Here is a 121,428-nt window from a genome sequence, read left to right as displayed (position 1 = left end):
CAATGTAATAATAATAATACAGGTAGTCCTTGACTTATAACAGATCATTTAGTGATGGTTCAAAATCACTGAAAAAAGTGACTTATGACCACTTTTCACACGTAAGACTATTGCAGTATGTTTATGTGAACAAAACTCAGCCGCTTGCCAACTGACTCATATTTATGACAGTTGCAATGTCCTGGGGTCATGTGATCAAGCTTTTGCGATCTTGACAAGCAAAGCCAGATTCACTTAACAACTGTGTTCCTAACTTAACAACTGCAGTGATTCACTTAAAAAATGTGGCAAGAAAAGTCGTAAAATGAGGAAAAATCAGGGGTGAAATGCTCCCGATTCTGACCAGATCGGGCAATCCGGTAGTGATTGTGGCAGGTGGTTCGGAGAACCAGTAGCGATGGCGGCCCGAGGCTCCGCCCACCCCCCTGGATGTTGTTACTTCCTGGTTAAAATCTGGTTTTGTGCATGCACAGAGGGTGTGCGCATGGCACATGGACTTCCGAACCGGTAAGGAAGGTAAGTAGATTTCACCCCTGGGCAAAATTTACTTAACAAATGTCTCTCTCACAGAAATGTGGAGCTCAATTGTTGTCGTAAGTCGAAAAATACCTGTACTCTTGTTGGTTTATTAACTAGAAAACTGAACAGTCATTTTACTTTATGATAGACGTTTCCAACCTGATGCTACCTAGAAGTATCGGGCTGCAATTTCCATCGTCCCCAGCCAGCATATCCATTAGCTGTGCTGGCAAAGAATAATAAGAGGTTGCTGACTAGCTGGGGGAATTCTGGGAATTGAAGTCTCCGTACCTTCAAGCTTGAGAAGCATTCAGTCTGGGAAGCCGTTTGTCAGGGATGCTCAAATGTAGATTCCTGCATTGAACAAAGCATTGGGCTTGGTCAGCGATCTCTTTCCAACTATGATTTATGAAATAATTAGCTCCAGGTCTCCCTGCATTTAATTTGCCCCTGTAGAGGGAAGGGGAGATGGCTTGAAGGACATGAGGAAGATCATCTACCAAAACAACGATCCGATAAGAGGAGTCTGAACTTGGCCCAAGAAAGCAACTTGAGAAAACATCTCAGACAAGGCGTTCCCTAGTTCACACAAAGGTAAAGGGAGGGAGGAAGAAGCACATTCAGATTCCGTTACTATAGCTTTCCAACAAAAACAGCTGGTTTTCTAGTCTGGCCTACCTTGTAGAACCGATTGTCCCCGTCCACCCCCCCAGTGGTGGGATTCAAGTAATTTAACAACCGGTTCTCTGCCCTAATGATTTCTTCCAACAACCAATTTGCCAAACTGTTCAGAAAGTTAACAACCGGTTCTCCCGAAGTGGTGCGAACTGGCTGAATTCCACCCCTGCCCCCACCCTCACTTAAATATTGGACACGGAGAACATCAAACTAGAATAATGTTGCCCAGACAGAAACCTGTGTCCCTTTCTTCTCCCTTTATCTTCAGATCCATGGCCAAATCAGGAACAAAGTTGGCCTGTGCGTAGGTGTCACGCACCAGGAGCGGCAGAAGCCCAGACGAAAGCAGAGATCAGAACGATTGGCGCAAGTTCGAGGGCCGCAGGGTTCTGCGGACTTTATAACTGCAACGCCATTTAAAGAGTTATTTATCAATACCAGCAAGTCTTGTTTCATGCCTGCTCAGGTACAGTTAATTTCAACACCCTGTACACCAACCAAACCGTGGATGCAGTTAATAGCTACAGACCCCATAGGCAAAAAAAAAAGCCTTTGAAAAGCCTTTCCTATTCTCTGAAGTGCTGCTTGTATCCAATTATAAGTCACTACTTGCCATCCTAATAATTTAAATCTGCCCACTCGTTGGATGAAGGGTTAGTGGGACCAAAAACGGGGGGGGGAACCCCCCTCTCTCTCTCTAATCAAACCAACTTTGCAGGTTTTTTTTCCTCCCCCCGCTTTTGACAGCATCAAATTAAAACCTAAAGGGGAGCTCTTGAATGAGTTACTGTGCGAGAATAAAGGCCTTAATGAGGTAATTTCATTATGGAGGCTCATCCAAGCCTATGTGAAAACAAGGGGAAGGAGGAGGGGGGGGGGGAAAGGAGGCCAACGGGGACAGGAAATTAGTGTTCCTTCCACCCTAATTAATGTTTAAAGGCATTTGGTACAGTCACCAAATTAACTGCTCCAAAGAACTTCTCGTCGGGAGAAAAAAAATACATTGTTGGCCTCTGCCTGTAATTAGAAGGACACTCCGAGGAGGACACTTAATGAGCCTAAAGCCGCCCTTTTCAAGCGGGCCCAGCAAGCGGGGCTTCTCTGCCCAGGCAGCGCGGCGCGCACAATGTGGGCTTGTTTTTAGCCCTTTGCAAAAAAAATTAAAAAATAAAAAAAAGCAAGGTAAGCGCTGAATGAGGGCAGGCCAGACTCCCGGGAGGCCCGGCTTCCCAGCCAAAGAGCCCTCCCAAAACCCCCTCACCCAAGGGGAAGAAAGCCCGGCGGTCAGGCTCCGCGTCTTAAGCCATTACATGCTCTCCTGCCCGCCTCCACAACCCCTTTCCCAGTTATCTTTACCCGGCCTTTGTCTCCTCTAATTGGAGCTGATGAGGTGCTAATTGGGGGAGTCGGGGAGACGGGGGGGGGCGCGGAATGAGGAGGGCTCCCTGAGCTTTGCAAGCCGAGGGAGGCAGATCGCGGGGAGGTTAATGAGGGTTTAAATCGGAAAGGGGGAGAGGGCTGAGAAGGGGGAATCTTAACGGGGAGGGGGGGAATCATTGGGTGTAGCCGGAGGGTGGGGAGGGAAATGCGTGTATGTGCACGTGTGTAAGGGGAGAAAGGCGAGCAGAAAGTGCTTGCAGAGGAGAAAGTGCTTTTTGAGTGCATGGCTTGGAGAAGGGATAGAATCAGTGTTTCTCAACCTTGGTAGCTTGAAGATGGGTGGACTTCAACTCCCAGAATCCCCCAGCCAGCAGTGCTGGCTGGGGAATTCTGGGAGTTGAAGTCTACCCATCTTCAAGCTTCCAAGGTTGAGGAACACTGGGATAGATAGACAACGGAATGTTTTCATCTGGGGCTCAAATGGAGGCCGGGAGGCCTGACTTGGGTTCAAGGTAGCCAGGGTGGATAAAAATCAATGATATATATTTTTTTTTAAGTCAAAAAAATCAGATTTTTTTGATTTAAATCGGATTTTTTTTTATTTTTATCGAATTTATTTTAATAAAAAACTTTTGGGGTAAAAATCTATCATAAGGTAGTTTTCTATTTAAGATACATAAATGATTTAGTTTATTCAGCATGAAATGGAGCTTAGTTATGTAGCACGAGGCTGTATATTCTGCAACACTGGGACTATCGGTGAGTCAACAGTGGGTCAAAGGAGTAGCAGAGATGACAGTTGCTCTTTAAAAATTATGATTTAAATCGAGTTGATTTAAATCAAGTCTTTTTACTAGTGATTTAAATCATGGTTTAAATTGTGATTTAAATCAACTCAATTTAAATCAAATCCACCCTGAAGGTAGCCCTCTTGCCTTAACAATTTTGCTTCTCTACCCTGGCAGCTTGCTTTCTGAAGTTGTGGGGGGGCTTCATCACTGGAGGCTTTCAAGAAGAGACTGGACCAGTGGTGAAATGTAAAATTTGTTACTACCGGTTCTGTGGGCGTGGCTTAGGGGGAGGGTAATATGACTGAGTGGGCGTGGCCAGCTTTTTTTTTTTTTACTTTTAAAACCATTTTTTCTACAACCTCTTCGGCTGAAGAGGTTGTAGAAAAAATGCTTTTAAAAGCCTCTGACGATCCCAGCTGACTTGCCTGATCAGCAGAGGCTTTATTTTTACTTTTAAAAGCATTTTTTCGGCCAAAGAGGTTGTAGAAAAAATGCTTTTAAAAATAAAATAAAAAGCCTCTGATGATTGCGGGGCTCAGCTGGGCATGGGGGTGGGGAGGGATTTTTGTTACCGGTTCTCCCAACTACCCTCCACCATCGCTTCCAGATCGGGCGATCCGGTCCGAACCAGGAGCATTTCACCCCTGGACTGGACTGCCACCTGTCAGAAATGGTGTAGGGTCTCCTGCTTGTGGGAGGGGAGGGTTGGACTAGATCAGGGGTCCCGAACCTTTCGTACCTCGGACCACTAAATTCATAATTTTAAATCCCATGGACCAACTTGATGTCACTCACATTGGGGGGGGGGTGCCTCACTGGCTTCTACTCACCCCTCTCCTGCCAGCCACTCCTCACCTCTCAGCCCGGGCTCCTTAGGATCCCAACAGAAGCAATTGTTGGAACTAAGCAGCCACCACAAGAAAGAGTTGGCAAAACAGCTGGCTCCGTTCAATTTGGAACTGACTGAAAAGGAGGTTCAGCAGAAGCACCTCACTCAGGACTACGAGCATAGGCTTTCCAAGCAGAGGGAAGGCCTGGAGGCTCAGAGGGCTGAGATGGTCAGCCAGTTCCAGGCCATGATGCAGTCCCACTGGAACAAGGCCCACCAGGTCCTTTTTACCAGTGGCACTTCCCTCCAGCCTTCGCCCAAAGCCCCACACCAGGAGGCTGAAGCAGACCCCAAGTCGGAATTTCTCCCACCCTCCAACCCACACAAAAACCCGAAGGGGGAGATTCTCTGCAGCAACACAAACGTTCATTGCACATATTCGGTCCAAGGGGCCATAGTTTCAGGACTCCTGATTTAGTGCAGTATAAAAAAATGAAAATAATTTTTCTGTGGACCACCACAATTTTCTCGTGGACCACCGGTGGTCCATGGACCACCAGTTGGTGACTGCTGGACTAGATAACCTACAAGGTTCCCTCCCAATTCTGTTAATCTGTTTTAAAAAAACCTTTAACATAGGTCCGTGATAGCAATAGCAGTAGCACTTAGATTTACATACAACTTCATAATGCTTTTACAGCCCTCTCTAAGCGGTTTACAGAGTCGGCATATTGCCCTCAACAATCTGGCTCCTCATTTTACCAACCTCAGAAGGATGGGAGGCTGAGTCAACCTTGAGCCGGTGAGATTTGAACTGCCAAACTGCAGCTAGCAGTCAGCTGAAATAGCCTGCAGTGCTGCACTCTAACCACTGTGCCACCTCGGTTCGTGATACCTATGGCACGCATGCTGGAAGTGACATGCAGAGCCATCTTTCTGGCATGCACGCACGAACGCACACTCCCCTTTTTGGTGCCGAAAAGGTTCACCAACACTGCCATAGGTGGACTCCAACTCCCAGAATTCCCCAGCCAGCCTGCTTGTCCCCAAACATATACTCAGAGAGTCCACGCATGCTGGCTGGGGAATCCTGGGAGTTGAAGTCTGAAAATGTTTCCAGGGTTTGAGAAACACTAGTCTAGAGGGAAGGTTGTGGCAAGTCCCAGAGACTTGCCACAACTTTCTAGGAGAGGAGGCCCATCTCCCCTCTCATCTCATAATTGCACTTTCCCTCTTGGCTGCCTTAAAACACCACAAGGGCTTGTTTGCTCTCCTTGGATGACTCTACTATAGAAAGGCCTTTTCCTAAAAGAAGAATAATGCTTTAATCCACCTACATGAAGCCTTTCCCAATGTTTTTTTCTGCAAATGGAAGAGCAGGTACTTTTGCTTTTCTGCTTTTAAGAAAAAATGAGGGTCTCTAATCAACCTCTGCCTAGTCTTATCTAGTACTTTAAATTGGACTTGAAAGCAAATCGGTCACCAGTGCTGTGACTGCAGCAGACATCAGCACTGTTAAACCTGCTTGGCATATTTTGGACCATTTCAAATTCCTGAGCGGTCTTCAAAGGCAGCTGCATGTAGAATGCAATACAGTAGTCCATACTGTTCCCCGCCAAGAGTCCCTATGGTTGGACTTGATGACCGATGAGCAAAATACTTCTCTGTCCAATGCTGAGATGTGTTCTATTTCTATTTAAATGATTTTGGTCTGTATTGTCAAGAGACCATGGTTTCCTCAGTTTTAATACAGTGCTGAAAGCTGGACCATTAAAAATACTGAACAACACCAAAATGTTGCTTCTGAAGAAAATCGTTCAAAATACCGTGAATTCCAAGAATGGCAAATCATTCCATATGAGATGAAGTTCAACCCAACTTCTCACCAGAATCCCTTGTAATGCAACTAAAACTTAGATATTTTTTTTGATCACATAACCCCTAAAGGCAAGGGACTTTGGAGAAGACTCAGTGGCTAAGATGCTGAGCTTGTCAATCGAAAGGTCGGCAGTTCAGCGGTTCGAATCCCTACTACCGCTTAACAGGGTGAGCTCCCATTACTTGTCCCAGCTTCTGCCAACCTAGCAGTTTGAAAGCATGTAAAAAGCGCAAGTAGAAAAATAGGGACCATCTTTGGTGGGAAGGTAACAGCGTTCTGTGCGCCTTTGGCGTTTAGTCATGCCGGCCACATGACTACAGAGACGTCTTTGGACAGCGTTGGCTCTTTGGCTTTGAAACAGAGATGAGCACCGCCCCCTAGAGTCAGGAACGAGTAGCACATATGTGCGAGGTGAACCTTTACCTTTACTGATGCTCAAAAAAGTAAAGTAAAAAGTAAAGTAAAAAAAATGAAGATAAGGTAGTTAGGTACCATCACTGGTGATACAAGAGTAAGTTTATAAGAACACAAAGAAGCCAATAGAGTACAGACAGGCTACCCTGACAAATCATGGATATTGGATATTATACAAACATTAGGAAGCGATCAAATCACTAAACAGCAACAATCCTTTAACAGTATTTTTCAACCCTGGTTACTTGAAGACATCTGGACTTCAATTCTCAGAATTCTCCAACCAGCCTTGCTTTAACCATCTTCAACGGCTTTTCCAGGTATATGAAACTCTGTTTTCTGGAATTATTATCCAAACAGGACATCAGGTTCAAATAACTGGTTTTGGGTAGAAATAATAGTGGGCTGCAGGTAGGGATTGTCAGGGGGTAAGGTCTTTCTGGAGAATGAGGCAAAAATATTCTCTGACGGATCTGTGAGTTTTCATGTCTGACTTTTTACTGTTTGTTCCAGGATCACTGTGTATATGTATGTATTTACTTTTTTTTTATTAGCCTTGCTAAAGGACCAACATGGATTTCTCTTGATAAAGATATTTTGACACATGTTTGGATGAAAATAGAGCCTGCACAGCTGCTTCTTGTATGCTGGTATTTATGCAGCCAAGATTAGGTTAGAATGTGGGATAATTCATATTCTTGCATTTTAGTTAGAGCATTTATATGACTTGTGTTGAGAATTTTATTGGATGTTTGTCCTGTTTGTATCACTGAGAGCAAAGTAACCCAGGAATTAAATAACAATGAGTCTGGAGAAGTCTTATCAGAAATAACCCCACTGGGTTCAACAGGGTTTACCCTGAACTAAAGGATTATAGAATTGGACCTAAATATCCATTATCTGGCTTAATAACTTTTATTTATCTCCATCCTTATCAACTGCAGAGCGTCCAAGATTGATTTGATTTTTACTGAGAAGCAATTTTCTTTTAAAGAGCTCTTTCTTATGTGCTAGTTTGGCAATGACAGCTTGATGGCCAGCAGCCAGAATCTAGCTAAATGTTTACTGGGTAATTTCTAGCCTGTTCACAGTTTGAATTAAAGGCTGGTTGTCTCCAGATTCTCTCAAACTTGTGCTTTTGCTTTCTTTTCTAATTGTCATGAAAATTGAGGATTTCCTTGAGAATGGAGAGGGGAGCAGTAAACGACTATGAACAACTTACAATTAACTGATGTAAATAGAGGTTAATCCAAGGCATTAGCTACAAAGCAGCAGGAGCGGCTGGCAACAGCAAGTCTGAAGTTTCAAAGAACTAGGCCACTAACACAATTTTTTTAAAAAAATGCTAGCATGCTCTAACAGAAGAATTGGTTAACACTAAGCCATCCTTCCATTACCTACGATCCTGTAGACAGGTTAGACTAACATTCGCATAATCCCTGGACAGTATAGATTTGGCCATAGAACGTAGAACATCATCAGAGTTGGAAGGAACCTTGGAGGTCTTCTAGTCCAACCCCCTGCTCAAGCAGAAGACCTTATTCCATCTCACACATTTCAGGCTGGCCAGTTATATAGGTCAAGAATGGTGGGGTGACTACAAGAGGTTCAAAAAAGTCGAGATGATGGTTGCAGCTGTAGAAGGTTAGCACCCACCCACCCGTCTCCTAGAAGAATGAAATATTTTGAGAAATAATTAAAAGGCAGAATATTATATTTCCCTGGATGAGAAATGGAGAAACATGTTTTTTTAGAGGGAGAAAGCACCCCTTACCTTTTCTTAATAGCCCAGAGCAGATGTCAGCACTTAAGAGATAAAGAGAGAGATAGCTCTATTCATAAGCAGATACCCTCACCCAAGATCCAACAGGAAAAAGCCATTAAGCCACAACAGAAATTACCCAATACCCTTTCAGAACACAAGCCCTTTCATTGCATCACCCTCAGAAAATTCAACCAAACTTAGCTCAAACACCTAGGACTGTGATGGCGAACCTATGGCACGCGTGCCACAGGTGACACGCAGAGCCATATTTGTGGGCACATGAGCCGTTGCCGTTGCTCAGCTCCAGCGCGCATACTCGCACTGGCCAGCTGATTTTTGTCTGGCCCCGCCCATGCTGCCCCTCCCCTCCCAGGAGTCTCCATGTGGCCCGTTTTGGATGTCAGGTAAGTACAGGGCTCACACAGAGGCTCTGGGAGGCCATTTTTGCCCTCCCCAGGCTCCAAGAAAGCCTCTGGAGTCTGGGGAGGGCAAAAAACAGGCCTACCGGGCCCACTGGTAACCTTTTTGCCATCATGGGCCAAAAGTGAGGGAAGCGCGGGGGGACAGGGCACGGGGGGTATTGAATTATGGGTGAGGGCAGGCACGTGTATGACCCCCTCCGTGCTCCCCCCGCTTTTGGCATACGATGGCAAAAAGGTTAGCCATCCCTGACCTAGGATTTGTACTTTGCCTATAGAGCCAGCTATGACTGCTACATAACCCCTACATGGCCCCATGGGAGTCTGACAACAGCCAATAGAATACACGTTCTTGCACAGGAACAGGAAGCTCAAGTGCAAAGCCCAAGAGAAGGTATAAAAACCCCTCACTCTCAACTCCATGTGGTCAGCTGCACCACAACTACAAACGTGGTTCTGTTCATCAATAAATGGACCCTCTTTCCAATCAGCCTCCAGCTTCCATTTTGTCTCCAGTGCCTTTCTCCCGGCTTGGAACTGAACCAGATGAATATTTCTTCCCACACAGCCATACAATCAAAACTCCACTACTTGTTAATGTGCATCATTCATGTGATGCTCATATACACAAGTGCGCGCGCACAAAGGACAAAAGCTTTGATAACACCATTGTGGTCATCATCTTGCCTTTTTTAAAAAAATCACCCTTTCAGACCAACTGTTAACATTCATAATCTTTTCTCTGTGTAAGCCAAAAGGAAAAAGTTAAAAATGTGGTGAAACAAACTTACATTAAGTATGATAGGAAAAGCTGTATAATTTCCGTACTGATACCAATGGCCTTGATACCTCAAAGCATCAACTTTTATAATTTCCCTCCAGCAAAGACACTCAAAGAAAACATCCCTATAGTGCTGCCGTTAAAAACATTAAAAACTCCAGAATACTAAAAAAAAAAGAAAAAATCTGGTCATTGATACAAATCTGAACAATCTTACTGAGTCATGTCAGTAAATCAGACTTTCTAAGTTTTGACTATTGAATTATTCTATTAGAGTTCCCTTGCCCAATTGATAAAGGAGAGGTTGAAAATACATCCATAAATTGAAGTTAAAATTAAATTATTAAACTATCAAAATATATCAAAATTATTAAAATATTCTCACTTTTCTTATCTTTCCTACTACCTTCTCCTAATGGTGTCTTATGATTTATCACTTTGTTGTTTGTATGTGCACTGAGAGCTTATGCACCAGGGACAAATTCCTTGTGTGTCCAGTCACATTTGGACAATAAAGACTACTCTACTCTACTCTACTCTACTCTACTCTACTCTACTCTACTCTACTCTACTCTACTCTACTCTACTCTACTCTACTCCTGTCCTGTCCTGTCCTGTCCTGTCCTGTCCTGTCCTGTCCTGTCCTGTCCTGTCTTTTATAATTCTTGATGAACGTACTATATCTTTTATGTACACTGAGCACCAAGACAAATTCCTTGTGTGTCCAATCATGCTTGGCCAAGAAAAAATTCTATTCTATTCTATTCTGTCCACATCCAAGTATCTTATGTAATAGGGTGATTTATATTTTGGCTGCAAATTAGTAGATGCCAGCAAAGAAATGCCCTTCCCCCATTTTAGAGCCCATGTGAGTCTAGCCAAGCCAGACACGGTGGCTGTATTATATAGCAGTAAATTAAGAGGTTTTCTGAAACAGGAAAGATTTCAAGGGCCAGAAGAATACAAAAGTAGGAGTAAATAATGTAACCTCTTGGGGCAGGGTGCATGGGTTTTTCCAGGCAGTGTGATTAGAATTCGATAACTTCAAACAAATTCTTGCTGTGGAGTAGTCAAAAATGCACTTGAGCCATTCTTTATCCCATTTATTAATCTGAAAGTAATCAATTCAGGCCTCATTCTGTTAAATGATTGCTGGATAATTGAAAAGAGATGTGAACTGTAATTATAAAGTTCATTTAGAGAGGAATGGTTTAGAATGAGATTGTACACAAAGAATGTGGAAAAGAGATGATATATGCAGTGGATGCTACCAACTAAGGCTTACCTTGTTTGCAAATGCTGTTAGTACTGTAAAATATAGTGGTGCTGTGCTCTTAAAAAGACCAATCTTTTTTTCCTGATTATTGTAACTCAATTTCTCTCCTGATGCACTGATCACTGATGACTTCAGAAAGTTACCCAAATTTTATCTCAGATTCAGATTCAGATTAACAGAGTTGGAAGAGATCCTGTAGCAGTGGTGGGTTGCCCCTGGTTCGCACCGGTTCTATAGAACTGGTAGTAAAACCGGCGGGAGGCCCTGCCCACCGACCCCAATATCACCAAAATGCTTCTGCGCATGCGCAGAAGAGCGCGTGCGCGAGCAAAGCAAGCACACACGTGGCCCGGTTGCAAACCGGTAGTAAAGGTAAGTAGAACCCACCCCTGTCCTGTAGATTATCTAGTCCAACCCTCCACCCAAGCAGACCTTACACCATTTTTGACAAATGGCAATCCAGCCTCTTCTTGAAAGCTTCCAGTGATGGAGCACCCACAACTTCCGAAGGCAACTTCTGTTCCATTGGTTGTTTGCTCTCACTGTGAGAAAATTTCTCCTTATTTCCAGGTTGAATCTCTCCTTGTTCAGTTTCCACCCATTATTCCTTGTCTGGTCTTCAGGTGCCTTGGAAAATAGCTTGAGCCCTTCCTCTCTGTGGCAGCCCTTCAAATATTGGAACACTGCTATCATCTCCCCTGGTCCTTCTCTTCACTAGACTAGCCATGCCCAGTTTCTACAACATTCATCGTATGTTTTAGCCTCCAGTCCCCTAATCATGTTTGTTGCTCTTCTCTGCACTCTTTCTAGAGTCTCAACATCTTTTTTATAGTGTGGTGACCAAAACTGGATGCAGTATTCTAGGTGTGGTCTTACTAAGGCTTTATAGAGTGGTATTAGTACCTCACTTAATCTTGATTGTATCCCTCTGTTAATGCAATTTAGGATTGCATTGGCTTTTTTTGCCTGCCACCGCACACTGTTGGCTCATATTTAATTTAACTTCAGAAATATTCCCAAAAAATAACGACACATTATTATAGTTTATCTTTATTTATTAAGTCAATTTACATCTTGCTTAAATTGACAAAGCAATATACTCAAATTTACCCAATCTCAACTGCAGGTTCATAAAATGCAGGTAGTCCACAACCATTCATTTATTTGTCTGAAATTACAATTTATCTGTCTGAAATCATGTCTGAAATTACAATGGTGCTGAAAAAAAGATGACATAGTCCTTACATTTATGACCATCACAACATCCCTGCAGTCACATGATCACAATTCAGGCACGTGGCAATGGGTGCTGCGTGCCAGGATCGTATGATCGCCATTTGTGACCTTCCCAGCCAGCTTCTGACAAGCAAAGTCCTAATGACCGCAACAAAAAATAGTCGTAAAAATCAAGTCAATTGTGTGATGATTCACTTAACAACCATGAGCGGCATCCCATTTGGGAATCTCCCAATCTCCAAAACCACCATTCTGTGCAGGGTAACCCTGAATCGTTCTTACAAACAATAAAAATATAAAGAAATAATCGGTCACATTAAAAAAAAAACTCTCAACACCCCAAAAATGAGGATTCCTCCATAGCGCAATATCTAGAAAATAAAACATAGATTTATGGGGCTGAAGGGGACCTCAGCGGTCATCTAGTCCAGCGGTCCCCAACCTTTCCAGCTTTGCGGACTGGTGGCAATGTCAGCGGGGGAAGGAGAGAGGGCTTGGTTCCATGCAAATAGAGCTTTGTGCACGAGTGAGCATGCCTGCCGCTAATGCAAGTGGAGCTGTGCGCACAGGCACATTTGCCCGTCACTTGCACGGCCTGGTGCCGCAGTCCCGGTACCAGACTGCAGTCCAGGGGTTGGGGACCCCTGATCTAGTCCAATCCCCTGCTGAAGGTCAAATGGCTGTCTAGTCCAGGGGTCTCCAACCTTGGCAACTTTAAGACTTGTGGACTTCAACTCCCAGAATTCTTCAGCCAGCAAAGTTGGCTGAGGAATTCTGGGAGTTGAAATCCACAAGTCTTAAAGCTGCCAAGGTTGGAGACCCCTGGTCTAGTCCAGGGGTGTGCAACCTTAAACACTCAAAGAGCCGTTTGGACCCATTTCCCACAGAAAAGAAAACACCGGGAGCCACAAAACCCTTCCCGTGCCTGACTATTTCCTGAGCGGCCACAAAACTAGCATATGTAGTTGAATTAAACATTCTGTTTTCTTCTGAAACTTTTCTTTTCTTGGATTTATCCATGGTTGGCCTACCGGGGGTTGAAAAGCTCAATAAATCGCGTGCCAACAGGTGTTGCACATTGGTGGTTGTGATGTATATTTTGAGTGACTGGGAGCCGCAGCAGAGGGATGAAAGAGCCACATGCGGCTCCAGAGCCGCAGGTTGCTGACCCCTGGTCTAGTCTATTCTTGAAAACCTCTAGTGATGGAGCACCCATAACTCCGGGAGGTAAGTTGTTCCATTGATTAATCTTTCTATCAGGAAGTTTCTCCTTAGTTCTAAGTTGGATCTCTCTTTAACAAGCTTCCACCCATTTCTTATCTTTTTTTAAATTTCATTTTATTTTACCGGGCCCCAGCCTCACTGTAACCCAATTACGATATACTTTATAATGGCATAGGAACATAGGTGGTTGTCTTTAACTGCCTTTGTTTTCCTCTTTCAGATAGTATAAAGGAGGAGGAGATCGTAGTATCGGATGGATCATTAGAATAGCTTCTCATGGCTGCCCTCTGAAAGTCAGAGTTCAAAGGCTGGGCTATTCCATAGTTTTTCGGGGTCTATTCCAGGTCACCGGCTTGATAAGATTCTCAACTTTCCAGCTACCAATGGTCAAAGAGTCTCCAAGATGTCCAAGCTTGTGTGGCTCAAATCTTGTTTTAAGTGATTGTGAACAAAGTTGGTGTTTCCGATTGGTGCAGATCTCTTTATGCGCACATAGTGGGCAGTGGTGCTGTTAATATTAAAACTGCTTTGAAAAGGATTCCATGCTAAAAGAGGAAGAATTTACTAAGTTAGTGGAGCAGATTTACTGAGAAAAAAACAACCTGATCTACTATAAGAAAACCGGGTCCTTTAAAAAAAAAAAAGAAATGTAAGGGAGGTGGCTCTTCAGAAAAAAGAAAATTATTTTATTCTTAATAGAAAAAAAGATTGCATGGAAAAGGATCGATCTTGTGGTGCATACTCTGTTGAAACCGACAGGATTTAAATGAAAACTCTAGCTTCTTCCTGTAAAAAGGTAGCCCCCACTCATCTCCCAGAAGAATGAAATATTTTGAGAAATATTAAAAAGGCAGAATATTATATTTCCCTGGATGAGAATTGGAGAAACATGCTCTTGGATACAGAAAGCAGACCCCACCTTTCTTAATAGCCCTCAGCAGATGTCAGCACTTAAGAGATAAAGAGATAGCTAGCTCTATTCATAAGCAAATTCCCTGCAGCAAAGTCTGGACAAAGGTAGGATTAGCCCTCAGCCACAATAGGAATTGCCCAACAAGCCCCTTCATTGCATAAGCAGACCAAACCACAACCAAACATAGCTCAGGCAAACACCTTGGATTTGTACTTTGCCTATAGAGGCAGCTATGACCCCTACATGGCCCCATGGGAGGCTGACAAAACCAATAGAATATATGTTTTTACACAGGAACAGGAAGCTCAAGTGCAAAGCCCAAGAAAAGGTATAAAGTTGTGAACCTTGTTCATTTCAAAAACATGAATCGAGGTACTGTAAGAGAATTTTCTATACATATCAGGTGGTGCATGCTCACATTGGCTTTGTACACAGCTGCTTATATATTTTGGAGCAACCTGGTGATATATTAACTTTCTTTAGGGTTTTTGTACTGGTTCAACCTAGCCCTGTTGACCTGCTAAAGCCAAAAGCACTACTTAATGTGCTCAGTGTCTTTAAATACCATCTCCTTTCCTTTCCACTGTCAGCTCTCTCATTTGAGATGATGCAGAGGGAACATTAGACCACCAGGTGGGGTAATCTGACCAGAAACCAAAGAAGCAAATTACATTGATTATGGTGAAGTGTACTGAAAGTTTTCAAGCCAGAATATCTTGAGATTTTCACTGTAGTTAAGCAAGACCAGTAGAAGAGCTGTGCTGCATCAAATTAAAAAAATTGCCTAGAATATGGTTCTCACAACAGTCATTTGATGCCTTGACAAAGCCAGAAAAACTCAACCTGAACTCTTCGAACCTAAGTTCTTTCAGAATTGTGACTGTACATAGTACATAGCCATATAGTACATAGCCTGTGCATAGCCACCATGTTGTTAGGCTCTTCCTGCATACTTGTTTACTCCATTTCAAAGTTAGGTATAAATAATACAGCTAATATGAGGCAGCAAATTCCTTAATTTAAACATGCATGTGGGAAAAAATGTTTCCTTCATCTATCCCAGGGGTCTGCAACCTTAAACATTCAAAGAGCTACTTGGACCCGTTTCCCACAGAAAAGAAAACACCAGGAGCCACAAAACCTGGGTGGGCGTGGCCAACTCGACATCACTCACTTCCACCAGTCACATGACTCCCTCTCTGTATCTCTCTATGTCTCTGTCTCTGCCCCAGCCGCTTCTCCATCACCTGCTGTCATCCTTACCTTTTCAGGCCAGGCAAGGAGTGACTGGGAGGGTAGGGCGAGGGGCGGGCCCAGCCAGTGGTGGGATCACCCAACAGGGAGCCACAGCAGAGGGCCCAAAGAGCCGCATGCAGCTCTGGAGCCGCAGGTTGCTGACACCTGTTCTATCCTAACCTCCCACCATTCAGTTCCATTGGTTGGCCTCAAAATTCTAAAACTAAAATTTGCAATTGATATGAAGTGGTGTGTCATAAGTAGTGCATCCATGCTCATGTCCCCATGGTTGTGTAGATGAACATCCCATGATCGAAAGCATTTGGTTGGAATAAAATTCAAAGCACTACTGTATACCATACAGTATTAACATTTACTGAATATTGATAATGAGAACTAATGGCTAAGACTCTAAATAATATATGGGTGCATGTATGTATTTAAAACACGTCTATAGGTTTTCCCATTTTTTTTAAAAAAAATCAAAGAATATGCTAATATTCAGACCTTGTTCAGACCTAGGCTTGTTCTAGCAGTTAGTTAAGCTCTTGTCTCACATGGCCGTACAGCTTTAATTATTTAATTGTTCAATGTTCAAATCAGTTATGCTTTAAAACAACGTGGCATCTGTTAAACTACGGTACGTAACAAACTAATTATGGAAGACATAATTTAGAAGCTGAAACTATATGACAATCTTAAAAGAAATCATTATGGAATTATTCTAGGTCAGATTTTGTTCTTAAATGTAGTCCAATTACATGGTATTATTATGGTTTTTTTATTAAGTGTGAACTTGTGAAGGAATTTCCAACATGATTCAATTAATTTCAGATGAAGGAAGCCGCTGATTGGACAAGTGGTGCATTTGCCATGTGGGGTAATTTGAGTTTCTGTAATATCCCCATATGACAAAATTTGGGCATCATCTTGGGGAATTTAAAATGACAATTGGATCCATTAGAACCACTTGCAAGAGGCTGCCCCAAAAAAACCTATGGAAGTATTCATGTACCGTAGTCACCAAGTGCTGAATTGGAATTGAAATTTTTTTAAAAAATTTCTATATCATCTTTTATACGGTTGCTACGTGGGACTGTTGCCTGATCCTAAGAATGCAGAGAGGCTATGAGCTGTTTAGTAGGATGCACAGAGGAAATAAGGTTGCTTGTCTTTTTAGGTTTCTCCTTGGATGCTGGGCTGTGTTGACTTTCAAGATAAAGTCCCTACAGTTCAAATGTGATTCTTCCCCCCGAAGAAATAGGGGATATGACGAAAGGATGAGTGGAGTGATTCCTCCCTCATTATGGCCTTTCTCGTCCTCTTTCCCTCGAAGAAGTTGAGATTCTAGCATATATGGAAGGTTTGGAAAGGCTACCTGGAAGAAATAATGTATTATTTTTCAAGGTGTGATGTAAGTAATCCTAGATGGAGTTGAAGTCAAGGATTTTTTCTTCTAGGAGACCGTGCATTTAGAATCAAAGTGAACTTGCGTGGTTCAGCTTCTCGATGGCAGCCTTTCCTGTTCCAATTGTCCTTTCTCAAGGAAAAAGAGATAATATTAATGCAGTGGCTCAGTGGCTAAGAGACTGAGCTTGTCGATCAAAAGGTCAGCAGTTCAGTGGTTCGAATCCTTAGTGCCGCAAAACAGGGTGAGCTCCCATTACTTGTCCCAGTTTCTGTGAACCTAGCAGTTCAAAAGCACGTAAAAAATGCAAGTAGAAAAAATAGGGACCACCTTTGGTGGGAAGGTAACAGTGTTCCATGCACCTCTGGCATTTAGTCATGCTGGCCACATGACCACGGAAATGTCTTCGGACAGCGCTGGCTCTTCGGCTTTGAAACTGAGATGAGCACCGCCCCCTAGAGTTGGGAACCACTAGCACATATGTGCGAGGGGAACCTTTACCTTTACCTATTTTCCTTTAAGAAACATTGAATTGACATAAGGATAAGTAGAAGGAAAGCCGTTAATCCAGGTCAAAACATTGTCACTGCAGGAGTGTCCACAGCAAGCTAAGTTTTTCTATAAACAATTCAATGTGTGCCATGACATCACAGCACAAGCTTCACTGCTTACAGACTTGCCTGTGATGTTACAATACAAGTACAAAAGAAGCAGAATTTGCATCACAATGTGTCAAAAGTATTTTCATAGCTGTGATAGACCAGGCTTTCAGGTAGAGCTCTGATTGAGAACTTTATGCAAAAGTGGCAGGAAGAATCATAAAACCAATCCACCAATTTTTAAGAGGGAAAAAAAAAATCAAAGCTTTTACATTACAAATAAGCAGAATATTCTTGCTTATAAAATAGAATATGTCTCTGTTTTTCATCTTTTCAAAAAATTACATTTCACAACATTGCCAAAATATCAGTCTTATATTTTCAGACTCTATTTTTCAGAATACTTTAAAAAAAATTCTAAAATATTAGTGCATGTTCTAAATTAGTTATGACAAAATATGGTTGTAGAATAAATCAGCTTGCCAAATCAACATTTAAACTGTCTCTTCTGAACATCTGATTACTTGAAGTTTTTAAAAATAAGAAAAACCTGTTAAACAAACACATGCATATATACTATACACAACCCAGTCAAGTTAGAATCTTTTCAGCTAAAATGCTGAAAAATTGTTTGCATACTGCTAACTAATAAATAAAAATATTAGATCTGAGGGATAGTTTATGCAATCAATAGCAGAGGCAAAAAACTGGGGGAGGGCTAAACTTATAACTGAGGGAATATACTACTGCTTTCTGTATGCATGAATACTGCCTTACTATCTCTTTGTTCCTACCATACTAATTTTCTATAGGCAAAATCAGATTACTCCTTACTCTCCACAAGGCATCTTTAAAATATTTAATTTGTGATACAATCTAGAAAGCATTTATATTGATCAAATCAATGAAAACATTCTGATAACTAACAAAATAACAACGAGACGGAAGCGACCTTGGAGGTCTTCTAGTCCAACCCCTTGCTCAAGCAGGAGACATACCATTCTAGACAAGGGGTTGTCCTGTCTCTTCTTAAAAGCCTCCAGTGATGGAGTACCCACAATCTCTGAACCGTTCCACTGGTTCACTGAAAACTAGATAAACTCCTTCTCAGGCCAATGAACCAATCAATGAAAGCAGCATTGTCTTAGGATCTATTAAGTCTAACACATTTATTTTGATATGAACTAACATGGATTAGAATCCACTTTGTAAAGTTTTCCCTAAAGCCGTGATGGCGAACCTATGGCACGCGTGCCAGAGGTGGCACGCATAGCCATATTGGTTGGCACGTGAGCTCAGCTCTGGCACACATGCGCACACTGGCTAGCTGATTTTCGGGCCTTCTGGGCCCACCGGAAGTTGGCAAACAGGCATTTCTGGCCTCCAGAGGGCCTCCAGGGAAGTGGGGAAGGCCATTTTTGCCCTCCCCAGGCTCCTAGAAAGGCTCTGGAGCCTGGGGAGGGCAAAAAAAACGGACCTACCGGGCCCGCCATGGCATCACATGCCAAAAGTGAGGGAAGCGTGGGGAGGGGGTCACACACATGTGCGGGGGTGGGGCGCATAGAATTATGGGTGTGGGCGCATGTGCGCGCAACTCCTCTGTGCTTCCCCCCGCTTTTGGCACGAGATGGCAAAAAGGTTAGCCATCACTACCCTAAGGATTATCATAATTGAACTGTTACGATATATAAGCAATGTTGCTTCAATAGACCTAGCATAGCTACTCTCGAAAACCTTGCTTAAAATTACCTAAGTGAACAGCCTGTCTTTAAACAATTATTAGCCAACATTTCTAGACAAAAAATGAGAGGATTTTTATTCAGAGACAATAGCTAACTTAAATCCATTTCCTCCCTCAATCGCCATACATATAGACTTGTGAAATCTGTGTACAAAGAATGAAGAAACTTGATTGCAAAATATTGACTCTTTTTTTTCTGTCTGTTTTCAGTTTCCCTTGACCTATCTCAGCAGATCTCTCCCCTTGGACTGAAATCTTTTGTGGACAGTGGGTTTTTTTCTTTTTTGTAGCAGCAGTCTTTGTTTTCCATTATCAAATCATTTAATGGTCATGCAATTATTATTTCCGCCTCTTTCTAACATGTTTTGTAGTACTCACTATTCCCAGTTCATTAACTGACCGACCTCGGCATTAATACCCCCCCCTCCACTGAGGTTACCTTGGAAACAAAGCTTCCTGTGCATAATCCAAGATTATCCAACTCTTTATCCTACATGTGACCCTTAATTACTTGCTAAATTAGAATGGTTTGCTAAAAATCACAAGAGGAGGTTAATATGTTCTTCCAGAGTTGGTCAACCTAAGATGACACAAAATTTGTAGGGAATTCAAAGTACATGATCCCTGAAGGCGTCTCTTTTAAAGCAAAGACAAACTTTCCAACAAGAAGCTGTACCCTTGAGTTTGTATCTGTCACTCACTTTTCTTAGCTGTTTTTTCCAGCCCTTGAATTCATCTGCCTGAACAAATCAACCAAGTAAACGTTTGTATGGATTGATTACACATAGGATTCATTGACTGTTGGTCTCCAGCAATTAACATCTCACTGAAATCAAGGGAGCTTTTCCTATATGAATAGAGTGGAGATACAGGATGGCATTTACACAAAAGTTTGTGCATAAAGTAGTTTAGAGAAAGGGAAGGAGGGATTGAACGGAACCTGCAAAGCAAAACAGTGCAGTCGAAATACAAGTTGGTGAACAAACCACATTACTCGTTGAGAAATCTGGTGAGCATCATGTCTCTCACACACTGATAAGATATGTTTACATCGGCCTGGAAAATATTCACATATTCTTCTCCGTGACACACACAAAAAAAATCCTTTTGGGAGAGAGGAATTTCTGACACTTCTGTAAATGAAAAAGGCTGTTTATTTTCTAGTCATACTTCTAGCGTGCCAAAGAAAAATAATTTAGATAGGTGGACCATAGCTAGGTCAAAATACTTATAAACTTTTTTAAGCAGTACCTTTTCTACATTTTAAGTAAACAATAACCAATTTTAAAAAGAAGTATAAAAAAATGAAATGAATACCAAGCAGTGAGGGGAAGGGGGAATCTGCATTCCTTTTCTTCCATTTGAGGTAATAATTTCCTTTTGGAAGTTTTTTTTTTTTCCAATAAGACAATTTTGGTAAATTATTTATTTACCTTATTTCTATGCCAAATAACTGAGCAGTGGGCAACAAAAATAAAAAAATAAACAGAACAAAACCAATATGAACCATAACGACACAATGAAACCGGGACAGACCCCAAATTTAACATTTGAAAGTAATGGTCTTTATACGGTATATGAGGGCAAATTATTCCATGATAGTTAAATGTTATGAATGGAATTTGATGCTGCTGCACTTAATTATAAGATACCATGGAATATGTGTGAACACTGTATTTTTACACTTTATAATTCTTTCTCCAGCAATCTTTCTGGGATCAACAATTCAATGAAATTTGGAGTGGGGGGGGGAAGCATCATGACAGAACCCTTCCAAATAGATTTTTCAGATTTGGAAATATGGACAACTAAGGGAGGCATCAGAACCGTGGAAAGATACTTAATTAAACAGTTTACTGAACCCTAACATTTTCATCGGCAACAATAAATTAAACTGAAACACATCATGAAGAGAAATGCCAAGGACATTTTTAAACAACATGAGAACCAGGTAGAAAAATGGAAGTGTCTTTCACAGTAAATCACTTTGGAAACGGCAGGTTCAGGTTCTGGAGTTCTGAATCAAGCCTGAAGGTTAAATGTTCCTAACCCCACCTTCTTATACTTAGTGAACTAGCAAGTAGCATGCCAAAGATTCTGCCAAATATTATCCTGTCTCCTGGGACTTAAGGATGTTTCACCTCCCTTTGCTTATGTAATGTTTCTTCATTATTTGTGCCAAGGTAGAGTAATCTCCCTTGGCCTCTACAACTGTTTTAGGTGAATTGGAGTTGACATAAAAACAACATTATGAAAACTTGGCAAAAAAAAAAAGCTGCCAAACTATGTTTAAGCCATGGTTGGGTACAACGAACAAAGGCACCAAGAATAGAAATGGCAATCCTATTTCAAACTTAATGCAAGTTTTTGCCAATTGGTTGTCCTCCAAGGAAGCAATATTGTAAAGATATATAAAATAAAAAATGCTAAAAATATTAATGGATTAATGAATTCATGGAAAAAATAAGAAAAAGATGGAGGGAAAAAATTATCTTGTCTGGGTTTCAGTCTCTTGCTAAATCTATTGGTTTGGGATGTTATGAAACAGAATAACAGAGTTGGAAGGGACCTTGGAGGTCTTCTAGTCCAATCCCCTGCTTAGGCAGGAAACCCTACACCAGAAATTTTTAAACAAATTCTACCAGTAAGAGCATTTATTTATTTATTTATTTTATAATTCATATTTCTATGCCGCCCACTCTCCGAGGACTCTGGGCGGCTTACACCAAAGACAGTATACTAAATAGCATATTGCCCCCAACAATCTGGGTCCTCATTTTACCCACCTCAGAAGGATGGAAGGCTGAGTCAACCTTGAGCCGGTGAGATTTGATCTGCTGAACTAGCAGTCAGCTGAAGTAGCTGCAGTACTGCACCCTAACCACTACGCCACCTCGGCTCCATTTCAATCACGGAATCAACTGCTTAGAGATGTTGGACTGCTCTTTGGAGGATGTGTTCAAGTAGAGGCTTGACTGCCATCAGCCTGGTATGTTTTAATTTGGATTATATTGAGCAATGGGATGGGTTTAATGGCTTTTTCCAAGTCTATGATTCTAGCACATCCTAAAGCTTGCATTATATTTTTCTGAGGCGTCGCAGACTTTTTGTTTCATCTTTTTGTCTCTCCGCATGTACCAAAATTGTTCTTTATTTTTTCAGCCAAAATATGTAGTGTATAAATAAACACAATAATCCACTAGGAAACTGTCTAAGCCACGGGTGCCAAACTTAGCACATCATGTTGCCGTCACGTGATGTATCGTGACATTTTTTCCCTTCACGGAGCTGGGGTGGGCATGGCCTGCGTGTGACACATCCGGCCCACGGGCCGCCAGTTTAACACCCCTGATCTAAGCTATCCTATTGCATTTCTGCATCTTCCTGTTTCTTGTATGACAGAAGGAAGCCCTTAATTGAAATCTATTTGATTAAAAAAAAATCTGAAACAAGCTCCAAGATATATTTGCTAGGACTGAAGACTAATCAGAGCTGCCCTTTGGATTCAAAATAAGGTATTTGTATTTCTGCCTATGTTTTATACCAAGTTCATAGCAGAGAGCACTTTCCACAGAGGGATCCATTTGTTGCAATAAAAGAACTGAAGGTTTTGCAACTAGTTAAAAATGAGAAAAATTCACACAGGCTTTTGTAGGCTAAAGATATCTCATTACGCAGCCTTTCTCAATTTTTTCCCCCCCTATAAGAACTCTCTTTCAATTTTCAAGTCTCCATTTTTTTAAAAAATGTTTAACTTCACAAACTTACACAAGCCATAATTTATACTTTTAAAATAGATTAGATTATTGCAACATGCTCTACATGGGGGTACCCTTGAAGAGTGTTCGGAGACTACTGTTGGTCCAGAATGCAGCTGCACGAACTATCGTGGGTGCACCTAGATACACCCACATTACACCAATTCTCGCAATTTGGGTGTCCTCCTAGACTCACAGCTAAGATTAGAGCAACATCTGACAGCTGTGGCTAGGGGGACCTTTGCCTGGTGCACCAATTGCGACCCTACTTGGATCAGGAGGCTCTCCTCACAGTCACTTATGCCCTTGTCACCTCACGGTTAGATTATTGCAACGCGCTCTACTTGGGGCTACCCTTGAAAAGTGTTCGGAGACTACTGTTGGTCCAGAACGCAGCCGCATGAGCTGTCATGGGTGCACCTAGATACACCCACTGTCAGGTTTCGGTGCTATCTTGAATAAACTTCATTCTCAAGCGCAAGCTGTCTAATGAAACATTTTATTTTTAAGCATAGCAGAATCCGACATTTCTGACTCAAATTTGCAGCCAAACTGGCCCCTCCTTCCAACCCCCTCCTCTTCCGCTCTCCAGCCCCCACGTCCCATTGGCCATCATACAGATCCATCTCTACATCCCGGCACGTTCTTTTCACAGGAATGCAGCCCCCACCCTCGTCTCCCAGGAAACCCTATCTGTATAAACAAAACTAGGTAAAAGTTCATCTCAGCAATAAATCAAGCTTCCGCTCTTTCTGCTTCAACTTGTTATGTCAGCGCTGGAAGAAAGCCTAATTTGGAACGCTGACATCCGGCCTCTCTCCCTTCACTTCTGCAACATCACCTATCCCATAGGGAAAAGCATAGCAGAATCCGACATTTCTGACTCAAATTTGCAGCCAAACTGGCCCCTCCTTCCAACCCCCTCCTCTTCCGCTCTCCAGCCCCCACGTCCCATTGGCCATCATACAGATCCATCTCTACATCCCGGCACGTTCTTTTCACAGGAATGCAGCCCCCCACCCTCGTCTCCCAGGAAACCCTATCTGTATAAACAAAACTAGGTAAAAGTTCATCTCAGCAATAAATCAAGCTTCCGCTCTTTCTGCTTCAACTTGTTATGTCAGCGCTGGAAGAAAGCCTAATTTGGAACGCTGACACCCACATTACACCAATTCTCCGCGAGTTGCACTGGCTCCCTATTGGTCTCCGATCACAATTCAAGGTGTTGGTTATTACCTTTAAAGCCCTACATGGCTCAGGGCCAGGCTACCTTCGAGACCGCCTTCTACCACATAGCTCCCAGCGACCGATAAGATCCCACAGAGTTGGTCTCCTCCGGGTCCCATCAGCTAAACAATGCCAGCTGGCAGGCCCATGGGGAGGGCCTTCTCTGTGGCTGCCCAAGCTCTCTGGAACCAGTTACCTCCTGAGATCCGGACTACCCCCACCCTACTGGCCTTCCGGAAAGCAGTGAAGACCTGGCTTTTCCGGCAGACCTGGGGCCGTTGAACTCGCCGTTACAATCTTGCGAGATCCGGCCATGAATGGTGTGCATGGACTTTTAATGTTTTTAAAATGTTTTTATAATGTTTTTTAATAATTTTCCTATGTTCTTTGTTGTATTATTTTTTGCTGTAAGCCGCCCAGAGTCCCTTGGGAGTTGGGGGGCATAGAAATTTGATAAATTAAATTAAATTAAATTAAATTTTTACAATTAAATAATAAACCAGCAACTGAATCATGACGGGTAAAAATTCCTGTCAATGGGAATTATATCAATAGTGTCAAGCAGTGCTATTTATTTTTTTCAATCTTAATCTCTTGGGGATCCACTAGTGACCTCTTATGGAACTCTGGGTGTTAGTAGAACCCCAGCTGAGAAAGGCTGCAATGTCCAGGCTCAATGTATCTTATTTCAGACACTTTATGCAAGACCTACTGTAGCTCTGTGGAGAAGCTTTAAGGCTGGGAAAGGTGAGCTCTACTTCTGCCTTGGCCACAAGGCCAGCTGGGGGACATCAGGCCAGTTCCTCTTTCTTAATTCTAGGAATGAATCAGAATACAGCTGGAAGCGACCTTGGAGGACTTCTAGTCCAGGGGTCTCCAACCTTGACAACTTTAAGCCTGGCGGACTTCAATTCTGGGAGTTGAAGTCCTCCAGGCTTAAAATTACCAAGGTTGGAGACCCCTGTTCTAGTCCAACTACCTGCTCAAGCAGGAGAGCCTATACCAGTGATGGCTAACCTTTTTGCCATTGCGTGCCAGGAGAGGGGGGGTGGGGGAGGGTCACGTATGCACGTGCCCATGCACATGTGCACGCAACCCCACCCACCCCCGCTCCTGGCACATGATGGCCTGGTAGGCCCGTTTTTCTTTCTTACCTGTTTCCAGATCCTCTCTATGCATCTGGGAAGGGTGAAAACAGCCTTTCCCACTCCCTTGGAGGCCCTACGGAGGCTGAAAGGGCCCATTTCCCAACTCCCAGTGGGACAGGAAGTGACATTTTTTGCTGTTCCCAGCCTCCAGAACCTCTCTAGGAGTCTCTAGGAGCCTCTCTAGGAGTCTCTGGAGGCTGGGGACAGGAAAAAACATCACTTCCTGTTTTACCGGGAGTCGGGAAATGGGCCCTTTCAGCCTCCGTAGGGCCTCCAAGGGAGTGGGAAAGGCTGTTTTCGCCCTTCCCAGATGCATAGAGAGGACCTGGAGCCAGGTAAGAAAAAAAAACGGGCCTTCCCCACCCACCCCCCCAGGCCCTCCGGAGGCAGGAAACAGCCTGTTTCCCTACTTCTGGTGGGCCCAGAAGGCCCGAAAATCAGCTGGCCAGTGCGCACATGTGCCCCAGAACTGAACTGGCGTGCCCACTAACATGGCTCTGCGTGCCACCTGTGGCATGCGTGCCATAGGTTCGCCATCACGGGCCTATACCATTTCAGATAAGTGGCTGTCCGGTCTTTTCTTAAAAACCTCCATTGACGAAGCACCTACAACTTCTGAAGGCAAGCTGTTCATGAATGAGTCAACAGCAAACCACTTCTGAAAAAAACTTTGCTAAGAAAACTGCAGTCTTTTTCAGGCAGTCGCCAGGAGTCAAGACTGAATTTGAAAGGGCAAAAAAAAATTAAAAAAAATAAAAAAGGAATATAAGCATAAACTTATGCTGAACACAGTACGAGATGAAATAAATGGACCACACATTGATATCTTAGACATTACCAAATTGAAATGAATCAAAATTGGGCACTTTTAGTCAAGAAATCTACTATTTGGCCTCATTTTTTTTTAAGTGTTTTTAATTGTTTTGTTTATCGTTTTTAATTAATGGGGCCAAATTTATATATATATTTTAACTGTATTTTAATATTTGTATTTGATGTTTTTACTTGGCTGTTCACCACCTCAGGGAGAAGGGCGGTATACAAATTCAAAATAAATAAATAAATATTTCCTAATTGGGACTTGAAATACAAAGCCAGGAAAGATACAGTCAATGACCAAATAATAACAATTAGATTTCACAGACAATTCTTTAATATGATAGTTATCTCAGTTTCATAGATTGATTGAAGAGTGCAACTTAATAAAAGATTTCGGGGAGCCATTTGAAGAGACTAGAAGCAGTATTACAATGAATGTCTGTGAAAACAGACACAGAATAACAAGGAAAGTTTTCAGAGACATCTTGAAACTCAGAAGCAGCTTCTAATCTTGAATTGATATGCTACAGGATATCAATGGAAAGATAGTAACTGATTTAAAGAATATCCTACAGAGATACTGAAACTCCGCAGAGCAGAGTTATAAAAATTAAGACACTTCAGAAGATATTCCCTATTTATAAGAACATCTAACACTAGAAGTTGAAATTAGATCAGTATTCTCGATCAAGAAGTTGGAAGGCTACAGGAATTGATGGATTTATTTAGCAGCCACCAGACCAGGCCCTGGGCAGCTTAGAATAGAATGGAATGGAATAGAATAGAATTCTTTATTGGCCAAGCGTGATTGGACACACAAGGAATTTGTCATGGTGAATACGCTCTCGGTGTACATAAAAGAAAAGATACATTTGTCAAGAATCATAAGGTACAACACTTAATGATAGTCATAGGGAAACAGTCAATATAAATCTTAAGGATACCAGCAACAAGGTTAGTCATACAATCATAAGTGCGAGAAGATGGTTGATAGGAACGATGAGAAGATTAATAGTAATGTAGACTTAATAATTAGTTTGACAGTGTTGAGGGAATGATTTGTTTAGCAGAGTGATGGCATTCGGGAAAAACTGTTCTTGTGTCTAGTTGTTCTGGTGTGCAGTGCTCTATAGCGTCGTTTTGAGGGTAGGAGTTGAAACAGTTTATGTCCAGGATGCGAGGGGTCTGTAAATATTTTCACAGCCCTCTTTTTGACTCGTGCAGTATACAGGTCCTCAATGGAAGCCAGGTTGGCAGTAATTGTTTTTTCTGCAATTATCCTCTGAAGTCTGTGTCTGTCTTGTTGGGCTGCAGAATCAAACCAGACAGTTATAGAGGTGCAGATGACTTACAACTCAACCAATGGAATTTGAAGCATATCTACAGATATATAGCAAGCAACAGAAAAGAATTATTAATTCTAACCAAGCCATCTCAGCAAATATAAAGAATGTCACAGTGAGCCATAGACTGGAAGAAATGAATGTACGTGCCATTTACCAGAGGAGGACTTAACAGATTGTGCAAGTTGTCATACAATATACTTAATTTCATGTGCTAAGAAAATAATACTTACAGTAGCATCCTCCAATACAGATTTAGAGACGCCAGATGTTCAAGCCAGTTTTAGAAAAGGCCAAAGACATTATTGCTGATGTATGTTGGATAATTGAGAAAGCCAAAGAATACCGAAAAGAAGTTGATATATACTTCATTCATTATAGAAAAGCCTTTGATTGTGCCAATCATGTCAAGTTTTGGAGTGTCCTTAGGAAAATGGAAATTGCAGAACATCTTATTGTTCTCATGTACACAGAACAGGAAGCCACAGTCTAGACTCTAGACAGAACATGGTGAAACAGGCTGATTCCAGGTTGGCAAAGGAATGAGACAAGGTTGTATCCTCTCCCCTTATTTATTCAACTTGTACACCGAATATATGTTAAGGAAACCTCAATGGATTGGAAGTAAGTACAGTTTTAAAATCAGAACAAGAAATATCGATTACTTGCACTATGCTGGTGATAATATTCTGATAGCTGAGAATAAAAATGCAAATGATCTGCAGGTTCTAATAATGAAAGCCAAGGAGCATACTTAAAAATGAGACTAAGTTAAAGATTTAACTAACGACAGCAGGCTAGGTAGAATTGACAGTGAAGGTAGTGAATGATGGATAGCTTTTGCCTTTTAGGAGCCAGCAATCATGAAATACGTCACAGATTGGAATATGGTAAAATAGCAATAGCAATAGCAATAGCACTTAGACTTATATATCGCTTCACAGTGCTCTACAGCCCTCTCTAAGTGGTTTAGAGTCAGCCTATTGCCCCCAATAATATGGGTCATCATTTTACCTCAGAAGGATGGAAGTCATCCTTGAGCCTGGTGAGATTTGAACTGCCAAACTGCAGGCAGCTGGCAGTCAGCAGAAGTAGCCTGCAGTACTGCACTCTAACCACTGCGCCACCATAGCTCAAAATAGCAAGGAAAACGATGGTAAAAATGCCAGCATGTGTTTATACTTACAAAAATCAGAATCGTGCCAGTCTCTGTGACAATCTATGGAAATGAAAAGCTGGACTTTGAAGAAGAAATCCCAAGATTTAGATAAACTAGAACATTGGAGAAACATCTTTCTAAATAACAAAAACATTTCTGTTTTGGGACAAAAAACCCCAAGTAAATTGGTTAATGAAGTCATTGCCCTGATTTAAGAGACTCTATTCATCAGTGAAAAATTCCCAGTGGAAACCCACTCAACTACAAAGCTTTTATAAACATTAACATGATCCTCATTTAATGAAGCAACACAAATCAAGCAAATCTATCACATTAGCTCCAAAACCCCACAGACAACTAAACCTACATGGAAAAAGAACACGTTTTTTCTTCTAAAATGCAAGGAATCTAGGACAGCACCCAAAGTATTTGTTTTATGTTTGGATGTTTTCATTTGCATTTCCAGCAGGTAAGCCATTGCATTACTTTGAATGTTCCTAATGTTACACATATACAGGTAGTCCTCAATTTACAACAGTTCATTTAGTGACGTTCAAGGATAACAACAGCACTGAAAAAAGTGATTTACGACCGTTTTTCACTTATGACCGTTGTGGCATCCTCATAGTCACATGATCAAAATTCAGATGCTTGACAACTGATTCATATTTATGATGCCTGCAGTGTCCAGGGATCATGTACCTTTTGCAAGCAAAGTCAATAGGGGAGCCAGATTCATTGAACAACCGTGTCATACCAACCTAACAACTGCAGTAATTCACTTAACCAGTGTGGCAAGAAAGGTCGTAAAGTGGGACAAAATTCACAACAATTGTCTCGCTTAGCCACAGAAAGGTTTGGCTCCATTGTGGACGTAAGTCGAGGACCACCTGTACTCAGGCCACCTTTTCCTTTTTCTCCTGACAGGCCTAGACTTCCCACCTGAACCGGCCGCTTTCCAGAGGCCGGGGACTACAAGTGCCATCACTCCCCGCCAAACACGATGCTGCTGGCGGGGATGATGGGCCCAAGCCAGTTAAGAGAGAAGCGTGCCGCCCGCCTTGTATTTCTCCTTTGCCGATCGACCGTCCCCACGGCAGCATTGCTTTAAGCCAGGTAATCCTTATAAATTAATGATCATGGAAACGTGGTTCCCTCCCCCCCCCAATGCGGAAAAAGCACCGAGCGACCGTTAAACAGCCAAGTCCGAAATAACCGCTCTTCCGCCCCCGCCCACTTGCTTCGTTTTCGGGGCGTGGCCTGGAAGGCGTGGCTAACGACGCCACGCCCTCTGAGCAAGCTACCGTATTCCTTGCCCTTTGGCCGCGGGAGGCACCGCCCTTCTGGCGGCCGGACCAATCAGCGAGCGCCCTGTTGGCCAAGCCGGGTTCCATGCAGCAGAGTCCAAGATGGTGGCGCTGAGGGCTCGGAAAGATGGCTCAGCGGCGAGGAGGCTCTTGGTCGCCGCGTGTCTGTGCCTGAGCAGCCGCTTCCTCTCCCCGGCAGACGCCACAGGGCAGGCGGAAGGCGGCGGCGCTCCCGGCGCGGCGGCGCCTCACCGGCGGTTCGAATACAAGTACAGCTTTAAGGGTCCGCACTTGGTGCAGCCGGACGGATCGGTGCCCTTCTGGGCGCATACGGGCAGTAAGTAGCCCTCGTTCCCAAAAAGGGGAAGGCGGGTCTTCCTTTGACCTTGCGATCGGCTCGGGAATCTATTCTGAAGGATCAGCGATTAGCCTCGGAGCGCAGCTCGGGAAGGGAGGAGCGCCTCTGGGCATACGCAGAGTGCAGCTGGCTTGTATTCACGGCTCAGCTTGGCTTATCAGGGGCTCGTGATTGGTTTATAAGTCAAGGAAGAGATTTCTCTTAATAGGAACATGTCAAAACGATTTAGGGAAGTGTAAAAACAAAATCTCGATTCTTTCTTGCATCATCATTTCATGCATTTAAAATTATGTTTACACTTATATCTGTCATAAAATACATGCTTGACGAAATACAAATAAATAAATAAATCATCGTCTTATCTCTAAGAGTAACATCCAGCTTTTGTGGGCTGTTGCCTCATCTTTTTTTAATACAAATGGTGGGTAAAGGAATGGACATTTTCCTTTCTCAATCCCAGAGGTGGGTTGGGTTGGGATGAGAGAGAGAGTGACTGGCCCAAAGTTACAATTTTTTATTTTTTTTGGTCTGGGTTTAAAGAATTATAAAGTATTCTTTCACAACTTGCCCTTCAGGGATAAATAGTGCAATAAATCCTGTGATCTGGATATGATCCAGCAAGGTGTTTCTTAACGGGAGTGAATCCTGTTAATCACTCTTGGACCATTAGCTCAAACATATTGCCTTCTCCTGTGCAGATTTATCTTCTAAATCTCAAATTCCTTGCCTTTGAGGATAGAAATCAGCAACGGAAAAGTGATGACTTGATCCAGAATTTCTCTACCTGGCAAAAGCTGAAGTTCCTCTGCTTGATGTTTCCCAAAGGTGCTTTTTTAAAGAGGCAATTGGATTTTCTTTGGGACAACCTGGATGACTGAGAATCTCCTTAGGCATTTAGCTCTGCTTGATGAGGATATCTGGAAAAGAAAACCAGTTTGCTGTAGTAGTTACGGTACTGGCCTAGAACCCAAGAGATTGTTGAGTGCTGGTCCCACTTTAGGCATGAAAGTCAGCTGGGTGACTTTGGACCAGCTGCTCTCTGTCAATCCAGCCTAAATCTCCTTTGTTGTTCTGATGAAAATAGGAGTAGGGAGGAGTATTAGGAATGTTTGTCACCCTTAGTTGTTTATAAAGATAATAAAGGCAACATACAAATAATAAATTTGATGCTTTGAGTAGATAAGCATTGGTCCACATTACCAATGTTTCGGAGCAACCTAATACAAACACCAGGGTAAGTAGGACACAAAAAGTTCTTGGGCAGATGTACTCCTATTCAAATAAACTCAGATTGACCATAGTATTGTATACCAGTGTTTTTCATACTTGGCTACTTTAAAATGTATGGACGACAACTCCCAGAGTTTTCCTGGCTAGGGAAATCCATACACCTTTTGAAAAACACTGCTCTATAAAAAAATAACGATTTTTGCAACATATGATATAGTGAGTATATGATTACTGTTCCAAGTGATCATATACTCCCCATATCATATATAGCAAGAATTGTTGTTGATTTTTTATAGTCTCTTGCTGCAGATTCCATGAAGTCTCATGTTGGATTATTGGAATGAGAATTCTCAAAAAAATCTTGACTCTTTTATACTAATAGAGATACTCTTTTCATTACTCTCAAATCCTGCAAGTAGCCCCTCCTCCTAGAATTCATATTCCATACTTATTTAATATTGTCATTGAAAAATATAAAAGTTATCTTTCTCCTTCTTGAGAAACTAAATTAATTGAAGTCAAACTTTTAAATCTCTCATATTTGAGAAGTCTCCCAACAATTTTCCATTATAGTGGGAGTTAGCATTCCTGGCACTTTTGCTTTTGTGGCATAATGTATGGGCACAGGTACCATAATGCTTTATTGTTTATGATGTGCTTAAATTATAATTTGTAAAAAGATTTAGGTCTTCAGGGCCTGCTGGTAGAGTAACTTTATTTCAGCTATTTATTGTTTCCATTGGAAATTCTGCTGCTTTCTAAGTGTGAATGTGTTTCAGTAAGAGGTCTTTGGATCCCTGGTTCCTTCAGGGAATTAAATTCATTTTTTTCCTTGCTCTGTTTTGGAATTACTATATTATATAAGATGGCTTGTTTCAAAGATATTGAAACAATATCTTTTTGCCTTTACTCTTTATAGCTAGAAGTGTCTTTTGTCTGTGTTCGTGTTCACATGTGACTGCAGGACGATAGTTTATATTCTGCCATATGGCTAGGATTCAAGTGAACAGATGGCAAATTGTGCTCCATTGGATATAGCAACTTTAGCATAATAACATGCTTCAATTTCTTCTTTATCTTATCTAGATTTGAAGTTAAAGATCAGATTTTGCAGAGTGACTTGTTCATATATGTCATATAGGGTGCAAATATCAAAGTGTGACTGAATATCTTACGTTCATACAACAAGTAAAACTAAGCTGATGTCTTTAGTTTTTTGTCTGTCAATCATTTCTTGCCATTCAGTTTCCTATTCTTGAGTAGCTGACCCAAATTTTGGAATTGACAGAATAAACTCTGGCTATATGGTGATTCGTCACGATCTATAGCAGGTGTGTCTTGGCAACTTTAAGACTTGTGGACTTCAATTTCCAGAATTCTGAATTGAAATCTACAGTTCCCAAGGCTGGACACCCCTTATCTGTAGAATGAGAGGCTGCCTTGCCCTGCTTTACATATGATCCGAACACCCATTCCTGGTAAAACTTTTGAATTGTTTATCCATCGTGGTTTATAATAAATTGTTTATCTTAAATGGTTGTTACTTTTGAGCTCTGTTTTTGGTGGACAACTGATTCTAGGCTTTGCTTTTTTAAAAAAAGTATCATGTTGACTTTTTGTTACTGATTAAATCAACACTTGAAATAGCAAGCAAATTACCTTTGATATTAACTCCAATTATTGGACAAAAGCTAGCATTTAACCTAATAGCCTTTTAAGTTAGAACTGAAGAACAGTTAAAGAAGTGCTTTGTTAATCTTTAAAACAATTTGGAACAATATTGAGAAAGATTCCTCAGCTACACAAATTGTTGCTCATTATCACATTTCCTAACACCTCCCAGAATATAGTATTGGAATTGAAGAGCAAGATTTGGTATGTGTTTACTGCAATCTGCAAAATGTAATATAAATCCATATTGTGATCTACAGCCAGCCAGCCTGCCTTTCATTTATGAAAATTGATCCTTTGAAATCTGTTTTCTAGACCAGGGATCCCCAATCCCTGATCCGTGGACCAGCACCAGGTCTCAGCATGCCAGAAACCGGGCCACGCAAACAAGCTAAGCCCCATCCATGGGATGCAGGCAGCACATGAAACCACACACCCCGTCGTTCCGGGGAAAATCTTCTCTCCACCAAACCGGTCTCTAGTGCCCCAAAGGTTGGGGGCTGCTGCTCTAGACTGTGTATAGTAGCTTAGCTTGGGAACAGCACAATTTGTGTGTGTGTTTTTCCCCACTGTGATAAGATTAGGAATTTCTTTGGATTAGGTCCTAAATTCCTTTAATCTCGATGATTCTGAATACATTATCTGCCTCTGCAAGACTAATGCAGAGCTTAACCAATACGAAAGAAACAAGAGTGCCGAAATCTTATTTATTTCATTTTGCTTGTTAATTCGGATGAGTCAGAGAGAAGCAAGCCACCCAGAATCACTCACTGAGGTCCAGGGCCCAGTGGGGCTGTGAACCTGGATGTTGCCAAGCAAAGTCCTGACTTTCTGATATGCTACATTGACAGCACTGTTTAATGCTACTTCGTTCTTGCTTGGATGTGCCTGGTTCATGCCAGATCTAACTCTACAGTGTCCACAAACTAATTGTTTGGTTTCCACGTCCCAGATGTATAATGTGTCTTAGGAGTAAAGTTGGCTGGAAGCTACAGTCTTAACTTTGCATCTCAAGACTTAAAATGGAGACCTAACATCAAAAACATCATCAAAAAAGCACAACAAAAGAATGTTCCTTCTGCGCCAACTCAGAAAGCTCAAACTGCCCAAGGAGCTGCTGATCCAGTTCTACAGAGGAATTATTGAGTCTTGTCATCTGCACCTCTATAACTGTCTGATTTGGCTCTGCAACCCAACAAGACAGACACAGACTTCAACGGATAATTAGAACTGCAGAAAAAAACAATGGCTACCAACCTGCCTTCCATTGAGGACCTGTATACTGCACGAGTCAAAAAGAAGGCTGTGCAAATATCTACAGACCCCTCGCATCCTGGACATAAATTTTTTTAACTTCTACCCTCAAAACGACGCTATAGAGCACTGCACACCAGAACAACTAGACACAAGGACAGTTTTTTCCCGAATGCCATCACTCTGCTAAACAAATAATTCCCTCAACACTGTCAAACTATTTACTAAGTCTGCACTACTATTAATCTTCTCATCGTCCCCACCACCCATCTCCTTCCGCTTTTTTTTTTTTTAATTTGATTTATATGCCGCCCTTTGGAGACTCAGGGCGGCTTACAATGCGTTAAGCAATGGCCTTCATACTTTTGTATATTTTTACAAAGTCAGCTTATTGCCCCCACAAACTGGGTCCTCAATTTACCTACCTTAGAAAGGATGGAAGGCTGAGTCAACCTTGAGCCTGGCAAGATTCGAACTTACTAATTACAGACAGCTGGAGTTAAATTACAATGCATTAGTCTGCTGAGTTATCCGGGTTCCTATGACTGTTATGACTGTATGACTGTAATTTTGTTACTTGTATCCTTACAATTTATATTGATATTGTTTCCTGATTGTTTATTTGTACCCTATGACTATCATTAAGTGTTGTACCTTATGATTCTTGATGAACGTATCTTCTTTTATGTACAGTGAGAGCATACGCACCAGAGACAAATTCCTTGTGTGTCCAATCACACTTGGCCAATAAAGAATTCTATTCTATTCTATTCTATTCTATTCTATTCTATTCTATTCTATTCTATTCTATTCTATTCTATTCTATTCTATTCTATTCTATTCTATTCATCTCGAGTTACAAAAGCACTCCCCAGCTCAGAAATTTCTTTTAAATTTGAAACCTGGGAATTGACTTGGAAAATAGCTATTTCTGAACTTTTAAAGTTCAGATTTTAAAATCTCGAGTGCTTTTGTATTTGTGATGACTAGCCTTGTTCATTGTGGTCAATGGTATACAGGTAGTCTTTGAATTACAACCATAATTGGGATTGAAATGCCATCACTAAGTGATGCAGTTGTTAAGTGAGTCTTTCAGCCCCACAAGGTTGTTATGGGCAAAATAGGAGAAAGGAATATTAAGTATGTTTGCTAGCTTGAGTTATTTATTAAAAAAAAAAAAAAGATGGCAGGATAAAAAAAATAAATAATTTTTTGGAATTCTTTTGACAAGTATGGTTTTTAACATATTACTAAAAATGGTGAACTTCCTTTTCAGATGCTATCCCCAGTGCTGATCAGATCAGAATAACTCCTTCATTAAAAAGCCAAAGAGGATCCGTATGGACAAAAAGCAAATCCATATTTGAATACTGGGAAATTGAAGTGACCTTCCGTGTGACTGGAAGAGGGAGAGTAGGAGCTGATGGATTGGTACGTAATACCAGCTGCAATTTGCAAATGCTGGGTTAGAGGTTAGCAAGCCCACGTCCGAGACCCAAGTGCTGCTGCGTGATGGGCTAAACTCTTGTCATTTGCTCCAGCTCCTTGATGGGGGCAGGAAAGGAGCCCCCATGGGTTCCTGGTAATGGGCAATGGTGATGTCACCAACTAATCCTTTCAACCCAGAAGCGCCTTAAATGGCGCCACGGACCTGAACGGGACAGGAATGGGACGGGAGTTTGCAAATGTGGTGATTGCATGAATTGGAGTGTCTACAATTTGCTTTGATCTTCATGTATCTGCACAGGCAATCTGGTATACTGAAGGACAAGGATTAGATGGCCCAGTTTATGGTGCGGCAGATAACTGGAATGGTGTTGGCATCTTCTTTGACTCCTTTGACAACGACGCAAAGGTTAGTGAGAAACCATTGAAGGATATGCTATGGGTTGAATTTTAAATAACTTTTTCGGGACCTACTTGGTTTTTCAGTCTTCGTATCCTGTCCTATCTTCATGCTGGTTTTTATTTCCTTCCATCGCAGAAAAACAACCCTGCAGTGATTATTGTCGGCAATAATGGCAAGCTCCATTATGACCATCAAAAGTAGGTTGCATTTGATCTGATCTATCTTCATTTTCCATAAGAAAAAGAATATCTATTTATATATAAATTTATTTATTTATTTATTTATTGAATTTCTATACCGCCCTTCTCCCGAAGGACTCAGGGCAGTGAACAGAATAAGATTTCATATACATATAATATATTTTTTTTTAACAGTAAATAAAAAATTGAGTCAACTTGGTGTATCTGCTAAAACCTTGGCATAGAATTTAGATGTTTATGCTAGCCCTGCTTGTTGAAACAGAAAGGTCTTCAGGGCATGTCAGAAAGTGCGAAGTTCTGGGATTATTCGTATTCCAGGGGGTATTTTGTTCCAAAGAGTAGGCGCCCCCATGGAGAAGGCTCTCTCCCTTGGAACTACTAGACGACATTGTTTTAATGATGGTACTATGAGTAGGCCTACTCTGTGAGAGCGTATTGGTTGGTGGGAGGTTATCAGTTGCAGCAGGTGGTCTCATAAGTACTCAGGTCCTAAGCCATGGAGCACTTTAAAGGTAAGAACCAACTCCTTGAAGCGCACTCGGAAGGCCACCAGAAGCCAGTGCAGCTCACGTAGAAGAGGTGTTACATGTGAGTGCCATGTTGCTCCCATAATTACTCGCACGGCCGCATTCTGGACCAGTTGGAACTTCCGGGTGCACTTCAAGGGGAGCCCCATGTATATATGATTTGATGTCTATCTATTAAATTTTTGCTGAGTGGATAGAAGAAATAACTTTGATTCCCAAAGATTGGAAAGTTATAAAGTAGAGTCCACAGAAACGTAACTATTAGTACTGCTTCATTTATTTATTTTTCTTAAGTTATGAACTTACCTTCATGATAGCTCTCAGTGGGGTACAGTAATAAAGTCATTATTTTAAAAAGTACAAGTAGAAAAGTACAGGTGAGTGGAACAAGGAAGACCATTCTAAAAACAATATAGCACATGGGGACCTCCTGCATTCTAGAAAGAGTGCAGAGAAGAGCAACAAAGATGATTAGGGGACTGGAGGCTAAAACATATGAAGAACTATTGCAGGGATTGGGTATGTCTAGTCTAGTGAAAAGAAGGACTAGGGGAGACATGGCAGTGTTCCAATATCTGGGGGGCTGCCACAAAGAAGAGGTGGGGGATTCAAACCTATTTGTCAAAACAGCTGAAAGCAGGAGAAGAAACAATGGATGAAAACTAATCAAGGAGAGAACCAATCTAGAACCAAGGCAAAATTTCCTGACGGAACAATTAAACAGTGGAAGGACTTGCCTCCAGAAGTTGTGGGTGCTCCAACACTGGAGGTTTTTAAGAAGAGATTGGACAACCATTTGTCTGAAATGGTATAGGGTTTCCTACCTAGGCAGGGGGTTGGACTATAAAACCTCCAAGGTCTTTTCCAACTCTGTTATTCTGTTATTTTAAGGGCTCTTTTAAACATGGTCAGTGTGGGGGCCAGACAGATCTCAGGGAGAAGGTTGTTCTGGAGGGGAAATGCTACAAAGATAAAATTTACTTCCTAGGTCCCATCACACAACTGATTAACTGATGGAATCTGGTGCATACAGGATGGGCAGGTAGAGAGAAGGTCCCTTAGATTGCCAGTCCCTATACTGGTGATAAGTAGCAGTTTTGGTTAACAGGAAGCCTACTGGGAACCAGCATAGTTTGCAAAGCAAAGATGTTCCACGATGTGGATATCCACGGTTGCCTGTGTCTCTACGTTCTAGACCAGTTACTGCTTCTCAGTGGTTTTCAAGGGCAGCTCCATGTAGGGCAGATTACAGTAGTCCGCTCATAAGGTGACCAAAACATGAGCAGTTGAATTGGCTTGAAAATGCATTTCTTGGTCCCCAGTCCAAGTGGTAGAACTTCAATTGCTAGAGCAGTTTAGATCATTTTTGTCACTTGTCTCTAAAGTGAAATTCCATCCCACTTTCTTATCCTTCCCATCAAATTCTTGGCTCAATTCCTCTTTGCCACACTATTCCTTGCTCTGCCATCTCCTCAGCTCATATTTCACCCCCTTCTCATCATGTATGGTCACAATGCCAGTCTTTTGCTACCCTCACCATGAAATGCCAGTCTAACTAAGGACATACCCAGTGCTTGTAATCTTGCAGCTGCCCAGATTGTTAATTCTGGGAGTAGCGGTCTTTTCAGAAGGTTTATCCATTGTTCCCAATGGAACTATGTTTATTTGTTTCATGAACCTTCCCCCATCCATTCCAGTTTCAAAACTGACATCTTAATGATGAATGTGTGCTGATGCATGCCACAGTAAACAATAACCAGACTTCCTCTTAATCCAGGTTTAGATCATATTAAGCATTTCAGTTATGAGTTAAGGTGTTGTTTGGTGAAATTGTAGTTTTTATTCATTGAATACAAGTAGTCTTCAATTTACAACCATTCACTAAGTGACCATTCAAAATTAACAACCAAAAAAAAAAAAAAAACCCTGCAAAAACTTACCTTTGACCGGTCCTCACATTTATGACCATCGTATCATCCTTAGAGTCTCATGATCAAAACTCAAGTGCTTGGCAACTGGCATGTTTTTACAATGGTTGCGATGTCCCAGAGTCGTCTGATCACCATTTGTGACCTTACCAGCAGGTTCCCAAAAGTCAATGGGGGAAACCAGATTCACTTAATGACCACGGATTCAGTGAACAACCACAGGGATTCACTTAAAAATCATGGCAAAAAGGGAAAATGGAAATTCTAGTCCCAATTATGGTCGTAAATCAAGCACTACTTATAGACTGCTTCTATTTTATACTATTCAGATGGACCATACAATAGTGGCCAAAATTGAAGAAACCTTTTGGGAAAAGTGTATATTCTAAAACTAGCTAATAACACCACTATTTTTTTTGAGTGGTACCATAAAATTATATATCAATGGAAAGATAATCTAATCAGGAATGTAATGCAATAACCTTTATGAAGGATTTGCTCTTAGAATAGCAGTCGCAGTATGAAGAAGAAAAGTGAAAAATGTAGAAAAAATGAGATATACAAAAATTATCACCATGTCAGTTAATACTTAGTTGGGTAACCTTTAGCATGAATTACGGCCTTATAATGTCTTCCCATGGAGTGAACCAAGTCCTTTCGTTCTGCAGCTGTTATCATGTGAAACCAAGATCGAATGACTGCTTCTATTAACTGGGTTTTATTGCTGGGTCACTTCTGACTAACACATTTCTTTAGTGGGCTCCATAGATTTTCAATGGGGTTAAGGTCTGGGCTATTCCCAGGCCATTCCAGCAGTGGAATAGGATTATCTTGAAATTCCAAAAAAAAAAAAAAAAGTGTTATTAGCCATCAAACCTCAAAAATACACTTTTCCCAAAAGGTTTCCACAATTTTGGCCACTACTGTATGTCATGTACATGGGTCTTTAATGTTTGTCTGTGGATTATCCTGACTGCTAAATTTGTATTGATAAGATGTTTCTGTTTTGAAGTGATGGGTCCACACAAGCGTTGGCGTCATGTCAAAGAGATTTTCGTAACAAGCCTTATCCCATCCGTGTGAAGGTTGTTTACTATCAGAAGACACTATCTGTAAGTAATTTCAGCTCTCCTCATACTTTCCTGTGTGTATATTTAATGTGTTTATGAATAACAGGAACCCATGAGTTAAAAGTATACTTTGGAAGTTCGGAAGAGAAGTCTGGCAGTCCTAATGTATCACAATTGATTAAGATCTTTCAGAACTTGTGAAATGTTTTTTGCATTGCTTAAAAGTTTGAGAGATAAATAATTGGGGTTCTGCAGCATAGGAAAATAATTTATATTAACTGCCTCCAATTTGAAAACCTGTAGCGAAATGGTTCCCAGTTGCTTTTTTGAATGAATAAAGTATAAGTGGTCGACCTCCGCTGGAGTTTATATGCTGGAAAGAAAGAAATATTTCTAATAAATGAAGAGTGAAATTGTATTCTCAGTCTCAAGGCAAAGCTTGAGACCCAGAAACAGACTGTTTTATCTTGGAGGACAAAAGAGATTTTTCATGTACTTTAAAATAACATTTTGGCTGAGGATGATAATTGAAAAAAGTCATTTGTCTGACATAATTTAGTATTGCTACTCAAATGATTTAGGTCATAGGACTGGGTGGAAAAGTCTGAGTTGTCTGATTCAACTGACTGAGCTACATACAGATCAACTAGGTGGACCAATGTCTATAGAGATTCTTAGTCATCCATGTCATGGTCCTCCCAAAAGTGCTTTTCCAAAAGGCAACTGGACTTTCTTGGTTTTTTTCCTTGAAAACCTTTCACTTCTCATCCAAGAAGCTTCTTCAATTCATAGACCAATCCTGTCCAACCTGCAGTCCATGGGCTGCATGCGGCCCTGGATAGCTAGTAATGCGGTCCCACACGATTGTAAATTTTTAACATAATAGAGGTGGAACTCTTGCCTCACAATCAGGAGGTTGGGAGTTCGATCCTAGGTAGAGGCAGATGTAGGGTCTCCTGCTTGGGCAGGGGGTTGGACTAGATGACCTGCAAGGTCCCTTCCAACTCTGTTAATCTGTATCTGTATTATGTGATTTAGTAATAGCAATAACAATTAAGACTTATATACTACTTCACAGTGCTTTACAGCCCTCTCTAAGCAGTTTACAGAATCAGCATATTGCCTTCAACAATCTGGGTCCTCATTTTATCCACCTCGGAAGGATGGAAGGCAGAGTCATCCTTGAGCCTGGTGAGATTTGAACTGCCAAATTGCAGGCAGCCAGTAGTCAGTAGAAGTAGCCTGCAGTGCTGCATTCTAACCACTGCACCACCACGGCTCTTTATATTTATATACATTAACTATATTATATATTTCATACGCAATCCAAAACAATTCCTCTTCACTCTGTGCTGTTTCATATAGAGTAAGTAACCACACTACAGGCCATCGCTGTGCAGAAACCATTTTACTAGAGAGTGAGTACTACAACAGGAACAGGAAATGCATCAGAGGAACAGTATGAATCCTAGAGTGGCAATGTGATACAGGAAACAACTACAGTAGAGAGGAATGGTAGAGCTGCATATAAGGTAGACATAATACCTATAACGTGCAGCCCAGGCAAGCCAAACTTGGAAAACCATGAGATAGATAATTGGCCTAATTCTGTATCCAGTGACTTCATCTCTGTCTCTTTTCTTCCAAGGTATTAATAAACAATGGCTTTACTCCAGACAAAGAAGACTATGAGTTTTGTGCCAAAGTTGAAAACATGGTGCTGCCTCTTCAGGGTTACTTTGGCATCTCTGCAGCAACGGGTGGCCTCGCAGGTGATTTTACCATTCAGGTTACCTCCCCATTGATGATTTTGCCCAGGAAATGATTTCTCTCGTTGGGATAGATAGAGTCAAAATGCCTGCAGATTTAATATCTGTTAAAAAAAAACCTGAGACTGGCACAAAGATGGTAGTCTTTCTGGGTGGCAACAGAAAAATTAAGTAGACTAAGTGTATGGGATCAAACCATTGTCCTCTTGGCACTTGTTTACACCAGGTAGAAGATGACAGACGTGTCCTTTTCAGCCACACCCTAATCTCAATTGAAGGTGTGTTTAAAGGACTGGGTATTCTCAGAAAGAATTCACTTTTCTTTTTAATGTCCATTAACATCTCAGACTGCTTTCAAATGTGTCCAAGTCATTGTTCCATGGATCTCGTAGGAGAGGACTGCGGTTTAGAGGAATGTAAACCCAAAGGAGCAGTGATACCTTGGAACCTAGTTATGTACTGGTATAAGGCAATGTCTCTCAACCTTTAGCCAATTTAAAATGTCTGGACTTCAACTCCTATAATTCCCCAACCAGCAATGCTGGCTGAGGAATTCTGGGAGCTGAAGTCCAAGTTGGCCAAGGTTAAGAAACATTGAACCAAAGTGTTTGACTTAACTTCTCGAATGAAAAGGAAATGCCGTGACTGAAATCCAGACCATGAGATATTTTGGATGACCAATATTTGAAATTCACCTTTAAATCTGCAGAGAACTAGAATCTGCCTTTGTGATTGAGCAATTTTTTAAATCAATGTACAAGGTCTGCCAAATCATTTATTGAACCTAGAATTGTAGGAAACTCCTTTGTCTCCTTACCTTCTGCTTTTTATCCAATGCAACCTTATGATAAATACGCACAACTGGTTTGGACATTTATCTATCTATGTATCTATCTTCAGGCATAAATTTCCTCCTCTATGGTTAGAAAAGCATAGTTGCTAGAATGAGGAGTGAAAGTTAATTCACGTTTACTTGCTGTTGTTTGATGTGGATCCCATTTTATTAGTCCACAGTTAATGAAGATGTGTTGCCAATTTTGGCCATAGACAAACATTCACCCAACATTCCTAATGTTGGCCTTTGTGTTCCTGGCCTTATAATGCGTGAAATAAGATGTTTTTTAGATTGCTAAGTCATTCTACTGAGTTAGCATAATGTAGACTAATTCTTTTGACACATTTCTGATTTTTTTTATCTAGACGACCATGATGTTTTGTCATTCTTGACATTTCAGTTGACAGAGCCTGGCAAAATGACGGTAGGTATCTTTGGATTATATATTTGTTCTGCATGCTCATTAAGAATATGCAGAGCGAGCATTTGCAATAAAACAGGATAGTAATCTGCAGTTAGGTTGCAAATCAACTATGTTGAATCTTTGAGTAGAGTATCTTTCCTTTTTAGAAAAATAATCTTTTTTTTTTTAAAGGCTAATTCTAGATTTCTGATAGAATTATAGACTTGCAGTATATGTTTTGTGGTCTTTCCATCTTTTTTAATTATGCCAGGAAAACGTGGAAGATTAGAGAGGTCGAAAACGAAAGTCAGTACTAGCTGTTCTTTAACCATATTCAGGCAGTGGTCATCACACAATTATGTTTCCAGAAGGAGGAGAATGAAGCTTTATTCACCCAGATCTCTCCTCCTCGTTTCATCTTCCTTGTTGGCCCTGCTTTTTCTTGGCACTAAAGCAGCAGATCAGAAGTTAGTTCAGAAGAAGTTACCAGTGCACAGACTAGTAGTCGCCCAGAGTCCCTAGGGAGTTGGGCGGCATAGAAATGCGACTAATAAATAAATAAATAATAAATAAATAGTCTTGGACTTAAAATCGGTCACATAGCAACCGCTTGAAGTTCCAGCAGACCTACCGGGGTGGGGGCAGAAGAGTTACAACCCAGATCCAAAGTTCTGACAGTCATCATCCCCCCCAAGATGTCTGTGAGGTTCTCAATTATCCAAGTCATGTTATCCAGTTACGACTGTGATGGCTAGGCTCCATTATGGTTGTCCCAAAAAGTTGTCCTTTTTTCAAGAGGCAACTGGACTTTCTGGGTGTGTGTGTGTGTGTGTTTTTCTTTGAAGACGTTTCGCTTCAAACTCTCTAAAAGGATGCAAATGACCAGCTGTCTGTAAGGAACACAAATCCTTCCATTCCCCACCATCGAGTCAGAGCTGAAGAAGCTTCATGGATCAGAAGCGAAAAGTCTTCAAAAAGAAAAACCAGAAAGTTCAGTTGCCTCCTGAAAAAGCCCCTTTGGGGTCCCCCCATGACCTCATTTCCGGTTCTTGATTGCACTTAGAGCAGTAAGCCACTTAAAGCACTAGGGCTGTATTTACAGCATCCTGCAGTCATATGACCACATTTTATGACAGTTTTCCTGAAAAGCAGCATTAAGTTCCAGTTTTTGGCACCCATAGCAAAGCATTGGTTTGCTTAACGACCACAGCATTCACATATCAACCAGGCTGATTTGCTTAATCGTGCGACCAACCCATTTTACGACCATTATGAGTTATGACTGTGATGGCTAGACTCCATTATGGTTGTCCCAAAGGTGCTTTTTCAGGAAGCAACTGGACTTTCTTGTTTTTTCTTTGAAGACGTTTCGCTTCTCATCCAAGAAGCTTCTTCAGCTCTGACAGGATAGTGGGGAATGGAAGGAGTTATATTCCTTGCAGACAGCTGGTCATTTTGCATCCTTTTAGAGAGGTTGATGCGAAACGTCTTCAAAGAAAAAAACAAAAAACCAGAAAGTCCAGTTAACCTCCTGAAAAAGCACCTTTGGGACAACAATGACCTGGATGACTAAGAATCTCTACAGACCTCCATTATTTATTTATTTATTTATTGGTTCAATTTATATGCCGCCCTTCTCCGGAGACTCAAGGCGGCTTACAATGCGTTAAGCAATAGCCGTCATACTTTTGTATATACCTGCTTAGTAGCTATTGCCCCCCCCCCCAAGCGGTGTTCTTTTTTATACAAAGTCAGTTTATTGCCCCCACAATCCGGGTCCTCATTTTACCTACCTCGGAAGGATGGAAGGTTGAGTCAACCTTGAGCCTGGTGAGATTTGAACTTGCAGTAATTGCAGGCAGCTGGCAGCTAAGTGCTACTTAACAGCACTTTAGTCCGCTGCACCACCAAGGCTCCTAAACTGAGTTATGGTTGTAACTCAAGGACTCTGTACACTTCTTATGCATTTAGAGGCTTGGTTCAGCAGAATCTGGAATAGCATGGGTAAAACAAACACCCTGCTTCAGACTTTTCTCATCTTATAAGTGACAGGATAAAGTCTGGCAGGAAATAAGAGGTAACAATCTGGGAATACTGCCTCATAGTTCCCTTTACATAAAGGCAAACAGGTAGCGCGTATGAGCCCATCCAGCTTCTTCGAACTGTTCCTTGGAAGCCCCAAAATGTTAACTCAGAGTGCCCGATGCCAATAGTGCTTGTCAAATTTTAGGATGCCTTTTTATTCAGAATTGATTTCATAGCCTCCACCAGATGCAGACATTGCTGAAAAGGACAAAGAGAAATATCAAGAAGAGTTTCAGCATTTCCAGCAAGAGTTGGACAAAAAGAAAGAGGAATTTAAGAAAGAGCATCCGGACATGCAAGGCCAGCCAAGTAAGTAGTCAAGTGATAAACTCGATGTAGAAAGCCAAGTCTTCATTGAAAGAATTGCTTTTCTAAATGGGCATTCTTTCTGGTCTGTTGGCAAACAAGATTTTTTCCTAGACAGTCCATGTGAGAATGACTAGAGCAGTGTTTCTCAACCTTGGAAGCTTGAAGATGGGTGGACTTCAACTCCCAGAACCCCCCAGCCAGCAGCGCTGGCTGGGGGATTCTGGGAGTTGAAGTCCACCCATCTTCAAGCTTCCAAGGTTGAGAAACACTGGACTAGAGGATCCTGTAGTTCTATGATTTTCACAAGGGAATACAGAGGGGAAAATGAAGAAATGATCTTTGCTTTGCAATGCATTCAGTCTGCTATACGCACCAGTTCCTTTAGCACAGTGATGGCTAACCGTTTTGCCGTCGTGTGCCAATACAGGGGCACAGGGGGTTTGCACACGTGCGTGCCCACACCCATAATTCAATGCGCCCTGCACATGTGTGCGTGACCCACCCACCCCCTCTCCCCCCGCTTTTGGCACGTGACGGCCCGGTAGGCTCGTTTTTCACCCACCCTATCTTTCCTTTGAAATTGAAATTCTTCATTCATTCACTTGGACCCAAGTGCTTTTAACTTCACTGACTCATAAATGGGATTTATTTCAGGCACAGGTGTGTATAGACCTAATGCTATTAATGAAACATCTCAAGTAGACAAATCTTATTTAGAACTGCTTTTGTGCTTCCCTCTGACTTGTGTGTGTTACTGAGAACACCTTAGTTAAACTCACATCAAAATACAGCAAGTGGTTAAGTATATGTTTATATGCAGTTATGTTGGAATCATTTGACCCACCAGAATGTCCCACTTGTGTGGTTTTGTTTTAAAGTGGAAGATATCTTTGAGACGGTGAGTGATCGTGAGCTGAGACAGATCTTCGAAGGCCAAAATCGAATTCACCTGGAAATAAAACAGCTCAACAGGCAATTAGACATGATTCTGGATGAACAGAGAAGATACGTCGCTGCGGTAACAGAAGAGATTTCCAAAAGAGGATCAAATGTCCCTAGCCATCAAGGACAGGTATATTGTTGGTACACATGTTACACAGGTCACAATTCTGTATTTTGACAGTTTTGTACTTTTCACTAACAGTTCTGTTCTCTGTTTCTTTTCTATTTTTTTATAGGCTTCCCAGTTAGAACTTGACAATATCGTAAAAACTCAAGAAGAGGTTCTGAGACAAGTTGGGGAAATGAAGTAAGGATTCGTATGTGAAAGACATAATATACCAGCTTATGTCCAACAGAGGTTTCACATTATTATATAAGATTGTTGTTGAGGTGTGAACTACTCAATGGTGAATTACCGTCGCCGTCCATCGCTGCTCTGCCTATTGCTGCTTCCGCACGCTCCATTTTCAGCCTATGCACGTCCTGTTTTTGGCCCGTTCCATGTGGCGGGGATCATTGCCGACGCCACCTATCCCCGCTACCTGGAACAGGCCAAAAACAGGATGTGTGGAGGCTGAAAATGGGGTGCGTGGAGGCGGTGATAGGCGGCAGCAGTGATGGATGGTGGCGACAGGCTGTGGCGATTCCTGCAGCCTGGAACAGCTGATAGGCAGTATTCTGGGAAGCCGATCCAACCGCCAATCAGCTCCTCGTGCCAAATCAGGCTGTGCTGAAGCTGACCAGGTTGTTTGCTGCCAGGAGGTAAATTGCTGGGAGGCAGAGGCCGAAGGGTGGGAGCTGGCGGGTGGGAAAGGCTTCGGCAACATTCGTTGTATAAGATGCATAGATATTTCCACCCACTTTTTTGGGGGGTGGGAAGTGCTTCTTATACACCGAACAATACGATAGTTCCCTTTCTTTTTTGCTTATTGAAATTCCACACTTTCTGTTTATTCTTTGATGGCCTATCCATATACAAGTTTGTTTGTTTGTTTGTTTAAATGACTCTTACCAGTGTAGCAAATGCATTTGAGGTCCTTGTTGCAGTGCATGGGTAAACAAAGTCATATAACGTATTATGATGGAGTGAAAGGAGGATAGGAGCCTGTGGTATCTACCATGTTTGCAGGAGAACATCTGTGGGTTGAAATTTATTGAAGTTGGAAGAGAGGTTGAGATAACGATTTGCCTAAGTTCTGGTTTCCTTACTGAAGAAAAGATGGCTCCTAAACTGTTGTATTTTGGAGTGCTTGTCCAGCAAGCATTTCCTCTGGCTATTTTATACCAGTACTAGTTTCAGGGTGTTTTATGGATATAGTTAGAGAGCATGTATTAACTTTTCCTTCCAAGATTGTGAATTTTATGCGGTGAAAATTAAGCGAGGACTTTCTGAGCACTGATTTCACAAAGAGAGAATGAAGGGAGGAGAGAAAGCAGGGAGAGGGGAGGAAAGGAAAGGAAAGGAAAGGAAAGGAAAGGAAAGGAAAGGAAAGGAAAGGAAAGGAAAGGAAAGGAAAGGAAAGGAAAGGAAAGGAAAATACTCCCTGCCAGCTTCCTGCAGGGAGTCAAAGTCAACCCACAATTTCTCTATTTAGGAACAATCTCTGAAATGTTGACCCAGTGGGGCAAGAGTTGGCTAGTAAATTCTATTATGTGCCCTGCAGTCTTTAATGCTAAAGATGCAAGCTGGGTACCATTCGTTATACAAAAATACTACTGTGTCCTGGAAAGATTTAAAAAACAACAACCCACACTCTCCCCATCAGATTCAGCTGCAGTTTTTCGAGCATTCTGATCAAATTGGGAAGATGAGTTTCCCTCTGAAGTTTTCAACAATTGATCAATTCAACAATAAGATCAATTGGATCTTAAGCAACCTAAGCAACCCATAAAGACAGTTTTAATACTGTGTACAAAAGCACACTGACTGTCATTTTCCCCCTGCATATTTTTATGTTGCAAATTTTAAGAGATGTCCCTGGTTATTTAGCCTGGGAAATCCAACAGTAAAACTCTTGCTAAAAATGAAAAAGTCTCTGCTACGATGTCAAAAGGATTTAAAAAATAATATACTAATTGTGCCCATAGTGATTTTTTTTAACTTGGTCACTTGCTTTTTGGAGAGAAAGTAAATGACACGTCCAGGGATGAAGCTGAAAGCCAAGAAAGCAAAATTCCACATAATTGGGTAATAATGATAATTTAGGTAATGAAAAGCTAGGTGTAGCTTAAATTGTTATTAATTCTTCCAGTGTGTATCTTTTCTCACAAACTCACTGGGACCTTTAAACAATGTCTGAGATTTTAAAAAATTATATGTTTACATCTACAAATCAATACAATTTTCTTCAAGTCATTTTTCCCCATGTTTTTTAAGAAAAGTAATAATTACCCTGATTATAAATTTCCATAGAAACATTAAAACCTATGAAAAGTACATGACATTTCCTTAGATAAATAACTTGGTAAATTATCAAATTCTTGTGCAGTATATTTTGTTACAAAAAGTATAATTATGGTTATACAATAACAGCTTTTATTTAACTCCAATTATACTTATGCCTGAAGTATTCTGTTTGGCTGTTATTTTTCAAAACATTGGTCTTTATAAGTTTTTGGATACTGGAGTTCATCAGAAAAAAAACCACCCTATTATTTAAGCTGATTATTATCTATAAATGCTTAGCAATTTTTTAAAGCAAATCTGTACTTTTAATTGAGATCTTTCTGTCCCAACTAATGTGAAACTTTAGCTCAGATGTTCTTTTTAATTTGTTTCCTTTATATGTACAGTTCTGTGGGTTCAAGAGGCAGTTCAGTTCAGTTTTTTAAGAAACTTTTTTTAGAAAATCTGTATTTTTAGTTGAGATCTTTCTATCTCAACTAATGTGGAACTTTATTTTTAAATAAAGTTGAACTTCAAATTTTTAGAATTTGTTTTTAAAAAATGTATATTTTATGTTTGACATATACCATATTTTTCTGAGTATAAAACACACTTTTCCCCCCCTAAAGGAGGTTGAAAATTTGGGTGTGTCTTATACTCTGAATGTAGCCCCACTCACCTGCCGGCCCCCACCCTTCAGCCTCAGCGTGTCTTCTTCCTGGCTGCAGAGATTGGCACAGACAATGGCTTGCATTTTTGGGCTCCGCACCTTGCGTTTTCAGCCTCCAAACATTCCGTTTGAGAGACGTTTAAGGCTGCGGGGATCGCGCACAACCAGTGAACTAATGTGCTGAAGCTGACCAGGCTAAGGACGCTAGCCAGATGAATACCTCATAGCCAGATTTTTTTTTCCTATTTTCCTCCCCAAAAGCTAAGGTGTGTCCTACGCTCCAAAAAATAGGTATTTATTTTAAATGTTCAGGTGCATTAAATGGCCTCTCTGACGTGAGCATTCTTGACTCTCCTTCCAGAAATTCCATGGGGGAAACTCTGCGTCTAGTCACTGGCATTCAGCACCACCCCGCTTCCTCTGGTGGGATCTACGAAACCACACAGCATTTCAATGACATTAAGGAACATCTCCATATCGTAAAGAGGGATATTGAGCATTTAGTCCAGAGGAACATGGTATCTATTGTTATTTCTGTCCTAGTTTTTTGGGGGGGCGGGGGGGGAGGAAAGGTGTCCCCAAAAGTCAACATGATGGCTGAGACTGGAAAACCCTGCCCCTGTTTAATTGCAAAAATGGCAGAGGTCTTTAATTACATGATTGCAGTTATTTATTGTAACACAGGAATCTTCTCAGACCGATGGTTTAGACCTGGATAAAGCTAGATAAGGTTCAGTGGCATTCAAGGGGAAGGGGTAGACTTTGCTCTCTTGTGCCCACATAGGAATTCCAGACTAATTCCCCATTTGACTCCTCCTCGCCAATTTCTCCCCAACATCCTTCATTTATGACTGCATTTGGCTATCTGCTTCTACCAGAAAGGTTGGCAGTTCGGCAGTTCGAATCCCTAGTACTGTAATACTGCAATAGTAATTGCAATACTGCAATACTTCCCACATTTGCACCTCACCAAAGGCCTCCTTTCATGAAAGAAGGCCCTGGATGGAAGGGCAGTTCATTTGTACTGGTTTTGTCCCTGCTGGCACATGAGAGAAGTCCCTGGTTGCCCTGGCACAAAAGAAGGCCACATGAAAGAAAATTATTTCAATCAAAATGATTTTGAGTACACTCATAGATTCGGCTTGTTGAAAAATCAATTCATTATCTTGTTTGTTTTTCAGCCATCAAATGACAAACCCAAATGTCCAGAGTTGCCACAATTTCCATCATGTTTATCCACAACACACTTCTTTATATTTGTAGCATTCCAGACGCTACTCTTTATTAGTTACATCATGTACAGGTAAGTGTCGACTTGAACATACCTTGCAAACAGGGAGGAGCCTTGAGGAATAGAACTGAATGATTGGCTCAGAAATGAATCTGTGTCTGTTCTAAGCAAGCCCTAAAAATGTCTTGGGGCACATAAAATTAAATTGTAAGAAACACAGAGAGAGAGATGCTGCTTATCCCTGATAACAATGTGTTTAAGATGCTGGTGCCTTGGCACAAATGCACTTTTGTTGTTATGTTTGTGGAGTCTTCGCTATGTAAATGTTTAGGAATTTTCAAAAGTGCATTTTTTAAAATATATATATATATATAATTCACATTCTCACTGTCACATGTAACTATTTAGGATCCTTTTCGGTCTTTTTTGCTATTTAAATTTATTTAAATGTAATTTAAAGATTTAAAGCCCACTCTTGGAATTTTGGGGAACAAGAACCTGTCCTCACCAAAACACTCCCTCATTGAGGAAATGCTTGGTTCTCGCACACTTTAGCAATAGTACTTAGACTTATATACCGCTTCACAGTGCTTTTTACAGCCCTCTCTAAGCGGTTTACCTAGTCAGCCTATTGCCCCCAACAATCTGGGTCCTCATTTTACCCACCTCGGAAGGATGGAAGGCTGAGTCAACCTTGAGCCTGGTGAGATTCGATCTGCCAAATTGCAGGCAGTCAGCAGAAGTAGCCTGCAGTACTGCATTCTAACCACTGCGCCACCACGGCTCTTTAGCAGCCTTTTGAAATCTGCATTCCCAAGGGTGTAGAAAAAGGGACAGGGTGGACAAGATTTTAAGCTCTTTTGCTGTCATGGAAATGCATAAGTGTTGTCCTCTAATCATTTCTCCCTCCCCTCCTTTCTTGGGTCTTAAATATGGGGGTCAAAGCTGGGAGGGGCTCCTGGTTGGGGGGGAGGGGGATTGAACTGAATAAGCTGAAATTGGACCCAGGGGGGTCTGGGTAAAAGTCCCGGGGATGAAGCAAGTCTTTCTTAGCATAGCTTTCAATATAATATTGTTACGTGAATAAAACTTGAGAGGACAAAATATTAAATAAGCCATCTAGTGCTCCTTGAGGAAAGATTGACGTAGAAATGTGTCCTTGGTGCTCTCTGTGCTTGGCTGTTTACTTACAGATGGCTTATTACCTGACCAGGTGATTTAGTTGGGTAATAAAACATCTGCAAGAAAACAATCAAGCTCTGAGAGCACCAAGGACCCCCATAGTTCAACCCTCAGCTACAAATACTCTCTTCTACTGGCAACTAAATAACTTTTTGTAAACGCCTGCAAGGAAAAATAAAGCACCATCTTTTCCAATCCCTTCTGTGAGGTATTTTCCTTTTGCAACACAAAATGGATAGAGTACGTTCTTTATATGTCGCATCGCATGTGTATCTTAAGCACCGAGACACTTACAGGTTGAAAGCATTAGCTGTTCCCTGGGGGGGGGGAACCCAATTGGGGGCTCCTTTGATGTCCCCGGCAGGAGCTGGAACAAAGGACAGGAGCTCACACTGTCCCACAGCAGCACTCGGGTCTCGAACACAAGTTTGCTAACCTCCAACCCAGCGTCCTACCCATGTGAGCCACTGTGCTCCTGACCTTCTACGTCAATCTAATTTAATTATTAGTTTCTCACTATAAGGCATTCGGTGGGAAATAATATTGGTCTAAATGGCTCTGCTTCTGTCAGTCACTTCACTGTGATCTGAAATAATTGTTAATCTTATTTCAGCAGTTAGCCTTAGGTTGGTTTGGAGATCTTGAAGACTAGTGAGCTTAATTATTTCAGATTAAAGTACTAAAAAGGCCATGTTCAGCCCAAGAAGCTTAGGGTGGGGCTGCCCTGTCCCCCCCATCTGAATTCCAGAGCATTCCTGGTTCTGAAAGAGTCACTTATTGAGGCAGACAAAAAGCTTTCTAAAGTCAGTTGAGCTAATGGATTTCTCTTTCTGTTGTGTCTGCAGGAGTCAGCAAGAAGCAGCAGCAAAGAAATTCTTTTGATGGCCTCTCTATTGTGCATTCCAGAGGTGCATGGAAAGCATTGCACTAGTTGGAGAAGAGGGAAGGAAATCCTTTAGTGTTGAAAATGCTTCAATGTTTTAAATTATTGAGTTCTTTCTTAATCAAGTACACCAAATAATGGATTGCGAATGTTATAAAACGGACAGATTCCAAGGCAGAAAAGAGATAAATTCTGTCTTTGAGCATCCAGGAGAAATGGGTGGATGGAAAATACCTTTACTTCATTGTCAAAATACATCCCAAGTAAGGTCTTGGCACAGGAGTATTTCTCACACTTATTTTTTGCATTCTTATTTGGGGAGATCATGGAAGGCATGATCTGTATAATAATAGTTGTGTGTCTCAGAGAGGAAGGAAGGCAGGCAAGGCAAGCGGGCATTAGGATTCTGAAATTGCATCCCACTTTAGAGCTATGAGAGAGTGCAAAAAAATAAAATTAATCATGTAACCTTGTGGGTGGCATTAGATGAGCAGAGTTAGAGATTGCCGATTCAACTTAAAAAAAAATAGTTTTGGGGAAACAGCGATAAGCAGGGGTATGAAATGAGGAACTTGTGAGAACAGCTCAGTCCTTAACGGTGCAATTGTTCTGTGTAGCAAAAGGTAGACGGGAACCAGCTCTTTTTAGCATGTTTTGATACCGTTATTTGTATTCGTTGTATTCACATCGATCGTAACTTTTGTAAAAGTGTTTTTTAATCCCTCTTCAACGAAGAGATCCTAGCTTGCGTGATCTTGAAAGTCATCTGACTTGGGAGAATACGGGACAGCCGTGATCTTCAAAACGTTATCATTGAAATGTTAAAACTCAAACCGAACTTGCATCGAGTTCTTCTTTGGTCCTCTCCAAAGCCAGGGATATTGTTGTATAGACACTGACGGCATCGTTTAAAAACAAAATATTCAGGCTTCTTCTCCTGTTTTTGCTGAACCGGTATTGTTCTTCATCTTCACGTATTCTTAAATCTTGGCCATTTATTATGTAATCCTTCTAAAGGCAGTTCCAGAACAGCAAATGTGATTTTATTCTGCCCTGCATCCTGCCTGTATAATATTGACTTGAAACTTCGTTTTTTTACGTTCGTAGAAATTCTAATGGAATAGCTTTCTCATATTCGTCAAGTGCTCAAATTCCTCTGAACTTAAAATATTAAAAGGCAAGCAATGTTCGCTGTTATCCAGTATTACATATTTTGAAGGCATTGTTTGCAGTTTTGAGAAACAGAACAAATCTATGCAATTCTCCCCCTTTAAAGATATTGGCAGTATTGTGTTAGGATTGATAAACCGGAAGTTTTCCAAGTTTTGAAAAGCATGCAACTGCAGAACACCTTCCTACAACTCACAAGTGAGGACAAATAAGCAGACTTATTTTTCTCAACCCAAATCACTCAAAAGGACCACGATCCATTCTGTTTCACACCAGCAAATGTTTTTACAGGTGCCTTGGACAAATTAAAACCAAATGTATGTTATAAAAATGACCTACTAAATCAACGGTTTGTGCGATTTTGAGTTTTCATTAAAGAAGACACTGCTTTCTTTTGTGCAGAAAAAAAAGTGGATTCTGTTGCATTATTTTTCTTTGGAATATGCTTGGGTCATGATGCAAACCTTGTAGATAAACATCTTTATTTTCTTTTTGACATAATGTGAATCTACCCAGCTGAGAATTAAAATATTGAAGCAATCGGTGGTATTGTATCTTGTGTTCAGAGGGTAAAATACAGTAAAGCTGTACTCGGAAGCATTGTTAAGACTGGACTTTATATCCCAAGAGTAATTGGATCACAGCAAGTGGACAGATTTCAATATAAGGTCCCTCATGTCCTAACAAATCCATGAAATGCACATAATTTTGAAAGACGTTTACTCCATAACTTGCATTTTCACACATCTATCATTCTGTGTGACATATAATGAAACATTTCTAGTCTCGTTGTGAATTTTGGTAGAAATACAATGCACATTTTATGACCTGCCTGTAGTTTTAATGGTGGTGGCAATCAAATTATTTTACAGGCCCATCTTGAATAATGATAGAAGAGAGACAATTTGGGATAGTGGACAAGGCATCAGACTAGAAACCAAGAGGCTGTGACTTCTAGTCTCTCCTTGGGTACTGAGCCAGTCGGTGTTGTGACCTAGGCCTAAGTAGTTATTACCAGACACAATCAGTCCTAAACAAACATATTTTATTAGAACAGCTGAGAATTACTTCATTCTCAGCTTAATCCAAATTAATTCCAAAACAAGTCCTTCAGAAAAAGTCATTTGGCCTTATCACAAACCTTTGACTTCTTTGGCACCCTGCCAAAGGATTTTCTTGGCAAAGCCCCATGAAGTTCAGAAACAAGAGACCCTGACAAGAAACAAATGTAGCAACGTTGCTTTCCTACAAAGACCCCAAGAGCCTTTGCTGCTCTTTTAAGCCTTATGGGAGGGGCCAATCATCTCCTGGCCTTACTCCCGAGTCGTCCTTTTTGCTTTAGCTGCTCTTGTCTTCTGCTCAGCTCTTCGCATGCGTGCACTATGAACAGGCTCCTCCTGTTCCTCTGCCTCTCTGCTGTTGGTCTCTGGAGGCTCCGGAGTCTGTGCATCGCTTCCAGATGGCCCTGATCCCATCTCTGTCTCTGATGCAGAGCCCTCGTCCGGGCCTTCCCCTGACTCTAGAACTGGCCCATTGTCCTCCCCAGCCTCCTCACTGTCCGACTCCGCTGCCAGCTCTGCAGGCTGCTGGTGGACCACAACAGTCAGTTGTTTTTGTGCCAGTCACCCTCAGCACTAGTGAGGAGGCAATGGCAAACCACTTCTGAAGAACCTTGCCAAGAAAACTGCACGGACTTGTCCAGTTCAGGCAGTTGCCAGGAGCCGTTGTGACCCTGACTCCCGAGCCTGTCCTAACAGAGGAAGAGGACTCAGAAGGTGATGGGGAGGAACTGATAAGGCCTCCCTCTCCAGAACCCTCCTCTCTGGCAATGCCTCAGGTTCCATCCAAAGGCCAAGACGAACAGCTTGGGATATGCCAGGAGGAAAGCATATCGGAACAACAACAGATAGGGAGCGAGGATGATGAATCCTGGCTTGATCCCAGGCAGCGTCGGCGGGAGAAGAGGCATGGGAGGGCCAGAGATTGAGCTGAGTCACTGAGCCACACCCCACAAGGAATAAAAGTGGGTATGATTGCTATTCAGGCTTTGTGACGGTCAAAGTTAAAAACCTGAGAGTCACATCACGTTACCTGAAATCTGGCTTGTGCATATTTGGCTAACTCTTGCTTCGTGGATTACTTTTTGCTACTGAACTGGACTGAGGATAAACTCTCTTGCTTACTGTGAGTGAAAACTGACTTGGCAGGCATTTCGCAGTTTACTGCCAAAACTCTTATCTGCAAGGATTTCTAGTCTGATTGCTTAATAAAATTTTGGCAGGCGTGCCTAGTTGTGTGTTTTCCTGTGTGGGGAAGGGGGACAGAACAGGAGCCAGGACAACCCAAAAGTTTCTGTGTGCACACACAAATGCCAATAATTGCAGAATTCTCTTTAACTGGAAGTACAATTCATCTGCTGGTGAAATGCAGTTTTTGATAGAAACTTTGGAAACGTAATTGCCAATTCTTGTTTGTTTTTGAAGAGCCCTGTACTGTTTGTATGTTGAAAATATGTTCAGACTCTAGAAAGAGTGCAGAAAAGAGCAACAAAATGATTAGGGGAGTAGAAGCTAAAACATGAACAGTTGCAGGAACTGAGTATGTCTGGTTTCATGAAAAGAAGGACTAGGGATGCCATGATAGCAGCGTTCCAATATTTCAGGGGCTGCCACAAAGAAGAGGGAGTCGAGCCATTCAAAGCACCTGAGGGGCAGAACGAGAAGCAATGAATGGAAACTTATCAAGGAGAAAATTAACGTAGAACTGAGGAGAAATATCCTTAGTTACAATTAATGAGTGCAGCAGATTGCCTCCAGAAGTTATGGGTGCTCCAACACCGGAGTTTTTAAAGAAGAGATTGGACAGTTATTTGTCTGAAATGAATAGGGTCTCCTGCTTCAACAGAAGGTTGGACTATAAGACCTCTGAGGTCCCTCCCAACTCTTATTCTGTTGTTTCCAAATTAAAACATCGAAATAAATCAAGATTTGATTTGATTTGATTGAATTTTATTTGAAGTTATTCTTAGGAAAACTTTTGGTGATTTTCGCAATGGCACGTGCTGATGATGAAAGGAAGACCATTAACTTATTCTTTAGATTATTCTTTGTCTAATTTTTAATCCCCTTCCTACAAATTAGAAGTTGGTAGTTGATCTACCAAGATTCTGAAAATTTTCCAACCAAGACTTGATTTCTTCAGGTTGAGGGTTTCTACATATGAAGTTTCTTTGCTGACATGTGATATATCTAGCTGAGGGGCATTAAAAATAATGGGAAGTTTATATGCTGCAAAAGTGTCAACTTTCATCTTTAATGAAGAGAATGCTTCCGGATTCCAGCATTAATAGAAAAAATCTATCTATCTATCTATCTATCTATCTGTCTATCTATCTATCTATCTATCTATCATCTATCTATCTATCTATCTATCTATCTATCATCTATCTATCTATCTATCTATCTATCTATCTATCTATCTGCCTGCCTGCCTGCCTGCCTGCCTGCCTGCCTGCCTGCCTGCCTGCCTCCCTGCCTGCCTGCCTGCCTGCCTGCCTGTCTGTCTGTCTGTCTGTCTGTCTGTCTGTCTGTCTATCTGTCTGTCTATCTGAATAGCTACATCAAATGCTTTGCCTGGAAATATGCCCACTTCCTTCTTCCTTACCTCAAAGTATCCCTAAAAGTGAAATTCTCCGGGGTTAGAAAATTGTCAAGGGACAATTTTATCAGTGTGCCATCCAATAAGTGGATATTTTGTAATTGGCTGCTCTCCAGCATTAGGTAGAGGTGCCAGGTGTGCATATGTTATGTTCTCAATTTTTTTGGCCCAGAAAAGTTGGGTACTTTTGCTCTATGTGGGAATACGTACCATGCATTGGTAGAACCTGTGAGGTGATTCTTGTTTTAAGCACATAAACATCCAGTCCAATAAGGCAGACTCAGAGCTGCTCTGAGATTGCTTCAGTCTTGTTTCCAAAAAAAAAGATCTGCTGATAAGCAAATCGTTATGCTGAGGAGTGGATTGTTTTAATTCGGTACCGAAGTCCATTAAAAGGATCAGCCAAGAGTGACTTCTTCTGTGTGGCCTGTTGTAATGGTGACCCATAGGAGTTCCTTCTCATCCAACTCAACGTTAAAAATAATTCAGATCGTTAACTTACATTCAATTTAATAGTACATTATTATCTGGGCCATGGTGCTGTTTGAATTAAGAAAAGTTGTGGCCACCATCTTTTCTGACACAGTTCTCTTGATGCTATATTTGTTCTGTACATGATCTGCTTTCAATTAACTTTTGGTTTGATTGAAGTCTCTTTCATTCCTCTATTTCCAATTACAAATTAAAAATCCCTGTGTATGAGAATTGGGTTATACAATAGTCTTATCTCACACCTCCTGTGATACCTTACCTTGAACCCATCTGAGTTAGCTCTGTTGCTATGCCATGATTACCAAAGATGAACCGTTGTTTTGATCATCTAATCTTCAAGATTTGCACAAGATCCCAGACTAAATAAACCATACCCACCCATTTAACAGTGTAGGTTAAAGTAGGATTGGCTAGCTTGTGGATCAATAGATCTCAAGACCACAGCCATTTGAGTTTGACAAGATAAAGCAGAGGTCTTCAAACTTGGCAGCTTTAAGAGTTGTGGACTTCAACTCCCAGAATTCTCCAGCCAGCTGTGCTGGAGTTGAAGACCACAAGTCTTAAAGCTGCCAAGTTTGAAGACCTCTGGGATAAAGGATGTTCTTGATTTGACCTGGAGAATAATAATAACCCGGAAGTGATTGCAGTCAAACCTCCAGAGAGATTCGTAGCTGTCATTAACAAATCACTAAAATGTGCTAAATCTTTAGAGATCACAACTGTAGAAAGATACAGAATGTTGTTCTAGCATAAATTTATCAAAATCAATCAAAATATCAAAATATGGGGGAAAATATATTGGAGAGACTTAATGCCAGTGGATAAAATATCCATGAATAAAAGGATTGGTTGTCATTTAAAAGAAGGACCTACACAACCATTCAAATCTCTTTGATCTTTCTAACCTGATTTATTGTTGACCTGTTCCACAAAATTCACATAATCAACCTCGTCCAGCTATTAGAATTCAAACAATAGGGCCATTAGTGGCTTATTTTATGCCTGAATGTATGCGAACAAAGGAAAAACAAATTAGATCTCTAGATTTCTTGTCTCTCTTTCTCCCCCATCTCCGGCCCACCCACCCCTCCACATCTCTTGAAAGAATAAAAATTAGCTTAAGGAATTAATACAAAAAGTAAATACAAAATCTAATGATGTTTCTGCCCCCCTCCCTCCTGGTAATCTGAACCATCTGCCTTGGCCTGCTAAGGAGTACACCGCCTTAATCCAGATTAGAGTTGACGAACTGTTTCTGGCATAGAGTTTTCCCTAATACTGTGCCCTAGAAGAGCTGTTCAGGGCTGTTGAAATTTCATTTGTTGATTGGTTCATTCTTTTTTCCCTTCGGGCTGTGGGTTTCCTGGTGGCGTGGCGTGTTTTTTTTGTTTTTTTTTTACCCCACTTGGCAAGGTGAAAAGAAAAAGGGGAGAACATGGCTTTCTTAATGAAAAGTATGTTGAGTAATCAGGTGAAAAATCTGGGGCTTTCTGGAGGGGGCGAAGAAAAGTCAGAAGAAGCAGCCCCTGCTGACCCAGCTGCAGCAGCAGGAATGACCCGGGAAGAATATGAGGAATATCAAAAGCAGGTGATAGAGGAGAAGTAAGTACCCCTTCCTATGTTTTCAGTGTGTAAACTGATTTAGATTATTTGAATTCACAAGACCAGAAATCCAGGGAGGTAGATGCTTTAATCCCTGTGGATTAAGGTTGTACCACTACTTATTCTCCAGAAGCATTTCTAATTTTCCATAGTAGTATCTCCACAGAAATAGGACCCTTTCCTTTGAATGTTCCTCTTCTTCCAGATTTCTAGGTTGGGGAAAGAGGAATACATAATGCGCCCACGATATTTCCTAAATGTAAACACAGTTACAAGCTTGTTTAGGAATGGAATTTCATAGGTTTCTTTAGTGCTCATCTGAATCAAATACTTTTCAGAATTTTTCTTTTCCTGTATTGGTTGGAATTTTTAAAATTTGTTTTGTGTAAGCTAGTTAAATCCAATAAAGTTAGATTTACTCTATTTTAGAACAAAAGTGCAGAGAAAAGCAACCAGGATGATTAGGGGACTGGAGACTAAAACATAGGAAGAACGGTTACAGGAACTGGGCATGGCTAGGCTAGTGGAGAGAAGGACCAGGGAAGATATGATAGTAGTGTTCCAGTATTTGAAGGGCTGCCACAGAGAGGAAGGGCTCAAGCTATTTTCCAAGGCACTTGAAGGTCAGACAAGGAATAATGGTTGGAAACTGATCAAGGAGAGATTCAACCTAGAAATAAGGAGAAATTTTCTGTCAGTGAGAACAATCAACCGATGGAACAGAAGTTGCCTTCGGAAGTTGTGGGAGCTTCATCACTGGAGGCTTTCAAAAAGAGATTGGACTGCCATTTGTCAGAAATGGTGTAGGGTCTCATGCTTGGGCGGGGGGTTGGACTAGATGACCTACAAGGTCCCTTCCAACTCTGTTAATCTAATCTAATCTAATCTAATCTAAATGGCAACTGTGACATGCCTCTTAAAGTCTAAAAGTACCGTGCTCTTCCTTAAAAAATATTTTTACTCTGATGTTTATATAATGACATAAGAAACTGCCTACAAAATCAATATTTTAAATACCAATTAGTGTTTTTTAGGATATGTGCAATATTAGTATTCTACTGTTAGTCGTAATATTAGTATTAGCACTTGACCAGCAAAACAATAGGAAATAAAATGAAAGCATATCGCTACTACTATTCTAGCTACAAAAATAATTGAATTTCAAGCCTCTAGGACATCATTTCACTAATGATCAATTACATAATGCTTAGCTAAAGCTACACTGTAAGATGATTAGAGGTGAGAGGTTAATGTTCTATGGAATTTGACTCTCCATAGTTATATTTAGTAGTTGTCCTCTTCACAAGATGGGCCTTGATCCACAGGAAATTTTAAGGGAATGTTTTTTCTTTCTTGCATGGGAAAATGAAAAATGTGTCTGGGGAGCAAAATAAATCTGTATCTTTCAAGATCTGGATTCATTAAAATACCTTTCATGAAGTTACTTTGTTTCTACTATGGGTATTTGATTTTAATGGTCAGAAGGTGAAGGAGTCAAGTAGTGTCTTTTCAGATTAGCACGTTTTGCTTATGTCTTTTTTAAATAAAATAAAAGTCACTCCAGAGAGCTTAATCGGAGCTATAAAGTCAGCCGTCCCTCCCACTTTTTCTAAAAGATCAATTTTGTCACAAAATTCAACATAGCGAATTATTCAGACATTAAATGACCCATAAAAGGTTGCAACTCAAGTTCACAGCCTGGAGTAAACCCCCTAGTAGCCCTGTTTCCTGTAACAACTACATTGTCAGTGTTCAACCCATAGCAAGATCATCAAAATATCCCATTAAAAAAGGGTAGATGGTTTAAGGAGCCCTCAAATTATACCTATTGAAATGCTGTGAATTTATATATTGGCAATGTTTTTCCGAAGTGGTTTGCCATTGCTTCCTTCCCAGAGCTGAGAGAAAGTGACTGGCCCAAGGTCACCCAGCTGGCTTTATGTCTAAGGCAAGACTAGAAATCACAGTTGCCCAGTTTCTAGTCTGATGCCTTAACCACTAGACCAAACTGGCACCTGCTGTAACTATTACTTAGCCATAAAACTAATGGCTCAGTTAAAATGCAACTAAACCAGAGAACATGAGCCTGATTTTCAGAACCATAGATTTGTCATTATATAGTTCATTTCAGTTCATAAACTCATTCAAAGACATGAGAAAGCCATAAATATTGGAGCTAGTTCCATACATCTCCTGCTCAGCATTCTAAACCCAATGTCAAATGGACATTCCAATGGAAAGAAAACTTGCTTTCCATCATATGAGGGAACAACAAGTCTTCTTCTCTATTTTTAATTTCATAACTTTAAATGGACACTAAATGAACTGTTGTAAGTCGAGACTACGTGAACTTTGTGTCAGTTGATTGGGAATAGTATTTAGATAAATACAATTTATATTATATTTTAATTGTTAACCACTCAAAATCGCATTGACAAGGCAGGCAGCCATATAAATCAATATAAATAAACAAAGCTCCAGATTTTGAGGGTTCTTCTATTGATGAGTCTTCTAATACAGCAGTGTCAAACTCAAGGCCCGGGAGCCGGATTCGGCCTGCAGGATGCTTAGATCTGCCCATGCGGCCACCCTGGAAATAGCAAAGGACTGGCCCAAGCTCCATTTTTGCTGGCAGAGGGTTTCAGGAGGCTGTCCCAGCCGAAAACGGAGTTCATGAGGGTTGCGCGTGGTCCCCCCGAGCTCCATTTTTGCTGGCAGAGGGTTCTAGGAGGCCATCCCAGCAGACAATAGAGCTCACAAGGGCCGCGCTTGGTCCCCCCGAGCTCCGTTTTCACTGCAGGAGGCCATTACAGCTGAAAACGGAGCTCAGGTTTTTGCTCGCAGAGCTCTTGGGCCACCACAGGCGTCCCCTGACACAAGTGACATCATGCAGGCCATGCCCACCCTGGCCACACCCACCCCGGCACCCTAAGGTCAAACACAACCCTGATGCAGCCCTCAAATCGAGTTTGACACCTCTGTTCTAATAAGATGAATGAATCCAGCGGTTACTTCCAGATGCTCCTTAAGAGTGTCCCTCAGCCTGATGTTTAGCTGGACCTGCTCAGTTGATTCTTACAAAACCTCCCATTTGTGCCTTCAGGATTGAAAGAGATGCAGCTTATGCACAAAAGAAGGCTGGACGAGCTGTTTTGCGGGTTCACTTGCGAGAGAAATACAGACTTCCAAAGGCAAGACCTCTGTCAAAAAATACTGTTTATTACGATCTTGAGAACATATAATATTCTCATAACTCAGTGCAGTGATGAAATCCAAATTTTTTTACTTCTGGTTCTGTGGGCGTGGCTTGGTGGGCATGGTGTGGGTTGGTGGGCGTGGCAGGAAAAGGATACTGCAAAATCTCCATTCCCACCCCACTCTGGGGCCAGCCAGAGGTGGTATTTGCCGGTTCTCCGAACTACTCAAAATTTCCGCTACCAGTTCTCCAGAACCGGTCAGAACCTGCTGGATTTCACCCCTGACTCAATGGTTCTCAAACTTGGCAACTTTAAGATGTGTGGACTTCAACTCCCAGAATTCCCTAGCCAGCATGGGCAATTCTAGGAGCTGAAGTACAGATACAGTGATGTATCTGCTTTGCAATTTATCTTTTCTGTCCTTTCTCAATGACCCCCAAATTTTACATGATATGTAACATGCTGAATGTGCCAGCCAAGACTCGGGTTAGATATCTTTTCAGGAAAGATTTTAAATGGCATTTTATTTGTATTGCAAAAATCCACGGCATAGAGAGAGAAATGGAAATAAAGCCACAAGGCCAGTCAGAACGATGTACAGGTAGACCTTGATTTATGACCACAATTTAGGACCAGAATTTCTGTTACTAAACAAGGTGGTTGTTAAACAAGTTGCCCAATTTGACATTCTTACTTGCCAACACTTATTAAATGAATCACTGTTGTTGTTAAGAGAATCACATCTTCCACTTACAACCACAATTCAGATTGGAACTTTTATTGCTATGGGAGGTGGTGGTTAAGTGATTAGCATCTGATTCTGCAACATTTTTTTTGCTGCAGTCGTTAAGTGAATCACATGGTCATTAAACGAATCTGGCTTCCCCCATTGACTTTGATTGTTAGAAGGTGGCTGGGAAGGAGTGGTGCAGTGGCCTAGAGAAGGAGCTCTCACCTCACAATCAGGAGACTATGAGTTCGATCCTAGGTAGTAGCAGATATTTCTCTCTCTGGGAACAATGAATAAATACCGTATCTACTGTGAGCTCTGCATTGGTGACAGAAAAGGCATCCGGCCAGTAAACACTCTGTTCCATTTAGTTGCCCCGACTCCACCCCAATGTAAGGGAATAAGAATGGAAAGGAATGGAATGGAATGAAATGGAATTCTTTATTGGGCAAGTGTGATTGGACACAGCTGCAACCATTGTCAATACATGCTAATTGTCGAGAGCCCAAATTTTGTGAAGGGAAAAAAAGGGTTATTTCTCTTAATTCTCTCCCCTGGGTTTAGTATTCCCAGGGTGTTATAACCTCTTCTGGCGCTTCTGTTATTGGGCACCCTTGGATCATCGTCTAGCCTTCCCACAAAATTGCTAGCATCTCATACAAGGCCATCAAAATCCCAGTGAGACTTTAGGAAGTTTCAGCATTCTTGCCTGAAATTTTGCAAGCCTACCTGATTTCTAAAAATTGTTTTATTTTATTGTGCATCCAGGGTTAAGCTTCTTAAGCATGCTTTATGGTCAGAACCTGACTTACACAGGTAGTTCTTAATTTAGGACCAAAATTAAAATCAGAATATTGGTTACTAAGCAAGGCAGTTGTTAAATGAATCATGCCCAATGTTATGTCTTTTTTTGCCATGGCTGTTAAGGGAATCACTGCAATGAAGTGAATCATGCAGTCATGAAGCAAATATAGCTTTCCCTATTGACTTTGCTCGTCAGAAGCTAGTTGGGATCACAGATGGACTATCACATGATCTTGGGATGCTGCAACTGTTTAAAATACATACCGTGTTTCCCCGAAAATAAGACCCTGTCTTATATTTTTTTGAACCCTGGGATAAGCACTTGGCCTTATTGCCATGCTCTCAAAAGCCCAATTGGGCCTGTGGTGGCTTGCTCCTGGTTCGCGCTGGTTCGCAAGAACCGGTAGTAAAAAGTAGTAGTTCGGAGAACCAGTAATAACATTAGCTGGCCACGCCCCCTAACCAGTCCCCAGCCCGGTTGCCACTCGCTTACCCTGCCCACCTCATCAGAGGCTTTTTTTTTTTCCTTTTAAAAGCATTTTTTCTACAACCTCTTCGGCCGAAAAAATGCTTTTAAAAGTTAAAAAAAAAAAGCTTCTGATGATTTCGCGGCTCAGCTGGGATCGTCAGAGGCTTCTGAAAGCATTTTTTTCTGCAATCTCTTCGGCCGAAGAGGTTATAGAAAAAAAAATGCCTTTAAAAGCCTCTGGCGATCCTAGCTGAGTTGCCTGATCATCAGAGGCTTTTAAAAACATTTTTTTCTGCAACCTCTTAAGGTTGTAGAAAAAATGCTTTTAAAAGTTAAAAAAAAAAATGGTTGGCCATGGCCACCCAGTCACATTACCCCCCACCAAGCCACGCCCACAGAACCAGTAGTAACAAATTTTAGAACCCACCCCTGAATTGGGTTTGTTATCAGGGGATGTCTTATTTTAGGGGAAACAGGGTACTGGTTGCCTCCTCTGTTGACCTTCTTTTATCTGCTTAATCAGTTTGACTTGAACAATAATTGGTTCGGTTTTTTTGAAAGTGTTTCTTGCAATGTTCGCTTTTTACATTGCTTTTCCATTTCGAAGGTAACAGAAATAAAATTTGCAAATGGAGAAATGTTACACTCTTATCCGAGAGCAATTGCCACTGAAGTTACTCCTGATTAGACAAACATTGAACTGCATTGTGAGAAAAGACACCAAAAAGATTGTAGACCATGTGTAAAAGGGCAGCTATAAGGAAGCCCATCTACAGTCCGAGAAACAAGGTAGCCTCTTCCCTCCCCATCTCTACTCATCTTACTCCTGTCTAAATACTACTCCCTATTGTAATTTAGGGTTCTTTTTTTTATTGATTTTTTAATGACATTCATGCCATTAATATGTAGGTCCTTGTAGGCCCGCCATTCAAGTTCTCACAACTTTTTGGTATAGAGACAGATATACATATGTAGCAGGGGTGAAATCCAGCAGGTCCGGAGAACCGGTAGCGGAAATTTTGAGCAGTTCGGAGAACTGGCAAAGACCATCTCTGGCTGGCCCCAGAGTGGGGAGAGAATGGGGATTTTGCAGTATCCTTCCCCTGGAGTGAGGTGGGAATGGAAATTTTTCAGTATCCTTCTGCTGCCACGCCCACCAAGCCACACCACACCAAGCCATGCCCACAGAACCAGTAGTAAAAAAATTTGGATTTCACCACTGATATGTAGATACTTAACGTTAGAGTAGCTATTGATCAATATATCTTTACTTGACCTAGTGTTTCTTAAATTTGGCAACTTTAAGATGTGTGGGCTTCCAATTCCCAGAAATCCTCAGCCAGCCAAGCTGGATGGGGATTCTGGGAATTGAAGTCCACACATCTTAAAGTTGCTAAGGTTTGGGGTGGGGGGCGAGAAAATGACCTGGGCCATCCTTTCCTAATCTTCTGCCCTTCAGATATGTTGTTGGTAGAACTATTAAGATTCTCCCTCTTTGGGAATTTGGCAGATGATTTTTTCAGCGCTCCAGATATTATTGGAATCATCCACCATGCTAAAACCATTTACTGTGCCTTTGAAAATTAAGGGTTTTTTTTTCCCCAAGAGGAACTAATCTGAAATGCTTTAATATAAATAGTGCAGGAATCAGGAGAGAATCATTTAAATGGAAGACACAAACAGTCTGGCGTATACAAAGGGGCATAATGAATAAGGATAGTCCTCAACTTATGATCACAATTGAGCCCAAAATTTCTGTTGTTAAGCGGGACATTTGTTAAGTCTTGGTAGTACAGTGGTCTAAGGCACCCTGTTATTAAGCTGGTTATTAAGACCAGATGCCTGCAATTACTGCAGGTTCGAATCTCGCCAAGGCTCAAGGTTGACTCAGCCTTCCATCCTTTCTAAGGTAGGTAAATTGAGGACCCAGATTGTGGGGGCAATAAGCTGACTTTGTATAAACATACAAAAAGGATGAAGGCTATTGCTTAGCGCATTGTAAGCTGCCCTGAGTCTCCAGAGAAGGGCGGCATATAAATTAAAAAAAAAAGTGAGTTTTTCCCCATTTTACGACTTTTCTTGTCACCGTTGTTAAGTGAATCACTGCAGTGGTTAAGTTAGTCACACGGTTGTTAAGTGAATCTGGCTTCTCCATTGACTCTGCTAATCAGAAGGTCACAAAAGGGGATCACATGACCCTGGGACACTGTAACCGTCATAAATGAATGAATTTTGATCCCTTGACCATGGGATTCCTGCAATGTGTGAAAAACAGTTGTAAGTCACTTTTTCAATGTGATAACTCCAAACGGTCACTAAATAATCTGTTGTAAATTGAGGGCTATCTGTAATGAATAGATCTTGGACTGGGGATACGTGAGGTTAGACTCCTCAGCTTCACCTAGCCTCTCAGAGTTACTCTGGGGATAAAATGGATTTGTTTCAGTGGTGAAATCCAAATTTTTTTACTACCGGTTCTGTGGGTGTGGCTTGGTGGGCGTGGTGTGGCATGGTGGGTGTGGCTTGGTGGACGTGGCAGGGGAAGGATACTGCAAAATCCCCATTCCCTCCCCACTCCAGGGGAAGGATATTGCAAAATCTCCATTCCCACCCCACTCTGGGGCCAGCCAGAGGCGGTATTTGCCGGTTCTCTGAACTACTCAAATTTTCCACTACCGGTTCTCCAGATCCTGTCAGAACCTGCTGGATTTCACCCCTGATTTGTTTCCATAATTCTATCTTGAATTTCCTGGAAAAATACAATAAGAAGTCTATTTTGCTAACTCATAAAAATGGAGACAGCATGCTGTGGTTACAACAATGCCTGTTAAACATTTTGCGCAGATGTTTCAAGAGGTACTTAGGAAGCCATAATATGAAGCCATTGAAAAGTGCAAGATGTAAAGCTTAAGGGTATTAAGGGCAGTCTTACATGACAAAACATGTCCTCAATGAGCCCATTAAATCCTATTAATGGGATTGTCAGGAAAGATTTGTCATTGGAAAGATGTTTTCATCCATGAATCGTGTAGCTTGTTCCTAAGTGAAGCTTACCATGTTGATCAAATTGCTTCCCCACCCCCACCTCCTTGATTGGGAATGGTGGGAAATATCTGCTATCTAACCGAGCTGTGCTTGCTCCAAAAACGATTTTTTAAAAATGCTTTGATGTGCAGGAAGCAGGAAAGTAGCAGCTCTTTAAAGCAACTGCATCTTTTTGCAGAGTAGGGCACCTGCCTACTCCATAATGATGCAGCAGCTTTAAAGATGAAGCAGCTTTTGCATCTGGCCAAATATGAGATTATTATGTCCCAAAGTCATGATTGTCCCCAACTAGTCACAGGGCTTTAATTGCTAGAGATTGTATTCCTAAATTCTATACTAAAAGAATTAGTAGTAGAAGGTATAACTGGACCTCTATAAAGTAGATCAGAGAAAGTAGGAATGAGAATGGGGGAGGGAGGGAGGATGGAAGGGAGGGAGGGAGAGGCCATGATCACTGTACAATGCCCTTCAAGAGCTGGATCGGGGGTGAAATGTAAAATTTGTTACTACCGGTTTTGTGGGTGTGGCTTAGTGGGGGGAGTAATGTGACTGGGTGGGTGTGGCCAACTTTTTTTAAAAAAACTTTTAAAGGATTTTTTCTAATGCTTTGAAAAGCCTCTGCCGATCAGGCAACTCAGCTGGGATCATCAGAGAGGCTTTTTAAAAAATGCTTTGAAAAGCCTCTCTTCAAAGCATTTTTTTCCCACCTCTTTGGCCAAGAGGTTGCAGAAAAATATGCTTTGAAAAGCCTCTGAACATCCCAGCTGAGCCGCGCGATCATCAGAGGCTTTTTTTTTTTCTTTTAAAAGCATTTTTTGTTGGAAGAGGTTGTAGAAAAAATGCTTTTAAAAGTAAAAAAAAAAAAACCTCTGATGATCGTGCAGCTCAGCTGGGCATGGTGGGGGTGTGGGGCGGCGCAGGGATTTTTGCTACTGGTTCTCCGAACCACCCACCGCCATCGCTACCGGATTGGGCGATCCGGTCCGAACCGGGAGCATTTCACCCCTGAGCTGAATAGCTTGGCCAATTCCTTAACTACAGATAGTCCTCAATTTATGAGCACAACTGGGACCAGTAGTTCTCTTGCTAAGAGATGTGATTGTTAAGCGAGTCACTGCCGTTTTGAGTAAATCCAGCTTGTTGAAAGCTGGCTGGGAAGGCTGCAAATCATGCTTATGTGACCACAAGATGCTGCAACCATTGTAAATGCAGTCATTAAACAAGTCACCACGGTTGTTAAATGAATCCAGTTTTCCTCATTGTTTTTTTTACTGGCCGGAAGCCAAGTGGGAAGGGTACAAATCGGATCCTGTGACCACAAGATGCTGCAATGGACATAAATCTAAGCTGGTTGCCAAGCACCTGAATTGCATCCACATGACAATAATCATGGTGCAACAGCCATAACTTTTTCAGTGCCAGTGTAACTTTAAACCACCATTCAAACAAATGGTCATAAAATGAAGATTATTTGAAGCTATTTCTTTCTAGCATGTATTTCCAAACCGCAATTTGAAGACATGAAGGCAGATAACAGCTACTTTCAGGGGAACTTTACAGCTTCTTCTTTTTTCCCCCACTGTAAGCATTTTTATTGAGTTATAGCAGGGGTGAAATGCTCCCGGTTCGGACCGGATCACCTGATCCGGTAGTGATGGCGGCGGGTGGTTTGGAGAACCTGTAGCAAAAATCCCTGCGCCCCCCACCCCCACCATGCTCAGCTGAGCTGCACAATCATCAGAGGCTTTTTTTTTTTTACTTTTAAAAGCATTTTTTCTACAACCTCTTCCGACGAAAAAATGCTTTTAAAAGTTAAAAAAAAACATCTCTGATGATCACGCGGCTCAGCTGGGATCGTCAGAGGCTTTTCAAAGCATTTTTTTCTGCAACCTCTTGGCCAAAGAGGTGGTTAACAAAATGCTTTGAAAAGTCTCTGACGATCCCAGCTGAGTTGCCTGATCGCCAGAGGCTTTTCAAAGCATTAAAAAAAAAAGTTTTTTTTTTTAAAAAAGTTGCCCATGCCCATCCAGTCACATTACCCACCACCACCAAGCCACGCCCATAGAATCGGCAGTAACACATTTTACATTTCACCCCTGAGTTATAGAGTATTATAAAATACAAAAGTAAAAGAGCCGTGAGGGTGGGAGGGGAAAGTGGGAAGAGAAGGGAGAAAAGATGGGTGTGGGGGGAAGAAAAAGAAGCATTGACTTCCCACTCTCTCTGTTACAGAGAGAATAAGGCATTAACATCAAATCACAACTTTTTGCATTTCCATAATCGTCTAAACAAGCCATTTCTGTAAAGATCTATCAGTCTAATCTGCGAAACCCAAAGTCAGGGTTTCATTCTTTTCCACATCGAGCACGAAGTTCAGAAGCGGTCTCCATGTGGAAACAAAAAATACTTATGTGTTGTGGCCCCACCCTCTGAGCCTATCTCATCGGAGGAAGAAAGCTCCGAACATGAGGAAGAGGAGTCAGCCAGGCCTCCCTCTCCAGGCCCCTCCCCTCTGGCACTGTCTCAGGTGCCAGCCGAGGGAGAGGAGATTAGCCAGGAGCCAGGTGTCTCGGATGAGAGCGAAGGAGAGCCGTCATTCCTGGATGCACGCCAACGAAGGCGTGATAAACGGTTGCAGCAGTTAAGGAGGCGTGCTAGGGATTAGAACTGAATCACTGGACCACACCCCAGAGACTATATAAGAGAGGGTGGTGGCTGGTAAAACTCCGTGACGAACAAAAACGAACTTTGGCTAGTCACTTGAACAACGTCTGAAGCTGCCGAAAGGGATATTGTTTTGCTGGACTATTTGCAATGCGTATGTAATTTATGTTATCTGTTGCAGTAAAAGCTCTTGGCAGACGGTGATTATATTGCTGCCAAGTTTGAGATAATGACCTGTGTGCGTGCCAAGTACTTTCTTAACCCTCGGCTGGCTGTGTTTGTGTGTGTGTGTGGACGGGGACAGATCATCATGTTCTTTTCTTTAATCAAAGTGGTCGATTTTGCCATTTCAGCCAATTCCATCAACTTTGGCAACCATTTGTCCATAGTAGGAATCGAAGTGTCCTTCCATTTTTATGCATACAATAGTCTTCTGCTGCCAACATATATAGTAACAAAGTTCCAAATATTTTCTCCAGTTCTTTTTCCATTAGGCCCAAAAGGACAAGTTCTGATTTCATTTTTATTTCCATTGTCAAAATTTTCTGTATTACAATATGAATCATACTCCAAATTTTTTTTGCTTTATAACATGTCCACCATATATGATAAAAAGCTTTTACACTTCCAACATTCATCTGACATACCTTTATACATCTTGGATAACTTATCTGGTGTTAAATATCAACGATACATCATTCTGTAGAAATTTTCTTTTAGATTATAATTTAATGTAAATTTTAAACCCTTTGTCCACATATTTCCCCATTGTTCAAGCATCACATTATAGCCAAAATTCCTTACAATTTCTTAAAGGATCTCTAAATAATTCTTCCCTCCAACCAGGTAGACTTGGTGGGAAGTATAGTCCAGGGGTCTGTAACCTTAAACACTCAAAGAGGCATTTGGACCCGTTTCCCACAGAAAAGAAAACACCGGGAGCCACAAAACCCTTCCTGTGCCTGATTATTTCTTGAGCGGCCACAAAACTAGCCTATGTAGTTGAATTAAACGTTCTCTTTTCTTCTGAAACTTTTCTTTTCTTGGATTTATCCATGGTTGGCCTACCGGAGGTTGAATAAATCGCGTGCTGGCGGGTGTCGCACATTGGCGGTTGTGATGCATATTTTGAGTGACAGGGAGCCACAGCAGAGGGGTGAAAGAGCCACACGTGGCTCCAGAGCCGCAGGTTGCTGACCCTTGGTATAGTCCAACACAACTGTAAGACAGCAGGTTAGGGAAGGCAGCTGTAGGTAACCGCAATTTATAACACAGTTTAGCTTGGAACATCTGGTCTTTACATATATTTTAAATAAAAGGGCAGCTATAACTTTTGACATTGCTTTTCCAAATTTGGTGCCCAGCAAATGCTAACAAGGCCCATAAATTCTAGCCATTAGGGTAGGAACCAGAATAAGAGTTGGAGGGGACCTTGGAGGTTTTGTAGCCCAACCTCCTGCTCAGGCAGGAAACTCTGTACTATTTCAGACAAATGGTTGTCCCATCTCTTCTTAAAAATTTACAACATTCAAAAGTTCTGGAGGCAAGTTGTTCCACTGATTAATTGTTCTGTCAGGAAAGTTTTAGGTTAGTTCTTTCCATGATTAGTTTCCATCCATTGCTGCTTGTTCTGCCTTCAAATGATTTAGAGAATAGCTTGACCCCCTCTTTTCTGTGACAGCTCCTCAAACATTGGCACCCCAGTCGTTCTCTTTGTTCGTCTAGACCAGAGGTCTTCAAACTTGGCAGCTTTAAGACGTGTGGACTTCAACTCCCAGAATTCTCCAGCTATGCTGGCTGGAGAATTCTGGGAGTTGAAGTCCACACGTCTTAAAGCTGCCAAGTTTGAGGACTCCTGGTCTAGATATACCCAGTTTTATTTTATTTTATTTTAATTTATTTTATTTTATTTTATTTTATTTTATTTGTCAAGAACGTACTAGATAATATATATAAGTATAAGCATGAACTGAATACATAAAATAGATACGAATAGAGGAAACATTAGGACAGGGACGGTAGGCACGCTGGTGCTCTTATGCACACCCCTTACTGTTCATCATATGTTTTAGCCTCCGGCCCTTTAAACATCTTTGTTGCTCTTCTCAGCATTCTTCTAGAGCAGAGGTCTTCAAACTTGGCAGCTTTAAGACTTGTGGACTTCAACTCTCAGAATTAGCTGGCTGGAGAATTCTGGGAGTTGAAGTCCACAAGCTTTAAAACTGCCAAGTTTGAGGAGCCCTGTTCTAGAGTGCCAACATCTTTTTTATATTGTGGTGACCAAAACTGGATGCAGTATTCCAGATGTCGTCTCACCAAGACAGTGTATAGCAGTATTAATACTTCACATGATCTTGATACTATTCCTCAGTTGATGCAGCCTAGGACTGCATTGGCTTTTCTTTCTTCTGACTGTCTCAGTCAGTTGATGAAGTTAATGAGATTGCTTTGGAGTCTTCTCCAAACTTATCCTTCTCTCCAAATAATGACATGCAATCAAAGGTGGGCTTCAAATAATTTAACAACCAGTTCGCCTCAGCACCAAAAATATGAGCGTGTGGCTTAAAAAACGCAGCTAAATAGGACACAACTACTGGTTCGCGCTGAACCCACCCTTGCATGCAGTCATTATTTCTGTAGATGACTTTTCTCCAAAGACGGATCATCTAAGGAGCTAATGAGAAGATGTAGGTTTTTAAGCTTGGCATCCTCTTGACTGATCCAGTTGGACCAAGCTGGAATCTTGACATTTTCCCCTCCCCATATAGAATAGAATAGAATAGAATTCTTTCTTGGCCAAGTGTGATTGGACACACAAGGGATTTGTCTTGGTCCATACGCTCTCGGTGTACATAAAAGAAAAGATACATTCGTCAAGAATCATAAGGTACAACACTTAATGATAGTCGTAGGGAACAAATAAGCAATCAAATCATATTAGGAAACAGTCAATCAATAAATCGTAAGGATAGCAACAAGGTTACAGTCATACAGTCATAAGTGGAGGAGATGGGTGATAGGAACAATGAGAAGATTAATAGTAGTGCAGACTTAGTAACTAGCGTTGAGAGAATTATTTGTTTAGCAGAGTGATGGCCTTCGGGAAAAAACTGTCCTTGTGTCTAGTTGTTCTGGTGTGCCATGCTCTATAGCATAGTTTTGAGGGTAGGAGTTGAAACAATTTATGTCCAGGATGTGAGATGTAAGTATTTTCACAGCCCTCTTTTTGACTCGTGCAGTATACAGGTCCTCAATGGAAGGCAGGTTGGTAGTAATTGTTTTTTCTGCAGTTCTAATTATCCTCTGAAGTCTTTGTCTGTCTTGTTGGGTTGCAGAACCAAACCAGACAGTTATGGAAGTGCAGATGAATAAACTAATCACATTGGTGACATTACTACAGGTAATCCTCAATTTTACAACCATAATGGAGCCCAAAATTTCTGTTGCTAAGTGAGAAATTTGTTAACTGAGGTTTTTTACGACCTTTCCTGCTACAGTGGCTACAGTGGAATCACTGCAGTTGTTAAGTTAGTGATGTGGTTGTTAAGTGAATCTGCCTTCCCCATTGACTTTGTGTCAAGTTTCCAAAAGATGCCCTAATTAATTCATGAGCCATGATCCAAACTTCAAAGGAAATATAGTCATTTATTAGGAGCAACATTCCGGCAATACTCGGATGCAGTCAGGACTGATCCCAAGTAGATTTACGTTCCCCTATGACGCTGTCTCTCCCCTCCCCCCTGGCCATGTCATAAATCACATTCTCCGATTAACCACTTTGGCTGGTTGTGAAACCTAACACCCTCCTTCTGATTGCGGTCAGAAAGAATGTATGGAATTCACTTCAGTTCTCCCTCCCTCCTGCTCATGGCAACTTGAAAGCTTTGCAAGTTGACACTTTGCTTGTCAGAAGGTCACAAAAGGGGATCATATGACCCTTGAACATTGCAACAGCCATAAATAGGAGTCAGTTGCCAGTTTTGAATACCTGACCATGGGGACGGCACACCAGTTGCACATGTGAAAAATGGTCATAAGTAACTTTTTTCAGTGCTGTTGTAACTTTGAATGGTCACTAAATTAATTGTTGTAAGTCGAGGATTACCTGCAATTTCTCCTCTGAAGCAGTAATGAAATCCAATTTTTTTTACTATCGGTTCTGTGGGCGTGGCTTGGTGGGCGTGGCTTGGTGAGCATGGCAGGGAAAGGATACTGCAAAATCCCCATTCCCTCCCCACTCCTGTGGGAAGGATATTGCAAAATCTCCATTCCCACCTCACTCTGGGGCCAGCCAGAAGTGATATTTGATGGTTCTCCGAACTACTCAAAATTTCCACTATTGGTTCTCCGAATTGCTCAAAATTTCCACTATCGGTTCTCCGAACTGCTCAAAATTTCCACTACCAGTTCTTCAAAACCTGTCAGAACATGCTGGATTTCACCCCTGCTCTGAAGTAACTGCAAAGGCGCGCAGAGGTTGTGTCAGACCAATTCTCTTTGGCTGCCAGTAAAAATTCATCTAGAAAATCCACCATCTCAGGATGTTGAGATCAACAGAAAGAGAGTTATTATCTTTTTATGAACAAATAATGCCCTTTACATGGTGTAGCAAGTGGATTAAATAAAATGGAACGTTACCTTGGTAAATTTAAGAGAAAACACTTTCACTGTATTATTATAGAATCTGATCTGTCCATAGCCAGGAATTGTCTTCTCTGGTGATATGATGTAGTGGAAACAATATTGGACTGTTACAGGAGACTGGATTGGAAGAGGAATGTCAGAAAAAGAGATTCAAAATGAGTCTAATTTAAGGCTGAAATTTGATTGGCTGCCATGTCACACTGGAGTTCTCCTTCTTTGCAAAGACTTTTCATGAGCAATTAAGTTATATATGTCCCGGTTCTCACCTAGATTTTATGCATGGCTGGGCAGAACTAATCTTTGTTTTAAAATAATCCGTGTTCCTCTAATCATAAGAAGAAACACAGCAGGCTTTTCGGCTAGGCAGTTCTGATGTAGTGCATGAAACAAACTATATAATCTGGATTATTCTCCTCGAGAGAAAGAAATTATTCTCCATTGACTTTGCAGTCCTGAAATCTCTCATTTTAAATTTGATCTGGCCCTACTGCTTTTTTCCCCCAAACCTGAAGTTTATTCTATTTTTTATAACATTTTGCATAGCATTTTATGCACTTTTCTTGTAAAACTCCAGCTGGAACAGCGTACCCCTTCCAGATCAGATTGGCCCCTATTCTGCTGGACTTTTGCAAAGTGTTGAACACCCAGATTTTGGGGGTCCAGGAGGTTAGATCGCCCACTGAAAAGTCTCTGTGAATTGTTTTGTTGGGCTTGGTTTCTGATGACCACTGTTGGTTTTTCATTCTTTGCTAATATTATTTTTATTGTTTTAATATGTTGTTTGTTCTACATTCATGACATGTCTAATACATTACACATGTAGTATGGCTATATTATTTTTATCCTTCTCATCTGTTCCACTACTTTCCCTATTGGTATCATTATTATGATTGTTATCCTTTATTCTTATAATTATTATTGCTTGTTGTTTTGCATGTACACTGAATTTGCACTGATACAAATTCCTTGTGTGTCTAATCACATTTGTTTCTCTTCTCTTCTCCTCTCTTCTCTTCTCTTCTCTTCTCTTCTCTTCTCTTCTCTTCTCTTCTCTTCTCTTCTCTTCTCTTCTCTTCTCTTCTCTTCTCTTCTCTTCTCTTCTCTTCCCTTCCCTTCCACTCCACTCCACTCCACTCCACTCCACTCCACTCCACTCCACTCCACTCCACTCCACTCTATTCCTAGTCTAGTCTAGTCTAGAGTGCCCATACAAATTCACATTGGGTATTAACTTCTACACATGCTAATTAAGACACAAGAACTGTTAAAATATAGTAGAATTCCTAAGTAAGTTTGCAAATAATTGCTCCTTCAAGAACTGTTTCCCCAGTCTCATATATCTTAGTTTGGCCTACAGAATTTATTTTTTCTTCTCTTAGAATTTTAACACCTTTTTTAAAAAAAAATGTAGTTAGCAAGGGAGCTAACAAGCTTCCCATCCATATATATGAATTCTTATTTTTCTTTTGCTTCCTTTCTCAGAGTGAATTGGATGAGACTCAGATTCAGTTGGGTGGAGATGACGTGGACTTGCCAGACGACCTCCAGAAGATGGTAGCAGAGGATCAAGAAGAAGAAGAAGACAAAGATACTCTTTTAGGACAGCTTCAGAACATCCAGAATATGGACGTGGATGCTATCAAAGAAAAAGTCCAAGCGACTTTCACTGATATTAAGCAGTCAGCTGAGCAAAAATGTTCTGTAATGTAGTGAAGACATTTCACAAGACCTAGGTACAAACGTCCATAGAAGTGGATGGCTAGCGGGACCACAGCAACAACTGGTGCTGCTGCTTACTCATCACACCTTCCCTCTTAATGAAAAATGGTGTTTTGTTTTCTTTTTTTCCAGATAACATTAAAAACGGCCATTGAGGGAAGTCATGATGGTGATAATGTGATTTCCAATTTTGTAGATTATTATTATCCATTTCTGTACCCCTTTGCTCACATACAGTGTGTAGCACCATTTGCAAATACTTTGCACCAGGGGTGGGTTCTAAAATTTTTTACTACCTGTTCTGTGGGCGTGGCTTATTTTGTGGGCGTGGCTTGATGGTCATGTGACAATTCTTTAGGATTTAGCAGAGGTACTGGTCTACCAGGCTTTTAACTGCTTGCAGAGCTGTACCGGTCTACCCATTTATTTTTGCAGGCACTGGTCTACTCATGTATTTTTGCAGGCACTGATCTACTCATGTATTTTTGCAGGCACTGGTCTACTCATTTGTTTTCTTTTAACACTGATCAGCTGTAGGGCGGCCCTTTCAAGCCCCGCGGCAAGAGTTTAAACAGTTTTTTTCCCTCTAGCCATCAGCTGGGACTCAGGAGGCAGCAATAGATTGGGGGTGGAGCCAAATAAAAGATAAGAATAATGCAGGGGGGCAGGGGGGCAGAACCGGTTCGGTGACATCATATCGTCACTGCTACTGGCTCGGGAGAACCGGGCCAAACCGGGAGGAACCCACCACTGCTTTGTACTAATATGTAGCAGTTCAAGCATCAAATCCAGAAAGTACTTTTGTTACTTTGATGCAAATAAACAAGTATCACAATGAACAAAATATTCTTCAACAAGCACTCAAAGATTGCATTTTACTTATATGATGCAAGAACCGTTTTTCTGAGGGGTGTGTTGCATCTTTGTGTGTCTGTGCTCACACATATATTTGTACACGTGTGTGTGGTCTGTGTGTCTGTGTGTGGTTTTGTCTGTATCCATCCATCTGTGACTAGGAACTAAAAGCAGTGAAAGTGAACTCAATTAAAATGAAGAAGGAATAGACGGTGAAAATTACTATATTGACAAGTACTGTAATAAAAACATTTTTTTTCTTCTATTAGTGAACTGATTATCTGATTATATACAGTCTTCACACTTTTTAAAATCTTAATGTCTGAATTCTATAGGGTTCATTCCCAGGTAAATTCATATTTGCAGCTGTTGCTACAATTATTTTCCCACTTAAATTAAAAAACATAAACCATAAATAATTATATTTCCAGCATTCTGGTAATGTATTTTTTTAGATCCCTTTATGTAGAATACTCTTTGGGACAGAATTTTGTTACCCATACATTAACATATTAATTGTTGTGTGTACCACTCCTCCCTCAGGATCTCTGTATTATTTTAAATAGATTATACTGTTGTTTTAATCCATGTAAGACCCCCATTCGCAAGTGTGCACTTGAAAAAATTAAATTCATGCATAAATTCTGTTTTATTAAGGGGAGGAAATGTTATAAATGAAACTGATAAAAATATGCAACATATTAGACTTCTTTTTCTGTAACTTCATTGATACAGGCTCTATCTCTCATTTCAAGCAATTTTGAAGATCAAAATGCAACAACTTCCACCAAAACATTTTGCTCCATTTTTTTCTTAATTAGATAAGTTTATTGTCCTCTATCTCCCTCTAGTGTCAATCGTTCAAAGTTCCATGATCATGTTTCCTCTTTAAAAACAGCCCCAAACTACCACCATTTCCCACGGGAGGAATTCTTCTAGTTAACTCAAAACTATAATTCCAAATCCATCTAAACTTAATCCATAGTTAAGTTTCTAAAAATCCATATTCTAAGCACTCCTTTTCTATTTAATAAAAATATTTTTTCAGAACTTTTAAAATTGTATTTAAAACTCTTTCTCCAAGGAGAAAGCAACCTACCCAATGTATGCAGTAAGAAATTGCCAGTCTGAAGGGTCCTAATATTTCCTGTTTAGTAAAAGAAATGCTCAAAAAGTGATTAAGAAATTAAACTTGGTTGAGTTTTATGTCTTTAAAAGGCTACATTACAAATGTGACCCTGATGATATTCCTTAGCTCCCAGCCATTCAATTTATAAGCCAATCACAAATAGCAATAGCACTTAGACTTATATACTGCTTCATAGTGCTTTACAGCCCTGTCTAAGTGGTTTACAACATCAGCATATTGCCCTCAACAATCTGGATCTTCATTTTACTGACCTCAGATGGATGAAAGGCTGAGTCAACCTTGAGACAGTCAGGATCGAACTGCTAGCAGTCGGCAGAATTAGCTTGCAATACTACATTCTAACCACTGTGTTACCATGGCTCTTATAATCACAAAACAACGATTCCTGTAATCTACTCACAAGGAGCAGCTGCCCGAAGTCATGTGGGTTATCTCAATGATCTCTCCTTCCTGTGAAAATTTTTTTCCAGTACAGATCAAGCATCCAGCTGAGGTTTTCATTATAAGCAATGTCCTACTACCTGCAGGACATCAGCTCACCGTAGCTCTTGCCAGAAGTTGAAAAATACGCAACATTTTAGGCTGATGGACATCACTAGGCTTTTGAAATACATCTTGGGTGCTTTGACAGAATAGCAGACCTGGTGGATGCAGCCATTCATTTAGTAGAATATAACCTTGCCACCTTCCTAGACTCACTGATCTCTCCTAGGTCAAGCTTACCTTTGTTATGTAATGTTTTCTGGAAAGGTAATGACTCTTCTAAATGAGGCTGAGTTGCAACAATTCACCGTTTTAATCTTTTGAGGATATCTACAGGATATATGAGTCCATACAAATGATGGTGGTAAAGTCTAGCAACTTGTCTTTCTTTCTTTCTTTCTTTCTTTCTGTCTTCTTTCCTTCCTTCCTTCCTTCCTTCCTTCCTTCCTTTCTCTCTCTCTCTTTCTTCCTCCTTCCTTTCTTTCTCTCTTTCTTTCTTCCTCCTTCCTTTCTTTCTCTCTTTCTTTCTTTCTTCCTTCCTTCCTCCTTCCTTCCTTTCTCTCTCTCTCTCTCTTTCTTTTTTTCTTTTTTACATGATACTTAAGTGGATGAGATCAGTGGTGGGATTCAAATAATTTAACAACTGGTTCACCCAGGGTCAAGTTGGCTGTTGTGGGAGGCGTGGCCTATCCCTGTATTCCAGCTCTCCTGCAAATCTGAGACAAGCCTCCCGTGATGGCCAACCTGACCCTGAGTGAACCAGTTGTTAAATTACGCCCACCCCCGCTATCAAAGTGGATCCTGGCACGGCAACAGAGCTGCCGGCACGAGGGAAGAAGGAGTATGGAGAAGAAAGAGGGTAACTGGCCTTCTCCTTTCCTCGTACCGGCTGCTCTGTTGCCGATTTCTCTATTGCAGCACAGTGCAGTGCCCAGGATCCACTTTGATAGCCGGGGGGTGGTGTGTAATTTAACAACCGGTTCACCCAAACCAGTGCGAACCGGCTGAATCCCACCACTGGATGAGATGCTCTGGTACAAAAAAAGTAGATGGCTGCCTCTTCTGAAAACAGAGGTTGATCATCCAGAGTTCCTTGGGTGGCCACAATTCAATTGTTGTTACCAGCAGGTTCTCTTCACATTCTTTTAAAAACTACCATTCTCCATAAAATAAATACTTGAATAAATGTTATTACTTACAGAGTAGCTATATTAAAATATCATTAGTTTCATTTCTATTTTCATTATGTGGTTGTATTTTATCTTATTGTTAATTCGACTTAAACACTGGATGGAAGATGGATTCAGCCAGTAGTGGGTTGCTCCCGGTTCAGTCCGGTTCTATAGAACCGGTAATAAAACTGACGGGAGGCTCCGCCCACCCACCACGACATCATCATGGGTGATCTGCGGATGCGCAGAAGTGCACGCGTGCTCCCGTTGCGAACTGGTAGTAAAGGTAAGTAGAACCCACCCCTGGATTCAGCACATTAAGGAAGACAACATAAATACGGGAAGTGGTAGTCCCATAGCCATTTTCACTTCATTTAACCAACTTTCATGAATCGATCAGAAATGAACAGAAATGAAAAAGAGCTAAAAAAAGATAAGATTGTTGGTGACGGTAGCCATGTAGTAGAATCCTTGTCCCTTTGATGTGCGTTGAAGGTACAACTGAAGGAGCTTTCATCATGTGATCATGGTTACATCTCAACTTTTTTGATGAGCCTAATCAGCATAATCACTTTCTTTTATCAGTATTTATATATTTTAAAATTGATTCCATTTATTTTCCCATCTTGAATAAACATTCTCTGCAGCCACAGGATTTCATCTGTTTGGTCTCATTTGGGGAGTCTCCACTTCATACCCTTACGCCATATTGGCATATTTATCATCCATATAATTTATCATTCTTTTAATAATATAGCATTCTTATAATTATAATTACATAACAGATAATTATATAATACCGTCTGTGAGTTGGGTCACCATATCAATTTATTTAATAATACATAAGTAATAAACACATAATATCATATGGTTAGAATGCAGTATTGCAGGCTAACTCTGCCCACTGCTAGGAGTTTGATTCTCATTGGATCAAAGTGGACTCAGCTATCTGTCCTTCCGAGGTTGGTAAAATGAGGACCCAGATTGTTGGGGGCAATTTGCTGACTTTGTAAACTGCTTAGAGAGGGCTGTAATTGTGAGCCCCTTAACATCACTTAATGTTGTTAAGTGAGAAATTTGTTAAGTGAGTTTTGCCCCGTTTTACAACTTTTCTTGCCACAGTTGTTAAGTTGAATCACCGCAGCTGTTAAATTAATAACACGGTTGTTAAGCGAATCTGGCTTCCCCATGGACTTTGCTTGTCAGAAGGTTGCAAAAGGGATCACATGACCTTTGGACACTGCAACGGTCAAAAGTATGATCCAGTTGCCAAGCATTTGGATTTTGATCACATGATCATGGGGATGCTGCGAAGGTTATAACTGTGAAAAATGGTCATAAGTCACTTTCTTCAGTGCCGTGGTAACTTGGAAGGTCACTTAATGAACTGTTATAAGTCAAGGACTACCTGTACTGTATAGCAATTGCTCTCACTCCTAGATATCTGAAGTTGATCGGTATCTCGATGTTTGGTTAAGTTGTGGTTGGGTGATGGCCATCAAGCTGTCCATCAGAAAGTAGCCTCAGGGTCCCTGACCCAACTCAGCTTTTCTCTCGATAAGCCTCCAAAATACTTTTCACAACTTGCCTCCAGAAGTTGTGAAATGTGAATGCTCCAACACTGGAAATTTTTAAGAAGATGTTGGATAACCATTTGTCTGAAGTGGTGTAGGGTTTCCTGCCTAAGCAGGGGGTTGGACTAGAAGACCTCCAAGGTCCCTTCCAACTCTGTTATTCTATTCTATTCTATTCTATTCTATTCTATTCTATTCTATTCTATTCTATTCTATTCTATTCCATTCCATTCTATTCTATTCTATTCTATTCTACTCTACTCTACTCTACTCTACTCTACTCTACTCTACTCTACTCTTGTTCTGCCCCAGCTCCGGATTTCCTAGGATATTGACACACACCAATGGTGCTTATCAAATTTATTAACTAGCAAGAATAAACAAGACCGGCAAAGGTTGGCAACCAGCCCAGAAAACAAGATATGATAAACCAAAATACTCTGATAATAAATACGAGTTGTTTCCAGCAAGAAAGCACTAGCTGCGTGCGACTTAAATAGGCTAAGGGAGTGGCCAATTATCCTCAAGCCCTACTCTTGAGTAGACCTCCTCCTGTTGAGTAGCCACTCCTGCCTTTTGGCAGCCCTGCGTGCTCGAGCATTGAGGAGAGGCTCCTCCACTTCGCTCTCTCCACTTGAAGGAGCCTCTGGAGGTTCTGAAGGCCCTGGCTGAGTCTCTGCCTCTAGCACCACATCCTCTTCAGCCTCCTCACTGTCCAACATGAGCGCTTGCTGCGCAGGCTGCTGGCGCAACACCACACCAGCCTCCTCTTCGTCGGGATCAGCCACGATCCGCGCAAGCCGCTGGCGGGCCACAACAACTCTACTCTACTCTACTCTACTCTACTCTACTCTACTCTACTCTACTCTACTCTACTCTATTCTATTCTATTCTATTCTATTCTATTCTATTCTATTTTATTCTATTCTTTTCAATATATTCTAAACATAATTGACAGACATGATTATAAGTAGTCCTTGGCCTATGACCAGAACTGAGCCCAAAATCTCTGTTGCTCAGCGAGACAGTTGCTAAGTGAGTTTTGCCCCATTTTACAACCTTTCTTGCCACAGTCGTTAAGTGAATCACCGCAGTGGTTAAGTGAGTAACATGGTTGTAAAGTGAATCTGGCTTCCCCATGGGCTTTGCTTGTCAGAAGGTCACAAAAGGTGATCGCCTATCCAACCATTATAAATATGAACCAGCTGCCAAGCGTCCAAATTTTATTTATTTATTTATTTATTTATTGGTCAACAAGTAAAAGGAAACGAGTAACAGTATATAGACATAGACATGGACCACATGAAAAAAATTGGCACAGATAAAAGGATATAAATAGGCAAAACATAGCCATAAACACACAGAATGATTACATACAGTATAAATGGGGACGTTAGGCCAGGGATGGTAGGCACGCTGGTGCGCTTATACACGCCCCCTTAGCAGTGGTGGGTTCCTCCCGGTTCGGTCCGGTTCGGCCGAGCCGATAGCGGTGACGATATGACATCACCGAACCCGTTCTCCCCCCCGCCCTCCCACCCCCCCCATGCTATTCTTACCTTTTATTTGGTGCCACCCCCAATCTATTGCTGCCTCCTGAGTCCCAGCTGATGACTAGAGGGAAAAAAACTGTTTAAACTCTTGCCGCGGGGCTTCAAAGGGCCGTCCTACAGCTGATCAGTGTTAAAAGCAAACAAATAAGTCGGGTCGTAAGTGCGAGGACCTTCCAGAAATGACTGACCAGCTAGCCACACCCACCTAGTCACATGACCTCCAAGCCATACCCACAAAATAAGCCACGCCCACAGAACCAGTAGTAAAAAATTTTAGAACCCACCCCTGCCCCTTAGGGACCTCTTAAGAAACATGGTCCACGGTAGACAGTTTAAGGTAAAAGATATGGGGATTAGCGAGACTAAGAACAGGATCAAGCAGAGTGTTCCAGACATTTACTACTCTATTGCAGAAGTCATATTTCCTACAATCAAGTTTAGAGCGAATTACATTGAGTTTGAATCTACTGATAGCCCTTGTGTTATTACGGTTGAAGTTAAACTACTCATTTACAGGTAGGACTGTTTGGTAAACAATCTTAGGAACTAAGCTTAGGTCGGAACGTAGACGGTGTATTTCGAGGCTATCCAGGCCTAAAATTTCAAGCCTGGTGGGATGGGGAATTTTATTTTGAGCAGAAGATTTGAGTGCATTATGATCGCATGATCACAGGGAGGCTGCAAGGGTCATGTGGAAAATAGTCATCGGTCACTTCTTCAGTGACATTGTAATTTTGAACGGTCACTAAACAAATGGTTGTAATTTGAGGACTACCTGTACCTTCCTGCATTTGCTTTTCTAAGGCACAAAGCCAAGTTGGTTTATTATAAGCTGCATCTTGCTCTAATTATCCCCGCAACGGAGAGGCAGAGCTGCTAATTTCCAAGGTGCCTAAAAGAATTTCTGATTATTGACTAATCCTTCCTAATCTCTTAAGGACTGCAGCAGTTGCCTCATGGTAATGCTGGACCCAGTTTTCCCAGGACAATCAAGTGGTTGGTAATATCTTTTACAAGGGAGGAAACCCAAGTCAATCGTCCTGTTCAGAACAATTCTGTTTGCTGCTTTTGGTTTTTATTGCACACAGAATGGACCAATTTGCTAATTTGGTTTCCTTTAGTACCTTTTATTCTTGAATGCAAAAAACAAACAGAAAGAAAAACATATATGCAGTGTCAGAAAATTCTCTCTTTGTTAAAGCCCTAAAGATTTAGAAGAGCTTTAATTGATGACGACGACAATGATGATGAGAGATAAACCATAAATATATGAGGTCTGTATATATATATATGATATATAGCAATAGCAATGGCACTTAGACTTTTATACCACTTTACAGTGCTTTTACAGCCCTCGCTAAGCGGTTTACAGAGTCAGCATATTGCCCCCAACAATTTTGGGTCTTCATTTTACCCACCTTGGAAGGATGGAAGGCTGAGTCAACCGTGAGCCTGGTGAGATTCGAACTGCCAAATTGCAGGCAGCCGGCAGTCAGCAGAAATAGCCTGCAGTTCTGCATTCTAACCACTGCACCACTGTAGCTCATATATGATATGTGTGTGTGTGCGCGCGCGTGTGCATGTATAACACTCAAGGCAGTGAGCATACCAGTGGTGGGTTTCTACCGGTTCGCCCCGGTTCCCACAAACTGGTAGCGGCGGCGGCAGGAGGCTCCACACACCTGCCCAGACGTCATCATGGACATTCTGCGCATGCGCAGAAGCGCTGCGTGTACACGGTCACAGTTGCGAACCGGTAGCAAAGGTAAGTGGAACCCACCACTGGAGCATACCTAATACTCCTGCCTCCTATTTTCCGCACAACAACAACCCTGCAAAGATGGATTGGGCTGAATTGGATGGTCCCAAATCATCCAGCTGCTCTTCATGCATAAGCAGGCCTAGAACTCACAGTCTCCTAGTTTCTAAGCCAGCACCTTAACCACTACAACAAATTGTTTCTGGTAATGGTTATGGTAGCTGTATTTCATAATAACCTCCCATAGATAATCAATGTCTATATATGACTCTTTCATTGGCTGCTAATGACATCAATGCTTAGGATACCTTGCTACTTTGGAGATTCTTAAATAAATAATGCTGCTACCAGTTACTGTATTCTCATAGAGTTTCTATACATGAGATAAACAAAAATACCCCATCCCAGGCAGGGCCGGATTTTCCTATAGGCTAACTAGGCTTCAGCCTAGGGCCTCAAGATCAAGAGGGGCCTACATTCCCTACATTCAAATTGTTAGCAAAATTAAAATTACACTTTTACTATAGGTGAAAGGGCCTCATAAGTGGAATAGCCTAGGGCCTCTTTTCATCTAAATCCGGCCCTGATCCCAGGTCACCAATACTGTTTTTCCTAGTTTCACCTGTGTCTGTATCTATATTATATATTATATCTACATACAATATTTCATAGGAGGATGTGAATCTCTATACCTCAAATGTTGTCATTGCAAATGAAGGCAAATGTACGTTTTTCCAGAAATAATGTTGCTGGATTCAATCTGAGTTGATCACTGGGACTAAAAAATTATTCTTCCAAGCTTTTGGGCTTTTCCTGGAGCCCATCATCAGGAGAAGTTCCCTGATAATGAGGTCTAGCAGGAGCCCAAAAGCTTGAAATATTAAACCTTTGCTCCCAATGACCAACTCAGATTGAATCCTGCAATGTTGTCATTTTTCAAGTATCACCCTTGAAGAGTTACATTTAAATAAATACATGCAAATTAATGAACAATCTGTCAGAATAGAGCTGGAAGGGACTTTGGAGGTCTTCTAGTCCAACCCCCTGCCCAAGTAGAAGACCTATACAAGTGGCACGCGTAACCATATTGGTGGGCACATGAGGTCAGTGGGACTGGAAGTTGGCAAACGGGCCATTTTCGGCCTTCAGGGGGCCTCTGGGGGGATGGGAAGGCCGTTTTCGCCCTCCCCACACTCCTAGAAAGGCTCTAGAGGCTGGGGAGAGCAAAAAATGGGCCTACTGTGCCATCGCATGCCAGGAGCGTGGGGAGCATGGGGGGGGGTCGCGCGCAAGCGTGGTGGCAGGGCGCATAGAATTATGGGTGTGGGCAGATGCGCGCAAGCCCCCTCCCCCCCGCTCCTGACACACAATGGCAAAAAGGTTAGCCATCACTGCCCTATACAATTTGAGACAAGTGGTTGTCCAGTTTCTTCTTAAAAACCTCCAGTAATGAAGCACCCACAACGTCTGAAGGCAAAGCTGTCCCACTGGTTAATTGTTCTCACAGTTAGAAAGTTTCTCTTTAATTCCAGGCTGCTTCTCTCTTTGATTAGTTTCCATCCATTGTTTCTTGTCTTGCTTTCTGCTGCTTTGGAAAATAAGTTGAGCAATATAAAAAAGTTAACAAACTGATAATTCAAGAAAGCATAGGTCTCCCTTAGTATAAAAGTAGAAATGAATCTACCCAAACGCCTGTAAAACTCACAATGGTTTCTCCTTCTTTGCCTTTAGCATCCTGACTGGTTGCGCATCTTTTCATTATTTCACAGAATAAAAACCACTGCATGAAACCAGTCCCAAACTCTTGACCTTTGAATTAAAATGTGACAGGAACATCTTGAAACTCTGAATGAACGCATGTGGAGGTTCAGATGAGCTAATTAAATTTGTCAGCATAGATAGGATAAACATTTTTGTGGTTTAAAAGGTCACAGAAAGGAATATAAGCAAAATCATCAAACAAGTAACTAACAAGATTCCCTTAAACTGAAAGACCGACAGGAGTTAACAGGTTCAAAATATAATTATCTAGACAATGGTTGGAAACTCAGGATAGGTGAGAGCTGGTCTATTTTTTTGCTCAGTATCTCATTATCTCTATTCCACAAGGTCAGTGATTTGTTCAGTGATGGATTTCAAATTTTTTTACTACCGGTTCTGTGGGTGTGGCTTGGTGGGCATGGCTTGGTGGGCGTGGCAGGGGAAGGATACTATAAAATCTCCATTCCCTCCCCACTTCAGGGGAAGGTTACTGCAAAATTCCCATTTCCTCCCGATCAGCTGGGACTCGGGAGGCAGAGAATAGATGGGGGCAGGGTCAGTCAGAGGTGGTATTTACCGGTTTTCCAGAACTGGTCAGAACCTGCTGAAACCCACCTCTGGATTTGTTATATTTTTTATTTTTTATTTGATTTATATGCCGCCCTTCTCCAGAGACTCAGGGCGGCTTACAATGCGCTAAGCAATAGCCTTCATCCTTTTTGTATATTTATACAAAGTCAGCTTATTGCCCCCACAACTGGGTCCTCAATTTACCTACCTTAGAAAGGATGGAAGGCTGAGTCAACCTTGAGCCTGGCGAGATTCGAACCTGCAGTAATTGCAGGCAGCTGGTCTTAATAACAGGGTGCTTTAGACCACTGTACTACCAAGGCTCTTTTATTGTTTTATTGTTTATATTGTTGATCATATTGTAGTGAAATGCACAGAACCAACTCTGATCTTAAGTAATGAGCATATAATAGTAAAAATAAAAACATTCTCAAATCCACGAAGTCCTAACTTCACCACCCGCATTTACATGGACTTCCCATGACAAACATATTTGCAGTATTACTGTAGGTATGCCAATACAGATTTAAGTGTGATCAGTGTTCAGAGGAAAATTAGCCCGCTGAACCCCATCATGTGGACCTGCTGCCTCTCTCATTGGCCAAAAAAGCAGCTGCATAATTGGGGATTTTCATTCTTCTTACAGTTAATAGGATCTTTGGAGCTCAAAAACATCATCCCATCAAGATAAACGTCTTGGGTGCCCACTTTTAAGCAATCTGAATTCAATTAGGCTAATTAGAAAACAAGTAAAGAAGGATTGCATTAATGTAGCTTTACTGGGCGAAACTCAGAAATCTTTTATGAGACAAGCAGGAGGAAGAAAGAGGAGGGAAGCAATGCATTTTATAAATCACTGCGGTTTATTCACAAATGCCAGAAACCCAGCGACTTATTTAAATGCTTGCTCTTGTTGTAAAGTAGATGATTATGTCTTCAAATAACAGATCTCATTAGAAGACTTAACATTTATGAAGAAGAGCGAGAGCCTTCAGATAGCCAGGTTACAGACTAACGCTTTCATTTTTTTTCTCCCTGGAAACTGACTGGGAAAACAAGTGGAATTTTTAGATGTGAGCAAGTTTGGTGCCTGTTGTCCATTGCTATTTTTGAATACCTTGTCATCTCCATTCCAAACCAATCCTATAGATCTCTAGGAAGTGTGCAAGATTCTGTTTGGCATCAGATTCACTATATATTGACTAGAGTCCTGTCCCTCCTAGCTAATCAGGGTGACCAGGGAAGGGACAGGAATGTCCAAATAGCCAGTAATACTCCATGAACAAAAGGAAAGGTCTAACAGTTATGAAATAGGTGCCAGTCTGCCTGTACTTCAAGAGATCACCCTTTGATCCAACATTGAAGAAGGTATGCAGTAAGAGTAAAGCATGAGCTTTATTGAGAAACCCAGAAAGCAGGAGAAAGAAACTTAAGGTTGCCTCACCTTGACTCTTTTTGGTATAAGAGAGAGGTGGGGGAGCTATCAGACTTTCAAGACTGTGTTATTATAATCCAGGGGTTCTCTAGAACCGGTAGCGGAAATTTTGAGTAGTTCGGAGAACCGGCAAATACCATCTCTGGCTGGCACCAGAGTGGGGTGGGAATGGAGATTTTGCAATATCCTTTCCCCAGGAGTGGGGAGGGAATGGGGATTTTGCAGTACCTTCCCCTGCCACACCCACCAAGCCACACCACGCCCACCAAGCCACGCCCACAGAACAGGTAGTAAAAAAGATTGAATTCCACCACTGTTATAACCTACAGTATATATCAATATATTAGGCCTGTGATATTTCTTGCAATCTGTTTTCTAATCTGGCTATCATGAAGAGCTTGCAATCTGGAGTTCTTTCTAAATTCAATTCAGATTCAATTCCTGATAGAAGAAACAGGTGGAAGTCATAGGCAGGAAGGCCTTTGCCCGGGTCCAGGGTATATCAGTTACAATTGTGGTCTCCAACCCCTAATCTATGGAATGGCACCAGTCCATGGAATGCCAGCAACTGGGCCATACAAACAAGCAAAGCCCCATTCCCGGGATGCAAGCAGCATGCTAAACCACACCCCCTCCAGTCTGTGGAAAAACCTTTCTCTATGGAACCATTCCCTGGTGCCCAAAAGGTTGGGGGCCATTGGGTTATAGCATTTTTCGGAATTAGATTTACTGAGAACAGACACCCATCTCTCATCTTCATCAGACACCACTTAGAAACTTCAGTCAGTGCAAAATGAAATGATCCATGTCAATAATACCATGCCACACCATTGCTGTGGGAATGAATTGGTTCTTCTTTTTGTGCCATATGCGTTATCAGATGTTGGCGATTATGTTGGCGAATGTATTGGTTACTGGTGTATTTCTTTATATATATATATACTGTATATATATATATTTGTTTTCTTTTCTTTTCGTAGGCCTTTATGTGTATTTCTCTTTAGCCAGGTTCTTCCTACGTAAACCAAGATTTTTATGCAGCCGTAGTTCAGTGAAATCCCAATCCACTAGTTTCTAGGCTTTTTTCAGGCAGCCAGCAAGCACCCCAATGGGCAGCAGGGTGCTTGCTGGCTGCCTGAAAAAAAAAAGCCTAGAAACTAGTGGATTGGGATTTCACTGAACTAGGGCTGCATAAAAATCTTGGTTTACGTAGAAAGAACCTGGCTAAAGAGAAATACACACACACACACACACACACACACACACATATAGTTTTGTGTGTGTGTGTGGATGCGACTGCTTGAGGGCTCCTGGATTGGAGCTGAAAGGCGAAAGGGATGCAGTATGCTCCCTCCCACATGCTGGGGTAGACCAGGTGCCTCGATAGAAAAACACTTTATATATATAAATTTTATTTTAATACAAACAATCCATCTTCCATTAAACAATGTGTCATCTGGGTACAAATGTCTTGTGCAATAACAATTAAAATTTACAGCCATATTATTTGTCTACTCTTAACTTAATACTGATATACATAGCAGGTTACTGGTGTATTTCTAAAGGGAATTCAAAGTCATAGAATCCCAGAATTTGGTGAGACCACAAAATAGACAAAATAACAGAAAATGAAGACGCTAAAATGGTCTGGGACTTTAGAATACAAACAGATAAGCTTCTGCCCTATAAGCGCCCCACAGATAACAATTTTCGATAATGAAGACAAAAAGGTCTAGCTAATAGACATTGCCACCAGTTCTTCCTTGCGGGCAAGTGGTATTGCTTGCAGATATTCCAGTCCACAATTACTGCTACTTTGTCATGCTGTTTGTAAGCAGTCTGTGAGATCTTGTGTCAGCAGCTAACTGTGTGATCCAGTTTCTTCAGCTTCTTTGCAGAGACAGCATTTGCCATCTGTTGCTGTCATCTCAATTCTGGCATTTTTCTTCTTATTTTTATTGCTTAACTGGCCAAAATCTCTGCAAATTGATGGAGCGTAAAAGAGTTTAGAATTCTTATATAAAATTGTGCAAAACGATGGTTAGGAACATTGACATTTCAATGGGCTTTCTTGATCTCACAACATTTCATCCATTTATATTATAAATATGTTTGTGTTGATATGTATCCATACCCAGACTGACATACACACTTATCATTATATGGATACCGTGTAACAAAAATACATGGTAAAATCAGAGGGTTGCTAACCGATGGCTTTTGCAGTGATCCTCAAAAAGTTTCCAGAGCTGATAAAATAATTTGCAAAAAGGAGACTGGAAAGCACTAATTAAGCTTTTGGACTGAGAGGGCACAGAAATGTTTGCATAGATGCAGATACAGAGTGACATGATGATGTAGATATATGTATTCACACTTGTGGGTTTTATTTTACTTTATTTCTAATTAGACTTTCATGGCAGCTCAGTTGGAAAGATTCAGAGCAGATTATATTAAGAACACCATAAAAACAGGCTTAGGTAGCCCAAGCTACCCAATTAGGACCAAACACACTCATTAGGCACAATGTGCTGACTGTCGAGGGAGGGGGAAAGGGTGCCAAAACCTGGGAAATGGGGAATAAACTGAGATACCTTGGAAGAAGCCTGCTAAACCCACTGCAGCAATGCAAAGAAACATCCCACACTGCAAAAGTTGGTTGCAGCTTCGTCTAAAAAAAAAAAAATTCTAAACCAACCGTTCCTATCAACCATCTCCTCCCACGTATGACTGTAACTTGCTGCTATCCTTACGTTTTATATTGATTGTTTCCTAGTATGATTTGATTGCTTATTTGTACCCTATGACTATCATTAAGTGTTGCACCTTATGATTCTTGACGAATGTATCTTCTCTTTTTATGTACACTGAGAGCATATGCACCAAGACAAATTCCTTGTGTGTCCAATCACACTTGGCCAATAAAGAATTCTTTCTATCTATCTATCTATCTATCTATCTATCTATCTATCTATCTATCATCTATCTATCTATCTATCTATCTATCTATCTATCTATCTATCTATCTATCTATCTATCTACTTACCTACCTATCAATCAATCTATCTATCTACTTACCTACCTACCTACCTACCTACCTATCTATCCACTTATCTATCTATCTATCTATCTATCTATCTATCTATCTATCTATCTATCTATCATCTATCACTGTCTTCTATCTACCTTCCTACCTACCTACCTACCTATCTAGCTATCCCAGCTGTGCATAAATCAGAAAATCAAGAATGTTTCCTGCTTCCCACCAGAAAGAGGAAGCAAGTGGAAGCAGGAAAAAAAAAAAGCAGGATTTTGCAGAAGCAGGAACTGAAGATGGAGGAGAGACGGTGAATCTTTTTAGGAGTAGCCTAAAAAAGAAAACACAGGGGCAAGAAAAAACAGGACAAAAATCTAGCACAAGTGATGAAGATATCAGGAATTTTTCCAAGTTCTTCAAATCAGGAGCTGGGTGGCATTGGTAGAACGCCTTTAAAAAAAAAAAAGAAAGGGGAAAAAAAAACCAGAGTTGAAAAGACAACATATTAGGAACATTGTACCAGCTATTCACAGGCACTACTGGGTTCCCCAAATTACACAGCAACTGGGATGGGGCACAATGCTCCCCAGCTGGAGGCTTTGAGCATCCGTGGTTGCCACTACAATGTGGATGACCTGCTGTTTGAAACCAGCACAAAAGGCATCCCCAGGACTTACTGGTTCGATCCCGCCCTCCCCTTTTTCAAAGCAACCAGCTCTTTTCTCTTTTTTCCTCCCATAATAAAAACAGACTTGCCCAGCAATACTAGGAAAAGCAGGGCAACCGGTGGGAAGAATTAATTGATGGAAACAAAGCCTATTAGTCCTTTAACCACATGTGGGCAGAAGCTTAGGGGAAATACTGCCAATCTTGGTTTAGGAGAAGATCAGCCAGGCTGGGATTTTCAGGTTAAAACGACCTCCCTGCCAGCCTCCAGCAGCAGTTCGTTGTTTACATGAGTTTCACTTTATTTAGTTTACTTTTTTACATTCAGTTTTCTCCCCTCAGTTTTCTTAGTTGCCCTGAGGAGAAAACCAAGATGCATATCCAATTATTTTCATCCTTTTTCCTGATAGCAAAGTGAAAGCCTTTCTCTGCTATTTTCCTGACATCAAGATAGACTGCCCCAAATGTGGAGGTTCTATTACTTGATTTTAAAAGGAATTAGGCATCACTTTCTGTCCATCTGGATCTACAAGTGATGTAGACATTATATCTTTGTGAGTGAGATTTGTCTGGGCTTGGAATTTAAACAGAGCTAGATCTAGTTGGATGGAAACTTGCCAAAGATTCCAGGTCCATGAACCAGACTAGGAGAAATCATTTTGGTGTTTTGCAAAAAAAAAAAAAAAAAGGTATATTAAGCGTGTTTATGTAGTCGCCAAAAATTAGGTTTAATTCAAAGGAGCTGTACATCATACAGAGAGACGCATAATTCTGCAGCATTTTATCAATCTAGATCAGGGGTTTCCAAACTTGACAACTTTAAGACTTATGGACTTCAACTTCCAGAATTCCTCAGCCAGCCATTTAAAGTGGTCAGGTCTTGGAGACCCCTAGATGGACAGAATATGGTGCCTTATCACTTTTTAATCATAAGAACATGTCAAGCAATAGGACCTTCTATGGGACAGTCTGTCTGAATGTTAGGTGCCTGACGTACTATATCAGGCCTACATCCCTTTGAAAAGTAATTTGGAAGGAGTGATTCAGACTTTTTCATCAGAAATATAGAGTCAGAATAGAATAGGATAGGATAGGGTAGGATAGGGTAGGGTAGGGTAGAGTAGAGTAGAGTAGAATGGAATGGAATGGAATAGAATAGAATTTATTTTATTTTTATTTTATATCAAATTTATATACCGCCCTTCTCCCTGAGGACTCAGGGCGGTGTACAGCCAAATAAAAACATAGACTACAAACATTAAAATACTATTAAAAAGATATATATAAATTTGGCCCCGTAATTAAAAAACAATGACAAACCAATTAAAAACATTTAAAACTGTTAAGCCAGCCAGGCTTGCTGAAAAAAGAAAGTTTTAAGGGCACGGCGGAAGGCACCGAGGTCTTGGATTCTCCTTATCTCTGGGGGCAGTTGGTTCCAGAGGGTAGGTGCCCCCACAGAGAAGGCCCTCCCCCTGGGGGTCACCAGCCTACATTGTTTGGCTGATGGCACCCGGAGGAGGCCCTCTCTGTGGGAGCGCACAGGTCGATGGGAGGCTGTCGGTAGCAGCAGGCGGTCTCGAAGATAGGTAGGTCCTATGCCATGGAGCGCTTTAAAGGTGATAACCAACACCTTGAAGTGCACCCGGAAGACCACTGGGAGCCAGTGCAGCTCACGCAGGAGAGGTGTTGTATGGGAGCGCCATGCAGCTCCCGTAACTACCCGCGCAGCCGCATTCTGGACCAGTTGGAGCCTCCGGGTGCCCCTCAAGGGGAGCCCCATGTAGAGAGCGTTGCAGTAGTCCAGGCGAGAAGTGACCAGGGCATGAGTGACTGTGTGCAGGGAATCCCAATCAAGAAAGGGCCACAACTAGAATAGAATAGAATAGAATAGAATAGAATAGAATAGAATAGAATAGAATAGAATAGAATAGAATAGAATAGAATAGAATAGAACAGAACAGAACAGAATAGAATAGAACAGAATAGAATATGGGGGATGGAATAGAATTCTTTATTGGCCAAGTGTGATTGGACACCGAAGGAATTTGTCTTTGGTGCATATGCTCTCAGTGTACATAAAAAGACAAGATACATTCGTCAAGAATCATAAGGTACAACATTTAATGATAGTCATAGGGTACACATAAGCAATCAAATCATACTAGAAGGATCATCAACGTCATCTATTCACCTCTACACACCCAAGAAATTTTGGGGACCAAAGTCCACACATCTTAAAGCTGCCAAGGTTAAGAAACACAATCTAAGAGTTTCTTGAAAAATGATCATTCAATCTTGAAGACTTCCAATGAAGAAAAGCTCATGCACCTTATGGGCCAGCTAGTCCCACCAGCTTGTATATAGCTCATAGGATCAAGTAAGTTCCTCCTGAGGTCTAGCTCCCTGCTAAACAATAGGGGTTTGAAGCTGTAGTCCTTTAAATACATTCTCAATGGAAAGAGATCTGCCAAATAATTAAATGACTTCTCAAGGCTATCCCTATGCTTGATATTTCATAAGAACCTCAGAAGGAAAATGTTGAAAAAGTCTGGTCCAAAGAGTAGTGTTCCACAGTATAATATGACTGAAGAAAAGCAAACTCAGTTTTAAAAGGTTTCCCTCGCACATATGTGCTAGTTGTTCCCGACTCTAGGGGACGGTGCTCATCTCCATTTCAAAGCCGAAGAGCCAGCACTGTCCAAAGATGTCTCCGTGGTCATGTGACCGGCATGACTAAATGCCAAAGGCGCACGGAACGCTGTTACCTTCCCGCCAAAGGTGGTCCCTATTTTTCTACTTGCATTTTTTACGTGCTTTTGAACTGCTAGGTTGGCAGAAGCTGGGACAAGTAACAGGAGCTCACCCCGTTACGCGGCACTAGGGATTCGAACCGCTGAACTGCCGACCTTTCGATCGACAAGCTCAGCGTCTTAGCCACTGAGCCACCGCATCCCCCCAAAAAAACTCAGTTTAGGATAGGTTAATAGAAGTATGATTTCTGGATTTCTAAATCACACACACACACAAAAATAGCTCCCTTCTGCTTTACACTGGCCAAATCCCATCCCACATACTCTGCCTGTTTAAGAAAGAATGAAGTAGAGAACATGGGAAAATTGCGAGAAATGGCAGAGGGTAGCTGGGGAGAAGACCAAAAGTGAAGGAGATTATTGTACTTTTATATAAGAGCCTTGGTGGCGCAGCAGACTAAAGTGCTCTAAAGTAGCACCAGCTGCCTGCAATTACTGCAAGTTCAAATCTCACCAGGCTCAAGGTTGACTCAGCCTTCCATCCTGTCGAGGTAGGTAAAATGTGGACCCGGTTTGTGGGGGCAATAAACTGACTTTGTATAAAAAAGAACACCGCTTGTGGGGGGGGCAAAGCCCTACTAAGCAGGTATATACAAAAGTATGAAGGCTATTGCTTAACGCATTGTAAGCCGCCCTGAGTCTCCGGAGAAGGGCGGCATATAAATCGAACCAATAAATAAATACAATAAATAAATAATCCGTGGACAGAAACTCCCCCCCTCCCAATCCCTCCTGAGAAGTAGGGCAATACCTGTCCTAGCATTCCTGAATGGAAGACATAGAATCAGGAGTGTTCACAGGGAAGGAGTAAAAAGAGACCTGTTTATATATGGGTTCCTTTTTATCCAGTTTTTAAAATTAATTTTAAATTAATCTGGGGCCCTTGGTTGCTCCCAGAGCTTGGTTGTTCGATTGCAGACATTTCCTTACCAAACTAGGTAACATCATCAGCGCTGATTTTTAATGCTGACTGTTTTTAACCTTCTAAACTTTTTATTAAACTGTTCTGCTGTTGTTTTATGAGGTTGTAGGCCCACCTAGAGTGAAATGGGTCACCTATACATTTAATAAATAAATAAAATAAGTAAATAAAGAAATAATAAAAATGGTGACCACAGTGACTCAAAGTCTCAAACCCACCTTTTTTTTTTTTACAACCATTATGGAATAGTGAATTTAAGTAGAGAGTTAACACTTCCCCACCCTCTGTTTCCAACTTGCAGGCTTCTTCAGATTTAGTGGGGTGGGGGAGCTTTGACCTGCCCAGATTCATCTGCCCAGCTCAGCCCAAATTGCAGAAAAGCACAATCTGGTTGATTGATAAGAGAGAATTTTTGAATTCTTTCCCAGGGTGTCTTTCAGCGAAGACTGGGCACAGAATGGCCCCCGTGTGACTCAGTGATTCAATCTCTTCTCACAATTACACACACACACACACACACACACACACACACACACAAACCACTGGATCTTTTGCACTTGCATCTTTATTATGTTGTAAGTGAGACTATGGAAGCATCTTTCTGGCTGATATAAATGCACCGCTTTTATTAAGAATGCTTCCTTTATAGCGGAAGGTTGCTTTGAAATATTATATTAATATATATAAAAGATTTGATTTAAGAGGTACATGTATGGGGGGGCAGAAAAAGGGTAGATTATGAGCAGAAATTGCTAAACTGGGAGATATAATAATATTATTATGCTAAATTAGGAGTTATTATATAATGTTATAGTAGAATGTTATTTTGAAATGTATAGTATAAGGGGGATATAATAATATTATTAGAAAGAAAGGGTCAGTATATGGGGGATGGAGTAAGGGGATGGTAAAGTATTATATAATCTGTTATGAATTTGGGTTTTATTTTGAAGAAGCCACAGGGGGAGGGGAGGGGGAGGGGGGGTTAGGGAGGAGGGGGGAAAAGGGGGAAAAATTTGTATTTGAAAAACCTTTTCAATAAAAAAAAAAAGAATGCTTCCTTTATTGTTATTTTCCTCCATTAGAACATTTTATCCAATTATTTATTTCTATGGGATGTTACATTTAATATCGTATCCCGGAACGAATAGAAAATCCTGTTGGTTTTTAAAGTTGCACCTGCTGTAAGAGAGGGGAATCAAAATCCATAGAAAGCCTGCACGTTTAAATATATATCGATTCAAACCATTTCTATTCTCCGATTCCACATATTTATAACTACCATTCTATTCAATAAACGTTTTTATTCTATTCTATTCTACCCACGTGATCTTTGTCAAGGAAGCTATTGTCCCCATAGGGATTTTGCACCAAAAAAATAACATTTCTCGCTTCCACGCGATCTCTTACCGTTTTTATTACGAATTATTCTTGGAAGCATGATTATGGTTAATCGTCGGAGCAAAAGATAACCTGCTGGACTCTGCTCTTACTAAGATTAGTTAGACGGGGGGAAAAAACTGACGGATGGAAACAGCTAGAATTACGTTTACCTTCTCCTTCCCGCCGGGAATAAGTCTAGAACGCGCTTGTCTTCTGACCATGTGCAGAGTGTCAGGGCCACACCTCGGGTTTCACAAGCCCGCGGTTTGTTTGGAATCGCTTCCCCTTCCTGCGATTCGCTGCCCTTCCGGGATCCCGCTTGTCTGGGTGGATCCCAACTGTCTGGGATTCCTTGAGGATCTGGAAGGGAAGATCAGAAAATCCTACAACCCACAACCCCGAGCTATGAATATTCTCAACCATTTTCTGATCGGAAAATCCGCCGGCGGTACTTTCCGAGCGCTGCAAAATTGCTGGTTTTTTTCGGGGACTCCTCGAAAGTTTTGGGGCGCCCTCCATCCTAGCGCGCTGGGAAAATAGGACAGAAACCAAACCAAAGTAAAATTTCCTTTCTTTCATTCCCAAAACGGGACTTTCTAAGGTAGGTCAGATCTTGGGGAAAGTTCGCGCCCCAGGGAACCGAACGTCTTTTCTTTCTTTCTTTCTTTCTTTCTTTCTTTCTTTCTTTCTTTCTTTCTTTCTTTCTTTCTTTCTTTCTTTCTTTCTTTTTCTTTCTTTCTTTCTTTTTCTTTCTTTCTTTCTCTCTCTCTCTCTCTCTCTCTTTCTTTTTCTTTCTTTCTTTCTCTCTCTCTCTCTCTCTCTCTCTCTTTCTTTCTCTCTCTCTCTCTCTCTTTCTTTCTTTCTTCTTTCTTTCTTTCTTTTTTCTTTCTTTTTTAAAGAATCGTTACAACCAGGCGTGGGAGCGCGCGTAGCGGTTAATTCCTGCGAGCAATCGATTTAACGCAGATTAAGAAATTACCTTTTAAATGGGATTGTTAAACGGAGGCTTAAAAGCTACACCGAACTGTGATTGAGTCCCGAGTGGAATTCCGGACGGAAAATTATCCCGTGGCAGGATAAAAACGATTGTGCTCACCCAAGGTCGCTCAGCTAAGGACATCCCGTCGGTTACCGAGTTTAAATCGGCTTTCAAATCGCGCCTTTGCTCTACTAACTAGGCAGGCCGTGAAGTAAGTAAAGTTTATAGGATGCGCTCTGTGTGAAAGGGGCAGAGAAATCAGAAATCATTTATAATGGGAGGTGGGGGGGAAGCGGAAAAGAAAAATAAAATATGCTTGAAAAAATATGCCTTCTTCTTCTTCTTCTTCTTCTTCTTCTTCTTCTTCTTCTTCTTCTTCTTCTTCTTCTTCTTCTTCTTCTTCTTCTTCTTCTTCTTCTTCTTCTTCTTCTTCTTCTCGGTATTTATTTTTATTATTTGATTTAAATAACTGGAAAACTCAAGGATTCGGGCCCCTTCAGTCAGGCTGTTTATAGAGTAACTTGTTGGGAAACTCCTCCGCATCGCTCGGCTCGCTCCTGCCCACTTCGCTTCTTTTCTTATCCCGGTGTCGGAAACCAGCCAAAAAGAAATAAAACGTCCAGAACTGTCCGGAGCTAATTTCTCTCATTGCAAAGAGCAACTTTTTTTTTTTTTAAAGCTCTCTTCCCTTAAAATGTCCGATCAAATCATAGTTTACCTTTAATGCATTTTTTTAAAAAAGAATAAAATAAAAGTAAAGGAAGGTCGGGTTTATTTATTTCTTTATTTTTTTGGCAGGATTCCCAAATCATTTAAAATAAATAAATAAATAAATAAACTTGCTCTCTTTTCTGTTTGTTTGTTTGTTTGTTTGTTTATTTTTTGCAGGATTCCCAAATCATTTTTTAAATAAATAAATAAACAAACTTGCTCTCCTTTCTGTTTGTTTATTTATTTCTTTATTTTATTTTTTGCAGGATTCCCAAATCATTTTTTTAAAAAAATAAAAATAAACTGGCTCTCCTTTCTGTTTATTTATTTATTATTTATTTATTTGGGCCGACTCTGGCTGCCAGGATCTTTCTCTTTTGCTCTCTAAATCAACTTGTTTTTTTCCCCCCTCTGGACCGATCGCAACTGGAAAGGAACGAATTGCCTCTCCTCGGAAAGAGAAGAAGAAGAAGAAGAAGAAGAAGAAGAAGAAGAAGAAGAAGAAGAAGAAGAAGAAGAAGAAGAAGAAGAAGAAGAAGAAGAAGAAGAAGAGGAGGAGGAGGAGGAGGAGGAGGAGGAGGAGGAGGAGGAGGAGGAGGAGGAGGAGGAGGAGGAGGAGGAAAAGAAGAAGAAGAGGAGGAGGAGGAGGAAGAAGAAGAAGAAGAAGAGGAGGAGGAGGAGGAGGAGGAGGAGGAGGAGGAAGAAGAAAAGAAGAAGAAGAAGAGGAGGAGGAGGAGGAGGAAGAAGAAGAAGAGGAGGAGGAGGAGGAGGAGGAGGAAGAAGAGAAGAAGAAGGAGGAGGAGGAGGAGGAGGAGGAGGAAGAAGAAGGAGGAGGAGGAGGAGGAGGAGGAGGAGGAAGAGAAGAAGAAGAAGAAGAAGAAGAAGAAGAAGAAGAAGAAGAAGAAGAAGGGTTCGCTCCCCAAGCGCCCTCCCCCCCCCCCGTCAACCAGCCGTCTTTACGATCGCCTCCCGCTTTCCCAGCGTCGGTTTCCTCTTTTGCCCGGCTGGTCAATTTCAGCGGGTCAATTTCCCTTTAGAACGAAGGGGGCGGGGCTTCTGGGGGAGGGCGGGGCTCTCCTGCCAGCCTTTGCCGGGGGGCCAAAAACCTCCGAGCTCACTTATCCCTGAGGACGGGAGCCGCAGCGGCGGCAGCGTCGAGGCCCAGGCGGACTTGATTCCCTGCCTGGCCGAGAGAAGAGCCCGTCCCGCCGGCTGAAGCGGGTGGCCCAACTGCCCGCCGATCTTCTCCTCTCCGGGCGCCTTCCAGCCCCGGCTGATGCCGCTTAGCCTCCTCGCACCGCCGGCCGCGCTCGAGCGGAGCCTCGTCCGTCGGGGCCCACGTTGAGCCACCGCGGCCCCCTCCCCTCTCATTTCCCCCGGTCCGAAGAGTCTCTCTCCCTCTCTCTCTCCTCCCGCCCAACTCCAGCGCCTCGGCCTTTCCCAGGCGCGGAACTCGGCGGGGCGGCGGCTGGGTTGCCCCCCCACCCCCGGAGCCGGGCGGAGGCTGGTCCGCCACCCGGCTCCCTTCATGCACCTGCCGCCCCAGGACGCGCTCCTGAGCATGGGCGACGGCGGGGGCGGAGGCGGAGGCTTCTCGCTGGCTGGGCCCCTGCTCAGGAGCCCCGTGTCGGGAGGTCCCCCGTCTCGTCTCCACAGCATCGAGGCCATCCTGGGATTTACCAAAGAGGACCCCCGTTTGGGCAGCTTCCAAAGCCCCGAGGGCAACGGCCAGGGGGCCAAGCCGGGGAAGGAAGCGGCCGAGAAGACGGGCGCCGGCGGGGAAGGCTTCGCCCAAATGCCCGCCCAGGAGGCGCTGAGGCAGGAGCAGGCGAGCCCCAGGACGGGGCGCTTCGGAGGTGAGACGCGGGGAGGGGGAAAGGGGAGAAATCGTCAGTCCCTTTTCTGGCACCCGTTATTGATCGATTGATTTATTGGTTCGATTTATAATTTAGTAACGAAATGACTGCAATCAAACAACGGAGTTCTGGGAGCAACCAAGGGCCCCAGATTAATTTAAAATTAATTTTAAAAATTGGATTTTTATTATTTCTTTATTGACTTATTTTATTTATTTATTAAATGTATAGGTGACCCATTTCACTCTAGGTGGGCCTACAACCTCCTAAAACAACAACAGAACAGTTTAAAAAGTTTAGAAGGTTAAAAACAGTCAGCATTAAAAATCAGCGCTGATGATGTTACCTAGTTTGGTAAGGAAATGTCTGCAATCGAACAACCAAGCTCTGGGAGCAACCAAGGGCCCCAGATTAATTTAAAATTAATTTTAAAAACTGGATAAAAAGGAACCCATATATAAACAGGTCTCTTTTTACTCCTTCCCTGTGAACACTCCTGATTCTATGTCTTCCATTCGGGAATGCTAGGACAGGTATTGCCCTACTTCTGAGGAGGGATTGGGAGAGGGGGGGAGTTTCTGTCCACGGATTATTTATTTATTGTATTTATTTATTTATTGGTTCGATTTATATGCCGCCCTTCTCCGGAGACTCAGGGCGGCTTACAATGCGTTAAGCAATAGCCTTCATACTTTTGTATATACCTGCTTAGTAGGGCTTTCGCCTCCCCCCTAAGCGGTGTTCTTTTTTATACAAAGTCAGTTTATTGCCCCCACAAACTGGGTTCTCATTTTACCTACCTCGAAAGGATGGAAGGCTGAGTCAACCTTGAGCCTGGTGAGATTTGAACTCGCAGTAATTTCAGGCAGCTGGAAGCTAAGTGCTACTTAACAGCACTTTAGTCCACTGCACCACCAAGGCTCTTACGTTAAAGCTGGGATCCAGCCGAGCATCCATAATTCCCAGCCCAGAATTTGGGGAGGTCAAAATGTGTGGCGTCCGTGGAAGTCCTTATTCAGGAGTCTTTTTAAATTCCCTTCGGTAACTGGGAAAACGATGGTTTTAATATCAGCCCCTATTTTTCTTCGCCTTGACTTATTCGCAAACATAATAAAAGCGGAGTGCATGTTAATAAGGCAATAAAATTTTACTGATATCAAAAGCTTATTTCGGTATGTAAGCTATAACTGTAGCAAATTTGCTGCAGCTAAACGTAAATACAAAAGCTGACTTTGTATAAAAAAGAATACCGCTGGGGGGGGGGCCGAAAGCCTTACTAAGCAGGTATGTACAAAAGTATGAAGGCTATTGCTTAACGCATTGTAAGCCGCCCTGAGTCTCCAGAGAAGGGCGGCATATAAATCGAACCAATAAATAAATAAATAAATTGCTGAAATAAGCTTTAGATCAAGTAAAAATTTTATTTATTTCTTAATATGCATCCCACTTATTATTACATAATATGGAAGTCCCTTAGGTCCCAGGTGCATATTCCATTCCTCATGCTGAACAGAAGGGGACAAATATTAGGCTAGCTAACCTTAAGGGTTTTTGTGGGACTCATTTATAATAAAGTTGTTTTTAATTACCTTGGAAAATAGGTTAGAGATGCTTTCCAGCACCTGCGCAGTCCAGATACATTGTGACTTCACATAAAGTTCCCAGCCAGGGACCCAAGAGAGTTGCAGTCCCAAAGCATCTGAAGGAGGCCCCTTTGAGAAAGGCATTGATGAAGATTGATTCCCTGCCAATAAAAGAGAATAGTTGTAACTCAGGGTTGAAATGAGGAGTTCTTGGTGCTCTCTGAGCTTGGTTGTCTAGCATTGATGCTGTTACCTAGTTTGGGTAATGAAACTTCTGCAAGAAAACAACCAATTTCGGAGAGTATCAAGGAACCCTGTTGGAAAAATGTGATCATTTCCAAAGTAGTTTTCTTGCTAAAGACATCCTTCCATTTACATAATAGCCTTCATGCTTTTTTTGAAACTTGCCTGGTTCTCTGGTTCTCCTGTGGGGACTGCCATCCTTATACGATTTCATCCAAAATGATCTGTCAAAAGAGCACGGAGCTGATACTCAGTATGTGGCTGATGGATCATATACCCCAAAAGACCTTGCAGTTTTAATCAGCATCATTTTTAATGGGCCACTCGGTTAAAAAAAGGAAGTGATTTTTTGGGGGGTCCTCGGAGAAGAAGTTTCTGCACTCCTTATAGGAAAGGATTTGAGGGAGCGATTTTATATATATATATATAAATAAAATAAGCGCATTCTGCATGCCCTTAGAAGAAAATAAGCGCATTCTGCATGCCCCTTGGAAGTAATTGGATTAATCTCTAAGATGTCGGTCAGGGCCCCCTAAATCTGTGGTTCTCAGATCCTTGGAAATGGATGAGATGGACGTATCAGTCATAACCAAAGTGATTTAGGATGCCTTGACTTTAAAGGAACATTCTTATGAGGAAGTTAGCCTTAGGATTGCACTCAGTTTCCAGTTCACATACTCCTGCTGGGCAAAGCCAAGGTCTTTTCACAATTTTGTCATGCAAACTATGCCATTCTTAGGAGTATCTGATGGACTGCTGTGAGAACCAGAAATTGGACCGATACAGGAACACACGAGGAACAAGTTTGGAGACAAGGGGTCATTATGGATAGAATGGTAGTGACAATCTTTCAATGTAAAGAAAGAAAAGAAATGACTTATGGTGTAGAGCAGGGGTCTCCAACCTTGGCAACTTTAAACCTGGCGGAGTTTAATTCCCAGAATTCCCCGGCCAGCTTTGCTAGTTGAACTCCGCCAGGCTTAAAGTTGCCAAGGTTGGAGAATCCTGGTGTAGAGTGACTGTGGGATTCAACCCTTCCTTGTTTGCTAGGGCTTCAATAGAATACTCAAGCAAAACTAGTGTCCACAACTCCCATTACATCCAAAGCAACTTACTTCTGGGTAGATTTGAGCAAGAGTGGGATGTAGGCATGTTTATCACAGTTTAAGGGAGCAGAAAAAATGAGCAGCTGAATCAGAATAGTTGATTTTAACATGGATGTTATGTCTTTGGAGATTCTCAGTCACTCAGGTCATGGTTGTCCCAAAATGCTTTTTCCAAAAGACAACTGGGCTTCTTTGTTAGTTTGTTGTTGTTGTTTGTTTGTTTGAAAACATTTCGCTTCTCATCTAAGAAGCATCTTAGATTCTAGCTGATTAGTGGGATATGGGAGGATTTATAAATATAATTTATATTTATAAATCCTTCCAGATATAAATTATAAATATAAATCCTTCCATTCTGCACCAGTCAATTAGAACTGAAAAAGTTTCCTAGATGAGAAGCAAAACATTTTCAATATATATTTTCCTTCATTCGTGATAACCAAGAAAGTCCGGATGCCTTTTAGACAAAGCACCATTGGGACAACGTAGAATTTCAAAATAAATCGATAAAAGAGGAAGCAAAAGCAAAGAAGTTAACATTTGCCTAATAGCAGAACAAGTTCTAGCAATACATCTTGAGAAAATGCCTGGCAGAGCTGTGCAATGATTTGAACTGAACTCCAAAAAGAGTTTGGATAGGATAGAAAAAGCACCTGTTGGCAATCCATTAAAGTAGCAGCATCCATTCCCAGTATGAGGCCATTCCTTTGGGAAAAAAGTGTGGTTGGTTAAGGAATTGCTGACACTGTGTTTGAACTCCTGCATAGCTTCAAGCAACTTCTTGAATTCAAATCCGAAGCACTGCACAGTTAATAGAAAATACACAATTTCCTCTTAGAATATCTCTATTTGGAGTGCGCACCAATAGCTAGAGACCCTCATGTAACTCTTCATGAAAGCTCTTTCAAATAAAACAAATAAGCAATTGAAGGAACTGTCTGGGGAAAAAATAAATAAAAGGATGTTGAAATCAAGAGAATTTGCATGGATATGCTCAATTTTGGTGTAAATTCACTTAAAGGTCGATCAGGCTTTCCCTACTTCTCACTTCTCAGATCCCTACAGTACCAAACATTCGGACAACTGCTTGAGCCCGGAGCTGGCTGCTTGCAATAGTGATGGCAAGCTCTTAGATGAAGACCAGCCCAAGAAGAAGCATAGAAGGAACCGTACCACTTTCACCACTTATCAACTACACGAGCTGGAGCGAGCTTTTGAAAAATCTCACTATCCTGATGTTTACAGCCGAGAAGAGCTTGCCATGAAAGTCAATCTACCTGAAGTCAGAGTTCAGGTAAAAGACATGCTCTTCCCTTCCCTTCCCTTCCCTTCCCTTCCCTTCCCTTCCCTTCCCTTCCCTTCCCTTCCCTTCCCTTCCCTTCCCTTCCCTTCCCTTCCCTTCCCTTCCCTTCCCTTCCCTTCTAATGGTGATGTAATTAATTGCACCATGAAATTTTGAATAATTAACTTCTTTTTTCTTCCTTCATTAGAGCATTGCAACCCAATAGCTACCTTGCTTTACTAATCCAATTTAAAAGCACTCTCTTTTTTTGTCTTTTTGCCCCTCTGGAGTTAATTTCAGATTTGCACCCAGGTTAAATGGTTTGTAAAGGGATTTTCTCTAATCTGATTGTGTGCGAGTGTGTCTGTGTGTTCTAACATTTCAGGCTGTAATTATTAGTGTTTGGTTTCAGCACCTGTAACTTGTGGTCCTTCCACTCATGATATTACGAGCCCATAAAATCATCTGAAATCACACACGTAAAAATGCATTAATCTCTTGTTTTCCTTTCTGTAATATTCACCTTGCCCCAAATGTAAGCTTGTTCCATGTTGTTTCTGCAAATATTGGGGAATAATCATATGTATTTGGCGTGCCCTTTCCCAAGTTTCCACATTTCTGCAAGCAATTTTCAGGAAGATTTGCCTGATGCTATAAAATTACTTTCACGTTTTTTGATTCAAGAACTTCTTTGCAAAATTTGGAGAGCTATCAAAGCCCATGGATAATTGTGTTCTCATTCAGTGTTAATTTGAGCAATATAAATGAGGCTGATTTGTGTTAAAATCTGATCCAAGTGAATTTCTGCCTAGCCCTACTGTAAACTGATGTGTTTATTCATTCACTGGAACCTATAAATCCAGGGGTGTAAGGAAAGGTCCAGAAATGGAAGATAGATAGAAGTTTAATGAATTACTTTTTAAATTATAATACTATACTGTAGAAGACAGCATGATTTAGTTGATACCCCACCTTCGTTTTCAGTGCTTCATTCCTTTAGCTGTTATTTTTCCCTGCAAACTTCAAAAACAAGATGCCCCTTTCTTCCAAATAAACACTTTCAAATTTGTTTGGGATTTACTTGAAGGAAGTTATGTAACTATTTATGGGAATTTTGAAGCTGAAATTAAATAAAAGAAAACAAGAGTGTACTTTAATCACTTACATTATATGGGACACATTTTCTTTCATATCTCATAAAAAGTAATTGCAATGTAATGAACAAGGATAAAACTATCACCCTTTGTATGTTAAAGCAAATGCACTTGTGCCCTTGGTACGAGTCTTTTGAACTGCTTGATCAAATCCCAAATAAGTCATAAATTAAACCATTAAGTCAAGCTAGGGTACTTAATCATTGTGCTTAGCCGGTAACTTCAGTGATCTGGGACAACTGTTCCTTCTTTCCATCAAAATTGGCATTTTTATTTATGTAGGACAGCCCATAGACTGACAAAGAGAAAGCATCAAGTACATAGAAGTGTATTGTCCAGCTGTTAAAGCTGTAGGACAATAGGCATTTATAATGCTAACAGCTCTGTGTCAACAAATATGGAACAAGACTGCCTGACCTAGAGATTGGAAATCAATTTTGCATGATATACTGTAAAGATGAATAGATGCCTTCCTAGAAAAAGAAATGCCTTATAAACATACAGAGAGACATTATATCAGATTACTAATGTAACATAACTTTTTACTAATGTAATATGATTTGTAATCTCTTCATTTGGGGTAGAGTCGGGACGACTGAATGGAGCTGAGCATTTACTAGCCAGATGCCCTTTCTAATGTAATTGGGTGGGCAAAAATATGTAAGAATGGGGTCTTATGTTTGCATTACACAGGACAACAAGACTTGGAGAATTTCACTTTTTAAAAATATTTATTAAATATTGTAAGTGCAATGGTAAAAACTAATACAATTAAAAGAAGGGAAAAAAGTGTAGAAAGAGTAAAAAGTGGAAAGGAAAGGCCAAACTAGAGAGTAGAAAGAAAAAAGTAAGAATATAGTTAAAAAGGAGGAAAAATATATAAAGAAGTGATTTCCAACTTTCATCACAAGAAGTATAAACAATTTTAGCAACTTTTGACCTCCTCTTAATTTGCAACTAATGATTTCTTGATCCCACATCCCACCTCTTATCTCTAAACAAATCCATAAAACCTCACCATTTCAGTTTTGGTATCAGCAAAAATCCATTAAGGATTATTTATTTAACCTTGGTCAAATAAACCAACTTTATATACCTTCCTTTTACTTCTAACAATCTTAATCTTTAGTCCATTCAAATCATATAAACAGATTTCTTTTAATTTCTTTTTTACCTCTTCTCTCAAGAGTCATCAAAACTCAAACTTTAAAAAAATCTATTTTGTAAATCCAATGTAAAAGAATTATTCAGGTCATTCTCTTGGTTTATTACTTGTTACTTCTATTTTATTTTTAAAGCATCGATCGGTTTCTTTGTATATCCAATTAAACATCTTTTCCATATCATTCTTGGAGCTTGTCATTGCTAGATCCACTTTCAATGTCAACTCTTTCTCTGGCTTGTCAGATAAATCTTGCTTCTCTTTTGCCATTTCTTCCAAAACATCTTTTTGCCACATTGTCTCCATATCTAAATCTATTATGGAAGAGGCAGGATTGGAAACAGTAACAGTTGGAATTAAAATTGGAGATCAAAACACAACTGAGATATGCGGCTCATACCGTTTTATGAGCCAGACCTACGGAAGAATTCAAAGAGCTCATTTAAAAAAGTGAAAAATCCAGGATAAGGTTAAACAGTGAAGACAAAAGGAAAAACAGGAAACATGTTACCTATTTAATGAAAACAAAAATGGGTTTATAAACTAAGACACATTATAAAAGAAATTGTTGTGGGACAGAGGAATGGCTACTGTCAAAAAAACTCAAACATGGATTTAAGTAATGTTGCTTAAAACCCAAAGTAGGTTTGAAATGCTTCAGCCAATATGTAATTCAGGATGTACATCCTTATTTGTTGGGGCAATGGATATGGTACAAAATAAATGGGAGCATGATTATTTGTCTTTCATAAATTTTATGGGAAGGAGTTTTTTGGGGGAGGGTGTTCCCTCCTTTTAATCTCCGTTGAATTTCTTTTAGCATGACAGTATCATGAGTTTCCTGATCAAAAGTGGTAGGAAGTCTTGTGAACAATTTCCTAGATGAAAATTGTTTTCACACAGGCTATTTAATTATGGGATAGCGAGTTACTTTCTCTTCCATTGGGCACTTTAGTTTTTGATTATAGTATTAAAAGAGCTCGTACAGCATGGAGTCACTTCTTAATAAGTAGATCATTTGTTCTCTTTTTTGGTCCTACAAAATAATTTTTCTGCAATGTTACCCCCGTGCAATAGACTTTTGAGGAACTCAGTAATTAAGCAAAACTCTTCCAATTAAGTATACTTAGAATTCCAGTGATTTAAAGCAAAGCTTTACAAAGCTGTAAGTCATCGAGGACTCTCAGTGACTTACCAAACATAAAACTTAAAAACATAAAGCAAGACAATCTGGATTAAAAATAACCATTAAAACAGTCCTCCCCACCCCCATATTAACCCCAGGTATGGGACCAAAGCCAAATTTTAAGAGCCTTTTGGAGCCCCAAGAGTTTATGAATATTAATTGCTTGTTTTCTCTCTCTCTCTCTCTCTCTCTCTCTCTCTCTCTCTCTCTCTCTCTCTCTCCCCCATCTCTATCTATCTACCTATCTATTTATCCATTTATCTATCTCTATCTATCTATCCATCTATCCATCCATCCCTATCCATCCATCCATCTCTCATCTATCTATCTATCTATCTATCTATCTATCTATCTATCTATCTATCTATCTATCTATCTATCTATCTATCTATCTATCTATCTATCTATCTATCTACCTACCATCATGCTGCACCAACATGTTGCATTTCCTGCTTTGTGGCAAATGTAATATAGGGCATTTTCCCACCAAACTTCTCAATTAATTAAAATGTTTGATGAGAGAGACCCAGGTTTCAATCATAAGCTTACGTATTTGGGACATCATTTAGGATGGCTCTTCAAAAGGGAAAAACATTGACGGTGTTTATTTTATTTATTTATGTTTCATATTTCTAAACAGCCCATCTCCCTCAGAGAGGGAAACAATGTTGTCCACTAAAGCTATTGCCAATTTGTCATTTTTATTTTAATGTGATGGACGTTTGTTAAATATATATTCTGGGGTGGGGGAAGACTCCTATTAACCAAAATGCAATAAGAAATTTTTTAAAATAATACGGTTTAATCAAAATTTAAATAAAACATCAGTCTGACTGAAATACATTTAAAGCTTTTTCTTCCTAAACTTGACCTTTTTTTTTCTTTTTTCTTTTGAACAAGTTTTATTAATGTTAGTTATGTGTTAATTTTTATAATCAATTCCAATCTTTTTTGTTTTTTCCAAATGCAATTTACATATTTCAATTTCTGCCACAATATTCTTTTTCCCTATTTTTTTATTTTATCTTAATCTCTTCTTCGCTTGACCTTCTTATAAGCACGCAATTCTTAGCACACTGGTCTAAGCCCAAGCATGGATTTTAAGCCTTCTAAAGTTTGTTCACCCCAGTTTGGGTTCATGCGTAATATTCTCTGTGGCTATGCACAACACTGCAAAATCACACATACACATCTGATCTCCATCAGTGCTCATGGCAATTTATAAAATATAAGAGGACAAGACTTCGTCCTGAAGTTTTTACACTCTAGAATTCACTCCTAGATAGACAGCATATAAAGAGATGAGAAATAAGGAATAAAGAAGGAAGAACATGTTTGTTTCAGTATCTTCAGTTATTTGTAATTGTGCATGTTTGCAGTGGAAGTCAGGAACAAAGGATTAGGATGCTCTTCTACTTTCTCTCCTTCTCCGATTAATCCAGAAATGGCTTTAAATAATCAACTCGCCATCAAAAGTGCTTGGTGTAATATTTTTTTAAAAAAGAGAATAATTACTGGAAATTTTTTTATAAACCTTACAATTCCAAAACCATTTACCAAAGTTACTTACTGTTGAGATGAGCGGCTATATAAATCAGATGGATGGATGGATGGATGGATGGATGGATGGATGGATGGGATAGATAAATGATAGATAGACGGATGGATGGATAGATGATAGATAGATAGATAGATAGATAGATAGATAGATAGATAGATAGATAGATAGATAGATAGATAGGAGAGAGAGGGAGGGAGGGAGGGAGGGAGGGAGAGGGAGAGAGATACTGTAGATATAGATAACAAAATATTACTCCAAAAAGTTCTTCCTTGAATCTCTGGGTTGGGAGAAACTTGATGTCTTAAAGGTTACTCCTAAAAGTACAAGAAGTTTTTAAAGATAGGAAAGAAGCTCACATTTCCATAAATTACACTCTGAACTACTAAGTGCATACAATTTAGATTAGACAATGGATCATTCAGAATTTCCCTTTCCTCCAGTCCAAAAGTTCACTAGAGAAACTTGGATATCTTATTGTCTCTCTCGTGATGATTCATGGATATGCCCTAAAACACTTGGGAGAGGAACAGTTGTATCTTCTCGCTTTATCAGTTAAAAATGAAGTCTCCCTCAGGTTTACCTCAGCTCTTGGGGCTACATACTGTATTTTTTAAAAAAAAAACACCTTTCTTCTCTCTCTAACATCCTTGTTCTCAATGTTTGTGGCATGAGGGACCTGTTTCATGGAAGACAATTTTTCCACGGACTGGGGAGGTGGGGGGGAAGGAGGAGGAGCGCACAACCTCACATGCAAAGTTTACAGAAGGGTTTCCACTCCTATGAGAATCTAATCCCTGATGACCTGAGGTGGAGCTGAGGCAACCATGCTAATGCTGGAGAATGGTTGTAAATAGAGATGAAGTTTTGCTCACTTGCCCACTGCTCACCTCCAGCTATGCAGACTGGTTCCTAAAGGCCATTGACCACTACCAGTCTGAGGCCCAGGGGTTGGGGGGCCCTGCTCTAACACAGGGGTCCCCAACCAGGGGTGGGCTGCTGGGGGTTTGCAGGGGTTCAGGAGAATCTCTAGCTAAGATTCTGTACAGTTCGGAGAATCCACAAATCCCACTCCTGGCTGGCCTTGCCCACGCTACCCCGCCCCTCCCAGGATTTCCCACATGGCCCATTTTGGATGCAGGTAAGTGCAGAGGCTTGGGGAGGGTGAAAAACGGCCTACCAGAAGTTCAGGAAGGCCAGAAACTGGCCCATTTCTGGCCTACAGAAGGCCTCAGGAGCCTGGGGGAGGCTGTTTTTGCTCTTCCAGAGGCTTGAGGAAAGCCTCGGTAGCCCAGGGAGGGCAACCCACCCCTGCCATAGTGCAGGAGGTTGACTAGGCCACACCCATCATGGCCACGCCCATCCAACAACTGGGCAGAGAACCCCTTACTAAAAATTTTTCAAGTCCCCAACCACCAGTCTGTGGACCAGTACCCAGCAGAAAGCGGGCTGCACAAACAAGTAAAGACCCATCCATAGGATGCAGGAAGCACATGAAACCACGCCCCTTCCGGTTCACGGGAAACCTCTTTCCATGGAACCTGCCCCTGGTGCCCAAAAGGTTGTGGACCGCTGCTCTAACATTCACACCGTCATAGTAACAACAATATCAGTACGTAGCACTATTTTATGACATGAATGGCATCCTTCTCTGGCATGTGACTCATTCTGAATTCTGCTTCCCTAGGTTTGGTTTCAGAATCGGAGAGCGAAATGGAGGCGTCAGGAGAAGCTGGAAATGACCTCCATGAAGCTGCAGGATTCGCCCATCCTCTCCTTCAACCGCTCTCCTCAACCTTCTGCCATTGGGACTATTGGTAGCAACCTGCCCTTGGAATCATGGCTCAGCCCACCCATGTCGAACAGTAGCCCCCTCCAAACTTTGCCTGGGTTTGTGTCCTCCCCGCAGAGCCTCCCTAGCAGCTATACCCCTCCTCCTTTCCTAAACTCTCCCCCCATGGGACACACTTTGCAGCCCCTGGGGGTCATGGGGCCACCACCACCTTATCAATGTGGGACGAACTTTGTGGATAAATTCCCATTGGAAGAAGTGGATCCCCGGAATACCAGCATTGCATCATTAAGGATGAAAGCGAAGGAGCACATCCAGTCCTTTGGCAAACCGTGGCAGACAATCTGAACTATGTTTGGAAGAGGCCTCATTTCTTACATCTTCTGTTGGACAGATAAAGAGGACCATTGTTCTCAAGAGTGAATTTCAGGGTAGAAGTAAAAGGAACGCTCAACAATTAATCAGTGGAACAACTTGCCTCCAGACTTGTTCCATCACTGGAAGTGTTTGAAGAAGAGATTGGACAACCATTTGTCTGAAATAGGAGTTCCTGCTTGAGCAGAGGGCTAGACTAGAAGACCTCCAAGGTCCCTTCCAACTCTGTGATTCTGACAAGCCATCAGTTGCCTCCTCCCATTTCCCTAGTTAGTTCTAGGTTTCCTTTGGATGGGATTGTAGGGTTTTGTTTTTTTTTAAATGATCTCATCATTTGATATCTTGGCTGGATAAAACAAAGACAATTGTAACTTTCCTAGGTGAATTTTGTAAACATTAAAGCACAGATATTTTTGCATTATAGTTTAAAATGGTTGACTTGTGTCTGAAATCATAACTGAATATGTTATAATGTAACACATTCTACAGTTACATAATTTCTTCAGTAGCTATTAGCTAACTAACATTCATTGGAAATACTTTTATATATTCTTAACAACTTGTCTGGTGTTAAATACCAGTGATACATCATCTTATAAAAAAATTATTTTAAATTATAATTTAGTATAAATTTTAAATATTTCGTCCACATGTTCTCCCATTGTTCAAGCATTATATTATATCCAAAGTTCCTTGCTCGCTTAATCATACAATGCTTTACATATTCATTTTCCAAATCCAAATTTAATAATGTTTTATAGCCCTTAGCAAATAATATGTTCACCACTACCACACAGCAGGATTTCCAATTCATATTAAAGTCAAACCCATAACTCTTTGTCTAATTTACATCTTTCTTTCATTGTAAATGGCAATCATCCTTCTGATTCTAGCTCTTCTTTAGACTTGAGGCTAGGATCACCAAAATTAAAAGATATTATTTGACCATAAGTCCACCAGTTCAGCTTCACTGCTGTTCCTTTTCTGAAAAAAAGCTTCCTGGGAGGACCCCCAAAGAGGCATCTTCATAGAAAACCTTGTTTATTCCAAACACTTAGAATGGCACATCTAACAAAGCGATTGTTAAAATCAACATTTACTTTAACCTTGTCATACCATAAATAACCGTGCTATCCAAATCTTAGTTCATGCTCTTCTAACTCAAGTAGCCTTTTAGTCTGAAGTAGTGGGTAACTAACTACTAATCTAGGATAGTAGTCTCTAAAGTGGGGTCCACACACCTCAGCAAAAGACAAGCTACTTGTGTGTAGAAAGTAAACATCATTATTATTATTATGGTTCCCACTGCATTCTCTTTTTATTTAAAAAGTGTTTTTATTTTATAAACAAACAAACAATACATACATAATCATTCAGTCTATCATCTGAATACATCTTTTGTGTCTTCTTACTCCTCCAGTATTTATCATATCTTAATATTATCATTTCATTTATTATGACATTTCCCCCACATTTCTTACTTCTCTATACATTTATCTATCTTTTTATTTTATTAAAAATTATACAACAATTTTATCCCCACACAACCTTCAACCTCACCCTCCCCACGCCCCCCCCCGACTTCCCAGAGCAAAAACAGGGTATAACATTTAACAAACATAAGCTAAAATATGCTAACTTACTACAAGATTCAAACTCCCTCAAGCTCTTTAACTCCCCTTTTAAAAATTATTCATCAACCTTCCTTTTATAAATTCTCTTATCACATTTCACATTTGTTACTAAAATCCTTTCCATACCTTCTTTTTCAGCATTACTCCCTAATAAAATTCTAAATTAAACATTTATCCTCTTTGGTCATTCATAAACCACTTGCCAATTAGGTTTCTTGATATAACCCTTTCTTTTCTTTCTTTCTTTCTTTCTTTCTTTCTTTCTTTCTTTCTTTCTTTCTTTCTTTCTTTCTTTCTTTCTCTCTCTTTCTCTCTCTCTCTCTCTCTCTCTCTCTCTCTCTCTCTTTCTTTCTTTCCTAATGCAAATAATATAAAGCTCCCTCTAACACCAAACAAAATCCAGGTAGAGTTATTCCGAGCTTCTTTCTCATGTCTTCCACTTTCTCAGGTATTATTTCTCATTTTTCTTCTAACAGTTCATCCATTCCTTCATCCCACCTCCCCATTCCTTCATACATCCTGAACTTCCAACCCTCTCTTCCACCTTCTTCCCGCTCAATCCTTCTAATCCCTAGTAAAGCACTGGACCGGAGGTTCAACTTGCCTCTCTCATCACTCAAGGATGCCTTGTTTGTAATCCTCTCTGTCTCTCACCCAGAGAAAGGATCTCCTTTTTCTTCCTTCCACAAAAGTCCAATCACTCCCCTCTTATGCCTTATTTTAATTGTGATGCTTCTGACAAGAATAAACAAGCAGCCCCCTCTTTTGGGGGGTCTCCCAGTCTCGCCTTCTATTGACTTTCCTTCTATTTCTTCCACCATTCCACACACGGGTGGGCTGCTGGCGGTTCGGAAGAACATCTAGTTAAAATCCTGGGCAGTTTGGAGAACCCCCAAATCCCCCTGTCTGGCCCCACCCCCCCTGCCCCGCCCCTCCTAGGAGTCCCCACGCAGCCTGTTTTGGATGCAGGTAAGTGCAGGGTGTGCGCGTAGGCTCAGGGAGGGTGAAAAATGGGCCTACTGGAAGTTTGGGAAGGCCGGAAATAGGCCCGTTTCTGGCCTCCAGAGGGCCTCCAGAGCCTGGGGAGGCCGTTTTCAAGGAAAGCCTCTGGAGCCCGGGGAGGGCAAAAATGCCTCCCCTGCCATGGTGCAGGAGGCCGATTAGGCCACGCCCACCATGGCCATGGCCACACAGCAACCTTTCTAAAATTTTTGAAGCCCACCCCTGCCTACACACTATAAAGATCAGCTGATGCATAAAATCAACCACAGACTAAATCTTGGGGCACCTCACGTGTAAAAAACACAACATGATGGTGTTCCATCATACGGCCATGGATGCCACCTTTTTTTTAAAATCCCCTCTCCACAGATGCTCCTAATGCAAGTGATTCTTAGCTGTTCAAATCCAAGAGCCAGCTTTCAGATTCCCAAATGAATCTTGAGATGTATATTAAAAGTAACCCCCAGATATGAAAAAAAAGTCCACCTTTATAATCTGTCATTGTCACTTGGGAGTGAAAACGTTGGTGTGCTGGGAAGTGGTCTATCACAGGGAATAAGGTAAGCACAATTAATAAAGGTAATGGTAAGGAGATAAGGGGATTCTTTTTTTTTTAAATGTGTAATTAATGCAGGCCTTTTGACTCCAAGCTTTTAATCTCCTATAAATGGCATTCCAAGGAATTAAAAGAAGTAGCAACTTGGCTGACCGCAGAAAGTTGTTTGGGAAAAAAGAAAGGTTTGGGGACAAAAACAACTTTTCGTTGGAACTGGTTGGGCTGATTTAAATCAGGGATATTTAATGCCATGTTCCTTCAGCTATACCTACAGTTTTAATTAAAGACATTTTAAAAATGTAAATTTTTGCAAATTTCATCTCAGTCTAGGCCCGTAAGAACAGGCAGAGGTTACATTAGACTTTAGAGCATCTTAATAATATCCAACCGATATTATTAATAATAATATTATTTACACTTGTTCACAAGAGAAATTCCTAAAAACTCAGAAACAGGAGTCACTTTTATGAGAATTAACCCATCCTCTCCCAAAGGCATCACCACTTGTTCGACAAAGCGTTTTGCATTTAAATATATATACATATAGAAATATATATTTCTGCATATATATTTTTTTACCCTTTTCCTGTTTCCCATTTGCTTAACGTCCCACTTGGTTCAGCACCTGAAAACAGCTCTATTTTAAGAAGAAGAATCAGGCTGCACCCAAGAGCAGAAAAATGCGCTCTTTGTCTAGCATTTTGGAGACAAGAATCTGCATTTTGTACTTTAACTCTTTGAATAAAAATAAAAATAAAAATTTGGAGGAAAAATAATTGAATCTGCCAAAGATACATCCTGCCTCCCTGCCTGCCTGCCTTCTTCTGTAGGCCCAACCTTGTGATTTAGAAACTCTGTGTTTTACAATTCCCTCCCATTATCTCTGTTACCACATTTAATGGGTCCGGAACACTGTTAACTCAAACCTTCCCCTGCATTGCCCATCCACCCATCCTTCCCTCTCTCTTTCTCTCTCTCTCTCTTTCTCTCTGTCTGTCTTTTTTTCAAGCGAATGGGTACTTTTGCAGGCATTCTGGAAATTGTGGCAATTAACGCTTCTCATTAGGGAGAGAAGCCGGGCTCACAAGGCCCTGCATTGTTTCTCAGGGATGGGGAGGGCTCCATAAAGAGTGGGGGGACTTCTCCATTCAGCATTTCCCACTCATTGTGGTCAGACAAAGGGAGGCTTCTAATTATATTTTCACAATCTGTGCGTATCTTGAAGGGCCCCTGTCAAAAACAAGCCCGTCATCTTTGTTCAACTTTCATTCAGGGACCTTTTTAACCTTAGCAGTTTCTCTCAACATCCCTGCCCAAAAGAGGCCTGGAAACAATGGGGCTTCCATTTATCGATTAGAGAACTTCTCGGGCCCATCATAATGAGAATCACTGTATTTTGAAAACAGTCCCCTTCGCTCTCCTTTCCCCTTCCAAGCACTTCGGTCTTCTCTTTTCTCCCTGTAACCAAGTCGACCAGCTCAAGCCGCGGGGCAGACAATGCATTGTTTGGGATGGTTTGGAAACACACAGGGGGGAAAAAACAACAACAACAAGCACCCGGCAAAGGACTTGAAAAAGGAGTAAGTACCCTTTCGAAATGGAGATGCAGGGAAGCCTAGTGGTTAAGGAAACCCTGGGCTCAGCGCCTCGCTTGACCACAAAACTCAAGGGATCATGTTCGGCCAGACTCTTTTCATCCAGAAGATGAGGATCGTGCATTTTTTTTTTCAAAAAAAGAAAGCAGTAAGACTCTGTGAATGAGATGGGTGGTACCTAAATTTGGCAAATAAATACATAAATGAATGAATGAATGAATGAATGAATGAATGAATGAATAATAAATAATTTGGTCACACAGTTTCCTTTCGACTATTGTTGACTCTCTCAAAGGACATACCTCAAAGCAGTGAAGGGGAAAAAAATTCATAGAGATTCTGGCATTCTCTGCAACAGAGCAGCCTAATAATTTTACACAAAGCTGCAAGGACTCCACAAAAAAAAAAAAAAAAAGAGCCACAATGTACAACAGTATGCTTCCAAAGAACAGCTTTAGAGCAGGGGTTCCCAACCCTGGGCCCACGGCCCGCTACTGGGCTGCGGCCTATTTGCAACTGGGCCACGTGAGTGGTGGGCTGGCGTATACACACACACAGAGAGAGAGAGAGAGAGAGAGAGAGAGAGAGAGAGAGAGAGAGAGAGAGAGAGAGAGTTCAACCTGTGCAAGTTGAGCTGCCACCGCTCACACAAGTTGAGTTGCACGCCCACATGCGTGCCAGCCTGATGCTCACACGCCCCAGTTCCCCTCTGTCCCCCCCCCCACTCTCTGTCTGTCCGCCAAGCCACAAAGATTGGGGACCGCTGCTTTAGAGGAACAGTTTTTGTAAAACTTCAAAGTAAACCTGGCTTGTCCAGCATCTCCCATCCATCCACATATAAAAGGCAGGGAGGGGAAGATGTACCCTTGAAGGTGGAGGACCCTTCTAAAATGCCCCACTTAATGTCCTATTTAATGAGAGGAAGGAGAAAAAAAGGACTAAATTAAGAGGCAATATTTGATTAACCTACATTTAATTAACTTTTTATTACAACGCAATAATGCACTATAATGTTTGTCCTCTTCTTATTTCCTCTTCTAACAGACATCTCATCTTTAAACACTTGTATTACCGTAACATTAATGGCAGGCTTTTAAAAGGGATATTAGCTTCATTGTTACCCTGATTTGCTTTTGTGTGGAAACCAATTCAAGGGCTTTACCAGAATATCAATTAAATAAATGAATTATGTGACATTAAATAAACCAGGTGATAAATAATTGACCTCAGGGTATTGGTAGGAAGTGAGCAGATTGGTTCCTTTTGTAGAAAATATCTTGCTTGTTGCCTGCCTTGGCTTGTTAACTATGTAATGCAATAATTATATAATATACTGAGCCCTTAGTGATTAATTCCTTCTGCATTGTCTAGTTGTTCATTGTTACACCATTTACAGGGTTATGTGGATCCTTATCCACTTTATTGGAAATTCCCCTAAGTGCTAAATATTTCAGACATCAGCAGCAACAGAAATTCAGAACGATTATTGTACTTGTCTTATTTAATTCAACCTACCTATTTGACTTGAAAAGTGTTGGTTTTTTAAAATCTTCCATATGGTATGTTACTGTGTTGTATTGTTTTATTAAGTTCCTTTTCCTTTTTAAAATGCTTTTAGAATCTTTTATGATTTTAAATATCTTGTAATCCATTCAAAGAATTTATGTCATTGAGCAAACAATAACAATAATTTGGAAAAAGCAAAGAAAAAAATATTTAAAAGGAACAATACAGAATAGTGAAAGTGAGCTTTTTTTCTAGGTATTCATTTTATTGTTTATTAAAATAAATTTCATCTGGCACATCACAAATCGTAAAGGATTAACTTGCAGAAAATTTGTGGATCATCCTCAGAATGGTAAGAACAATGTGGTATGAAAGAGAAAAATGAATTATATTTCTGGAATGAAAGATATTTCCTTCCCTCCCTCCCTCCCTCCCTCCCTCCCTCCCTCCCTTCCTTCCTTCCTTCCTTCCTTCCTTCCTTCCTTCCTTCCTTCCTTCCTTCCTTCCTTCCTTCCTTCCTTCCTATCAGGGGTGAATCCAGCACGTTCTGACAGATTCTGGAGAACCGTTAGTAGAAATTTTGAGTAGTTCGGAGAACCGGCAAATACCACCTCTGGCTGGTCCCAGAGTAGGGAGGGAATGGAGTTTTTGCAGTATCCTTCCCCCAGGAGTGGGGAGGGAATGGGGATTTTTCAGTATCCTTCCCCTGGAGTAGGGTGGGAATGGAGATTTTTCAGTATCCTTCCCCTGCCATGCCCACCAAGCCACGCCCACAGAACCGGTAGGGAAAAATTTTGAATTTCACCCCTGCTTCCTATCATAGGATTGGATTGGAAATAACTCTAGGTCACCTAATCCAACTGCCTTTTCAGAGCAGGATCCATTAAAGCATTTTTGACAGAGATACAGTCTCTGAAGACCTTTAGAAGTGATGGGATTCAAATAATTTAACAACCGGTTCTCTGCCTTAATGGATTTCTTCCAACACCCAGTTCACCAAACTGCTTAGAAAGTTAACAACCGGTTCTCCCGAAGTGGTGCGAACTGGCTGAATCCCACCACTGCCTTTAGACCTTCATCTGGTGGTCTGTTCCACTGACTGAATCCCCTTCTTTGTACTTTAGCCACTTCCCCTAGCTTTCTATCACCTGACAACTTGGTAAAAAGGTTAAGAGCCCTGTGGCATGTACTCTAGTCAATATTTCTCTCCCAGCTAAAGTTTTCCTAAACTGATCTCCCCAAACATGTAAGGCAGGGATGTCAAACTCGATTTCATTGAGGGCCGCATAAGGGTTGTGTTTGACCTCGGGGGTCTGAGTGACCGTGGCCAGGATTGGGCATGACCAGCTCGTGGTCACTTGTGTCAGGGGCCTGAGCACTCTGCCAGAGAAAATGGGTTCCCGAGCTCCGTTTTTGGCTGCGACGGCCTCCTGCAACCCTCTACCAGCAAAAATGGAACTCGGGAGGGCTGCGGCCTGCCCTCCTGAGCTCTGTTTTCTCTGGTTGAGGCACCGCAGGCCAGTCCTTCGCTGTTTCCAAGGTGGCCCCACGGGCCAGATCTAAGTACCCCACGGGCCAAGTCTGGCCCCCGGGCCTTGAATTTGACACCCGTGATGTAAGGGAACTTTTGGTACAGTTGGGTTTCAAGCTGACAAAGCTACAGTTCTGATGTATCCACCTTTTGAATAGATATGTGAACATAGACTGGGTGAGAACAGTGTAACCAATGTAGATGTGCAAAATGGAATACTTCCCATTCTTTCATTTAAATCAATAGGAATTAAAAGAATTCATCTTTCCTTGATTCCTATCCAATATTCATAGAGTAGTTACTTGGGAAAATGTCTGTCACAGGTGGGGCTCAAGACGTAGTGTTTGCGGTGTTAAATGAAGAAGGTGTGCTAAAAACAGTTCAATCCCTTTGGGCGTCTATGGAAGAAAAGTCATACACATACTAAATAAATGATGAAAGGCAGGAAAAAGCGAGGAGACAAGGCCTCCATCTAGATGTGCTCCTGGAAATATTTGTCTTCCATGGAAATAAGGTGGTGGTTAAGAAAACAATGGACTATGATGTGGATGGTCTTTTGCTTGATGTTGTGGTCCGCCAGCAGCATGCGGAGCTGGCAGCAGAGTCAGACAGCGATGAGGCTGAGGAAGAACATGGGCCAGTCCTGGACCTGGGGAAGGC

At 41.3% G+C, this 121,428-nt stretch overlaps 3 protein-coding genes and 1 long non-coding RNA gene across 5 annotated transcripts; 3 read left to right on the top strand and 1 right to left on the bottom strand.

Annotated features, from left to right (window-relative positions):
* The first annotated feature begins 29,713 nt into the window (after positions 1 to 29,713).
* Positions 29,714 to 54,341, top strand: LMAN1 (lectin, mannose binding 1). The gene is made up of 13 exons (XM_034442441.3): positions 29,714 to 30,186; positions 35,639 to 35,793; positions 36,110 to 36,217; positions 36,347 to 36,408; positions 39,879 to 39,978; positions 41,585 to 41,708; positions 42,906 to 42,964; positions 45,205 to 45,337; positions 46,216 to 46,409; positions 46,516 to 46,586; positions 49,697 to 49,853; positions 50,517 to 50,638; positions 52,594 to 54,341. Exons 1-13 carry the CDS (start codon positions 29,952 to 29,954, stop codon positions 52,628 to 52,630), a joined length of 1,557 nt encoding a protein of 518 aa, XP_034298332.2. The 5' UTR covers positions 29,714 to 29,951; the 3' UTR covers positions 52,631 to 54,341.
* A 4,883-nt stretch (positions 54,342 to 59,224) lies between these two features.
* CPLX4 (complexin 4) lies at positions 59,225 to 77,944 on the top strand. Its single transcript, XM_034442440.3, has 3 exons — positions 59,225 to 59,552; positions 62,656 to 62,743; positions 76,588 to 77,944. Exons 1-3 carry the CDS (start codon positions 59,386 to 59,388, stop codon positions 76,813 to 76,815), a joined length of 483 nt encoding a protein of 160 aa, XP_034298331.1. The 5' UTR covers positions 59,225 to 59,385; the 3' UTR covers positions 76,816 to 77,944.
* Positions 77,945 to 91,076: 13,132 nt separating this feature from the next.
* LOC132711414 (uncharacterized) lies at positions 91,077 to 98,702 on the bottom strand. Its single transcript, XR_009622267.2, has 2 exons — positions 98,128 to 98,702; positions 91,077 to 91,115 (listed from the first exon to the last, which is right to left on the bottom strand). It is a non-coding gene; the product is annotated as an uncharacterized LOC132711414 (long non-coding RNA).
* Positions 98,703 to 100,770: 2,068 nt separating this feature from the next.
* RAX (retina and anterior neural fold homeobox) lies at positions 100,771 to 113,367 on the top strand. 2 transcript variants are annotated; one of them, XM_087885619.1, is made up of 3 exons: positions 100,771 to 101,475; positions 105,466 to 105,729; positions 112,465 to 113,367. In XM_087885619.1, the coding sequence occupies exons 1-3, from the start codon at positions 101,176 to 101,178 to the stop codon at positions 112,915 to 112,917; spliced, it is 1,017 nt and encodes a 338-aa protein (XP_087741745.1). In that variant the 5' UTR covers positions 100,771 to 101,175; the 3' UTR covers positions 112,918 to 113,367. The 2 variants fall into 2 exon arrangements, with proteins under 2 accessions (XP_087741745.1, XP_034298391.2); XM_034442500.3 differs by having other exon boundaries at positions 100,771 to 101,503; positions 105,491 to 105,729.
* The last annotated feature ends 8,061 nt before the right edge of the window (positions 113,368 to 121,428 follow it).

Source organism: Pantherophis guttatus, chromosome 2 (genome assembly GCF_059756535.1).
Source record: "Pantherophis guttatus breed Tessera chromosome 2, ASM5975653v1, whole genome shotgun sequence".
NCBI lineage: Eukaryota > Metazoa > Chordata > Lepidosauria > Squamata > Colubridae > Pantherophis > Pantherophis guttatus.
Note: the sequence above shows the minus strand (reverse complement) of the source record. Positions and strands in the feature narration are given on the sequence as shown.

Excerpts from the sequence above, each read along its gene's own strand:
- LMAN1 (XM_034442441.3), top strand. The coding sequence starts at position 29,952 with ATGGTGGCGCTGAGGGCTCGGAAAGATGGCTCAGCGGCGAGGAGGCTC. Across the intron at positions 36,409-39,878 it reads CTCCATTATGACCATCAAAA|TGATGGGTCCACACAAGCGT; the intron begins GTAGGTTGCATT and ends TCTGTTTTGAAG. Across the intron at positions 46,587-49,696 it reads AGACAAGTTGGGGAAATGAA|AAATTCCATGGGGGAAACTC; the intron begins GTAAGGATTCGT and ends CTCTCCTTCCAG.
- CPLX4 (XM_034442440.3), top strand. The coding sequence starts at position 59,386 with ATGGCTTTCTTAATGAAAAGTATGTTGAGTAATCAGGTGAAAAATCTG. Across the intron at positions 59,553-62,655 it reads AAGCAGGTGATAGAGGAGAA|GATTGAAAGAGATGCAGCTT; the intron begins GTAAGTACCCCT and ends TTGTGCCTTCAG. Across the intron at positions 62,744-76,587 it reads AGAAATACAGACTTCCAAAG|AGTGAATTGGATGAGACTCA; the intron begins GCAAGACCTCTG and ends TTCCTTTCTCAG.
- RAX (XM_034442500.3), top strand. The coding sequence starts at position 101,176 with ATGCACCTGCCGCCCCAGGACGCGCTCCTGAGCATGGGCGACGGCGGG. Across the intron at positions 101,504-105,490 it reads CAGGACGGGGCGCTTCGGAG|ATCCCTACAGTACCAAACAT; the intron begins GTGAGACGCGGG and ends CTCACTTCTCAG. Across the intron at positions 105,730-112,464 it reads TACCTGAAGTCAGAGTTCAG|GTTTGGTTTCAGAATCGGAG; the intron begins GTAAAAGACATG and ends CTGCTTCCCTAG.